Source organism: Mercurialis annua, linkage group LG4 (assembly GCF_937616625.2).
Source record: "Mercurialis annua linkage group LG4, ddMerAnnu1.2, whole genome shotgun sequence".
NCBI lineage: Eukaryota > Viridiplantae > Streptophyta > Magnoliopsida > Malpighiales > Euphorbiaceae > Mercurialis > Mercurialis annua.
In genome coordinates, this window is record NC_065573.1 from 41,446,546 (window position 1) to 41,557,926 (window position 111,381).

The window sequence follows — 111,381 nt, forward strand, 5'->3', positions numbered from 1 at the left end:
CACATTGCAGCTAATAAAGAATACAAGAGCAGTGTAACAAATGGTAAAACAATAGTTCTTGTGTGTGTGAACAATGACACTTGCAATTGGAGGTTGCGTGCGTCGCTTTTGAAAGGCGAGTCAGACTGATTTTGTGGAGCGTGTACGTAGGGATGCTCCTGTTGACACTGAGCTTCGGCGGTTCGCAGCCAGCACACAGAGAGGCACTAGAGAGGACCGCCGTGATGTTACATCGCCCCCTATCGAGCCTTCTATACCGCCGCATCGACTACCAGTCATACCTGACGCGCCGATAGATCCGACTACACTGCGACATCGACGGCGACAGCGGCGTCACCCCCCTGCACCACCTCAGCGTCCGACTGATCCTATGCCTCCCCCAGTGGTTTTCCATCCTTTCAGAGGGCATTACTATTACGCGGGGTCCAGCTCTGCACCGCCACCCTTTTCATCGGGTCCTCCTTCTTCTTCTGGCCAGTTTTACGGGGATTCGGCACATCACTATTTTGAGGGGTCGTGTTCATATCCAGTGCCACCAGGACCTTCTTCGCCTTTTGTTCCACCGCCGCCTGCTTATTACCACCTACGGTGCCTCCTTTTCAGGTGCAGTGGGATCAGCCTACACAGGGTACACAGGACTTTCCAGCTTCACAGGGACTTCCACAGACACCTGGGACTACAGACTTTCTGTCATATGGTAGCAGTTGGTTAGGTCTAGACAGCATGGAGGCGATGATGTTCCGCCAACAAGGATAATTTGTTACCCCGCCACCAGCAACGACGAGTACGGCCATTCTCCAGGACCAGCAGGGTGACGACGGAGCCGACGACGAGGACGCCGATGCAGGAGAGGGAGATGGTGATGGTCGCCCAGGTCGACGTTACCTCACCATCAGTACAGGCCGTCGGGCGAACCGTAACAGAAACAACTTGCGCTCGAACCTCCCGGTAACTAGCAGATATGACGATAGGACTCCTAGGTGATTTCTTTTTTGTACTTTGTACATTATTATCTGATGTAGTAATCTTTTTTAATTTGTAATTTTTAGTTTATTAAATATGTTATTGTTATGAAGTATAAATTATATTTGAATATTTGTTAATATAATTATTTTGTAGTATTTTATAAATTTATTTTTGTAGAATGTTAAAAAAATTAACTAATTCAAATGTTTTAAATTTAAAAAGTTCAACAATTAAAACGTAATTTTTTTTTAATAAAAGGTTTTCTCATTTTTAAATTTTTATTTAATTTTTTTTTAAATGATTGGGAGAAAACCTCCCAATCATTTAAAATAAAATCAAAATGATTGGGAGAATTTTCTCCCAATCAGTGCAGCCAGGGAATTAATTCCCTGGCTGCACAAGCAAACCGCGTAACACTTACGCGGTTTGCCACGTTGGCAATGCAAACCGCGTAAGTGTTACGCGGTTTGCTTTTGCCTATGTGGCTCCTCCAGCGAGGAGCCACGTAGGACAGACCGCGGAACTGTTCCGCGGTTTACACAAACCGCGGAACTGTTCCGCGGTCTGGAAGGTATAAAATGGGATTTATGAGTTTTTGGGTGATAATTTCGGAAATAATTAACAAAAACCAAATTTAATGGTCATTAACCCCCTTTTGTTTGTAAATAAAATCAGTTTTTATTTTGGGGCATTATAATTTACAAAATCAAAATTGTAATAACAAATCGTTTGATTTTTAAATAAAACGAATCAAACTGTAAATAATAATAAACATGAGGGGCTTAAAGTAATTTGCTCTAATAATAAATATATTTACAAAAATACCTACTATATATAAATCTTATCTTATTTTAAGTTAAAATTTCACATAGTCACACTCTTTATTTTCTCTCTTTCTCTCAAAATTCTCTCTTTCTTTTTTCTTTTTTTCCGTTTGCTTTTCCGTTCGTCTCTTACGTTTATTTTTTCGTTCATCTCTTACATTCACTTTTTCGTTCGTCTCTTACGTTCGCTTTTTCGTTCGTGCTTCCATTCGTATACTTTTGGTAGATTTTTCATCTCTTCCGATCGATTTTCTGTTCTTATCTTATGTTCTTTTCTGTTTGCGCTTTTCCGTTCGTCTCTTTCATTCTTTTCTGTTCACGCTTTTCCGTTCGTCTCTTCCGCTCGCGATATGGATTTCTCGACGTCGTTTTTAGATGTTTTTGTAACTTTTTATATTTTTGGTCATGATTTAAATATTTTTATAAATAAATTATTGTAGACATATTATTTTTTTATTTTTAAAATTATTATATTGTTCATAAAAGTAATTTTTGTCTTGTTTTTGTTCAAAGATTTTTTCTTTTATATTGATGCTACTGATTTTATAAACAACGAATGGTAATGGTGTATTTACGTTATAGTGTATTTTTAGTATACTAAAACTGTATTTCTGGTGTTTTCTGTTTTATCCATGTTTTTCTGGTGATTTTCTGGTGTATTTATATTTTCTTGTGTATTTGTAATGTTTTTATGGTACAAACTATAAAAACACAAAAGATATACTAATGATACACTATAAAAATATCATGGTTACACTAAAAAAACACAATAGATACACTAACAAAAAACGATAAACAAATAAAAAAAACACAGCATAAATCAGTAAAAAAGTGGAAAAGAGATTTTTTTTAATTAAGGTATTTTTGGTGAATAAAAAAGGTGCAACTTGTAAATATTTAAAAACAATATAAAATCGTAAATAAAATACAAAATAGTGTATTGTGGGAATTTTTTTCCTCATTCATTGTAAGTAAAAATTATACATATTTATTAACCATTTAGTTGTCTTGTAAATGTATTTTACCATTAAATTGAAATAGAAGATAAAAATAATAATTTTTAAAAAAATAATTTTTTTTAAAACAGAATATATAAATTTTGGTGTAATGCTATAATCTATATCTATCTATCTATCTATCTACCTATCTGTAGCATATATAAAAGTGTATTCCCTAGAAAACACTTTTACTCATGAATAAAAATACATTTTCCATAACTATAGAGTCTAACTACGTATCCATTACATATGTTATATTTTGTGCTATTGTTAACACAAAATATGGCAAAATGTTAAATATACATGAATTTTAATTTTTAACTCCAATGCACAGTGTTATATTAAATGATAAATTTTTAATTTCATATTAATTTTTATTTTATATGTAATAAATATAAAATATTAACTAACTAGTCGTATACCCGCGCATTTGCACCAAAATAAAAAAATTACTTAAAATATTTAATGTAAAAAAATAAAAAAAATATAATCTGCAAACTAATAATATAAAATTTATCTTAATTATTGTAATATCAAATTGGATTATGAAGTCCTTATATTTTTTTCTTGCAAAATATATTGATACATTTTAGAGAAAATAATAAGAAAAGTCATAAATCACAATTTCCATCTTAGTTAGAGTTATTTCTTTGTTGCCATTATTATTTCAATTAATAGCACAAAACTCATTTAGTTTTTATTTACTGTCATCTTCCTCGAGCTTATGCATGTTCAAGAAAAAACACATGTATTTTTATGTTATCCCATTACCATCCCTATCAATAGCCTATACGTGTCCCCTTTTCTTTCTTATGTATCCCTACTTTCTTTCTCATATGGTCCCTCTCCTCCCTTTCTTTCTTTTGTCATTTGTTCTCCCCTTTTTTTTTCTCTCCCACGTGGTGTCCTTTATAAAGAGAGTGAGAAGGAGAAAATGACAAATGATCGCTCACTACTTAACAAATTATAATTCGTAGTCTTTTTTCTTTTGTCCTTAACTTTTTTCCTTAATATATATTGTTTCATTCTCTCATGGATTGCGCTTTTAAAATTTATTGTCCTTTATTCGTTCTTTCTAGGTACATGTGCTGGTAAATAACCAATATGCATGCTTGATGGAAGATCTATATTACTGGTTCATTCAACATCTGATACATTACGGGTTCATTCAACACCTGGTACATTACTTGCAATACTTTATGTTTCAAGCGATCATACATCTGTCGTTAATTTAGTCCTTGCATAATTCTATGATTGACTATTTTCTCTCCCTCTCTCTCTTGGCGGAAAGGTTTTTTCGTTTCTCTCGCCGCCCTCACCTTTTTTCGGAATATTTTATTCCCTCTCTTTTTTTTTGGCTGGAAGGTTCTTTCGGTTCTCTCGTCTTCCCCCCTCCCTCATTTGGAAAGTCTATCTCTCTCTTTCCTTCTTTTTTTTTCTTTTCGGCAGAAAGGTTCTTTCGATTCTCTCGCCGTCCTCACCTTTTCCGGAATATTCTATTCCCTCTTTTTTTTTCTATTAAGCTCAAGGGTTATGAAAAAAACTGTTAAAAGTTAGTTTTGGTGCCTGAAAGTATTAAAAAACTTCTAGGACCCTAAGGGTTTGGGTATGGTCAATTTAGTCCGTCAAACTTGCAAATTGGGTCATACAATTCTAAGACATTGCAATTAGTCCAATTTCTTAGACTTAAATAGTAATCTCTTTTGAATTTTTACAGGGTATTTGAAGCTAATTACATTTCAATCCTTCAAGTTTGCAGCTGTGCACAGACCTGACCAGCTTGAATTCAAATTGTCGGACCACAAGCTCGTCACCCGGACAAATTTCTCTGAAATTCATCATTATAACGCCTCAATATCACTTTTTACTTATCCAGAAAAAGTCTACAATACTCCTTCTCACGCTAGCAACGCTGTAATTGGTGATTACCTTTTTGATTTTATATTCACCACTTGGGACGTTGCCACTTCTTTTCTCATTTGAGCAGTTGCCGTTGATGGACAGTTAGACGTCGAAGAAGTATTAATGCTACAGTCGATGAAAGAAACCGCTGCAGTTAGTGCCGTCAATGGAGTTTGATGGTTAATAACGGTTGGAGTAGTAGTAATTATGATTAATTAGTTGATATAAATTATTAATTTTTATGAGTAAATTTATGAAATTTAAAAACAAATGGATGATTTTCCTTTTGATCCTTTGGAATGGTTGTCGGAGAGAATAACGTGTTTGTTAGAGAAAAAAGTGGGAAAAAAGTATAAAAAGATATGAAGGACTTAAAGATACATTTTTTTTTGTTTAGAGACTAGAAAAGGATAAATTTAATTTAAAAATTATAATTAAAAGTGGTATAGTTCAGGACTTGAAAATAAATTTTTTCTTTTCTAAATATAGCTTAGGTGGCTTTTTTTAACAAGTTATCTTGAATTTTGGAGTGTGATCTCACTCTCTTAGAAGACATCTACTGAAGGACTTAAAGATGTGTATTTTCTGAGTTTAAAGATCTTGAAAATAACAAAAAATAGTTTAAGGACCATATAATCAAAAGTGGCATAAGTTAAGGACCTGAAAATAGATTTTTTCTATATATTATAGATAGATATAAGAGCGTGCGCTTATTTGCACCGATCTAAAAAAAATAAAGGCCTAAACAAAAAATAAAACAATAAAAGAATTTAAGTGCATATTTATTTAAACTTCAAGGGTTTGTTTGTATTTTATGCCTATTTAAATTAAGCAATTTAAGTTTTAAAGTGATGATAAGTACCAACTAGGTCAGATTAGCTAGTATATAAGAGACTAGATTAAAAAGAAAGTAGCAACATTATTACTGCTATAGCAGCGTTAGTCTTGATTATAAAATAAAATAAAATTGCAGCGCTTGCCTCTGGCGGCGGCAGCACCAGTCCATCACCTCCACCGGCTGTTTCCATAGGTAACTTTTTCTTTAATTTGTTCATTAATTCAACTAATAAGGAATTTCTTAATCCAACCAAAATTCAAAAAATAAAATAAAGAATTGGTTATTCAACTAATATTTTTTAACAATCTGCTGCAGATTGCTTACCATGATTATATCTTCATTATGCAAATTGTTTGAGCGGAATGAGATTAAGGAAAATAACAGTAGGCCATATATACCAGATGACTTACTTCTCAACATTCTGTCGAGAGTACCTGCTACGCCGTTGCTTCGTTTTAAATCGGTGAATCGCGATTGGTATTCGTTGATTTCGAGCAATGAATTTCGTCAACGACATCTTCAACATCACGCTGACCACCCCGATCAAAGGTACGGAATCATCCAAATCGGGAACGCACACACCTTACAACCGTCCCTTTTGCTTCGCATTATGGGCATTGCTGATGATCATCATGAACTTGTAGAGATTGGAAAAGTTCACGGTCATCAACTGGTCTTCGGGTCTTTTTTTTCCCCTCGGGTATTTGGTTCCTGTAATGGTTTATTACTAATAAGTCTTTCACTAGATTTACAAGATTTTATTGTGTGGAATCCCACAATCAGAGCGCATAGAAAAATTGACAGAAATATTTCCGACGGGCCGAGAGATGACGTACTGTATATGGCTGGACTCGGTTATAACTGCTTGAATGACAATTACAAAATTGTGGTGGCAGAATCCGGTAATTTGCATGATAACTCAATCGAAGTTCAAATTTATGATTTGAAACTGAGTAGTTGGAAGATAATTAAACGTTATTTCCCCTACGAGTTCAAATCAAGCACCACACCAGCTACTACTATGGCAAATGGAATCCCACATTGGCATGTTAAAAGGATGATCGATGACGACCAAAGTGTAATTTTATCTTTCGATTTGGTTGCGGAGAAATTCGAAGAAATTAATCTACCTGAAAATATACTTAATTTTAATTATATGTCTGCTATAGACGGATGTCTTTGTATAGGCATAAGAGAATCTCTCTCACGTCCCGTATATGTTTGGCAAATGAGAGAATATGGAAGGAAGAACTCTTGGATTAAATTAGAAATTGTTTTGCCTCATGTAGTTCGGGGTGGCCTTTACTCGATGCCGATCGGATTTTTAGGAACGGATCAAGTTGTAATGAGTTTAGGTAGAGCATGGTTAGCTATATTTGATGTTTCTAAACGGCAATATAAGTTTGTTATGCAGTCATGGCTTAATCTTTTTCATACAGTAGCTTCATTTGACGAAACCTTTGTATCCCCTTATTAATGAATAAAGGGTCAACGCGTCCTTTAAACTTGTGTCACAGGGTTATCTAACTCACTTTATATTTTCTTGAGCATCTAACCCCAAAACTCTTCATTTTCGGGTCAAGTAACCCCATAATTGTATTTTCAAAACGTGTAAAATAAAAATCGGAAGTGAGAGATGCAAAAAAGTAATTAGATACTTCCCTAATTGTTGCGATATAATTATCCTAAATCTGTTTTTTTAAATAAAATAAATAAATTATAGGGTTAATTGATCCAAATATGAAGAGTTTTGGGGTTAGTTGCTCAAAAAAGTATAAATTTGGCTAGATGACCTCGTGTCACAAGTTTAGGGGGCGCGTTGACCCTTTATTCCCTTATTAATTATAAGCTTAATTACTTAAAAAAACTCACTTTGAATTTTTTTTCCGTTTATATCATAATCTTGTAAAAAAGTCATTTGTACCCGATTTTAGATTTTTAGGTTTCCTCTCTATCCAAAAGTATTAAAATTGTCTCTTTTCACTTGAAAACAAATTTAAAATAATCTTTTAATTTATGTTTATATACTAATTAGACGTATGATATAATGTTTTATTTAATTGTTTTTAATTTTTTTAGATTGTCAATTATATTTTTGTATTGGGTAGAGATGAAATCTAAAAACTCTTACTTTTTTATAAGGTTAGGGTATAAACGAAAAAAAAGTTTAAGGTATGTTTTTTTTAAATAATTAGTGGATTTTTGTTATATATATATATACTTACTTTAGAAAATAGTTATTAGAAATATTTTGATTTGATCAGAGTTGTCGGAGTTATAATAATAAATATTTTTATATTTTTTTAGAAGAATATATCTTAAAATTATGATTGCTTTTTCATCATTAAGATAATCAACATGAAAAGTACGGGTGATTTTTTTCCTCATACTTTGTGGTTGATATTTCTCCCAAATGATTGTTGTCATTAAAATATTTTCAATAATTTAATTTGAATTTGGAGTCATTAGCTATATCATTACAAACAGTGCGTGCAAGAAACTAATTGAGATTTTTGAATAAAAATAAAAATTCCTACTCATTAAGGAATAATAAAATAATAATTGAATTATCTGTATATAATCTTATTAACACTCAACTTTCATCCATCTCATATGAGCTGATTTCTTGGATAATATTTTACCATATTGTTGTTTTAATTAAGGTCTTAAGTGAGAGACGGTATAAATATTTTATATGTTTTTAATTTAAAAAATTAATTGTGCTTTTATTTGTTAATCAACTGAAAAGTATTTAATACTCCCTCCGTTCCATTCTAATTGAGAAAATTTCAATTGCACATTATTTAAGAAATTTTAGTAACATTACTTTTATATCCTTACATTACATTAAATGCATCACAACTTTCAAAAATATACTTTCTAAATGCATTAATTGAAGAGGGTATAAAGAGAAAAGTAGTGTGAAAACTACTCTATAAATGGAAAATGTCAATTAGAATGAGACACCCAAAAAGAAAATAGTGTTCAATTAGAATGGGACGGAGGGAGTACAAGAAAGAAAAAATAGTATACCACGTAATAGAGATTGTATTGTATCTAGGGTTAGAGGCAGAACTACGGCCGAGCGACCCTGAGAGGCCACTTGGCCTCGCCAGAGGAACTCCAAGACCGATGATAATTGTTGCTCCCTGTGGTAGTATATGCACTAGGTCAATCATATTTTTACCATATATTTTTATTATTAATTAATTGATATTTTATTATCATTTTATATTATGATTAATATTTAACTGGTTAATTTTTTCTGAAGTCATCAAATATGTGACTTGATAGTAGAATCCTTAGGTTTAATAAGAAATTAGATTCCATGTATCCCTAATATTAGGACTAGTATGATGTTAACTGATAATTATGTTTTACTAATCATGTATATAAAATATTCAGTCAAATCATAGGTGCTATTTGCAAAATAAGACACTAAATGATCCATCTTGACCACACTATGTAAATCATAGACATAAGTAATTCTCATTATAGTTTTATTAGTATAATCCTTTAATCTTGATATCACAATAGATTTCTACATAGTTATTTCACATTTTAATACAGTCTTATATTATCTTTAATAGAATAATGGAATAGATTGACATAGGATATAAAAATAACCAGGGACGGAGATAGGGTATGGCCAGCACGGGCCTGGGCCCTACCTCACTTTCATTAATTCTTTTTAGAAAAATTTACTAAAAATACCACTTTTTTGAAAAAACTTTTTTTTACCATATTTTTCTAAAGACTTACTTTTATACCAGATTTTTTTATTTTTATTTACTTTTATACCAGATTTTTTTATTTTTATTTACTTTTATACCAGATTTATTTTTTTGAAAAAAATAAACAAAAAATAAATAAAAAATAAACAAAAAATAAACTAAAAATAAACATAAAATAAATATGACGGATAAATATGGCATATTTGAAAAAAAAAAACATGATAAAAAAGTAAATTTTTTCACTTCTTCTGATATTTTTGTGAAAATCCCTTGTTTTTAGAGTAGGTCTTTTGCAATTTATTTATCCAGATTTGGAGGTTTATTGTTATAGGTTAGGATTTAATCAATTGGAATAAAACTAAAGTTAAAGTGAGATATAATTAGAGAGGGAAATAGTAAAAAAACAACACATGGACAAAAGATTTAAGAAGTGCTACTGTGTCAAGTTTATTTTGATCATAGTTTTATATTTAAATTTCTTATTTAATCATCTTTTGCCTTTTATGAAAGATGTTTGTTTATTTGTTTAGTAAAATCTGATTATATTTAATTATTGCAGTTTTATTTTTTAGTACAATTTGTTTTGTGATTTCTATTTGCTCATAATAATATATAATTTCAGTTTTCTACGAAAAAAAAATTGTTCATTTTCTTTAATTTATCTACTTATTCGATTGGCATCAACATTACCGGATGCAACTGCAACAGTTGAAAGAGTGTTCTCATATATGAATATCATCAAGACAGATTTGCGGAATAAAATGGAAAATCAATTTATGGATGATTATCTCGTATGTTTTAGAGGTTTTTTTTTTTAAAGTATTGATGATGAAAATATTTTAAAACAGTTTCAGAAAATGAAGACTCGCAGGATAAAATTGTCTCCAATTAAAAAGCAATAATTTTTTAATTTTACTGTTTATTTTTTCTCTTTTGGTTATACTTTTTAATTAATAAATTTATAATTTTTATTTTTCGGTATAAATTTTATGGTTTAATAATTTAAGTTTTTAATTAAATTATGCCCTATTTAAATTTATTGTCTGACTAGTCACTGAAAGTAACTATGTGAAAAATGTGAGGGACTGGGAAGAAATTTGTCCCTCATTTATTTGAATAAGACATCTACAGGCCTCTTGAAAAAGATAGACTGAAGAAAATGCATGGCCGTACTTAATGAATTGATAAAGAGTTATCATTTTCGGTTTACTTGAAATCCGAAAACTAACGATTGAATATTATAAAAATGATAGTAGCAGTGTTTTAAAAACCGGACCGGATCGGCCGGTCGGACCAGTTAAACAGTAAACCGGTCAGTAGTCCGGTCTAAAACTGCAAAAATATTTAATGGATATTTATTGATTGGATACAACATTAATAACACTAGGTGTCATATATTTAATGGATAGTTCATAATCCTACGTGACGAATTAGGTTCACACAAGTATTTCTCGCCATCATTTCCTACTTTATTGTTGTAAAATTAATACCGCACTTTGAGATTGAAATTTAGGCAAATTTCCCCACGATTTTCCAACTTACTGCTCTTTATAGATCTTTGGTTTTTTGGTAACTTGCTTCGTACGAATATCATAACTTCATCAACAAAATGATTATTTCAGTGACTTCCATAAACTTATGTGATAGATCAACCAGATCCAATTTCATTCATAAGGTCCAATAGATCCAAAAAAATATTACCTCGGTTCAAATTGATCTTTGATTCTGCAATACATGTTTTGTGAGCCGGAATAACTATCTCGAATTTCAATATATCATACGTACCACTTCTTTGACATCAAAATACCAGTTGATGCAACATGCAACTTATGACCTTTCTTTCCTTTTTAACAATCTGTTTAACCAATTAGACAAGGCTAAGCTGCACAACTTGTAATAATCGCTAGTTCTGGTTAGAAGAACATATATGCCGAACTTGATTGGAATACAAACACCCCGTAAAAACGCAATTTTACACTTGTTATCAGGACAATAGTATACAAAAAGATGAACTCTTATTTTACTTACCCACGTTAATACTCTCTTCTTGGTTCCTTAAGTCCAAGATTACACACAAGTTAGTTGTGAAATCTCTTCATAAGAAGATATAACAGAAAAAGCAAAAACATGGTGTCATCTATATGCATTAATCTATTGTACTATGGTCAATATTAGACTCTACTATTCGGTGCTGCTTCAAGGAGTGGCAACATTTTCCTTAGCAAGAGGAGCAATCTCATCCCCTTCAATGCCTGGTTCGCTGCCTGCAACTTCTAGGCCTAGAAGCATCTTCTCCCACAATTTTGATGGCCCCTGCATCAAAATTCCAATTCAAGTCAAATTTGCTTCTCTTATAAAATGCAGTTAGTGTCAGAGATGTTCAAACCTTCCATGACAGATCTTCGGACATGCAATTCAGGATCATTTCTTTCAAAGCAGAAGTGGCATAAGTGCCGAGAGCTCTTATGACAGTCTTAACTATGGCAGCTACATCAGCTGGATCAACTTTGTCACACTGGATAACATATCCCATCAACGAGTCTCGTCATTTTAGAGTAAACTGTAAAGAGATTAAACTAACAAAGGAGAGTCGTTTGTTTACTTACTTCAACATGGAAAGCTCCCATTTGGAATCCTGTGTAACCTTCTTTAACGGTGTCAACAAGACCGCCAGTGGAGGCAACAATGGGTACCTGCACTCAAGTTTTTAGATTTTGGAGTAACTAAAAGCCAATTGTTACTCTAGATAGTGAGAAGTTTAGTGGCCTTACTGTTCCATAACGCATAGCATGCAGCTGGATGAGACCACAGGGCTCAAATCTACTCGGGATCAACATAAAATCAGCTCCAGCTATAATCATGTGCGCCAATGGGACATTGAATTTGGCCACTCCTCTACACTTATCAGGGTACATTACCTCTAGCTGTCCAATCTGTTTTTCAAATGCTTTTTTCCCGGTTCCCTGGAAAGATGAAAAGGTCGTATGCACAAAAGTCAGCATTCTGGTATTCACATCAGCAGTGTCACTATTAAAAATATTCCTACTGCTCTTACTTACAAGGATTACTATTTGCACATTGTATTCGGCCAATTGTGAAATAGCTGCAACCATGATGTCCGAACCCTTCTGCTCTTCCAATCTACCAATGAAACCTATTAAAGGAATGTTCCTATCAACAGGCAACCCAACTTCTGCTTGAAGAGCTTCCTTCAGCAAAGGTTTTGCTTCCATAACCTGAACAAAGAAAAATTCTACATAATCGCTCTCTTTTACCATTGGGGATGTATTTTTTAAAAGCTTAAAAGACTTCCTGTGTGTACTTACGGTTGCGGCTTCGTATTTGATGCCAATGTATTTATCTGTAGCAGGATTCCACTCCTGGACATCCATACCATTTATGATACCCGTAATGCCAATTTTACGAATGATGTTATCCAGTTCCACACCTCTTTTTACTCCAGAAACAAGTTCCCGGGCATAGTATGGGCTCACAGTCAAAACCCCGTCTGATTCCAAAATTCCAGCCTTCATCCAATTGATTTTCCTTCCCTTAACTGGCTTCGCATAGCTACAAAGAGAAATTCCTTTAATTCTAGCCAGAACGTATTCCTTTAATTCTAGCAAGAACAGATGAATATAAATTATGGATATATATAGAAGATTTTAGCAACAGAAACTGAAACGGAGAGAATCTCTGATATGATATATCTGAATAAAAAATAAAATCAAGAACAGAAACCAGCTACTCACAAGCTTAATGGAAGGAGTGAATCTGTTACTTGTGTCCAACTTAAACACAACCCTTCAACTAGTACTAGCAGTTTAGTAGTAGTATGATCGTTCACTTGGGGGTTTATAGTGCGGGACTGGGTGCACGTGGCATCAGCTTAACGGTTGGAGATGCTGCCACTCCTTAAGATTTGAATGGATCTGTCTGTTAACATGTGAAATGGGCCCCTTTGTTTACCAATTTGCATTTTGAACGTGAGATTTCCTCAGCCCCAGCGGAGGAAACGACACCGTAGTCGAATGATTAATTAAGGCGGAGAGGGGTGGGAGTGAATGATTTCCTCAGCATCAGGTACGATACTTTTGTTTTCATTCTATTTTTATTTATATCAACGGTGGAACATGAAGCAGAGGTCTGTATCGCCAAGAGCAGAGGATGGGACTAGCTGTTATTACTATTATTAAATAAAAAGATAAAAAGTTTCACTCCTAGTCCTATCATTAAAATTCAAAAATCCAGCTTTGAAATTGCTATGAATTCCAATGGCAATATATTATGCAATTGGCAGTTTTAAGAAAATCTCTACTTTGATTCAAAAAAAGAAAAGAAAATCTCAACTTCATTTCACTATCTTCGCTTCAAGTTTGAGCCTGTGAAACCAATACTCAATTTTGGTACAACCCCAAAAGCTAAAACAAATCCAAATACCTAAATTATTGACAATTTTGTACTCTCTTTAGCTAAGATGTGTGATTCAACTTGTTACGATCTCCTATTACCAGACCCCAAGCAAACTTAGCGGAAATACTTAGCATTACAACTCAACTCAACTAAACCTCAATTCCAAAATAATTGAGAATATGGGATCATCTATATGAATTCTTTTTTTAAAACGAAATAATGAAAGCATCATCACAATCAAGATTCAGCTTATGAAGATTATGCATATTTTACATGCTAAAGTTGAAGTAGTATATATGTTATGATAGCTGTAAGCTGCCATAATATATTCCTATATCTTAGCTTAAATTAAATATTTAATTAGTAAATAAATATAAGTCTTAGACTTATTTAGGAAGTAGTTTAATTTATTTCTTATCTAGTAATAGTATATGTTTTATTATTAGAATAGGATTCTTTTAGATACGTATTCTAATTAGGACTCTTTTAGATTACCTATTGTAATCACGAAAGGATTCTTCTCTATTTAAAGAGAAGGACTTTAGAATAATAAATCAATCAATAAATTCAATTAAAGTTTGAAAAGAGAAAGTCTCTTTTTCATTAGTAATAGGTCGCTCGAAGAAAGGAGGAAACAAAGGAAATCTACCATAACAATATACCAACACTTTAGAAGTTTATGCATCTATATAAATGTGGTTACCTTTGTTTGTAGCCAGATCAGTAATTTTCACTCTTTGACATTCCGCTTAGAATAAAAAGAATCTCAGTTCTCCGACTAAATCAAATTAAAAAAAAAAGTGCAAGTAGAAACAAAATATTCACCAATAACATTGAAAATTAAAATATTTTCATGAAAAAGATCACCACCAAAAAGTACAAAACAACCTATTAATATACAAGACATAGAATTTCATCAAAAATAGTCAACATGAAAATATACAATAACAACAGAATAACTGCAAGTAACTCATACTATGGCTATACAAAAAAACATATCATAGAAAGAAATTAAGAATAAGATGCACATAAATATTATACCTAATTGTTCGTAGATCCCAAAACTGCATTGGCGATTCACAAGTTACTGCAAAACAGCAAGAGCATTCACACATACAAGCATTAGAGCACATGTACGAGCTAGATAAATCCAATCTAACAGGGCATAATAGCTCAAGTCTCAAGACATTAATGGTATGAAATAATTTCATCTATTCTTTGACAAAAGTGGTCCTGTAATGTGCCACTCTTCAACGGAATCTGATGACTTACACCACACAATTAGAATACATATACGAGCTAGATAAATTTATTGCTCTTATCCAATCAGAAACAGGATCTCCCAGCCATACCAATTAACTAGTCAGAGTGTACATCAAGAGAAGCATTTCATTAAGTTGATTTGAATTTAAGTGACCATATAACTCAGGAATCTGCCAATCTGCTGCTCCATATGACTCACCTTCAATACATTTAGAAAACTCAAGGTTACAGCTATACCATTGCTAAATAAATGGTTGTATGAAAATTGTACAAAAGTAATCATAACTTCACACATGATACTTTGCTCTTATTTTCCCTACTGTGTAATGAAAGACCAAACATTTTTTAACTGAATAAATGTTAACATCAAAATCATAAAGTGGATCTAAACTTAATTGTAAAATTTATAGTTTTACTAGATAAGTTGAAATATGTTCATATTAAATAATTAATGAATACATATTCAGATCAGAGAAATACCCGTAGTGAAAGTGGAGAAGATGCGTGAGGAATTCAAGTCCTCACATTAAACCTTCGCATAACATACCAATTGCCTTCATCATAATCACGGGAAAAAGACACATCATCCTCACTTCATACTCTCAATGGACTGCTCATTCTTCTTTCAATTGCCTTCTTCTTCTTTATGCTTAATCTACCAGTAGCACACCCAATACGACCGCAATTGCAGCTAAATTTGTATAAACTAAGGGATTAGAACAGAACAACAACACTATTACCTACTTTCAGCATCATTCTTCTCGATTCATCATCACGAGATTGACCTAGATTTATGTTATTAGCAAAAGTTAAATATTAATAATATAGAAAAACACAAATGTAGGCCACCTTCTCAAGGAACATGGGGTGATCAGCAAAAATAAAGTCAACTCCTCTCTTGTAGTAGTGGAAGAAGCGAGCAATTTCACTTATCCCCAGCTTTAAATCTGCAAACCAGTTATTGTTTTGTTACTTTGTTTCCTAAAAACTAAAATAATTTGAAAGGGCTACCAAAAAACAGAACAAGAAAAGAGGGCTCAATGATACCATAATTATAACTATGAACCAAAAAGAATCTAACTTGAGGCTAACCTCAGGGTTCATGTGATCTGATCATTTTCATCGATCAATTTGCCTCCAAAGCTAAACATTAGGAATTTAAGAAAATAACCAATATAGATGAAAGCTAAGAACATCTCGACAGTAAGCTAACAAACTAAAAAGAAATGGAAAAAAGTCATTATCAGTAATCTTTATTTCCTAAAAAATGCATGATACAGTCAATGCAATGACATTTTGGGACTACTGACCATAAGAATAAGATATCTTACAGCATTACTATTATCCACCGGTGGTAGCTCTCTCAAGTCTCAATAAGATTGAGTCAACAGTTGATAGGTCCTGATTACAAATAATTGTATTAATGATAAGACCATTATTCTCACAGCAAAAAAAAATCAATGTAATAAAACCCTTCATGCACACAAACGAAGAACAGACCTTGAACGAATTCCAACAAGGAGCTTTGCTGCAAGTGATTTGTATAGTAGTTCAGATACCTGAACAAAGCGACAGGATTGCTGAGGCCTAACGCACACTTTGTTCATAATTAATTCAAGACTGGGAAATAGAAACATAAATTAAAAAACAATTAGTAACGACTACCTTTAACTGATCTAGTGAAACTGACATGAGAATGGAGCCATCAATCACAGTGCATGACACCTCCATAGTGCACATCATCACCCTGCGATTCAATAAGGAACCAACTAATATAAAGCGTGGATATAGAGAAATAAACAGAATGTTCCTACAAATATCCTAGTTAAAGTTAGACCTCCTTTTGAACTGGAAGTTGACCAAATCGGCATTGGAAATTGACCGGATGGCTTTCACTGAAAGGAAGTTTAAAGATTTTAAGTTCTCCATCATTCCCATCGTCATTTTCACTGCTGATTTAGTGTAGTGCCACCTGCATAAACCAATATTTATTCATCATTTAGTAATGTGTAGAAACTCTTTTCCATTTCAAAATCATTAACAAGGCCTAGTCAAGCAAATACCAAATTGTGATGCATAAGTGTAGAAACTAAAATGTCCTTTACGTCATACCACTATCCAGTATATGGTCTTGATTAAACTCAAGCTCTTAATTACAGCTAAAAGAAATTGAACATGACCAGTACAGTAAGTAATTGAACATGACCAGTACAGTACAGCAATAAAAATAATACCTGAACCAGGCAAGCTACAATAAGCCTTCCAATTTCTCCTCCAATGACAAATTGTTGCAATGACGAGGAGGAAGCAGGCTTAGCGGATAGCACCAGATCATTCAAAAACCAAAATCAAACCTAAAATCAAAACTCAAAATCAAAATAAAACCTAAAACCTAAAATCTAAAATCTAAAATCAAAATTAAAATCAAAATTAAAATCAAAATCAGTCTATTGAAACCTATAATGAAAATTAATTGAAATTTAAAAGTATCAAATTGAAATTTGAAAGCAAGCGAAAATATAAAAAACGAAATCAATTTTATAGTTAGACATCAATACCTGGTTTAGCTGAAGATGAACTGCTTGTATGAGTATCGTAATAGCGAAGACACAATTGATGATCTAGACGAAGATGGTGAGCTAGACGAAGATGGTGATCCATCAGATGAAAAGAAGAGAAAAAAAAAAATCAAGGTGGAAATCAGTTTACAAAAACGTGTTTAGTTTAATGTTTTTAATGTGTCTATAGATAAATCAGAGACGGTTTTAGAAACCAACCCTATAAAACGCTGTTAATTTTAAAAATAGATAAATCAGAGACGGTTTTAGAAACCATCTCTTATAATTCGTTGCTAAAACTATAATTTGGTGTAGTGACTCTTCTTAAGAAAACACAAGATGACCTTCTCAACCGGTTATTGATTGATTGAGCTCATGGGTGTTGCGTGCATGAGTTTGGAACAAACACCTGATGATCCGTATTCTGGCATAATTTCTGCCAGGAATATTAAATAAACCCGGAAATGTTAACTAAGTGATTTTGACTGGGCATTGCAATGTAGTAATTTAAGAAAAACACATTACAGTATGCAACTAACCTTTCAAAATTCAAACAATGAACAGAAGAAATGCTTTATTATCAATAATTCCAGGCAATAAAAGGGTATGCAAATTTGCAGACACATTGAATGCTAGAAAGAAACACCTTCAGGTTAGACCTTACAGCCACACAAAATCCACCCAGAATACGTGGTTAAGAATTGACACGCCAGGGCCAACATTCTCTTCTCAAAAACCATGAGTGATCATTATCGTGTCTTCCAGCAGTAAGTTGATTTACAAAGACTGAAAATACTCAACACTCATCGTCTCACTGATGTTTGTCTTTTCTCTGTCTGTAACGGGATCTCGCAGCTCTGTTACTTCACAAATTTCAACAGACATATCTATCCATTCAAGTTCAAGACATCACTTTTACTGTTCACAAGGTAATTCATAGACGATGGAAAATCAGAAACTTATCTTGATTTCTCAATCAAGTTTAATCATAGAAATAAATATATGAGTACTTCATTGTGGTTTGGTTCTTTCCTTGAATATCGAACACAACCATATCAAGTGAGATTTATAGAGAAGAAAGTCATAATTTGCTAATGCTTGCATTTTTTCTGTCCTGAGACGGTACCCTTTGGTTTCAAAGTGTGGGTACATAGGTCGTCTAGAGCTTCCACCTTCAATTTCAAATTTCGGGTATGAACTCAAACTTGAAAACTTCCCAGGTGGATCAGAAGCATTTGAAATCATTCTAAAGTACCTTAAACAACAGAGCAAATTTTGCATTTGAATCAAATGCTAAAATCGCCTATAGATATTAAAAATCAGTAAACTGTCAACTTAACTACCAGGCAAACATCTTATTAGTTAAACCAATGATCAGATATAAAAAAAATCAAATAATGCAACTACTAATAAACAAGAATTTTCCTACTTAAACTACACTTAGAAAGGATATAATCTTGAGTGCTAACAAGCAAAACAATTTGTTCACAAAAGATTATCCAATTCTTCTATTTCCAAAACTAAAAGTAGAATTTGTTCACAAAAGATTATCCAATTCTACTATTTCCAAAACTAAAAGAAAGAAAGGAGGGAAACTTGATTGGATTGTGAGAAAATGCAGGAAAACTCTTCTGTACTATTTGGAATCTAAAATGATTTACACATTGTAAAAACAAAAAGCTGCCAGTTGTAGAAGATTTCATTTCCAGGTTTTTCTTTCTTTCTTCCCTACATTATATCAACCGCCGAGGCGCCGAACATTGTTTTCTTATTAACACTCAAAAGAATTATTTAATAACTAATCTGAGTTAACTCTTTTCATTTAATGACAGAAATATCATTCTACCTTTAACAATTGATCTGAGTTAACTATGGAGGGTCTTAAATCCCTTGTGGGTAGTGAACTCTGCAGGGCCTTAAATCTAAAGGTGATATGTACCCATTTCATATGGTCCGGTCGCCAGCCAACATGAAGTGAACTAAATAAATATAATTTTTATAAATGGAAAACATATTATAATTAATTGAAAGTGATACTTTATAAAAACATTTGAGATGATTTAATTTTCACTTATTCCTCATAGAATGATTTGGTTTTACATTATAATCAGATTCATTTCAACCATATACACCTCTAATTATATGGTCCAAGAGAAGATATGTTTATAACATGGTTTTAATACATGACTTCCAAAGATGATCCGTTAAAGTACGTCACTTAGAAGATTGAGTTAAATCCACTGTTTGAAACCTCTTCTACAAGTTCATTTCAAGCTTCTAAAAAGCATATTTATTGCACAAACATTTCCTACTTGCTATACTCCAGCTAGCATCATAGACTCTCAGCGAATTATGTTTCAAGTGCTTCCAAAAGAAAATTTCATTGCACAAGGAGAAGCAATAAGAGAAGAATTCTCATTTTCATTTTAGTAACTACATGAGTAGAAATCTTTGATAATGTTATTGCATGTGGAGAAATCTGTTAAGTCCATAATTTCCATAACCATAAAAGCAATAGAACAAATTTATCTAGAATTATGGTGTACCTTAATGATCCGCCGGGAAATGATTTCAATTCCGTTCTCCCAAATTTCTACAGTGGCCTCAAAAAGAAAGAAATGGCGAGCATCCCTCTGTTTATGTAGCAGGCTGTACGTTCCCGCGAATTAGTTTGAACAAGAGCACCTTATGCAAAATGAACTCCATTTCTATATTCTTTAGTTCCAGTATGAAGAAAAGGTAGAATAAATGGTATTCAGCTGCACACACAACTTAAACTTGCAGAATAAATTAGTAAAAATGCCAGAATTCAGTTCTAATTAACACGAAAATCTCATATTCAAGTCTCTCTTTGAATGGGATTAAAAAAAGACAAATTAATTAATCTGATTTGTTACCAATCAAATCTGGAATGATTAGTTGGAGAATCTTAGAATCAATTATCCCAACTTAATTCATCATATCAGATCTCTTCAAATTCTAAACTGCGCATAAATTCAAAAAACATCTACATTATGTACACAAGCCCTAGGCACTCAAAAACTAAACAAGTCGAGGTTGAGTTATAAAGCGAGACTTGAATCAAAATTAAATACCTCGAACAGTCACAAAGTAATTTCAGTTCAAAGCTTTCAAAAATTTGTAAACCTAACTGTCGTTGTAATTTACAGAAGTCCATAAATATTAAGCAGGCAATAAACCAGTAATAGAAGAGATTGTGGCTTGTTTGTATGCATTGTTCCATCTGAATGGAACATTCACCCCAAAACATGTAGGCAACCGTTATCTGTACATTGTATAAGTTTCAGCTATAACTAAAAATGGATATTGTGGCCAATCTTCTAATACAGTATAGACCTCATACCTTGAAAATATGCACTTAGTCTTAAATTTAAAGCAACAAAACAAACCAAAACCATCACTCCCTACCTCAAAGTTTGCTGCCTTTTAGCTCTCTCTCCCACTCATCCTTCACTCTCCCGGCAAAAGCTATGCAAAATTATGAGCTGCGAGCTTGATGCGTGCAGCACAAAATAACAGGTTGCCTCTAAGAAGTGTAATTCAGGTAAAGGTTTAAAATACAACACCATAGATCTATGAGCCTTACTTTCCTTCTAAACCACTTCCAAATCTGCATTTTAGATCTCCAAAAGCTTGCTACTCTAACATTCTAATAAGAAACAGTTTGCATTTTTAGCTCAATAGTTAGTGCCTTAAATCTTGCAACAGTAATTTGCAGATGTTCTAGATAACACAGAAGCAAAAGCCTTAAGCTGCTACCAGATAATATTTCTAATGAAGTTGTTAACATTTGAAACTTCTAAGAATATGTACTTATTTTTCGTCCATATTAAACAAACACATATAAGACATAGTCATATATAGTAGAAGAAGTGTGCTGCAGAAATGACATACGCAAAGAAACAATATGTGTACCCCGTTTTATTTCATTTCAGCTAGAAAGTGTCATTACATCCACGCTAATCTCAATCGAGAAATTGAAACTATTTACACAACAGTAGATTATTTGCCGCAAAACTGATGGAGTGGTTTTTACAGTAAGAATGGGAGTTTTAGGGTTTTCAGGCGGTTGCTTTGCAAAAATGGCTAAAAATCAGGGGCTAGGGGCTATTTTCAGGAAGTGAAACATACTAATAGTTGGTGAACTTTCCGATGAGTTCGATTCACGCTTATCTCAATCGAGAAATTGAAACTATCTACACAACAGTAGATTATTTACAGCAAAACTGAATGGAGTAAATGGAGTGGTTTTTACAGTAAGAATGGGAGTTTTAGGGTTTTCAGGCGGTTGTTTTGCAAAAATGGCTAAAAATCAGGGGCTAGGGGCTATTTTCAGGAAGTGAAACATAGTAATAGTCGGTGAACCTTCCGATGAGTTCGATTCACGCTAATCTCAATCGAGAAATTGAAACTATCTACACAACAGTAGATTATTTACCGCAAAACTGAATGGAGTGGTTTTTACAGTAAAAATGGAAGTTTTAGGGTTTTCAGACGGTTGTTTTGCAAAAATGGCTAAAAATCAGGGGCTAGGGGCTATTTCTAGGAAGAGAAACATACTAATCGTCGGTGAACCTTCCGATGAGTGCGAACACCTTTGCTACCTGTCCGATTATCTTCCCTACTTTTGCCAAATCGCGAGCAAAATCCCCTATTCCATATGCCGGCGGTTCTGGCGGCAGCACTTCTTCGTTCAAATCCGCCGGCGGTGCTGGTGCTGGCGCTGGTGGTGCCGCCGGGACTTGAATCACGTAGACTGTCGGCGGTGCAGCTCCGGCCGCTCCACGGAATGCACGCATGAAATCCTCGAGTTCTTTCAGTCTCAGCTCATAATCGTCAGCTACGTTACCCGGTTGATTAGTCATGATAAAAGAGAGAGAGTTGACTAAGAGAGTTTGAAAAGTGAAAACTGGTAACTGCCGGTTGACCCAATTAGAGGTGGGTCCGCGCCTTTTATACCAATTATGATTTAATTTAATTTCAACCATAATTAACTTTTAATTTCAAGCCAAGCTATGGAACTCGGTAATTAATTATTTATGATTATATCTTATTATTTTATATGAGAACATAAAGAATCAAGAATCGATTCGGTTTTATTATCAAACTAGTCGTATATCCGCGCATTTGCGTGGAATTAAAAAAAATACTAAAAATACTAAATGAAAAAAATAAAAAAAAAATCATAATTTGAAAATTAATCATATAAAATTTTATCTTAATAATTTTAATATCGAATTGGATTATGAAGTTCTTATCTTTTTCTTGCAAAAATATTGATACATTAAAAAATAAATAGAAAATTTTTACTTTTTACTCTTTTATAGTGTATTGTGAAAGATTGAAAAAAAAATGGCTAAAATTGAAATAAAATGTTGAATTTAGGCTATTATTATAATAGGAAAAAAAAGGTGAAATAAAAAAGAGCAAAAATAATTATATAGAATGAAAATCTTTATATATATATATATATATATATACTAGTTTTTCGCCACGCGCTACGCACGTGAGCGATATTCATGTGACCCGTTATGTCAAATATATCAATAAAACTTATTTATAAATATTTTGCACATAACTCTCATAATTTGACACGTAAATATGTATTAATTAATATTTTATTTGATATAAATTAAAAAATATAACAATAAAACAAATTGAAATAGATAATTTACATAATAAATTATAAATAAAAACTATTAAAATATATTGATTAGAGCTCATTAAAATTCTTTGATTAACTATATGTCTTTACTAAGACATATAAATTAATTAAAATATTAAATATAATATTTTAAAATTATGAAAGCATAAATATCTATAGGAAGCATAAAAACAATGGATGGTACGAATACGTTGATTGGCTCATCATCAATATATAACAACACTTTAATTTTAGTAGAAACATTAATTTATTTATGTAAAAGCATACTTAAATTTATTACTCATATATATACACATGACAGTTGCGCAACTAAAAATAATTTGGAATTTCACTTAATTTGTGCTTTTTTTACTAGAGAGATTATTATCAAAACATAAACGTATAGTATTAAAAAAGTGTTCTTACATATAGCAAAAGTCTAACTAAAATAGCTAAAAAAAAATTGTTCCTATTAGAATTGGACTCCTACTTAATTTTGTAGTTCTACACTTCACTTTATCGTTTTTATTACAATTAACTTCGTTTTTTTTTATTATGATTAATCTCCTACTTAACTAAAACTAATTAACATGAATTTTAACTTTGAATCTTCATTGTATTTAAAATATTAATAAACACTAATACTGTAATTTTAACGTTTGGCCACGTGCTATGCATGTGAGCGACATATAAATGACCCGTTATATATATAATACTTTTATTTAATAAGTATTTATAAGTTATTTTTTATTTAAATTATGAGTGATATTTATATGAGTCGTATGTATATATAAAAATAATATTTTATTCAAATAAGCTATTTATTTGGATGACAATTAGATTCTGTTACCATCCATTAATTTTTTTATTACATTAATAAATATAATATTTTAATTTTTAATAAACAATTACAATATCATACCTTTTTATTTTCAACTCCTTGTTATCTTTTTCCTTTGTGTTTAAGAGCATATAGACTCAGAAGCAACCAAGTAAGTAAAAGATGAAGTGAATTCATCTCCTCTTAGGTTTAAATAAACCTATAAAATTATTCTGGTTGATGCTTAAAATACAAATCTTAATGCTCAAAATATAATATGCATTGAAAGTGCAACAAATTCTGAATGAAAACTTAGACTGAAGGTATAGAATGGAAAAAATAAACTGAATAATTCTAAAATAATAAGGACAAAAAATACTGATAAAAATTGAAAAAAAAAACATATTACGCAAAATCGGATCGAACTCATGAAGCAAAATAACAAAAAACCATGTACTCACATCAATGCCGATACTCTGGTAACACCATATCTATACTATATATAAAAGCACGGATGGGGGGGGACAGATAAATTTACCGAATAATCCTTTTCAGTTTAGTATTAAATAAAAGTTTTATAGTCATTACCTAATTAATTATTTAATTAATCTCTATTGTAATTAAAGTCCTAATTAGAATAGATAGCTAATTTATCTCCAATTTAGTTTTAATATGTAAAAAATAACTAAATTGTCTCCAAATTAGTAGGAATACCTATCTTTTAGTTTGATTGAACTACAAAATTAAAATACTGTATTTGGTCAATATATTATTATTTAAATTTCTATCTTATTATTATTTTTAAAGATATTATTAATAAAATTAAATTAATTATTTAATTATGGTTATAAAATCTAAAGAAGAATAAATTCAGTATGGAACAAATTTAATAACCGAATATATTATATTTACTTTTACAAAAATTCTTAACTAATTTAATATTAATTATAAATAAAAAATTGATATAACTATAATAAATTTACTAATACGTTTATTGACGTGTTACGTTACGAGCCACGTGCATAGCACGTAATGCGAAACTAGTATATGATAAAGGCCACAAGCAATCTGCCTGATCATTTAACTTATTTTCCCTTTTACAATTATATAGACTTCTATTAATTGGATTATATAAACTTCTATTAATATCACAATTAGATTTCTACGGAATATCAAATTCTTGTTTAGTTTATCTTTTTCTATTACGAATACTTATCTTTATTTATACTGTTTTCATTTGAATTAAATATGTATTTAAACAATTATAAATTATCTAGATATATAATGCTAAAAAGTTGTTAAAGTGATTGATTTAGAGTTGAAGACATCAAATAACAACAAACATTATCCATTAAAAGTTTATTTTTTATTATAATTAGATTTGTATTTTATCTTCCTAAATTTCTAAAATTAGGTTTATTAAATTAGAAATTTTAAATAGTAGTTGACGTTTTCTTCATTTGTCAATCAATTAATATACTTGAATATGTTAATTAATTAAGTTATTATATTCAATTAGTAGTCCAGTGTACTTAGTTGGAACTTAATTAGTTGGGGGTTATTAATTTAAAATTCATTTACGTGACTATATCTTTAATCTATGCAACACAGTCAGTAAAGGTATTAAATTTTTTTGGTTTTCAACTTGGGAGCTTATTTGTTGATAGTATTATTAATAGCAAAGTTGAGTCAGGTCTGTTAGGGCACACGTTGTTGGATGGATTTACGCCGTCTTCTCCGTTTGTGTGTTTGCATTTGATTACTCTTATTGTAATTAAAATTCTTATTACATTTATTATTTAATATAAATTGTACCTAACTTTATAAATATTTTAATAATTGAAGGCTAACGTAGTAATTTTGATTGTCCCCCCCTTCCCACATATAAGATAGTTACTAATTTTTCGCCACGTGCTACGCACGTGAGCGGTATTTATGTGACCCGTTATATATATATTAATTAATTTTTTTTTAATATCGTATCACAATTATAGAATGTTAAACGTATATCTATTATATTGATTGACCCGTTATATAAATAATTAAGAGAGTTAGAAGTCAAATTTAATTAAAAAATTAATACAAATGAAAAGTATTTAACTTATTTTTTGGTTTATCAATAGTAATCAAATAGATAAAATCATAAATAACATGACACTCTCCTGTTGCTTATGAATATTTAGACTTTTTATTCAATTCAAACTCATGTACTTCTAAATAGATAAAATAATAAGAGTTTATTTTTCTTATTATAAGTGGATTTGTATTTTATTCAAATTGAACTTCTAACACTTATAACTGTTTTCAAATTTAAATCATTTAGTTATAAACTTAACTTGAATGGTGGTCCTTTCTTTGCCTAGCAACTCCAGTTTATAATTTCTGCATGTTAACTTTTTTTTTTACTTTGGAAAAGTTACGTAAAATTATTTAAACAATTATATAGATAATATATTTTATGTTTAAAATTCTTAGCCACTTTTATTGCTGTTGGCTATTTCAATTAGAATTGGACTTTTTATGTTAATTAAACTTTTTTATTATTATTTTAATAGTGATAATGGACCTTACTGAAGCTGATAGAAGAATTATACTGAGCACAACACAATTTTTAATAGAAGATCATCATTATTGATCAATTAGCCACACCAATTCATCAACGAAAACAATTAGCCACACTACAACTATAAGAGTGGTGAATTTCATGCTTCTGTGTTATACATAAAATTGGATTAAACTGTGTTCTGACATCGATTAATATTTAGGTGATGTAATAGAAAATTAAAAAATAAATTCAACTTAGGAGCATAAAAACTGCATAAAAATTTAGGAGCTAAGCAGTTATAGTGTTAGCCATGTTGTAATCGACAACAATTTCCTATTAGCTTCTAACAGGTAAAAAAGAGTATTTCATAAGTATTGTCTTCATATTCTTCAGCTATTGCAAGTCATCGAATTCTTTTTTCCGAGAGAGAATAATGATCGAATTCTTAAAACAATCTTTCTCTATATATAATTTATATTTTAGTATTTGTATTCAACCTAAACTCTTTATAAATATATTTTAGTATTTGTGTTCAACCTAAACTCTTTATAAACAATCTAATAGTGTTTGAAGCTAAATTAAATGCTATTTTTTTATATTATCTTAAATTAATGCTGAGATTGTGGGCATCACGAAGCAATTAAACTTCTTTCCCTTGTTAATTGGTTCTATTGTAATTATTAATTTATATGGACTCTAATATCGTAATTTTACCTGTCCCCCCTCCCTTCACACTTATAGAATAGTTATAGATTATAGATAGATAGATAGATAGATAGATAGATATATCGAAACGTTCATTAAGAAATTTAAAAGTTATAAATTTATTTTAATTTGGTAAATTCATTGAAAAACTATCAAATTTAATTTTCAAATAGCCGCCATTATACTATTTCTAAAATTGATATATGGTATCTTAATTTGAAACTTTTTAAACAAAAAAAAACAAATTCAATTGTCATATATGTACAATTAAATCAATTTTAAAAAGTTAGATATATTTTCAATAAACCTATCAAAAAATGCGATAGATGTACAATATTTAATTTTTTTTTGCACTATTAAACCTTTAACAAATGGTAACTCATATATGCAGATAACATTATCCATTAAACAAATAAAAAAGTTTGAAAACTCAACATGAACTATAAAATTGTATTATTTACTTATAAAAATTAAAGGATCAAGTTGCACCTTATCACCGAAATATATATGCTAGTAAATGGCGAGAATTTATTTTATGGATTGGTTGAGCTAATTATTCATACACGCGACTTTATTTGTTCCGATAATTCTATCGTAAATGATAGATTATAAAAATATATATAAAAAAATCACAAGAAACTAAATGAAAATAGGTTGTTTGGATAAATTTTAAAATGAACTAATTCATAACGATCATTAACAGTTTGGACATTCTAATGCGGTAATTTACAAAGCGAGACAGTTATACTAATACTCAAGTTCGATAAATGTAATCGATTTGTACCTGTTATTGTTTTAGTAAACAGTGACACTTTTCTCATTGGATGTATGACAGTTTGTGTGTTACTGAGTTCATAACCTTTCATTCCAACCTCAGTAGCACGTAGTGAATCACCCCACAGACAAGGAGAGACAGATTTTGATTTCATATCCAAAAAGTATTTATGGTATCCGGTTTTTTCATGCCCAATAACACCCATTAAAAGCAAAAAAATACAAAGACTCATATTGGTAACTAATATTGGATATTATGTCAATACCTTTATGAAGAGTAATTTCACGAGGCAAAGGTCGAGAAATATCTATATTGACTCTGGCTTTTACAATTTTGCCATCCCGTACATTGCATATTTCACAGGCGAGGACCTCCCCTATCTTAATACCTAAATGCTTCCTTAAAAATGGATTTGGAATTCCACGGAATTGAATCCAAAAGGGAACAAATTGGAAATCTGAAGATTTGTATAGCTATCCACTCTCCTAAGGACGTAATAATACGAGAAATTTCTTATACTGCCAAGGGGATCCACTCAGTATTTTGAACATTTCGAACTCATCATTGAAAAATATTTATAGAAGACCGGGATGATCTTCCCAACTGAAAATCCGACTCCCCGAGCGTTTGTCATAACAGAGTGAAAAATATTCAATTTAAATTGCTTGTCTGTAACTACTCTACAAAATAGAGACATTTGATAAACGTCAGATGTGATGACAAGATCATCATCTTCTAATTCTAGGCTTTGAGCAATGTTTTGGGTTGGTGTGGTGAAAGGAATTTGGGTTGAATTACTTTGGTACCAGCAGGCATGTCACTTAAAGGTGCGGCTGGATTGCTAAGAACCTATAATAGCAAATTTTTGATAAATTACTTTGACTAAATTAAATGAATAAACAACAACATGAATTAGAGTTGAAGATAAAACGATTGTCAAAGATTTGAATTAATTAGGAGACACAAGAGTTTCGCTATATGCAACTACTGAATAACAACGATTATTATCTGTCTGTAAAACAAACTGATAGTGTTGTCTAGTAATGTTGAATATAGCTATCCCTACTGTATCTAAACTCATTACAATTTGATCCTTATGGAGAAATCCAAGCGGCATCAAGTAACTGCGGCATTTGAATTCATTCGGAAAAGACATTTTTAACACATACCAAGATTTCTTCATTCCGTATTCTCTCATCTTCCACACATGTAATGGATCCATAGGTGAATTTCTTATCCCTATACAAAGGTAACCATCTACAGCAGACATAAAATTAAAATCAAGTATATTATAAGGAAGAGGAACCTCTTTGAATATCTCGTCTACCAAATCGAAAGATAAAATCACACTTTGGTCATTGTTTTTCCTTTTAACATGCCAATGTGGGACTCCATTCGCTAGAGTAATAGCTGGTGTGATAAGTGATTTGGACTCGTAGGGGAAATGGCAATTTTTTGTTTTCCAATAAGACTTGTTCAGATCATAAATATCAACTTCAATTGAAGTATTTTGCTGCCAACGATAGGACACTGCTGCCACAATTTTGTAATTGTGGTTCAAGCTATCGTAGCCCAGTCCAGCCATAGCTACTGTGTTGGATTTAGATCCAGCGAAAATCTTTCTATGAATTTTTTGATACTCTCTGATTGTTGGATTCCACAATATAAAATTCTCCAACCAGAATGAAACACTTGTTAATAATAAACCATGACATGAACCAAGTAGGCTAGGAAACAGAGAATTTCCATAAACCTCCATACCAAAAGCTTTCTGAATCTCGACAAGTTGATGATCATCATCAACAGTGCTCATAATGCGAAGTGAAAGGGATGGATGCAAGGTGTGTGTGTTCCTGACTTGGATCGTTCCGTACTTCTGACAGGGCCTTTGATGTTGAAGATGCCGATGGCAAAACTGTGGATCCGAAATCAACGAAAACCAATCGCTGTGCACTGCTTTAAATCGAACTAATGACTTGGCGGGTAGTCTACACAGAATTTCGACTAGCAAATCGTGCCGTATACTGCTATTTTCTTTCTTCTCCTTCCACTTGAACAATTTGCATAATATTATCATGTTAATCAATCTGCAATAAGAAAAATCATATCTATACTTAATCCCAACTAGGTATAAGCCTGCAAATTCTCCAATCTATGACTACTTATAAATTTAGACTAATATCACAAAGATAAGAAAATTAACATGGAATTAATCAAGGACTAAAAGAAGCAGAGGCGAGCAAATTAAAGGAAACGTTACCGATGCAACGGCTGGGGTGGGGGAGGTGATGATGTTGCGCCGCTACTCTTTTTTTTTAATTGTTATAATTAATAAGCTCCCTCCGTTTCATTATATAGGAAGTCCATGTTTAACTATAAGGTCCTTTTGTTGGGTTAATGACGTTTTTATTTGTAAAATTAAACAAAATTCTTAAACTAACCCCAGATTAAAAAAATTTCCCCATTTATATCATACAGACCGCGGAACACTTAAGCGGTTTTGGGTAAACCGCGGAAGTGTTCCGCGGTCTGCACATGTGGCTCCACCTGGATGCAGGTGGAGCCACGTCACTGTAAACCGCGGAAGAGTTACGCGGTTTACAGTGACACGTCACCGTAAACCGCGGAACTCTTCCGCGGTTTACAGAGGGAATTTATTCCCTGTCAGAGGGAATAAATTCCCTCTGACCGAGTGGTTGTAGACCGCGGAAATTTTCCGCGGTCTACACCACTATAAAAGGGGGAACCAACCCGTTCCCCCTTATATCACAATTTGAGAAAAAAATTTTATAGAGAGAGAGAGAGAGATATGTAGAGAGAGAGAGAGAGATAGTAGAGAGATAAAAATTTTAAATCGGGGTATTATTGTGGAGAAAATTTCGCGGAGTCGGTTTTCGTGGCGAAATATTATTTTTTGGCGCATTATTGTGGAGAAGATTTTGCGGAGTTGGTTTTCGTGGCGGAATATTATTTTTTGGCGCAGAATATTATTTTTTAGCGGAATTATCGGGTGAGTCTTTAAAATTTATAGATATGTTATTTTTAATTATTGAATGTAGTTAGATTTAAATAATGTTTGATGTGTAGTTAGATTAAAATAATGTTTGAAATGTAGTTAGTTAAATAAATATAGAGTTAACCCATAGATATAGTTAGATTTAGTTAAATTTTTTAAAAATATATATTATAAAATAAATTAGATTAATGTGTAAATAAAATTAGAATAATGTGTATAAAATTTCTATAAATGTAAAATAGAGTAAATTAAAATTAGAAAATCGAATATATGAAATTTTTAGAATATTTTTATATTAGGTTGGAATTAGTGCAAAATATTAAAATTTATGTTTTATATTATATAAATAGATTCGATACTAAAAAATTAAATATAATAGGTATTTGTTTTTAACAGTATTTAGAGAAAATATAATTTTTTTATAACTGTAGGTTTGTGAAAAAAGTTAACATAAAATATTCGTATTTACATTTAAATCGGCTAATTATTAAAAATTTGAACTTGACATGTAGAATATTTGAATTATATTTTAAATGAGAGTAACCCTCTTTTTAATGAGCTGCCAGCCCTAAAAATGTAGTTAAAATTATATTTTTTTAATGTAGTAATGACGACAAATGAGCTGCCAGCCCTAAAAATTTATTGGGATGGTACAATATTATCGACTCCGGGTGGAGTTGATTATGTTTCTGGTAAATCAGAACTGGTTGAGCTGACGAGTGTAGTGAATTTTGCACAACTACAAGTCGTAATTAGAAGGGTAATTGGGCTGAAGGATGGTGACGAGATAGTGAAGATTTATCTACGAGTACCTCGGTTCGATGAACATGGAAGATTTCAAAAATATGATGGTTTTCCTATGGAGACAGATGTTCATATGCAAGCAATGTGGCGTAATGTTTCGCGGACGCCACAAATGAGGGTACTTGAGTTTTATATTGTGTACAATCCGTTATCTCAAGTACGTGCGGATGTAGACGACTCTGTGGATGTAGACGATTGTGCGGATGTAGACGACTGTGCGGATGTAGACGATGGTGATGATTTTAGTGATGAGGATGAGGAAGAAGAACACTTCTACGGGGCCGTTGCTGATGACAACGAGGATGATGATGATGATGACATCGGTGGTGATAATGGAGATGGCACCCATGGTGAGAATTTCGGTGGTGGGTCGGAACAAAATACAGATCATTTTGAGTCGCGCCTTCCTCATGAGTACACGCATCAGAATGTTGACGACATGTGTGTCAATATGAATCTGTGGCCTAAAGAAAATGCAATATGGGAAGCAGGCAAAGAGTTTGAATTGGGGATGGTTTTTAGTTCGAGGTATGCTGTCCAGACATGCGCGGCGAGTTATCACATTGCAGCTAATAAAGAATACAAGAGCAGTGTAACAAATGGTAAAACAATAGTTCTTGTGTGTGTGAACAATGACACTTGCAATTGGAGGTTGCGTGCGTCGCTTTTGAAAGGCGAGTCAGACTGATTTTGTGGAGCGTGTACGTAGGGATGCTCCTGTTGACACTGAGCTTCGGCGGTTCGCAGCCAGCACACAGAGAGGCACTAGAGAGGACCGCCGTGATGTTACATCGCCCCCTATCGAGCCTTCTATACCGCCGCATCGACTACCAGTCATACCTGACGCGCCGATAGATCCGACTACACTGCGACATCGACGGCGACAGCGGCGTCACCCCCCTGCACCACCTCAGCGTCCGACTGATCCTATGCCTCCCCCAGTGGTTTTCCATCCTTTCAGAGGGCATTACTATTACGCGGGGTCCAGCTCTGCACCGCCACCCTTTTCATCGGGTCCTCCTTCTTCTTCTGGCCAGTTTTACGGGGATTCGGCACATCACTATTTTGAGGGGTCGTGTTCATATCCAGTGCCACCAGGACCTTCTTCGCCTTTTGTTCCACCGCCGCCTGCTTATTACCACCTACGGTGCCTCCTTTTCAGGTGCAGTGGGATCAGCCTACACAGGGTACACAGGACTTTCCAGCTTCACAGGGACTTCCACAGACACCTGGGACTACAGACTTTCTGTCATATGGTAGCAGTTGGTTAGGTCTAGACAGCATGGAGGCGATGATGTTCCGCCAACAAGGATAATTTGTTACCCCGCCACCAGCAACGACGAGTACGGCCATTCTCCAGGACCAGCAGGGTGACGACGGAGCCGACGACGAGGACGCCGATGCAGGAGAGGGAGATGGTGATGGTCGCCCAGGTCGACGTTACCTCACCATCAGTACAGGCCGTCGGGCGAACCGTAACAGAAACAACTTGCGCTCGAACCTCCCGGTAACTAGCAGATATGACGATAGGACTCCTAGGTGATTTCTTTTTTGTACTTTGTACATTATTATCTGATGTAGTAATCTTTTTTAATTTGTAATTTTTAGTTTATTAAATATGTTATTGTTATGAAGTATAAATTATATTTGAATATTTGTTAATATAATTATTTTGTAGTATTTTATAAATTTATTTTTGTAGAATGTTAAAAAAATTAACTAATTCAAATGTTTTAAATTTAAAAAGTTCAACAATTAAAACGTAATTTTTTTTTAATAAAAGGTTTTCTCATTTTTAAATTTTTATTTAATTTTTTTTTAAATGATTGGGAGAAAACCTCCCAATCATTTAAAATAAAATCAAAATGATTGGGAGAATTTTCTCCCAATCAGTGCAGCCAGGGAATTAATTCCCTGGCTGCACAAGCAAACCGCGTAACACTTACGCGGTTTGCCACGTTGGCAATGCAAACCGCGTAAGTGTTACGCGGTTTGCTTTTGCCTATGTGGCTCCTCCAGCGAGGAGCCACGTAGGACAGACCGCGGAACTGTTCCGCGGTTTACACAAACCGCGGAACTGTTCCGCGGTCTGGAAGGTATAAAATGGGATTTATGAGTTTTTGGGTGATAATTTCGGAAATAATTAACAAAAACCAAATTTAATGGTCATTAACCCCCTTTTGTTTGTAAATAAAATCAGTTTTTATTTTGGGGCATTATAATTTACAAAATCAAAATTGTAATAACAAATCGTTTGATTTTTAAATAAAACGAATCAAACTGTAAATAATAATAAACATGAGGGGCTTAAAGTAATTTGCTCTAATAATAAATATATTTACAAAAATACCTACTATATATAAATCTTATCTTATTTTAAGTTAAAATTTCACATAGTCACACTCTTTATTTTCTCTCTTTCTCTCAAAATTCTCTCTTTCTTTTTTCTTTTTTTCCGTTTGCTTTTCCGTTCGTCTCTTACGTTTATTTTTTCGTTCATCTCTTACATTCACTTTTTCGTTCGTCTCTTACGTTCGCTTTTTCGTTCGTGCTTCCATTCGTATACTTTTGGTAGATTTTTCATCTCTTCCGATCGATTTTCTGTTCTTATCTTATGTTCTTTTCTGTTTGCGCTTTTCCGTTCGTCTCTTTCATTCTTTTCTGTTCACGCTTTTCCGTTCGTCTCTTCCGCTCGCGATATGGATTTCTCGACGTCGTTTTTAGATGTTTTTGTAACTTTTTATATTTTTGGTCATGATTTAAATATTTTTATAAATAAATTATTGTAGACATATTATTTTTTTATTTTTAAAATTATTATATTGTTCATAAAAGTAATTTTTGTCTTGTTTTTGTTCAAAGATTTTTTCTTTTATATTGATGCTACTGATTTTATAAACAACGAATGGTAATGGTGTATTTACGTTATAGTGTATTTTTAGTATACTAAAACTGTATTTCTGGTGTTTTCTGTTTTATCCATGTTTTTCTGGTGATTTTCTGGTGTATTTATATTTTCTTGTGTATTTGTAATGTTTTTATGGTACAAACTATAAAAACACAAAAGATATACTAATGATACACTATAAAAATATCATGGTTACACTAAAAAAACACAATAGATACACTAACAAAAAACGATAAACAAATAAAAAAAACACAGCATAAATCAGTAAAAAAGTGGAAAAGAGATTTTTTTTAATTAAGGTATTTTTGGTGAATAAAAAAGGTGCAACTTGTAAATATTTAAAAACAATATAAAATCGTAAATAAAATACAAAATAGTGTATTGTGGGAATTTTTTTCCTCATTCATTGTAAGTAAAAATTATACATATTTATTAACCATTTAGTTGTCTTGTAAATGTATTTTACCATTAAATTGAAATAGAAGATAAAAATAATAATTTTTAAAAAAATAATTTTTTTTAAAACAGAATATATAAATTTTGGTGTAATGCTATAATCTATATCTATCTATCTATCTATCTACCTATCTGTAGCATATATAAAAGTGTATTCCCTAGAAAACACTTTTACTCATGAATAAAAATACATTTTCCATAACTATAGAGTCTAACTACGTATCCATTACATATGTTATATTTTGTGCTATTGTTAACACAAAATATGGCAAAATGTTAAATATACATGAATTTTAATTTTTAACTCCAATGCACAGTGTTATATTAAATGATAAATTTTTAATTTCATATTAATTTTTATTTTATATGTAATAAATATAAAATATTAACTAACTAGTCGTATACCCGCGCATTTGCACCAAAATAAAAAAATTACTTAAAATATTTAATGTAAAAAAATAAAAAAAATATAATCTGCAAACTAATAATATAAAATTTATCTTAATTATTGTAATATCAAATTGGATTATGAAGTCCTTATATTTTTTTCTTGCAAAATATATTGATACATTTTAGAGAAAATAATAAGAAAAGTCATAAATCACAATTTCCATCTTAGTTAGAGTTATTTCTTTGTTGCCATTATTATTTCAATTAATAGCACAAAACTCATTTAGTTTTTATTTACTGTCATCTTCCTCGAGCTTATGCATGTTCAAGAAAAAACACATGTATTTTTATGTTATCCCATTACCATCCCTATCAATAGCCTATACGTGTCCCCTTTTCTTTCTTATGTATCCCTACTTTCTTTCTCATATGGTCCCTCTCCTCCCTTTCTTTCTTTTGTCATTTGTTCTCCCCTTTTTTTTTCTCTCCCACGTGGTGTCCTTTATAAAGAGAGTGAGAAGGAGAAAATGACAAATGATCGCTCACTACTTAACAAATTATAATTCGTAGTCTTTTTTCTTTTGTCCTTAACTTTTTTCCTTAATATATATTGTTTCATTCTCTCATGGATTGCGCTTTTAAAATTTATTGTCCTTTATTCGTTCTTTCTAGGTACATGTGCTGGTAAATAACCAATATGCATGCTTGATGGAAGATCTATATTACTGGTTCATTCAACATCTGATACATTACGGGTTCATTCAACACCTGGTACATTACTTGCAATACTTTATGTTTCAAGCGATCATACATCTGTCGTTAATTTAGTCCTTGCATAATTCTATGATTGACTATTTTCTCTCCCTCTCTCTCTTGGCGGAAAGGTTTTTTCGTTTCTCTCGCCGCCCTCACCTTTTTTCGGAATATTTTATTCCCTCTCTTTTTTTTTGGCTGGAAGGTTCTTTCGGTTCTCTCGTCTTCCCCCCTCCCTCATTTGGAAAGTCTATCTCTCTCTTTCCTTCTTTTTTTTTCTTTTCGGCAGAAAGGTTCTTTCGATTCTCTCGCCGTCCTCACCTTTTCCGGAATATTCTATTCCCTCTTTTTTTTTCTATTAAGCTCAAGGGTTATGAAAAAAACTGTTAAAAGTTAGTTTTGGTGCCTGAAAGTATTAAAAAACTTCTAGGACCCTAAGGGTTTGGGTATGGTCAATTTAGTCCGTCAAACTTGCAAATTGGGTCATACAATTCTAAGACATTGCAATTAGTCCAATTTCTTAGACTTAAATAGTAATCTCTTTTGAATTTTTACAGGGTATTTGAAGCTAATTACATTTCAATCCTTCAAGTTTGCAGCTGTGCACAGACCTGACCAGCTTGAATTCAAATTGTCGGACCACAAGCTCGTCACCCGGACAAATTTCTCTGAAATTCATCATTATAACGCCTCAATATCACTTTTTACTTATCCAGAAAAAGTCTACAATACTCCTTCTCACGCTAGCAACGCTGTAATTGGTGATTACCTTTTTGATTTTATATTCACCACTTGGGACGTTGCCACTTCTTTTCTCATTTGAGCAGTTGCCGTTGATGGACAGTTAGACGTCGAAGAAGTATTAATGCTACAGTCGATGAAAGAAACCGCTGCAGTTAGTGCCGTCAATGGAGTTTGATGGTTAATAACGGTTGGAGTAGTAGTAATTATGATTAATTAGTTGATATAAATTATTAATTTTTATGAGTAAATTTATGAAATTTAAAAACAAATGGATGATTTTCCTTTTGATCCTTTGGAATGGTTGTCGGAGAGAATAACGTGTTTGTTAGAGAAAAAAGTGGGAAAAAAGTATAAAAAGATATGAAGGACTTAAAGATACATTTTTTTTTGTTTAGAGACTAGAAAAGGATAAATTTAATTTAAAAATTATAATTAAAAGTGGTATAGTTCAGGACTTGAAAATAAATTTTTTCTTTTCTAAATATAGCTTAGGTGGCTTTTTTTAACAAGTTATCTTGAATTTTGGAGTGTGATCTCACTCTCTTAGAAGACATCTACTGAAGGACTTAAAGATGTGTATTTTCTGAGTTTAAAGATCTTGAAAATAACAAAAAATAGTTTAAGGACCATATAATCAAAAGTGGCATAAGTTAAGGACCTGAAAATAGATTTTTTCTATATATTATAGATAGATATAAGAGCGTGCGCTTATTTGCACCGATCTAAAAAAAATAAAGGCCTAAACAAAAAATAAAACAATAAAAGAATTTAAGTGCATATTTATTTAAACTTCAAGGGTTTGTTTGTATTTTATGCCTATTTAAATTAAGCAATTTAAGTTTTAAAGTGATGATAAGTACCAACTAGGTCAGATTAGCTAGTATATAAGAGACTAGATTAAAAAGAAAGTAGCAACATTATTACTGCTATAGCAGCGTTAGTCTTGATTATAAAATAAAATAAAATTGCAGCGCTTGCCTCTGGCGGCGGCAGCACCAGTCCATCACCTCCACCGGCTGTTTCCATAGGTAACTTTTTCTTTAATTTGTTCATTAATTCAACTAATAAGGAATTTCTTAATCCAACCAAAATTCAAAAAATAAAATAAAGAATTGGTTATTCAACTAATATTTTTTAACAATCTGCTGCAGATTGCTTACCATGATTATATCTTCATTATGCAAATTGTTTGAGCGGAATGAGATTAAGGAAAATAACAGTAGGCCATATATACCAGATGACTTACTTCTCAACATTCTGTCGAGAGTACCTGCTACGCCGTTGCTTCGTTTTAAATCGGTGAATCGCGATTGGTATTCGTTGATTTCGAGCAATGAATTTCGTCAACGACATCTTCAACATCACGCTGACCACCCCGATCAAAGGTACGGAATCATCCAAATCGGGAACGCACACACCTTACAACCGTCCCTTTTGCTTCGCATTATGGGCATTGCTGATGATCATCATGAACTTGTAGAGATTGGAAAAGTTCACGGTCATCAACTGGTCTTCGGGTCTTTTTTTTCCCCTCGGGTATTTGGTTCCTGTAATGGTTTATTACTAATAAGTCTTTCACTAGATTTACAAGATTTTATTGTGTGGAATCCCACAATCAGAGCGCATAGAAAAATTGACAGAAATATTTCCGACGGGCCGAGAGATGACGTACTGTATATGGCTGGACTCGGTTATAACTGCTTGAATGACAATTACAAAATTGTGGTGGCAGAATCCGGTAATTTGCATGATAACTCAATCGAAGTTCAAATTTATGATTTGAAACTGAGTAGTTGGAAGATAATTAAACGTTATTTCCCCTACGAGTTCAAATCAAGCACCACACCAGCTACTACTATGGCAAATGGAATCCCACATTGGCATGTTAAAAGGATGATCGATGACGACCAAAGTGTAATTTTATCTTTCGATTTGGTTGCGGAGAAATTCGAAGAAATTAATCTACCTGAAAATATACTTAATTTTAATTATATGTCTGCTATAGACGGATGTCTTTGTATAGGCATAAGAGAATCTCTCTCACGTCCCGTATATGTTTGGCAAATGAGAGAATATGGAAGGAAGAACTCTTGGATTAAATTAGAAATTGTTTTGCCTCATGTAGTTCGGGGTGGCCTTTACTCGATGCCGATCGGATTTTTAGGAACGGATCAAGTTGTAATGAGTTTAGGTAGAGCATGGTTAGCTATATTTGATGTTTCTAAACGGCAATATAAGTTTGTTATGCAGTCATGGCTTAATCTTTTTCATACAGTAGCTTCATTTGACGAAACCTTTGTATCCCCTTATTAATGAATAAAGGGTCAACGCGTCCTTTAAACTTGTGTCACAGGGTTATCTAACTCACTTTATATTTTCTTGAGCATCTAACCCCAAAACTCTTCATTTTCGGGTCAAGTAACCCCATAATTGTATTTTCAAAACGTGTAAAATAAAAATCGGAAGTGAGAGATGCAAAAAAGTAATTAGATACTTCCCTAATTGTTGCGATATAATTATCCTAAATCTGTTTTTTTAAATAAAATAAATAAATTATAGGGTTAATTGATCCAAATATGAAGAGTTTTGGGGTTAGTTGCTCAAAAAAGTATAAATTTGGCTAGATGACCTCGTGTCACAAGTTTAGGGGGCGCGTTGACCCTTTATTCCCTTATTAATTATAAGCTTAATTACTTAAAAAAACTCACTTTGAATTTTTTTTCCGTTTATATCATAATCTTGTAAAAAAGTCATTTGTACCCGATTTTAGATTTTTAGGTTTCCTCTCTATCCAAAAGTATTAAAATTGTCTCTTTTCACTTGAAAACAAATTTAAAATAATCTTTTAATTTATGTTTATATACTAATTAGACGTATGATATAATGTTTTATTTAATTGTTTTTAATTTTTTTAGATTGTCAATTATATTTTTGTATTGGGTAGAGATGAAATCTAAAAACTCTTACTTTTTTATAAGGTTAGGGTATAAACGAAAAAAAAGTTTAAGGTATGTTTTTTTTAAATAATTAGTGGATTTTTGTTATATATATATATACTTACTTTAGAAAATAGTTATTAGAAATATTTTGATTTGATCAGAGTTGTCGGAGTTATAATAATAAATATTTTTATATTTTTTTAGAAGAATATATCTTAAAATTATGATTGCTTTTTCATCATTAAGATAATCAACATGAAAAGTACGGGTGATTTTTTTCCTCATACTTTGTGGTTGATATTTCTCCCAAATGATTGTTGTCATTAAAATATTTTCAATAATTTAATTTGAATTTGGAGTCATTAGCTATATCATTACAAACAGTGCGTGCAAGAAACTAATTGAGATTTTTGAATAAAAATAAAAATTCCTACTCATTAAGGAATAATAAAATAATAATTGAATTATCTGTATATAATCTTATTAACACTCAACTTTCATCCATCTCATATGAGCTGATTTCTTGGATAATATTTTACCATATTGTTGTTTTAATTAAGGTCTTAAGTGAGAGACGGTATAAATATTTTATATGTTTTTAATTTAAAAAATTAATTGTGCTTTTATTTGTTAATCAACTGAAAAGTATTTAATACTCCCTCCGTTCCATTCTAATTGAGAAAATTTCAATTGCACATTATTTAAGAAATTTTAGTAACATTACTTTTATATCCTTACATTACATTAAATGCATCACAACTTTCAAAAATATACTTTCTAAATGCATTAATTGAAGAGGGTATAAAGAGAAAAGTAGTGTGAAAACTACTCTATAAATGGAAAATGTCAATTAGAATGAGACACCCAAAAAGAAAATAGTGTTCAATTAGAATGGGACGGAGGGAGTACAAGAAAGAAAAAATAGTATACCACGTAATAGAGATTGTATTGTATCTAGGGTTAGAGGCAGAACTACGGCCGAGCGACCCTGAGAGGCCACTTGGCCTCGCCAGAGGAACTCCAAGACCGATGATAATTGTTGCTCCCTGTGGTAGTATATGCACTAGGTCAATCATATTTTTACCATATATTTTTATTATTAATTAATTGATATTTTATTATCATTTTATATTATGATTAATATTTAACTGGTTAATTTTTTCTGAAGTCATCAAATATGTGACTTGATAGTAGAATCCTTAGGTTTAATAAGAAATTAGATTCCATGTATCCCTAATATTAGGACTAGTATGATGTTAACTGATAATTATGTTTTACTAATCATGTATATAAAATATTCAGTCAAATCATAGGTGCTATTTGCAAAATAAGACACTAAATGATCCATCTTGACCACACTATGTAAATCATAGACATAAGTAATTCTCATTATAGTTTTATTAGTATAATCCTTTAATCTTGATATCACAATAGATTTCTACATAGTTATTTCACATTTTAATACAGTCTTATATTATCTTTAATAGAATAATGGAATAGATTGACATAGGATATAAAAATAACCAGGGACGGAGATAGGGTATGGCCAGCACGGGCCTGGGCCCTACCTCACTTTCATTAATTCTTTTTAGAAAAATTTACTAAAAATACCACTTTTTTGAAAAAACTTTTTTTTACCATATTTTTCTAAAGACTTACTTTTATACCAGATTTTTTTATTTTTATTTACTTTTATACCAGATTTTTTTATTTTTATTTACTTTTATACCAGATTTATTTTTTTGAAAAAAATAAACAAAAAATAAATAAAAAATAAACAAAAAATAAACTAAAAATAAACATAAAATAAATATGACGGATAAATATGGCATATTTGAAAAAAAAAAACATGATAAAAAAGTAAATTTTTTCACTTCTTCTGATATTTTTGTGAAAATCCCTTGTTTTTAGAGTAGGTCTTTTGCAATTTATTTATCCAGATTTGGAGGTTTATTGTTATAGGTTAGGATTTAATCAATTGGAATAAAACTAAAGTTAAAGTGAGATATAATTAGAGAGGGAAATAGTAAAAAAACAACACATGGACAAAAGATTTAAGAAGTGCTACTGTGTCAAGTTTATTTTGATCATAGTTTTATATTTAAATTTCTTATTTAATCATCTTTTGCCTTTTATGAAAGATGTTTGTTTATTTGTTTAGTAAAATCTGATTATATTTAATTATTGCAGTTTTATTTTTTAGTACAATTTGTTTTGTGATTTCTATTTGCTCATAATAATATATAATTTCAGTTTTCTACGAAAAAAAAATTGTTCATTTCCTTTAATTTATCTACTTATTCGATTGGCATCAACATTACCGGATGCAACTGCAACAGTTGAAAGAGTGTTCTCATATATGAATATCATCAAGACAGATTTGCGGAATAAAATGGAAAATCAATTTATGGATGATTATCTCGTATGTTTTAGAGGTTTTTTTTTTTAAAGTATTGATGATGAAAATATTTTAAAACAGTTTCAGAAAATGAAGACTCGCAGGATAAAATTGTCTCCAATTAAAAAGCAATAATTTTTTAATTTTACTGTTTATTTTTTCTCTTTTGATTATACTTTTTAATTAATAAATTTATAATTTTTATTTTTCGGTATAAATTTTATGGTTTAATAATTTAAGTTTTTAATTAAATTATGCCCTATCTAAATTTATTGTCTGACTAGTCACTGAAAGTAACTATGTGAAAAATGTGAGGGACTGGGAAGAAATTTGTCCCTCATTTATTTGAATAAGACATCTACAGGCCTCTTGAAAAAGATAGACTGAAGAAAATGCATGGCCGTACTTAATGAATTGATAAAGAGTTATCATTTTCGGTTTACTTGAAATCCGAAAACTAACGATTGAATATTATAAAAATGATAGTAGCAGTGTTTTAAAAACCGGACCGGATCGGCCGGTCGGACCAGTTAAACAGTAAACCGGTCAGTAGTCTGGTCTAAAACTGCAAAAATATTTAATGGATATTTATTGATTGGATACAATATTAATAACACTAGGTGTCATATATTTAATGGATAGTTCATAATCCTACGTGATGAATTAGGTTCACACAAGTATTTCTCGCCATCATTTCCTACTTTATTGTTGTAAAATTAATACCGCACTTTGAGATTGAAATTTAGGCAAATTTCCCCACGATTTTCCAACTTACTGCTCTTTATAGATCTTTGGTTTTTTGGTAACTTGCTTCGTACGAATATCATAACTTCATCAACAAAATGATTATTTCAGTGACTTCCATAAACTTATGTGATAGATCAACCAGATCCAATTTCATTCATAAGGTCCAATAGATCCAAAAAAATATTACCTCGGTTCAAATTGATCTTTGATTCTGCAATACATGTTTTGTGAGCCGGAATAACTATCTCGAATTTCAATATATCATACGTACCACTTCTTTGACATCAAAATACCAGTTGATGCAACATGCAACTTATGACCTTTCTTTCCTTTTTAACAATCTGTTTAACCAATTAGACAAGGCTAAGCTGCACAACTTGTAATAATCGCTAGTTCTGGTTAGAAGAACATATATGCCGAACTTGATTGGAATACAAACACCCCGTAAAAACGCAATTTTACACTTGTTATCAGGACAATAGTATACAAAAAGATGAACTCTTATTTTACTTACCCACGTTAATACTCTCTTCTTGGTTCCTTAAGTCCAAGATTACACACAAGTTAGTTGTGAAATCTCTTCATAAGAAGATATAACAGAAAAAGCAAAAACATGGTGTCATCTATATGCATTAATCTATTGTACTATGGTCAATATTAGACTCTACTATTCGGTGCTGCTTCAAGGAGTGGCAACATTTTCCTTAGCAAGAGGAGCAATCTCATCCCCTTCAATGCCTGGTTCGCTGCCTGCAACTTCTAGGCCTAGAAGCATCTTCTCCCACAATTTTGATGGCCCCTGCATCAAAATTCCAATTCAAGTCAAATTTGCTTCTCTTATAAAATGCAGTTAGTGTCAGAGATGTTCAAACCTTCCATGACAGATCTTCGGACATGCAATTCAGGATCATTTCTTTCAAAGCAGAAGTGGCATAAGTGCCGAGAGCTCTTATGACAGTCTTAACTATGGCAGCTACATCAGCTGGATCAACTTTGTCACACTGGATAACATATCCCATCAACGAGTCTCGTCATTTTAGAGTAAACTGTAAAGAGATTAAACTAACAAAGGAGAGTCGTTTGTTTACTTACTTCAACATGGAAAGCTCCCATTTGGAATCCTGTGTAACCTTCTTTAACGGTGTCAACAAGACCGCCAGTGGAGGCAACAATGGGTACCTGCACTCAAGTTTTTAGATTTTGGAGTAACTAAAAGCCAATTGTTACTCTAGATAGTGAGAAGTTTAGTGGCCTTACTGTTCCATAACGCATAGCATGCAGCTGGATGAGACCACAGGGCTCAAATCTACTCGGGATCAACATAAAATCAGCTCCAGCTATAATCATGTGCGCCAATGGGACATTGAATTTGGCCACTCCTCTACACTTATCAGGGTACATTACCTCTAGCTGTCCAATCTGTTTTTCAAATGCTTTTTTCCCGGTTCCCTGGAAAGATGAAAAGGTCGTATGCACAAAAGTCAGCATTCTGGTATTCACATCAGCAGTGTCACTATTAAAAATATTCCTACTGCTCTTACTTACAAGGATTACTATTTGCACATTGTATTCGGCCAATTGTGAAATAGCTGCAACCATGATGTCCGAACCCTTCTGCTCTTCCAATCTACCAATGAAACCTATTAAAGGAATGTTCCTATCAACAGGCAACCCAACTTCTGCTTGAAGAGCTTCCTTCAGCAAAGGTTTTGCTTCCATAACCTGAACAAAGAAAAATTCTACATAATCGCTCTCTTTTACCATTGGGGATGTATTTTTTAAAAGCTTAAAAGACTTCTTGTGAGTACTTACGGTTGCGGCTTCGTATTTGATGCCAATGTATTTATCTGTAGCAGGATTCCACTCCTGGACATCCATACCATTTATGATACCCGTAATGCCAATTTTACGAATGATGTTATCCAGTTCCACACCTCTTTTTACTCCAGAAACAAGTTCCCGGGCATAGTATGGGCTCACAGTCAAAACCCTGTCTGATTCCAAAATTCCAGCCTTCATCCAATTGATTTTCCTTCCCTTAACTGGCTTCACATAGCTACAAAGAGAAATTCCTTTAATTCTAGCAAGAACGTATGCCATGAAGCAATTGAAATACTAATCATAATGTAATTCATACCCATCAATAAAGTCAAAAGAGCTCTTGAACTGATCTGGCAAATTAAGGACGGAAAATTCTGAAAAGGGGAATCTGCCTTGGTATGCAATGTTGTGGATGCAAAAGGCGACCTACCATCAATTCCAAAAACAAAAAAGCAATGTTAATTTATCTGTCATGACATTTCAAGTTATCTAGAAATACGAATTATTTAATTCAAAAAGAGGGCAACACACCTTGGCACTTCTGTAAATACCATTGGGTTTGTATATGGATTTCAAGTAACACGGAAGAAGAGCAGTGTGCCAATCATTACCAATGAAGACAACATTGTCTCCTGCAATAAAATTTAAGGCAGAAAAAGCGGCCTTTTTAGAGAGACGATATTTTCACAGTAAATAGCAAATATGAAACTTTAGAGCAGAGAAGCGCACCATATGGCCCTGAGAAGTTTTTGTTGCTGTTCAAGTTCAGAACTCTTGGGGCTTCCAGAGCAGCCTGAGAGCAACCAGAAAGGATTGAATTATTATTCATCAACACATGTAAAGATTTTCAACAAGCTCTGCAGCACACTTTGGACCAGTTATGTTTAACTATGCAATACACATTTAACAGTTAGTACAAGGCAACTGGTAGCAGCTCAATAGGAAAGTGGAAAGAAAAAGTTGACACTAGCTCATTGAATCATATAGACAGTATTCAAGAATGAACTTGAAAGAATTGATAAGAAACGTATGCATGACTTACGAGGCACAGCAAGCTAAATCGGAGTTGGTTGTCCTGGTAATCCAGTCCCGCTGCTGGACCATAGATTTTAGATCCAGTTTTGCCCCAAACCTGTAATATGCAGGTTTGTAGAAATGCAAGAATTATGTTACTGAAAAAAAAAAGTTAAAAATCAATGACACAGAAAAACAAAAAAAAGTAGGCAACCTTCTCAAGGAACATTGGGTGATCAACAAAGACACGATCAACTCCTCTCTTGTAGCAGTGGAAGAAGCGAACAATTTCACTTCTGTCCCCAACTTTAATCTGCATACCAGTTATTATTCAGTTACTTTGTTTCCTAAATATTAGAATAATTTGACAGGGATACAGAACAAGGAAAGAAGATGATGAGGAATACAGTAATTATTACCTCAACGGAGACGCAGGTGTCCCAAGCATCCTTGTACTGATCATAGCGAGGAGAGACAGTCATGACACGGTGCCCTCTTGCCTGAACAAGAATCAATCACACAGTGAAACATAATCACAAATAGAGCAGAAAAGAAGATAATAAAAAGTGAAACTCACAGCCAGCGCAGGAGGAAGTCCACCAACAACATCACCAAGTCCACCAGTTTTGCTCCACGGAGCAACTTCAGTAGAAACAAAGACCAAGCTCATTCCATGGCTGCAGGTAATGGAGGTAGGCTTGAGATTTGGAGTAGCAGGAGAAATCTTTTTCCCGGCTCGAGCAGCAAGTGACCTCAAATGGAGCTTATCGACCATGTTAAGAGTCCTCAAACCAGTGTGGGGAAGGATATGAGAGTTGAAGGCAAAGTGAGAGGAGTCATGGCTGTTGAGCTGTGAGGTCCTTGACGCGAACTGAGCAGTAGTTGCCATTCCCAGAGTCAGTGTTGCTGCTGAAAATGAATGAAGAGATTTGAAAAAGTTTAAACAGATGAATATAATATATATAGCAACTGAAACTGAAACGGAGAGAATCTCTGATATGATATATCCGAATACAAAATAAAATCAAGAACAGAAACCAGCTACTCACAAGCTTAATGGGAGGAGTGAATCTGTTACTTGTGTCCAACTTAAACACAACTCTTCAACTACTAGTAGTATAGTATGATCGTACTTCACTTGGGGGTTTATAGTGCGGGAGCGGGTCCACGTGGCATCAGCTTAACGGTTGGAGATGCTGCCAGTCCTCAAGATCTGAATGGGTCTGTCTGTTATCATGTGAAATGGACCCCTTTCTTTACCAATTTGCATTTTGGACGTGAGATTTCCTCAGCCTCAGCGAGGGAAACGACACCGTAGTCGAATGATTAATTAAGGTGGGGAGGGGTGGGAGTGAATGATTTCCTCAGCATCAGGTACGATACTTTTGTCTTCATTCTATTTTTATTTATATTAACGGTGGAATATGAAGCAGAGGTCTGAATCGCCAAGAGCAGAGGATGGGACTAGCTGTCATTACTATTATAAAATACTCCTACTCCTATCATTGAAATTCAAAAATCCAGCTTTGAAATTGCTATGAATTCCAATGGCAATATATTATGCAATTGGCAGTTTTAAGAAAATCTCTACTTTGATTCAAAAAAAGAAAAGAAAATCTCAACTTCAAGTTTGAGCCTGTGAAACCAATATTCAATTTCGGTACAACTCCGAAAGCTAAAACAAGTTCAAATACCTAAATCATTGACAATTTTGTACTCTCTTTAGCTAAGATGTGTGATTCAACTTGTTACGATCTCCTATTACCAGACCCCAAGCAAACTTAGCGGACATCCTAGCGCGCAGTTTGGTAGAAAAGCCATGGCAAGAGGTTATCCCGCAATCTCCCATTCCTATAACTCATGACGTAGGTTTATGGACCAGTATAGTGCATTTCTGAACACGAAACACTAGCATTCACATTAACAATTCACTTGAACTCTATAAAGAACATCAAAGTAGTTTACAGGCAACACAAGTCTGAATTCTTCTGACTGTTTATATTTTACATGAGACCGCCTATTGAAGAACTTCTTGGAGCTTGACTTGTAACACAACTTATTACAATTACAGGCTGTAGTGTGTACAATTGAATTCTGAATCATTTAAATAAAAAAAGAATGGGACAACTAAAATTATAAACCCAAGCAAAAAAATCCCAAAACAGCAAAAGGACGTTCAGGAACAAAAAAATAATGTGTCGCCCTCAGGCTTTTGAATTTATGGTTACAATCCATAAAAATGACATGATAAATATGAATAGGCAAAAAAACCCCAATGTACTAAAATGAAATAGGAAAATTAACAACAAAAATTTCCTCACAAGAAAAAGAAAGCCTCTCTCCAATAATCACAGCTTAAAGCCTATGGGGTTTGCTATGCCTCATTAAATGGACAGCTAAGATTACTTGGTTCACCGATGAGCTGTGACTAGGGTTTCAATGAACCTTAATCCATCAAATCTGGGCGCAAATTTCTCCTTATTTTCTGAAGAAGACGATGAACCCTGTTTCCCCATTGCACAATTTGATCCCTACAATCAATCACCCAATTTAATTCCAATCAAAATCTCTACATAGCATTATCTAGAATTTCACCGATGCATTTCCAAAAGTTAATATCATACAACAATAAACTAATTGAAGATGAAATTAAGAGCAGAAACATATATGGAAGATAGAAGGACCTGATTGGCGGAAGGATAAAAGGCCATTTTGCTATCTCCAGCAGAGAAAGCCATGGTGGAGGCCGCGAGCACAGAGGCCACCAGAGTGCAAGTTCCCTTCATATTTCGTTTTTCTTAATATCAAGTATATATCCAGAAGATAGCTGATAAATCGATAATGGGCGAAATCCGACGAGGCTCGCCGGATCTCGACCACAGCACTGATTTTTGTTATTACTAATTTTGGTGTTGTAAAACTAAACCCTTCAATTTCACAAATCGTGGGGCATTTATATTTCCATGGTGGGCTTGGTTGCTCCTAATTTAACCGGATTCAAGATTAATTTTAGTTCCGGTTCCACGTAGTTTAGGGGACAGCTTATTGCACCCAATCATTAATACCCGCGTGACACTGGTAGTTAGTTTGTTGAGGTTTAATTGGGTGGTGTTTAGGAAAAATTATTAGACGCAACCGTTGCGCCATGTCATTCGTGCAACAAGCCAATGATGCGTTAGCCATGTGGAAAAAGTGATAATAAAAAAATTGAATGCTAATTAAAAGATTCCCTATCGCAAATGCTCATTGGCTTGTTGTAAATATGACATGGCACAACCAATGCACGGGATAAACACTCGGTGTTTAGGGTTGAACATGGTTTTGTTGGACTCAGTTTGATTAGATAAATTAAAATCAACTAAAATTTAAAAAATAAGTAAAAATCAAATTACACCAAATATTTATATAAAATTTCAATTAATTAACCAATTTTTACCAACAGCTCGATTTTATCGCCTTCATCCATAATAATTAAAAAAACAATTTATTTTTAAAACCTTACATATCAAAATTATATTAACTAATAATATAAAAGATTTTTTTGTATTTTTTACAAAATAATTTCTATTTTTTTTACTTATAATCAGCAGCTGCCGGAAATCTTTTCCAGCAGCTGCCGAGTTCGTCTCTGTAAGACGAACCCAGATCTGGGTTCGTCGATGGACTTTGGGTGGTGGTTGGTGGGTTTTGGTGGTGGTTGATGGATTTTGGGTAGTGGTTGATGGAGGTGGAGGAAGAGGGATAGTGGCGTGGTGTAAAAAAACCCCGATGAATTTATCGTTTTTAAAATTTAAATTAAATATTTAATTAAATTAGATTAATTAGACTTAAATATTTAATTAGGTCAAGTTAATTAGGTTTAATTAGAGTTAAGTATTTTAAATTTTCAATCTCACTCTCCAATTAAGGTGCTACATCAGCATAGGGGTGTTTTTAAAACGGTTTTGCCAAATTAAGAGTAAAAGCGATCCGGTTTTGTTAATTTGGACGCTTTTGATATATTATCCCAAGTTCGGGGGGTAAAGTGAATCTTTGTTCAAACGAAAACAATGTATTGAATGAATTGTGGAGCTTGCTTGAGTCCACATGCAAGCGAGGAAAAAGGGTGGCATCTTCTTTTTAACTTCCAAAGTTCAACCAACTTGGACCCAAACGAACTAATGCGATGCGTAGGCGGCGTGGCGTTCTCCTAATTCCTTGCGGAAGCTGTCTTACACGCTTTTCAACTTCTATTTCCTGTTTGACTCCAAATTCCACAAGCATCACGCATATATATAGCAATAGCACTGCCTCCATCCAACGTCAAAATACACAACAGAAACAATTCAGCAGCATTCCAAGCACAGCCTTCTTCAAATTCTCTCCTTTTTCTTTCAATTTCTACCAAACCATGAATTCTATGTTTAGCTCCTTCGATATACTGTGGGCTGACTTATTGGGACAATCTATTAGGTCCGCTTTTGCTTCTAATTCTGCAACAACTCATGATTTGATCAGCGATACTAAGCCTAATTCACAGCAACAACAGCAGCAGCCACCCATGAAGGCTCAGAGATTCGCCCCAGAGCTCGATGGGCTTCACTGTTTCGAGACCCTCGTTAACTACTGACTTTCTGTGTCTTTGATTATTCAATTTATTCTTTTCTTGTATAAATTAATTACCAATTTCATTCAATTGTTCTGCTGGCTTTAGTAAAATCAAATGTGTTATGTAGTGGCGGTTTAAACATTTATAGATGCATCTGATTACACATATTTAAATTGTCGTGTGAGTATTGGGGCTATGATGAATAGATGAGTTTATTATTTTTGGATCAAATTTCGCAACAATATATATCAATTATGATTAACAATAATTACTATCAATTGATTAGTATGTTTATGATAAAAACCTGAATGCTTTGCTCTTTAGACAAATTGTTATCCACCATGAAATTAACTTTTTACTGCCTAAAACGAATATTTAGTTCATTAAATGTGCAACTGCTGATAAAGAAATTTTTTGACTCAAGTTTCTTCTTATTAAGCGAATCAGTCTCGTATAATTATGTAGTTAAATTCCTTTTTAGAACGTTTTTTCGATTTAGCATAGGCTGCCATCAGTATAAATTCATGTATTATTAGGTTTGTAAAATATACCAGAATTCATCTCCTCTTGTATAGTACTATGGTCATGTTTAGTTCATAAAATAGGTGCGGAACGGAATAGCTATTCCGTATAAAATGATTATTCTTTATTTTGGTTCATGAGATAGTTATTCCACGGAATTGTCATTCCATAATTTTGTAGAATAAACACTCCTTTCAAAAAGTAAAAATATTTTTAATAGCTATACCGATTTCATACTATTTCATTACATGGGGTCATTCTACAGTACCACTAACCCTTCTATACCATTTTAAATTGACATCTTTAGATGATAACTATTTAATCATGACCGTTAATTTTTTGACTTGTTACCTGAAGTACAGGTTACATTATGAATAGTATCATTCACATTCCTTGATTTTTATTTTCTTCCCACTAAAGTTATGTTTTACTTTTTTCTCCGAATTATCATTAATTGCCACAAAAATGCTTACTGTCAATTTCTAGTCGACTCCATTAATGCTTATTAACGTTGCAATGTCGACAAAAAAATTAACATTTGGATAATACAAGCAGTTAACACTATTTCAAAAACAATGCATTATAATTGATGCAACAACATTTATGGAGTTACTCATTAAGATTTAAGAGTTTTGTCAAATAGAATTCTTTTACAATTTTTTAATTAAACTTTCTCAAATTAAAACTCATTAAATATAAGTCTAAGGTGGCGTTTGATAAAACTGAAAATTAAGTGCTGAAAATAATAATTGCTGATTATTTTAAGTGCTGAATTAAATAAGTCTGTTTGATAACTGCAAATCTGCAATTACTAAATATTATTGAAATTATTATATTTGCATATTAAACCTTTAAAGATGAACTATTTTAAAAATAAATTACTAAATATAAATTATATGTTATTTAAATTTTTAAATATAAATAAAAAATATGTAAAAAATATTACGAATAATACATATATCATAAATAAAAATATTAAATTTTAGTTGCATATGTTGATAATTAGTTGTTAAAGATTATAACAATGCTCCCCTTTAACTTAAAAATTAGCCCTTAAAATAAAATACTAGTTTTTAAAATTCTGAAAAATCATTTAAATATGATAATCTTCAAGTTTGGCGAATCTCATGGAATCGGGTGTCGATATTCCGCTTTTTAGGCGAGTGCTAGGATTCTCCGATAAGGGTAGATCGTGTACGACTTGGTTACATTATAGTTATATTGAAGTTCGGTTTCCATCAATTACAAACATAAATTCAAATACATTAAAAAACGGAAATATTAAATAAATGACATATCAACTATAACAAGAAAAGTAAAGATATAAAATAAAATATTTCTAATGAAAAATATAGTACTTTACAATTTTAAGTGCTGATCTAAATATAATACACTTATTGAGATATTAAAAAAATAAAAAAATAATATATATGAGATAAAATATTTTTATTTGTGAGTAATAATTGAAAATAATAAGAATATAAAGTTTATTTAATGATAAAACTAATATTTAATAACTTAATGTTTTCAGTATAAAAGATAAGTCAAAATTTTTGACTTATTATTTTAAGTAGTTTTTGGCTTAACTGAATAAGTTAAGTTGAACTTTTTTGAGTTATCAAACCAACTTAAAACAATTAAGTGCTCAATATATTAATTTAAGTAATAAGTTGGGTTATCAAACACCCCCTAAGTCAATTGGGTAAAGCAAAATATCCGACCGACCGAATTAACTGATCAAATTGATACTTTTTGGGTTCGCTGATAAATTTAGATTTAGTCGATGTCATTTAATTTATTTTTTTCAGTTCGATTCGAAAATTAGATTATTCAAATTAATCAAATTAACCGAACTGACTGAATAAACCAGATATTGTTAATTTTTGGTTTATAATTATTTTTTATATTGATGATGTAATGTTAAATTTAATATATATGTTTTATTTCTTAAATTTAATATATGTATTTTTATGATTATATTGACAAATATTTTATATCCAACTATATTTTCGAATGGAACTTTTCTTAAATTTGTCACTTTTGATACTCAGTCCTTGTAATAAAATAGTTTACATATTTGTTTAGTAATTATTCTTATATCCAGGGTTTAATTTTAAGGTTAATTTTATATTAAATCATGAATTTAACGTGATTTGTAATTACAACATAAATTTTAGAACTTGAACCAACTTTCATTTTTTGACAAATAAGACCACCGAGCTAATAAACACTAGCATGGACATGATAATATACTGCTCGTTGTTCTAATTAATTAACATGAATAGTAAAATTCAGTCTTCAATCAATATTTAAGAAGTCCATTTTTTAAACTTGTTTATCAATTTGTCCAAAACTTTTAAAATTTAAAAATCATTTTCTAATTTAATAATTCTGTTACAATTGGACCTTTCGGTATTTAATCATATGATATCCACAAGCAAATTTGTATTCCGGATAATTTAGTATTAAGTAATGTATTTTTGTTTATTCATAATACTCGAACTCAAAAAAATTATTTAAAATGATTAATTTTTTTATCATTTTGACCGATAAACATATTTTTCAATGCTTAAATAAATTATCTTTTATTTTATTTTTCTATCCACCACATATGATATGCTTAAAGAAGTATTTAAATCACAAGCAGTGTGGTTTCAGGAGGAAACAAAATATCGGACCGACCGACGTAATGATTCTCGGTCGATTCGTTGACAAATTTGAATTCTATCGGTTCGATTTTTTAATTTTTGGTTTTCAGTTAGTTTGAGTTTTGAATTATCTAAATTAATCGAACTGACCTAATAAATCAAATATTTTTAATTAGTAGAAGTGTTCCTTGTATTTATGAAGTAATGTTAATTTAATTATACATAGTTCATTTGTTATATATAATTTATTTATTTATTTTCTCATAATACTATTGACAAATATTTATATCTAAAGAGAAATAGAAAGCCTCCTTGAATTTTTCAGTTGTGATACTTAATTTTGGAGATAAAATAATTTACATATCTATTTTCAATAATTATTCTTGTGTCTATGCTTTAATTTTTTTAACTCTTTTAATATATGCAACTTTCACCACTTCATCATCATGTATATACACTAAAGAATATTTATATTCGTACCTATATTTACATGTATTAACTTATTAATGGTTTTAGTATATTTAAATATGAAATATTTATAGGTATGAAATTAACATTTCAGCACATTATGTTTAATACATATATTTTATAAACTTCGAATCTATTTTGTTTAATAATATAATTAAATCCTCATATAACAATCAAAATGAAGTGCTCTTCATTATATTTTGATTGAAAATCTTATATATTAAAAAAAATTAATTTAAATAACTATGATAAAAGAATAAATTAAATAAAGATAATGAAAGCCAATAATTATGTGCCTAATTTGTAGAAGAAAAATTCTTCAATTGTCATATTATAATTCAGCAGTTATCTATCCAAAAAAAATCAAATTACGTTGGACCACTTATGAATAATAAAATTTCGAAAAAAATTACTTAAAAAACAAGATGATTTAGCTGTTATTTATTAGTTATTAACCTAGAATAAAAGGTTAAATTATTCCATGGTATATATTAACTATATCAGATTCATGGAATATGTCAATATGTTAATATTGAGTTCATAAAAGTTTAGATATTTTAAATATATAACATTTAATATTTACTCAGCTAAAAGTTTTATGTATGGGTTATTATTAAGCTTATATCAAATATGAAGGATAAAATGTTTCCTTTTTCCTTAAAATCTCCAGGTTATTTTTACCGGTTATAAAAAGTAAAATTGCAGTTGGTATCTAAGCTTGAGTGGTACTATATATAGAGCCCATTACATGATCTAAAATATAGCCTATATGGTATTAGAGCCTATCCTATAATTTTCTTTCATATATTCTCAAATAGCCTATATGGTATTAGAGCCTATCCTATAATTTTCTTTCATATACTCAAACACTGCCACGACAAACAAACCAAATCAATATACCTAATTCGGTAGAACCACCAAGCCACTTACTATAATCGATCTCAATATAATTTTACCAAATTCACTACCTAGAATGAGTATCCAAAAATAAGATAAATGGATCTTGCTCTTTCCTAGGAATTTAGAGGGTTTTTTACAGCTTCTATAATCCTTGAGGGCTCAAACGGTAAAAATATAACCACACTTTCTAAATAACTAGAAAGATTCCTTACATTTGACCATTTGTTTAAATAGATATAATATATTAATATAAATATTATTGTAATCACTAGTCGTAATCCCGCGCATTTGCGCGGACTCAAATTTATATACTTAAAATTTGATTAAATTGAAAACTTAAGTAATATAAAATAATTCTTAAAATAATAAAATTCTTAGCTCATGAACTAATAAAATTAAATTAAAACCACACCTGTTCTAATAATCAAAGTGATGAATTGTTTTAAAATAGTAAAAACCTATATATGATACAGGTTTTCCATTTTATTTTTAAAAAATATTTTTTATACCGGTATTTTATCTCTTGTAGTAGTAGTAATAAGATAAAATGTAAGTACTTTTTTTAATGAATAAGTGTAAGTACTTTCTATTATCATTGTTTCGTTTTCATCGACTTCTTGAATTTGATTTTTTATCGGTTTCTGTTAAATATGTTATCGTTTCTTTTTTTTGTTCTTAATATAATTTTGTTTTGTTTTTGAAGAAAGTTATTAAACGAACAAAATATTATAAGTTATATAGTATAAACAATTGTAAGTATGGTATATTGTGCAAAATAATAAGTTGTTTATGTGAATAATTTGTTGTTGAAATCTTTGTTCTTGTTCTTGCTCTTTATTTTATTCTTCATTAAAAAATATTATCATCATTCAACAATTTTGGTATCTTTTTAAAATTCTATCATTTTAATGAGGTGTTGTATTATGAATGGCTTAATTTACGGATAACATGATAGATTCGGTCTACCTAAAATTTCTCTATAAATATAAAAAAATTTGCCGCATAATATTTGTAAGCCCACTGAAATTTGAAATTTTTTTATTGTTTACTGGACATTTTTTGGGCAGTCATCTTCAGCAGTTATATAAATAGTTTTTATAAATTAAGACTAATGGAAATGCTTATTTGCTAGTTTTAGAATAAAAATTAAAAAAATTAAATTAAGAATTCGTCAAAATTAAATAAATAGTTTATAAAAATTTATAACTCATGAAAATTAAATAAAGAGTTTATAAAAATTTAAAACTCACGCCCTCAATTAATAATAACTTTTATAGTAGATTTGTTTTTTTTAAACATTAAATTATAAGTTTATACAAATTAAATACTCACAAAAATTAAATAAATAATATAATTTAAACTATACAAACATTTAAACTATATTTGTATAGTAGAAGTAATTAAATAAATAGTTATACAAAGTGACAACTCATGACAAATATAGTATTTGTAGTGAAAAATATTAATTTAAATTATTTATACATACTTAAACTTTAAATTTTATTTTCTATATGTAGGAAAAGCATTATTCAATAGTTATTTATAACTTGACTAACTCTAATTGTTTGGTAATAAATTTTGCCATATATATATACTTGACTAATATATACCAATAAAAATTCGAATAATCAAAAGCTGACTCAACAAATTCAAAACAATCTAATATAACTTGCTGCTTCTATAATATTGATTATATAATCTAGTTAAATATGATTGAAATAAAAGAGGTTTATTGAGTATTAAAATTGCTTATTTTTAGAAAAAAGTATTAGAATTGGTTAATGATTGAAATAATGAGTTAACTTGTAATTGAGTTTGAATAAGATTAGTATACCTATTAATTAGTAGATAATATCCATTATGTAGATTGCGATGATATCTCATATAGCCTAACTAATAAATCATAATTGCATTCATTTAAAAATAGATTCATTAAAAAATAATTTAGTAATTGAAAGTAAAAGAAGATGCTAATTTATTACTGTAGTTGTCCCTCTGTACCATATATTTCACATAAATTCACTTAGTTGAGATTTCAAAATTAAACAGAAACATTAAACAATCAAAATATCTATCAAATTGCCAGGTTTAAAGGCTTAATAAATATATAGGAGAAATAAATTATTTTTGATATAGACAATTAGAATAAGAATATGCTTTATGACCTTGGGTGCGTATTAGGTCGGTTCAATAAAAATAAAATTAGATTATTCTATCAAATTATTTAAGTTTTTTTACTAAACCGATTGAATTAACTAAATTAGCTGAAATTTAGCCTAATTATAGAAAAATTAGAAATTGAAAAATAAATTGACCGAGAATTGAGAAAGGTATTCTTTGAGGCACTAAGGGCCGAAAGTTGGATGTTATGGAATTTTTGAAATTCTGCAAAGCAAATGTAATAACTCAATTTGACCGATTCAAACATGAAAAATAAATCAAACATGATTAGAATTAATATTAACCGGCATATAGAAAAGCAATAAATCTGAAAACCTTTTTTATATGACAACAAACTGATAAACAAAAGAATAATCCCAAAATTCAAAAGATACATTCATAGAAGAGCCGAACAGTAATAAAAATAGAAAATTAAGTGATTAAATAATTTTTTAGAAAAAGATACATTATTGAAGAATGATGCAACATCACCTGTATCACCTTAACTTTTGATTTCTCTATTTTAATTAGGCATAAAACCATTTTGGCAAATATTGCTCAAGTTTCTTTGTTGGGTTTGGAGGATTTTCAATTTTTGTTCATTAATTGAGATGGTATAAGGATACTGAAAAACGATGAAATAGAAATAATTGATTTTATCTCATTTATATTATTTTATAGTTTTTAGAAGGTTTTAAAAAATCAAACACTATTAAATAGCTTAAAAAGATAAACACTAAATAACTAATTTATATAAATAGATTATTTATAAAAAAATTAAATAAATAGGTAGTTCAATAAAAGTGGGAACTCATGAGAATGCTCTATTTGGTGAGAATCAATAAGAGCGCTCCGTTGGTCCTCTCAATTATATAATATATAGATTAGTTTTTTTTTACAATCAAAATAATATTTCATTAATATCAAGTAGTTATAAATTTAAAAATTTCAAAAAATTATAACTGTTTTTAATAACCAGACATAAAATAAAAAATAGATCTTTGTTCATAAATCGCTTTACAAAATCAAAATTAAAATTACATAACTACTCTACCATCATAAGAATCTCATTCTTTACTGTCTAACAAAACACTCACCAAAACTTCATAAAAAAACCCAACAAACAAACCTTTCGATATAAAAAGGACAACAAATCTTTCGATATATAAAGTACAATAAATCTTTCGATATAGAAAGGACAGCAAAACTTCCAAAAAAGAAACACAATCACCATAACAAAAAAATATCAAAACAAAAATAACAAAAAACTAATATAACCTCTAAACAATTTCATCTTCAATTTTGAGAAGATCTTGATTTATCTCTGATTTTTGATTCGAGATATATTGATATGATGTGACTCGTCGATAAATTTATCAACAAAACTTAAAAATAAATAAAGAGTCGGTTATTTTTTTTTATGTAAATAAACAATAAAAAAATAAATGTCTACCGTCAACGACAAGAATACACTATTGACGACAGCCGAAGCAAATTAGTTGATACTATTAAATACATATTTTCTAATGATAAAAAATAATAGTTATAATTATTAAAATATGTTTAATAAAAACATCAATGTTATCAAATAAATATTAACTTCAATACTTAAAATTTTACATAATTATTAGATTTGTCACTTAGAATTCAATATTTAATTTTAAATTTTATTAAACACCATCTGTGAGTTTAAAGTCATAGGATCTAAAAGGATCTACATAAAACCGTATGATAAATAATAGTTCAGCTTATAAATTTAAATAAAAATAAGGCTTAATGCCTTAAAAAAATCCGATCTTTCATCCCCTTTTCAATCCTACCCTGACGTTGAAAATTTGTCAATTTTACGCCGTTTTGCATTTTTTTCATTTCAATTGTACTCTGAAGTATAAAATTGACCTTTATTTAGAATTCTTCAAAAATGGTCAATTTAATATAAAAAGTTAATTTAATGCAAAAAGGATCAATTTAGAGAAATTTTGCCAAATAAGAAAAAGTCAATTTTATGTTTTAGGATATAATTGAAATGAAAAAATATAAAATAGGTTAAAATTGACTGATTTGCAACGTCAGAGTAGGATTGAAAAGGGGATGAAAGGTCAGAGTTTTTTTAAGCCATTAGGCCTAAAAACAATACCATCAATACATATCCTAAGATGTAATTTTATCCATTTAATTTTCTTGGTTTTGCATGCCATTATAAATTAATATATAGTACTATATTAAAATTTTATGATGGCGTGCAAAATAAAAGAACTATATTTTTATCCACCTCAGCCACATTTTGAAATCTTAATTAGAGAAACTTTTTTTGATTAAATTAATTAAGTGAATTAGTATTCGCAACAAATAGGCAAAAGCATAATCTAATTGTGCAGTTGCCACCTGCATACTTCACCCATTAGGAAAAGAGTGCCTCCAACTCCAACATTCACAGCATAGTTGTTGCAAAGGAGAAATTCGTATGTCAAAATACCATCATAAACCATTATTTACGACTATCATTTAATTAAAATCATACTTAGTTAATGATTAAAAGAAATAGTATATATTATTTAAAGATAATGTGACTTTTATTAATTGATGGTAATAAATAATAACACTTCACATGTCACACTTTAAATGGATAGTTTATAATTTTGAGCTTCACCTAAGAATTTATCAGTTACAAAGCCAATTAAAAGTAGCCTATCTAGTTCTCATTCTCAGATTATGGTGGCAGTTACAAGGACCTAGAAAATGAATACCGCACAGCCATAAAATGTGCTGCTTCTTAGCTTTGTCTATCATACCAATTGCGCATACATTCTACCATTACACACCTTATTCTACTTTTAACTTGTCATTCCAACTATAATTTGGGCTCATGCAACAGTTTCACCGTTTCTCCCTCCAATTCCCGGCACCAATGCATACACAATATGATTTATTATATCAAACGCATAAATCAAAATAAATGAACCTGAATATTTTTGTTATTCTAGCAGCCTGAGATTCTTTGATGACATTGCTAAATTTCATGAATATACAGCTATATGATCTCTTCTCCTTTTCAGATCTAAAGCTGCAACACAGCTCAAGCACGGTGGGGAAAAAAACATGAATTAAAAGATCCTATCCATTTGAAAATTGGGGCAGCAGGTTAGGAGATTCCTCTTCTCAATTTGTGGCAACCAGCAATTGAACTTGGTGTCATCAGTGATGTTGTAAAATAACGAAAAATATTCTTGATCACAACCTCCTCCCAATTTTTGCAAATCTTCTGGCTACTCCAAATATAACTGCCTTAGTTAATAACCCCCGGTCGAGAGTACAAGCCAGGGCAATAGCCCCACCAACCATTAGCAGCTTAGGCATGTTTCCCCCGATTTTCTTGGACACATCCTCACTTTCTTCCTCTGTCGAAATACTAGTATTGCTCTCCAGAGATTTCAGATAATCTGAGCCAACTTTGGTGTTTATCTGAGCCATTAAAGCACAATGTGTAAGTGGGCCTCCGGCAGCCCTGTGCTTCTGATATGCACGTAAACCAGGCTCGATCTTCTTCACAGCTCCCCACATACCCTGCCGAACTCCAAGTTTTGCAATTTCCCAAGGAATACCCATGTCTTCATGATGAAAGAGTAGCACCTCACAAGCAGTTAGCTGTCCATCTCCTCTTTTTGACTCAACTGATTCACAACCAAAAGATTCATGGCTTAGTCACTTGTAGACTTGTAGTACTCAACATTAGAGCAAATGCTCTTAAGTAAATAAGGACAAAAGAACATAACTAAAGTTACCTGCACGAATGCACCAGCTTGAATAATACAAATCAACACGTCTAGGTTTATTGCGTCTAGGCACAGAGGAGCAAGGAACTCCCTGAAACATGCAAAGCGGCAAATTACTCGCGGATAGAATTTAGACTAACAAAACAATACAATATCGTGTAAAAGGAATTATGCAATGTTATCCCAACCTAACAGAAGGATTGCTCATGAAAATGGCCCCAAGATAGTGGGTTTGCTCTACCTTAACTATAAGATGCAATTGACTGACTTTAAGATTGGATAACGAATCACAAGACAATTCAGGTCATTGAGCAATTAGTTAACAGGGTTAAAATGATATTCATGCTACTTTAGATAACACATCCCAAAATGGGATGTCAACAAAATGGGAAAAGTTCATTAATGATAGCTATGGCTAAAAATCCTAGCATTCTGATTACATAATTAAATGAATACGGAAATAATATCACCCCATCCATGATCCATCAAATAATCAAAACACAAAGTCTAAAAAACGCGACATATGATGCACATCAGAGAATACAGAGACAAGTCACTCTTCACCTACCTTCGTAACACAGTAATACGTTCGACCTGATTCCCAAATTCGACGGCCTATGATGTACTCTCTGTCACTACAGAAGAAGGGAAACTGTGCCAAAAAAAGTCATAAAGTTTAGCAACAAGGCAGCATAACCAAGCATAAGATGCAGTACGAAAGAGATGCAAAAAACAATCCCTCTACCTTGCGTACCCACTGGACCATCATGGTCCCTGTGGTTGGGCACTCCTCCAAAGTTGCAGCATGTAAAAGCATGTCGTCCCACTTGGACCGAAATTCATCATCCCAAAAGAAGTCCCTCATGAGTTCAGGAACAACATCCTCATAAACAGTTCTGCTACGATATTGTGGAGGGCCGGTCTAGCAATTTAGATAAATGATAGAATTAATCATATGATAACAAAATTCTAGAAACAGGCAACATAGAAGCAAGAAATTTGACAGAAAGGAACCAACCTCAGGGTCTCTGCGCCAAGCTTGATAGGACATAGTCGGGGTAGAACGGTCCATCATCTGAATCCAAGCAGGGCCACCATCTTTCTCTTCCACAATTTTCCACAAATGCTCTAAATCATCATCATTCACAATTTTTGATTGTTGTTTGTCAAACTGGGGTGAACTGCTGAAAACAAATTAGGGTTATTGGGATAAAAGAGCAGGCAGATAGTGAATCCAATCAATCTTGAAGTTGAAGAGTTGTTAGCCGAATGAAGATAAAAGAGTGGTGAATAGAGACAGGGAATGAAAGTGACAAACCTGGAATCAGCAGCAAGGAGAGGCGGCGCAGTGGAGGAAGAAGAAGAAGGGTTTTGAATAGGATGGTGAGCAACCCATGGGAACTGAGGTTTGAAAGAATTAAAGAAAGTTGAGGAAGATTCAGCCGGCGCCAGCGCGGGAGACGATGAGAGTTTGTGTGTAGAGGCAATTTGTCTAGTTGCCAAAGTGGCCCATTTGGGTTTCCATGTCCATCCAACTAAAATTCCAATCATGACCGCAATCCATAAAGGAAGCGTAAAGATGGAGAGGTCAATTAGGAGATCCCCAATGGTATTAGTTGGCCGTTTCAAAATCTCCAGCAGAATTGAGAACAAAGCCATGTTTGAGTGAATAAAACCCTCGATTAAATCGAAAAGATAAGAGGCGTTGAGGAGCGGCGATTAGTCGAGGGTTTTGAAGGAGAAAAGAAACTGAAATGGAGAAGGAGGAAGAAGAAGAAGAAAATTGGAGAGTGAAGAATAAAGAATAAAGATAAGGATTGCAGAGATAAGCGGTAGAGAGAGGCGTTGAATAGATTAGCGTAGGCCCACTCTTTTGTTTTCTGTTTTTGTATACACAAAATGTGAACGAACGCTGCCGTTTCACTCTTCAAAACTCAAACAGCCCATACGAAAGGAAATGCGTGGAATTTTGACGGACTATCTTTCTTTTGATATACAGTCATTTCATTTGGATGGTACTACAGCGTCACTAAATATATATATATGGAGCAGGACTATGGGTCTCCTCCGCGTTCTCATTTTTCACGTTTATCCCACACTTCTTTACCAACCAAATCGCTGTAAATCAAATCTCAATTTCTGTTTTTACTTTTCATTTCTTCCAATCCGTTACCCCATTAAATTGTTTCATTTTTTACTTCTTAATTAAACTCTAATGCTTTTAATACTACCTTTTTTAATTTACTAATTTAGAAAATACTTATTTCTTATTATTAAAACAAACACTGCTAATATATACTACTAAATTCAACAGACTCATAAATTAAAATTTTAAATTTGTAAGATGAACAATTATCAAATATATGCTCCGTCCATAGGTAGGGGTGAATGCATAGAATAGAATTGAATGTTAATCCATTTGTCAAATCTGAAATGGTAGGCAGCGCTAAAGATTGAATTTCATGCTACCTACCGCTAAATTTGACACCTATTCTTTATTAATTTATTTTGTACTTTGAATTCACCTTTCTTCCTGCTTGTTTACAATATTTTATTTGGAATCAAATAGCATCGGTTGGACCAAGGCTATGAATTTAAAAAACTTTCATTTCAATATCTATCAGCTTCGTTAATGTCTCAGAATCGGCTGAAATAATGCGATTTCAATGGCAAAATTCCAAATCTTCTCTAAAACCATCCCAACCAACTCTAAAAACTCTACAATTCTAGCTCTAATATACACTCCCTCCAAAAGTTTCAATTTTACATAAATGGAGAATATTAGATAATTTTAGTTGATCTAATTTTTTTTAAAAATATTGTATATATTTTTGAAAAAGTGAGATACCGGATATGATCAAAAATATTCATGACCTCTTATTTTTAAACTTGAACTTTATTATTATTATGTTAAAAAATAGTAGTAATTAATTATTTGATGGAGAGCAAATCAAAGCAAAACAAAATAGTATTATGGGGTCTTAATATATAAAGGTACAGTTGATGATTTGCGATTTAATTAACATGAACTAGCATCCAAATAAGGCATTTTTTATATCTTAGGAGGAAAACAAAAAAATGCACTACTGTTTTGTAAAAAGAGACCGAAGGAATGATATTTTAAATATATATTTTTAAGTTGACAGTATCATACTAAAATAGATTATAGCTTTTATATGATATAGTTGAGATAAATACATCTATAAATTTTCAGAATTTGTTCCCTTTCAATCTTCCTGATAACAGGATTTTCAAATCTAGCCATATTAAAAGTCTAAAAGTTGTTCGTTTGGAATAGTATAATTCTTAAAAAAATGTCATGTTCGGAAAGTCCATATATCATTTTCCGGTTTTCCGTCCCGAATTTACCTCTATGATGTATCAAGAACAGATCACAAAATTAGTGTGATCGTTTTTTACGAATAATTTTGTGTGTCCAAGCTTTATGTTCAACAGTTTGACCTGCAATGAGTTCTAAAAGACTCCCTCTAAGTTAAACACTTAAGAATGTTGGTGTTTAGTGTTATGGAAAAATAAACAAATAAGTTGGTGAACAAGGTGTATGTGGTTTAAAGAAAGAATGTAAGTTTGGTTAGATAAGTTGATTATTTTGGTAAATTGGGAGTGGAAGGCATTGAAAATGCAAGTAAGTCATCCATTTTAGCAATATAAACAGTGACATATGCCCAACTTGTGGCCGGAGCTGCAAAATTAGCGGGGATTTCTGCTTTCCAAAATCAGCGAGCAGCATAGTGGATATTTAGAGCATGCATAAAATGGTTGAAAGTGGTGAAATGGCATGTTGAAATTGTGGTGGGATATATTAGTACATGGATCACGTATGCTCATTAAAAAGTCTTACTACTAAGGAGTATTTATTTGGTTGCATCAGTCATGGAAATGGGGTTGGGACCCATATAATATTAAGGTAATGGGGATTGCCTTTTCTTGTTCAGATTCCATCGGTCACGCATCCCAAGGCATCGCATTTATGGTCACATTTCGCTTCATATTTACCCAACAAAGGGAATATCCAGCTATTCTATTCTGTTTGCCTTCCTACTAATCTGTATATGCACTCATTTAATTCCATCTATCCCAGGGCATTCAATGGCAAAACTCGGGCAGATGGTGATGCTAGAAACACAATTCTTCATTACACTGATACAACTATATTACAAACAGTGATGAGTGCTGAGATTAAGTTTCAGAAACTTGTGTGCCACATTGCTCCATCACCTTCCCCACACCGCTCATGTACTTCCTCCATTCTCTCCACCGACTTGCAAATCCCGCTGCATGTCCAGTCAAACGATGCTGCGCAAGGATTCCCCGCTTGAGCCTTCCACTCACAGTCTATCACAAAACTCCACCACCATTAGCAACCCAATCTCAAATCTAACACACAACTATGTATTAACATGTCTTACCAGGCGGTGTTCCACAGCAGAGGCTTCGATCATCAATGTGCTCCACATCAAGACCAATAAACCAAGATCCTAGCGAGACATCTTCATTTGCATATCTATGAAGTATGTTCCTGGAGATACCAAGTCAACTGCATTAACTTTGGACTCTATAATCCGAATCCACCAATCATGTCTCTTACCTATTTACTGAAATATAGGTGGCCAAATCTTTGGAAATCACATATATTTGCCCGCTTGCATGCCTAAAATATTTATTTCCCTCCTCCCCAAATTTCCAGTATTCTGGTTCCTGGTACTTGACGCCTCTGCGTATAAAAGGCACAAATTCATAACAGAGAACAAACATGAATAATCTTAACATGCTATCATCATAAACTTAACTGGAACCACTCCTTACTTTTGAGACAGGACCGGTCCAGATTTCATACAGCCCATATAAACTCGGGGTTTTGACCTATGGCGAGCCAGAGTAGAGCCAACCATACCTGCAAGATGGTCAATTCAATTTAGTGAAATGAATTCACAAACATTTGTGCCTCTTTTCTGAGTGAAGTATTCACATACAGATAAACTAACCAATATTTATGTGTACATCATCGTCAACTTTCATATAGAAATCAGCATCCCACCTAGAGACTGCCGTTGAAAAGTATATTTGTGTTTTTGATGACAGTTCATGGTATCCTTCAACATGATTCTGCAATAAAAACAATGCCGGCTCGCCTGAGTGACTTGTTTGACCACTATGATGCTCGCAAAATAGTTAATAAGTACAATACAAGCTATGCTAATTACTTGAGTTGAGACGTATATAGAAATAAATCCACTAAATTATTTGATATCTTTGGCCTTTTGATAGCATCAGCTTCTTGAATAAGCACCTTCTTGAATAAAATAACGAGTTTAAGAAGCAGGCCAAAGTTTTTTACTTGGGGCCTGAAAGGGACAGTTAACCCACAGATTTTTCAAAAGTTTAACAGCCTTTAATAAGTGATAACACATATCCTGCATTGAGCTTGAACATTCTCCAGCAGAATGGTGATTATTAGTCAACCAGAGAAAAGGAAATTTAACAGAAACGTACCAACCGCAGGAAATCCTTATGCTGCTCCTCTTCTGCATCAATAGCACGATCAAGAACACCACCTGGTGATGCACTGTCAACCACAACATTCAAGCACCTTTTTTAAACTACTATAAGGAGATAAACTGATATTCATTCGCAAATTTGACCAGCTCACCTGTGTCCAATTACAAATCGTATTATGATACCCTTCTCTGTTTCCAACTTCCTTAATTCCTCTCCTAGAGTAACAACCAAAAATTGTCAGCAATGTTTGTCGACGACTGTCAATGGAACGCACTCAGAGCAAATGGTTAACCTTTAGGCATCCATGTTTTTCTAATCGAATCCCTTCGTTTTCTGCTACTGAATGCTGTTATTATACCCATAACAAAGAAAACTTTCTGCCTCTCTTTCAAGGGCTCAGTTGCAGATTTGGTGCCTACTGGAGATCCTTCCTCACTGTTGCCTTTGACAGCTCTTGCAGCAGCAAGCTGCATTTCCAATGAGGAGATTGTTTTGTCTAGCGTCCTACCAATATTGCCGTATAAGTATCACACAAAACAGATGCTTCAATGTCCAACTCAAAGTTCACATATCAATGAACTAGAAAAGTAATACAGCACTTTTAAGCAAAATCAGCAGGACAAAGACCTTACAGGATTACATCATGCGTTTGTGAAACTTGAGAAAGGATGTCGCCTGCCTGGACAAAATTCTCCTGTATACACAAATATTATTAGCATTATTAGAATTATGCCTAGAATTCTATTTAGATTAATGCATTGTTAATGCTATGAAATCTGTTGTTAGAACTAGCCAAATATAATTAGCATGTTTTACCACAGAAAACGGAGCATAGATCATACATGAACATTTTTCTATTGACTTGACTTGCCTTCTTTTCACAGTTAAGTACAGGATGAGACATTTTTGATTGACGTTCCCGAATAGATGAAATCTCCTCGTCCATTTTGGCTGGATCCGCAATGGCCCAAAACCTAAAGGATAAAAGACATGGTAAGCACTCACCTCCCTGTCCCGGAAACTAAATAAAGAAAGGATTGTGGAACAAAAATGATGATATTTAGCTCAATGAAATCCAAATATGGCTTAACAAAAGCACATGGCTTGTTGAGTATCTTAGTAATGAGTAGCAACAGTTCCCATGCCACGAGTTGTACTGGTGAAACAATGCACCAGTAAAAGATACAGAAAGTTGTATCCTACTAATTTTATCAGCTGCTTGTTATAAAGGAATGATGCATGCTGTCAACATATATATGACGCACAATCATTTTCCGCATCTCATCTCAAGAAAATTAAGTTTTTATGCCAATTTTCCAACAAAAAGAGAAAATACAAAATTTGATGCACTTAGGTTTATCTATTTCTCTTCAACCATGCCGTGATGTAACCAATATTAATGTTAAGATATGGAAGCAATCTTGACTTGAGATGCATAATACTGATAATGCAGATATATCATTCAGCTAACATTTCATTCACTCGTCAATCACAGGCCATGATACCCATTTTTATAGAACTAACAAAAAGTAATTTCAATGGTTACAACATCATTTTTTGAAGATACTAAGAGTCAATAAGCAGACCAAGTTTGTAGGAAAAACAGAGTGTATTCAATGCCACTTAAGAAGAACAACAAAGTTACAGTCATTTGACATCAACTTGCTTTCAAGAAGGTGATTACTGATTAAGATCATCAACCCTCAACCCACAGAAGGAGCTCGTATCCAGAGAAAATTTAGGAAATTTACAGCCGAAAAAATCATTGGCAATCTTGTGGCATTGTTATGCAGACAAGATACAAACCACACAAAATTAGTGACAGGTGAATTCCTCCAAATGAACTAACTTGATGGATTCATACAGGATAACGGCCCCAACGGCGTCCTAGAACCTCTAAATGAAGCAGTACATGCAGATAATAGCTAAAATTTGCAAATGTGTGAACTAGCATGTGTCTTAGCATTTGAAATCCAAATCTCCAATTGTTGTTAAATACTTAAACTCTACACAAAATGCAGGAATTTTTTTCACATGTTCCACCATCATAATTTAAGTTACTAGATAATGACATTACTCAGTTCATCAATTCCTTTCAGAAACCATCAGCTTAAAGTGTATGAGCCCCGCCTAGAACACCCACGGCAAGAGTATAAATCGAGTTGCAGAAGTATGTACTCCTGGGCCATACAGCTATACATTATAAAAAATTGTCTACTTGAAATTAGCAACTGTTTTGACACGAGCATAACTTGTTCAACAAATTTGTAACTGAAGGAAGACAAGTAGCTTCTCCGAATAACTGAAGTAGATCACATAATGAATTGTATACACTATACACATAAAGAAAAGTTAAAATTTTGCACATGTGTTCCACGAAAAAGACCTGAAAGTAAAAAGAAAGCAAACATTTTTCATACGATTTAGTAAGAAAGCATGCATCCCCGTAGAAAGGGAAGAAGAGCAGCAAAATGAGTAGTAGTAACAATAAGTGCAAATCTAAGAAGGTGATGATCGAAAAGGCAAGATCTTGAGGCAAAACCTGTTGACAACAAGAACGCCGAAGAAGAAGCTAGCAATGCAGAAGAGAGCGACCCATCGAGTAGAGACTCCATTAGTGGGTTTCTGAGTTCTGCTGAAACCCATTTGATTCACTTCCTTCTTTACTCAAAAGTTTAGTTAGAGTTAGAATGAGAAAACCATTTGCTTTACAAAATGTAAACAATGGATCGTTATCTATGTGAGACTTAGAAGAACAATGTTCGGTTTCATAAATCAAATCAAAATCAGAACAGGCGAGCTGTAATTATGTTTGCTTTCACTGCTTTGTCACACAAATAATGCAAATGACAAAGGTTACGACAGCTTTTTAAATACCAATAATACCCCTTCACTCTCTTTACTTTCTGCTTCCTTTTTCAAATTTTGAATCTAAATATTGAGTGCTTTCTCTTTATTTTGTAAAAACTAATAAAGTGAAGAACAATTAACATATGTAAAGGGAGATTTAAAGTTCCATGGAATTTTAGATAGATAATTTGACAGTATTAAGTATTTCCGGATTAAGAGAATGTCACCTTTTCATAATTGATTTTTAGTCTCTTTTTATATTATTTTAACTAAATAAACTCATGTACTTTTATGAGAATTTGAATTATTAATTAATAAAAATACATTAAAAAGATGAATATAAGGACTTTATGTTATTTTTTAATTATTCATTAAAAAAATTCAATTGATAACCACTAGACTTCTAAAATTAGAACGAGTCTTAACTTTTCATATTTCATAATTTATAAAGTATTAATATTAACTAATAAGAAAAACATTAAATAAACCAATAAATCAATTTTATATTGAAAATTGTCATTTGGCAACTTATAGTTAAATCAAGTGTCAAAATATATATGTTTAATCATAATTTGGAGGTTAAAATTATAGTATATATAGATGTAGATATTCTTTTTTGTCAAATAAAATTTATTTTGTTTTAAAAAAGTATCATCAGTATAAATTAAGTTTTGAGTATGCAACAAACAGAAGGAAAATGGATCAAATGAGTATAATTGTGGTTTTGAAATGAAAAATTAAATGTGCCAAGGTAAGTTGTTTAGTTGAATTTTCAAAATATTAGGTTGGGCGTTGTAATTTTGAGGATGCCAAAGATGATTATACCTGGAATCGAATGTTTACAGATTTTGTATATGATGAGGTGGCTATAAGATTTAAATAACCTAGTGTTGGGTTTTAGGGTTCAGACAAATTCTGTGTTGACTTTTAAGGCTTATGACAGCAGTTCATATGAATGATCAACGTACAATAGTCAACTACTAACTCAGGCAAATGCTTTGACAGCAACCCACCAATTCTCTGTTTTCTGTTTATATCTTCACACTTTCAGAATAAAGAAGAGTTATTCTTGCCGCACCAGATAGACATAAATGTAGTTGAAGTTTCATATATGTGAAGAACCTGCATTCTTCAGTTAGAAAAAGCTCGGCGTCTGCACTCTCTGAAACCCCAACACATGCGAAGCTTATTCATCTTCAATAGCCACAGCGTGTACTGTAAGTGATTTAAATGTTGGACAGACGCCTTTAAACTTTGACTTTCCTTTTTTTATTAGCATATTTTTCATGGACTGCCATTACTTTTTTACTAATTTGATTACTCTGCATATTTCTGTATTCGAAACATAGATATACGCAGAAAAAGAAAATGATCAAATCAATGCCAATTTGTGCTTTTCTTGTTATTCTTCTACTCATTCTTTATGGACAAGGCATTTTGGTGACAAAGGTGGCTGCCAGTGCCACTAGCAATGTACGTCCATTTTTAAGAGCCATATACTTGTTACAATGTGTAAGACTAGAGTTGACAGCTTTATTCTTATGTGATTCTACAGGTTCATATTGTTTATCTAGGGGAGAAGCAACATGATGATCTTGAGCTTATCAGACTCCCATCATGATATGCTTGCCAATGTTGTTGGAAGGTATGAGGGATGCTATAGTCAAAAGTTGAGCATATATATAATCTCACCTAATCTGATTCTTTACATGTCATTGCAGCAAGGAATTGGCCTCAGAATCGATGGTGTACAGCTACAAACATGAATTCTCTGGGTTTGCAGCCAAGTTGACAGAGTCTCAAGCTCAAGAGTTTGCTAGTAATTCTTCATATTACTGATGAACTGCTTCCTTATTCCGAAAATATGATCTAATGCTAGCAAAAAGACAATCAAAATTTAATTGACAGATTGTTTTGCTACACAATAGATTTGCCAGGAGTTGTTGGAGTTTTACCAAATAGTCTTCACAGGCTGCAAACGACTAGGAGTTGGGACTTCTCAGGCCTTTCTTCTCATTCTCCTACTAATATACTTCATAACAGTAGCATGGGTGATGGAGTTGTAATTGGTGTATTTGACACAGGTTTGGCTCTTTCTCTCTCCTTACAAGTGTGTTAATAAGACTTACAAATGCACCAGCTGCAGTGCTAGCCGTGTGCCTACAAAGAAGTATGTGTAAGCAATAACTTGATGAAACAGGTATATGGCCCGAGTCTAAAGCATTCAGCGATGAAGGACTTGGACCCATCCCATCCCGCTGGAAAGGTGTTTGTGTTTCCGGGGGGCGCTTCAATCCCGCCCTTCATTGTAACAAGAAAATAATTGGGGCTCGTTGGTATATTGATGGATTTCTTGTCGAGTATGGAAAGCCCCTAAACTTATCTGGTGATGTTGAATTTTTATCTGCAAGAGATGCAAATGGACATGGAACGCACACGGCTAGCACTGCAGCTGGAGCATTTGTGAGCAATGTCAGCTACAAAGGTCTAGCTCCAGGGATTATAAGAGGTGGAGCGCCCCGTGCTCGATTAGCTATTTACAAGGTTTGCTGGGATGTACTTGGAGGACAGTGCTCATCTGCTGATATTTTGAAGGCCTTTGATGAAGCAATACATGATGGGGTTGATGTGTTATCCTTGTCAATTGGCTCTTTAATTCCTCTATTTTTAGACACTGATGATGGACGCGATGGTATAGCTACCAGTTCCTTTCATGCAGTTGATAAGGGCATCACTGTCGTTTGTGGAGCTTCAAATGATGGACCATCTGCTCAGACTGTGCAGAATACAGCACCTTGGATTTTGAATGTTGCAGCAAGCACCATGGATCGAACATTTCCAACCCCCATAACACTGGGGAACAATAAAACATTTCTGGTATAATCTTATTTACTTATCCGCTTTTTGGGAATTTAAACCAAGGTATCTTATGTATTCTCCACCATTTTTTGGAGCCATGCAATAACAATTTGTTGAATCTCGGTGTGAGAAATTGCAGGGCCAAGCCATATTTACTGGAAAGGATGTTGGTTTAAGAGGCTTACTTTATCCAGTCCTCCGGACTTGACCCCAATGCAGCAGGGTTTGTTATTATATTACAAGAACTCGCATTTGTTTTGCACATGAACTGAAACAGAGTCCATCCTCTGAAACTCAGAATTGTCTAATTGCAGTTCCTATCAATCTTTATCACTTAATGCTACATCAGTGGTCGGAAAGGTGGTGCTCTGCTTCACCTCAACGGCTCAGAGAGCTTCAGTAACAAACGCCGTAGAAGCTGTCAAGGAAGCAGGTGGAGTAGGGCTGATTGTTGGCAAAAATCCGAGCGATGCATTGTATCCATGCAGTGGCGATTTCCCATGCATTGAAGTGGACTATGAGATTGGGACCTGGATTCCGTTTTACATCCGTTCTACCAGGTACAATCATTTTACTGCCATGCTATGGTCAACTTCAATATTCTTTTTTTTTTTGAAATTTTATGTTGATGGAAATACACAGATTTTCTACAGTAGAGTTGAGTAGATCTAGAACAATCGTGGGGAAGCATGTGTTGCCAAAGATCGCGCATTTCTCATCTAGAGGGCCTAACTCAATTGCTCCAGCAATTCTCAAGGTATATTCTCTAGTTAAACATGATAAAACCAAATGCACAGATTTATTAACATTTTCAGTTTCTGTTCATGCGGATAACAGCCTGATATAGCTGCACCGGGAGTGAACATATTAGCTACTACTTCACCTCTTGATCCATTCGAGGAAAATGGTTATACCATGCATTCAGGAACGTCTATGTCAACTCCTCATATCTCAGGCATGGTGGCTCTTCTCAAAGCATTGCATCCTCAATGGTCTCCTGCAGCTATTAAGTCTGCACTTGTCACAACGGGTATTGCTTTCTGCTATCTTCATTTTCTAAGCAAATGCATGTACCACAGTTCCCATTGACTATATTTTTGATAATTGTGAATGCAGCATGGAGGAATCATCCTATAGGTTATCCAATCTTTGCGGAGGGATCTCCTCAAAAGCTGGCAAACCCATTTGACATGGGAGGAGGCATCGTAAACCCAAATGGAGCAGCAGACCCTGGTCTTGTATATGACATGGGTACACCTCACTACGTTCATTACCTCTGTGCTATGGGTTACAACAATACTTCTATTTCTAGTCTTACAAGACAACCCATAGTGTGCCTTGGGAAAGAAACATCCATCTTGGACATCAACTTGCCTTCCATAACCATACCAAATCTTAGAAACTCGGTTACAATCACCAGAACCCTAACAAATGTAGGACCAACCAATTCCATATACAGAGCTGTGATTGAACCTCCGATTGGCACATATATTACAGTAAAACCAGATAAGTTGGTCTTTAACAGAAAATCAAAGAAAATCATCTTCACGGTCACAGTTACAGCAATCCACCAGGTGAATACATGCTACTATTTTGGAAGCCTGTCGTGGAGTGACGGGGCCCATACTGTGACAAGTCCTTTGTCAGTGAGAACAGAAATGTCACAACCTTATGTTGATGAAAACTAGGAAATGGAATAAACATCCGTCGTTTCATATATACAATTCATCATGTTATATAAATACAATGTTCTTAAACGTATTCCTCTATTCAGCTATAATTAAAGGGGAAAATCAATTACATTCATCTACATTCTGGAAGACATTATTGTGTCATTATCCTATCCACTTGTGGCTTCCTACGTCACATCTCATAATTCTTTTGATTTCAAGTTCTGAGGCTATTTATTTTCAAAAGGCAAAATAACTTGATTATCGGTTGCTCTCAAAGTATCAAAATTCAAAACTATAGTTCAACAAGCATAATTGGTTATAATTTTTTTTTACCTTAGCAGCAGCAGCAGATGTAATTATCTTTGGTGTTGTGCACTTGTTCCTGGAAAAAAACAAAAAACAAGATAAAAATATTGCCTCAAGAAAAGAAATTTATGTAGTATTTGTTTAGAGCATGAAGTTGCTTGTTGTGTCTACTTACTAATCACCATAGAAAAAATAATTGCGAACTTTAATCTTGGAAAACCAGATTTCTTATTAAACTAATGCTGCTGCGAAGGCAGTGACTTACAGTTGTAAACATGGCTTCTCTGGAATCGCACCAAACTTGCTCAGGCTCAAACAAAACAAATTGCAGGTACCGTCACAGCAAGCACTTTGATTTTTGGGCAGTTGACATATGCCAATAGAATAGCTGCTTAGATATCTTCAAAAAAAAAACTGCTGAGATTTGCAGATCTCCAGTGCTACAAATAAGCCTCTCTAGAACACTTGTGAGAAATCCTGCGGCAATCAAGATTGCATACTTCTCATGTAGAGAACCTAGTTCTCTTTATCCAGCCATTTTGAAGTTATAAAATAAAAAGTGAGTTTTCTTCGGACCTTTTAAGCCATGGAATTACTGTTGATGCCTGCGATTATAAGAGCTGAGTTAAGCTACAATTTTAACATATTCGAAACTTTCAACTTTTTCCTCCTTTCTTCTTATCATTTTCCATGCATTGATTTCATGTTTATGTAACCACCTCAACAGTGCCTACTTTTTTATGCAGGATTCCCTTAAAATCTAAGACATTTTGTTTTACTACAATGAATTTCTTAAGGCTGCCTTAAAGAGTTGTTGCACGTTATAACTGCATTATATATAAAATAAGGGAATGGAAGATCTTACATTAAATACTGAAATTGCCAAAGCAATCCCCAATTTACCATATCTGTGGGAGGAAAGTGTAAATTTTCAAGAGTCGTTATGATAGAAGAGGCCACTTCTGGCAAAGAGCAAATATTAATGGACCTTCTAAAGAGGTGGCTGGGCCAACACTTTTTTTCTTTTTATCTCCACTATACTTTTAAGTAAAGAAAAAGATTCACATTGTTTTTCAAAAGTAGCTTTTATGGAAATTCTCCACTTTCCTCGAATTGTCAAGCTCCTTAACTTTGTGCATGCTGTCATCCATACTCTGTAATGCTAACATTACTGTGTTAATGATGTTCATTCATTCTCTGGCAAGCTAATCTCTGTAAAAGCACAAAAATCCAAAGTCAAAAATAAACGCATTGTAGCACCAAAGTCTGAACACAACCTGATGGAGAAGTAAAGAACATAACTTATTTCTACAGTAACAGTGTAATGTAAATAGCCCTATAAGACATTATTCCTTTACAAATGCTTGCAAAAATGATCAATGTCAAATAATTAAGAAACTCCAATGTTATGTATTAACATTCTCAAGTATTAGCAGATATGGATCTCACCAAGCAATTACAGCTTCCTGCACAAATAGACCACATTAAGAGAAGTCATCCAATTCCAAAATTTATGTATTCCTTTACAAAAGTTATGCCTTGCATGCTAACAGGATTCCCTATATCATAAATAAAGTTTCTTCTTAGCATCTTTCTTCTCCAACAATAAAACTACACATTTTCTTTTATGATGATTGAGAATAAAAGTGAAATATAAAAGTAAAAGAGCAATTTCCTCTTATTTAACCATTAACCAGTAGTCTATCTTTGCCGCAACAACTACCTATAAAATCTCATGTTTACCATATAAACGCTAGAACCACATTTTCACAAAGATCAGGCATACCAAATGAAACTTTTTATAAATACCACCAAATTAAATTTGATTGTGATTTTAGCTCTCTTTTTACTTCCACATTATCTTCAAATTTCTGAAATTTGTGTTGAAGCATCAAAGAAAGTGAGTACAAGCTTTAACTAGGTTGTGCGTAAACATTTCTTGATAGAAATTTATAAAAAGAATTATTTTCCAGGTGCATATTGTGTACATGGGAGATAACAAGTATGAAGATCCAGTAACTACTAAAAAGTTTCACCATCAAATGTTGTCAACCATCTTAGGAAGGTAATTTTTACAGTGCTTATTTTGAAATTCTAATGTTCACATTACCTTATATATAGAACACCATAAAACTTTCCAAATTTTTCGATGAAGCAAAGAAGCAGCAAAGAGTTCAATTCTGTACAGCTATAGGCATGGCTTTTCTGGATTTGCGGCAAGGCTGACCAAGCCTCAGGCAGTAAAAATTGCAGGCACGCTGATTTGCTCAAAAATGTACATGTAAACTGCAGTAATTCCATGTCTTAAATGATTTTCCCCTGACGTCGCAGAGTTTCCTGGTGTAATCCAAGTAATTCCAAATAGCATCCACAAGCTCCACACTACAAGAAGCTGGGAATTTGTTGGGCTAAATCACTATTCCTCGAAGAATTTGTTATCACAAAGCAACATGGGTGAAGGAACCATCATTGGTGTGATAGATTCAGGTTTTACCTCTCCTAATACGTACTTCTTATTTTTTTGGATAAGATATTAAATTTGGAAGAAACTCTTAACTAGGAATTTGGCCGGAGTCTGAAAGCTTTAACGACAGAGGAATGGGTCCTATCCCGTCTCATTGGAAAGGAATATGCCAGAAGGGAGAATACTTTAATACATCCAACTGCAATAGAAAAGTCATCGGGGCTCGTTGGTTCATAAAAGGATTCAGAGATGAGATAAGAAAAGCTGTTAACACAAGTAATACAGAGTTTTTATCACCAAGGGATGGAGGGGGACATGGCACTCATACAGCTTCAACAGCAGCAGGCAACTTTGTGGAAGAGGCGAGCTATCACGGACTAGCTTCAGGTTTGGCCAGAGGAGGAGCACCTCGTGCTCACTTAGCAGTCTATAAAGTTTGTTGGAGCATTGATGTTGGAGGATGCACGGATGCTGATCTGCTAAAAGCATTTGACAAAGCTGTAGCAGATGGAGTCGATATACTATCAGTCTCAATTGGCAATGACATTCCACTGTTTTCTTATGTTGATAAGCGTGATTCAATAGCAATCGGCTCCTTCCATGCAACTGCAAGGGGGATCCCTGTGATCTGTTCGGCAGGAAATGATGGCCCAGCCTCGCAAACAATTGTCAACACTGCACCCTGGCTCATCACTGTTGCCGCCAGTACCATCGACAGGGACTTTCCAACAGCTATCACCCTTGGAAATAACAGCACATTATGGGTAAAATGACGATCCTCAGAGCAAAATGGATAACATGCAAACTCTTAACTTTATTTACTATAATTTTGTCACTGCAGGGAAAATCTATAGATATGGGTAAACATTATCATGATTTTCTTGGCCTTACATACTCTGAACGCATAGCTATTGACCCTCGAGATGATTCAGCGTAATTTCTCTTGCCTTCATTATTCTATTATACTTATATGTGATTTTGAGCATCTTCTCCTTTTACACTTGTATATCATAATCCATATCCGCAGTAAGGACTGTCAACCTGGAAGTCTAAACACAACATTAGCAGCAGGGAAAATAATCCTTTGTTTTTCAAAATCAGATAGACAGGATATAGTATCTGCATCGAACTCAGTGTTCCAAGCAGGAGGGGTTGCAGTCATATTTGCACAGTTTCACAATGATGGGCTTGACAACTGCAAATTGATTCCATGTGTCAAAGTAGATTATGAAATAGGGACACTGATACTTTCTTACATCAGAAAAGCAAGGTGAGAAAATGTAGTTCCCATCCTCAAGAAAACACTTGTAAACACACACAGAGATATAAAGAAAATGTGATTTTAGAGAATAAGACTAACTTCAACTACGCATGAAGGTATCCTATTGCAAAGCTAAGTTTTCCCAAGACTGTTATTGGTGAACAGGCATCTCCACAAGTAGCATCATTCTCATCCAGAGGACCAAGTTCAATATCCCCATCAGTGCTAAAGGTATCGGAGAACTCACAATTTTCCTCTCAATAATTATTCATTTCTTTCATTAAATCCGGACTAACCCTTGTTATGTATCATAAAGATGAATAGTAATTGTTGATGGGATCTGGCAACTATTCACGAGTAAAACATATTAATCTACCCATTGATCATTATTTACAACAAAAAAGCATGAGATTTGGGGTAGCAATACACGTGAAATGCAAAAACATTTAGAAAGCTTGATGCACTTTATTTTCATATTCAATATTATAAAAAGATTCATTAACAGTTACAGAGCAATAGGACAGGAAAAGTGAACATGCATGAAATGGTCAGATAATTCATAACATCTAGGAAAATAAGGGATTTGGTGATTTTTGATTTTACCATACACGAACAAGAGCTAGAATATGAGCATTAGCGCATACATTGAAAAGGGAAAATGATAACATGATTATTTGATTGACAAAAAAAAGAGGAAGTAGGAGAATAAAAAGAATCTTACCTCTTGTAGGCCACAACAGCGCATACCATCAGGCAAGCTCCAAGAATTTTTCTCTAACATCATCTTTACGTTAATGTTTCAGTATCTTTATATTGTATTACGAATATGAACTCCACATTTTGAATTGGTGGTAGCCTGACATAGCTGCACCAGGAGTTGACATCTTAGCAGCATATAGACCAGCTGCCAAGAATGAACATAGCAAGACATATTCATTGTTATCAGGAACATCAATGGCTTGTCCACATGTAGCAGGAATAGCGGCTCTCATAAAGTCGGTGCATCCAAATTGGTCTCCTGCAGTCATAAGATCAGCACTTGTTACTACAGGTCAGTCAAATTTATTCGGTAAGCATCATATAGCTTTGCATTTATTTGAAATACTTAATTTCCATGATAAGGATTTAACAATTAACATTACATGATTATATAAGTTATATCAAATCTTCAAATATTATCATACACTTATTTGGAATCCTCATTAATATAAATAGAAGTAGTTTGTAAACAATAAATTTGTATTTCAAATCCATGTGTTAACTAATGAATGCTTACTTAAAATCGTCAACATCCAAACAAACTCTAAGAGCATACTAATTTCCAAGATTATGCAAACAAATGCAGCTTCCCAAATTGGAACAGATGGAAGGAAGATATATTCGGAAGGTCCCTCAGGGAAGCCAGCAGACGCATTTGATATAGGTGGAGGACATGTAGATCCTGAGAAAGCAGCGAACCCAGGGCTTGTGTATGAGATTAGCAAAGAAGAGTACATCCAATTCCTGTGTTCCATGGGATACAGCAAATCATCAATTGGAAGCATAACCAAGGGCACCATAAGCTGCATCAAAAACAGCAACTCGAAACTGAACCTAAACCTCCCTTCTATCATAATTCCGAACATGAAAAGACAAATAACAGTGACACGAAGAGTGACAAACGTTGGGGGTGTAAATTCAGTGTATAAAGCAAAAATGCAGGCTCCCTTCGGAATAAGAACGATAATAGAGCCAAATGTTTTAAATTTTAACTCAACAAGCACAACTCTCTCCTTCAAAGTTAAATTCGTTTCAGGGGAGAAAATGGGGGGTCGTTACAACTTTGGGAGCTTGACATGGACTGACGGTCATCATTTCGTTCGGATTCCAATTGCAGTAAGGGAAATTAAATCTTATGCAGTGATGTAAATCTGCTTAAGCATATATTTAAATGCAATAAACATAATTGAATTATAGAGCGAGACTGGAAATTACCTTTCTTCTGTATGAAACATTGAAACTAACTAATCCCTAAACGAAACGCTGCTTGATAGCGTATAACAGTCGTTGCAAAAAAATTCGAACAAAGGGTCAACACGCCGCCCTAAATTTGTGATACGGTCGTCTAACCTAATTTATACTTTTTTTAACAATTAACCCAAAACTTTTCATTTTGGGTCAAATAATCCATAATTATATTTCTAAAATGCGTAAAATACAAATCGAAAGTGAGGGATTATTTGACCCAAAATGAAGAGTTTTGGAATTAGTTGTTCAAAAAAATATAAATTAAATTAAATAATCCCGTTTCATAAATTTAGTGGATGAGTTCAGTGGATGCGTTGACACTTTGTTCAAAAAGAATTCAAAAACGTCAAGACTCTGTTACACGGTGGCAATCCGTTAGTAGGAAAGATACACGGATCGATCTTTTTAGTCGTTGATAATATTTCATCCAACGGCTTGAAAAAGAATAAAGAATTAGGCCAGGGCCAGGCCGAGGCGGTCCTTTTTTTTTGTATTTGGCGGTCGAAGAAATTTTAAGCTGAAATTTTTGATCTCCACTTCTATTTAAATCCGTCTCTACAGATCTCACTAATCACAGTTCAGTCGGAGTTGGAAAAAAGAAAAAGAGAAGAAGCAATGTCAGGGAGAGGAAAGGGAGGGAAGGGACTGGGAAAGGGAGGAGCAAAGAGGCACAGGAAGGTGCTGAGAGATAACATTCAAGGCATCACTAAACCTGCCATACGCAGGCTGGCTCGTAGAGGAGGGGTCAAGCGTATCAGCGGCCTCATTTATGAAGAGACCAGAGGCGTCCTCAAGATCTTCCTAGAGAATGTCATTAGGGATGCCGTTACTTACACGGAGCACGCTCGTAGGAAGACTGTTACTGCTATGGATGTTGTTTATGCTCTCAAAAGACAGGGCCGCACTCTCTATGGCTTCGGTGGTTGATCATTCTTTTTAACTTTGTAGCCTATCGGATCTTATTTGTTTTTGGTAAGCCCTTGATTTGGCTTTGATTGTCAAATCTTCTACATGTAATGGATGCATATAGTATCAATTAATCTGTCCCTCTCTTTCATCTGCTAATTACCATAATTTATCTCTGGATCTTCAAATTGTGTTGTCAATACATCTGTGTTCTTTTAAAGCAGTGCTCTTATTCTGAAAATTAGAGTTAAATTTGATTGTCTATGTCATTTATTGTTCGATTAAACTTTCATTCTCTGGATATATAGTTAGTCCAATTGTCCACCACTCAAATCTAAATTATTAGCACAACTGTATCTAATTAAGTTGAACTGGCACCTGGATTTGCCCTGGCATAATTAGGAAATGGGGACTATAACATAAGCAACATTGGTATGGTAGACTTGTTTAGTGATCTGGAGAGGACTATGTGTTTTCTTATGCTGAGCTGAGAGAATACACTATACAGACACAAGTGAAAGGTACAATGATTGCTAAATATTGAGGAACCACTATGCTTATATATGTAGAGAAGCAAACCGACAATACCTAGTTCATCTAATAAACAGGAGGAGGGATTGAAGTCAATTGGCAGCAGCAGCAGCAGCAGACAATATGTTGTCAGGAAAGAGCATGGATCTGCATAATGGGCAGGTAACCCTTCCTTCATCTATCCATTTTTCAAGACACTCTCTGTGAAACATATGCCTACAGTTGCAAAGCTCTCTGATTTCATGTGCTGTGTTAATACAATCTAAGCAGACAAGGCACACGCATTCTTCATCTTCACTGCTCCGCTTTGTCACCTTAAGTCTCTTCTTGATGAGGGCTGTTATAGTCTCTATAGGGACCGGAACTGGGGTTGGGCAGAGTCTATTCATCACCAGAATATAACTGGCTGTCTCCTCCTCCGCAGCATAAGTTTGACGCGGAGGCTTTAGCAGGCGGACACCAGTGAGGACTATGCTAAACACAATCTTCAAGTAGCTCACTGAAGCTTCCAGGAATTGATTCCCAAAGCTTGATGGCATCTTCATCATTAAGAGACTATAAAAAGAAGTGTGCTGTGCTGTGCAAACAAGTGGAGATTTATAATGGAATAATGGAGTTATATTTGAAGGTTTTCTTTGTATTTGTTGCCACCCGCTTAAAAACTTTTGGATTCTTTTGCTGCCGTGCTCCTCCAAAATAACGTAACAAGGATGATGTCCTTTTTTATAGACTTAATATATCAATGCTCTCCCGGTTCAATTAGTTCTAAATAAATCTTTCGCTAAACATTAAATTTAGTCAAGTTTTCATAAATATTTTTCAATTTTAGCATATTATTTATTATTTTTTCAATTTGTATATTTTAATTTTAATAAATGACAAAAGTTAAAGTTGGATAGAATTAAAAATATCCAAAAAAAATGATATATTTTGGATGAATAAATAATTATAATTCAGAGCTAAAAATATAAAATAAACTAAATTTAATATTTTAAAGAGATTGGGTTAGAATTTAACTCATTCAATATTTTTATTATTTTTAAGACATGGACCGTTTTTATGGTATTTCTTTTTTGGGAAGTTTAGGTATTTACTCTAAAAATGAAAATATTTACACATTTTATCTCAACATTGAAAAGTTGCAGAAAATACCTCACGTTTTTTTCAGATTTATGTTTTTACTCTGGGTTTAAAAATATTTATGAATTTACTCCGTTATCATCTGGTTATCATAAATCCTTCTGTAATTACATTTTTGCGCACGTTATCATCCAATTATCATAATCTTATCATATTTTATTATCATCTAGTTATCTTACTGCAGTGTTATGATAACAACATGATAATATATTGATACTGAGATGATAATCAGATACTTTTTTTTATCATAACATAATCATAGATATTATCATAACATTATCATATTTCATTATCATCTAGTTATCTTACTGCAGTGTTATGATAACAACATGATAATATACTGATACTGACATGATAATCAAATATTGTTTTATCATAACATAATCATAGATATTTTCATAACATTATCATCTTGATACCATAAATATCATCATCTCGGTATCATATGATAATGTTATGATAACGAAATATGATAATATTATGATAACGATTTTATAATCAAACATTATTTTATGCAGAATTTTTTTCCCCGCAATGTTATTTGATAACTACATGATAATACAGTGATACTCAGAGGCTGTTTTTTTATAAAAAAAATAATTTTTTCTGCAGTGTTATAATGTGATGATAATGCAGTGATATTCATATGATAATCAGATGCTGTTTTGTTTGCAGAAAATCGTTTTTTTCATCATAAAATCGCTTTTCATGCAGCTTTTTAGATCTAAAATTGAAAAAAATCAAGATTAATTTATTTAGATCTGAAAGTTAAAATGAATTGTATTTATCACCACGAATTAAGAAAAAAATCGCTAAAATCAAATATGAAAGAACGGCGGAGCGACGATGAAACGATGGCGGAGCGACAACGGATCGATGAAGGAACGATGACGAAAAAAAGAATAAAAATGGAGAAGAAAAGAAGAATAAAGAAGAAGAAGAAGAAAAAAAATGGCGAAAAAAAAAAAGAAAGCAGAGAAGAGAAGAGAAAGAAGAAGAAAGAGAAAGGAAAGAGAAAAAGAAAAAAAAGTGATAGATAGTATATGATTAGAGTAAAAGAAACATGATTAGAGTAAAATAATAATAAAAAGTAGTTATATTATAATATAAATATGTCTTAGAGTAAAAAAATAATTATAGTAAAAGGGTGAGGTATTTTCTCTATCTTTTCCTTCTTGAGGTAGGAAATCCTATTATTTTTAAAAAGAGAGTATTTTTCCTAATTTTCTCTTCTTTTTTTAAATTCAATAGTTGAAATTTCAACTGAATATATTTCAAATTTTAAAACTTCATTATTAATTTATTCAACCAAATGTCACATATTTCCATCTTCAATAAGTTCGTCTCACCCTTCAAAAAAAAAAGTTCGTCTCTAAACATTTAGTCCCTCTTGCCACATTGATAAGCAGCTTTTGACCAATGATAAGAAATTTAATTTAGTTAAACAACATAAATTGATTTTTAAAATAAATTAACTTTTTTAAAATAAAATTGTGTTTAATTTTTATTTAATAAAATAAGAATTTTATACTTTTAAGTACATGTTCATAGGTTTGGGTACTTGTCCAATCTTGGTCTTTAGGGTCGGGCTTGTGCAATAATTTTTTATTCCAAACTCGGCCCGATCTCGTGTCCAAATAGCCTCCTATTTTATAGACGGAGCCAGACTTTCATTTTTATAGTATTTTCATAAAGAGAAAATAACAAAACTATACAAAAAGAGAAAGAAAACAACAACAATGCTAAATTTGCTAAAATATTACATGAGCACCTCAAAAAAATAAAACTTTACATCTAATACCTTCCCAATGAGGATGCAACACATGACACACACGAAATAAATGAAAAAAAGTCAAAAACGCGTCAGAATAGGTCAAAAACGCGTCAGAAACGCGTCTGACATGTGTCTGACACGCGCGTCATAACCGTGCGTCAGTCACGCGTCAGTTCGTCAAACTATTCAAATATGTATCATTTATGTATCTGTTATGTATCAGATATGTATCAAAGGACATAACTGATTATTATTTTTCATATTTATAAAATAAAAATAAATAAATAAATATATTATTAATATGTATTATTTATGTGTTTCTAAGGTGTATGAATAATATATTTTAAATTAAAAGGTATATGTATCACGTGCTCTAATTAAAATTCACGCATCAAATAATATTAATAACATTTTGATACGTTACTATTCACTATAAATTGAAGCATAAAAATAATAAGTTATGAGGAGTATATATAATATCATATGTTATTAATATTATTTGATATATTATTGTCTTTGAGGTGTTTATATACTATATTTTAATTTAAAGATACATGTATCACATACTTTAATTGAAATTCACACAGCAATAACATCTTTACATGTTACTCGATATAAATATCTTTAATATATATGATATATACACAAAAAAAAAGAACTGAAAACAATATTATCCACTTCATTTGCATGAAAATATATTTTTTTCTTTATTTGCAACAATTTCTTATTATGCGTCTAAACTATTTCTGATATGTATAAGAGATGTATTGTATATGTATAGTATTTATATGTGAGTTGTATATTTAACGCATTGAATATATAATTTACGGATAGTTAAAATGTATTTATAACATATATTAAATAAAAATATGTCACATGCTCTATAAATTGTATAAAATATTTATCTGTATTAATAATATATTTATCATGTTTTAATTGTATATGAAAGATGTATCTAACAAATACATATAAAAGACATATATATATATATATATATATATTCTTGAAGCTGTTTCTGATATGTATTGATGATGTGTCCGAGATGTATCAAATATGTATCTCGAAGGCATTAAGGTACCACCATTGACGACATGACGCATATACTATTAAGAATATATCTATTATGTATAAATTATATATTAAAAATTTATATAACAAATACAACCAAACACGTTTAATGAATTAATATATATATATATATACACTACTAAAATGCAGCGTTTTAGCGACGGATTTTTCCGTCGCTAAAACGCCGTTTTCCGTCGCTAAACCGTTTAGCGACGGATTTGCCGACGGATACAATCCGTCGGCAATTGTGGCGTCGCTAATCGGTTTAGCGACGTCTCAATTTAATCCGTCGCCATTTGGCGACGGATAAATCCGTCGCCAAATGGGAAATATCCGTCGCCAAACACGTCTTGGGCGACGCGGTTGGCGACGACAGGGGACGCGTTTGGCGACGGATAAGTCCGTCGCCAAACGGCGACGGATATTTCCGTCGCCAAACTCACATTTTTAAAAAACGGGTTGCATTTTAGCGACGGATAAAATCCGTCGCTAAAATGCAAAATCCGTCGGGAAATGTAATCTATTTGGGCAGAATATTTTCGCTTTCCGGCTTTTAATTAAATATAAACCCTGTGTTTAATAACGCACAAATTATAAAAAAGATTAAAAAACACTGAAAATACTAAATAATATATATATAAATATATAACGTACGATACATCAGAACTGTATACAAAAACATCGCTACACTAAAGTACTACAAGTCTGTGGTACTTTAGTGTAGCCCTTTTTGAAATCCGTAGTGTTATTACGGTACGAATGTTCAGGTGGTAAGAACTTTCTGTGGCAATCAAACCACGATTGTTTACCACTCTTCGGAAGGGTAATTGCATCAGTTTCTTCCATACAGTGAGGACATGCCCGTTTACCCGATGTGCTCCATCCAGATAGCATTGAATAAGCCGGAAAATCATTGATCGTCCACATAAGAGCGGCTTTCAATTGAAAATTTTGCCGCCTATGAATGTCGTATGTCCGCGTCCCAAATTCCCACTAATGGTTCAGTTCTGCTATTAGCGGCTGTAGGAAAATATCCAAACTGCCTTTTGGACTATTGGGTCCGGGAACAAGAACCGTTAGAAACATGAACTCGTCTTTCATGGCCATGCCAGGAGGCAAGTTATACGGAGTCACAATTACCGGCCATGACGAGTATTGTTGCCCAAATGCACCAAATGGTTGAAACCCATCCGTACACAACCCCAATCTGATATTTCTAACTTCTGCTGCAAAATCTTGATGTAACTCCGAAAAGTGTTTCCAAGCTGGCGAGTCAGACGGATGATTCATCACACCATTCTCCATCTCGTGCTCGGCGTGCCACCTCATATGTTTAGCTGTTGCCCTAGAAGCGTACAACCTCTGCAGCCTCGGAGTTAAAGGAAAGTAATGCATTTTTTTATAAGGCACATTCGTGTTTCTTCTTTTTGAATTACCCGCAGTAGCTGGTTTCCACCTGTCATGCCCGCATACTTTACACAAAGTCAAACCCGCATCGTCACCCCAGTATATCATACACATATTTTTACAGCAGTCAATCACCTCAACTGGAAGCCCAAGCCCTCTGACTAGCTTTTTAATGCTGTACGAATTTTTCGCTAACTTGTTGTCATTAGGCAACAGTTGATGTACAACGGAGGGAGACGACAATAATTATATTATAGTTACGCTAAAAAAATAATAGATACACTAACCGGTTTTTGATAGGTGGAGACAGTGGATAGCGGAGGGAGACGACGGCCGGCGGACGGCAGATGCCGGAGAAGCAGTAACACTGCCATTTTTTTACAAAAAAATTAGTAAATAAAAAAAACCTAATTTACTTAAATAAAACCTAATTTTGTAACTAAAACCTAAATTAATGTAACTCCCTTACCTGAGATGAAGGCGGCGGCGCGGTGGGCAGAAGGCGGTCGGCAGCAGGCGTTGGTTGACGGCAGCAAAAGGAGAGAGGAGATGAGGAAACACAACAGAGGAGAGGAGAATGGAAGCGGACGGAAAATGACAGCGGAAGGAAAAGGCCGGTGGAGGGAAAAAGGCAGCGGAGGGGAAACGGCAGCGGAGGCGGACAGTGGGAGCGGCGGAGGCGTTGAGGGAAAAAAATAAAAGGCAAATGAAGAAGAAAGCAGAAAGGTCTGCAATTAATAGTTTCATTTTAGCGACGGATCCCGTATCCGTCGCTAAAATGAAACTTCCGTCGGCAACTGATTAATGAAACGCAGCGTTTCATTAATCAGGCAATTTAGCGACGGACGTTCAAATCCGTCGCTAATTAGCGACGGATTTGAACGTCCGTCGCCAAATTTAGCGACGGAATTAACATTCCGTCGCTAAATAGGAAAACTTCAGTCGGGAATTCTATACTGTTTTGGCGACGGATCCAGTATCCGTCGCCATAATCCGTCGGGAAATGGTATTTACCGACGGATTTTGGATCCGTCGCCAAAATCCGTCGGTAAAACACAGCTTCCTAGTAGTGATATATATATATATATATATAAATAAATGTATTTGAGCTGTTTCTGACATGTATTTAATATGTATAACATATGTATTTGATATGGATCCAAGATGTATAACGGTATACTAAACTTCTCGCTAAAGACATTGTTGAAATCTTAAATTACAATTAAAAAAAACAAATGAGAGACGTTAGCAAACAATATTATAATAGTTATCACATAATGCACGAAAAATTAAAAACAATACATCTTTTAAATATTATAAATACACAACTCATCTCAAATACATAAATAATACATGACATATTATTAATCAAAATACACAAAATTAACATAAAAAGATAGTAAAATTTCAAATATTAAGTCTTACATAAATAAATAGAATTATTTGCATTGTACATAATAAATTTGAAAAACAATTTGGATAAATTTTATACACCTCGTAGAGATATTAGATATATATCCAAACTCATTTGCTCTCATCGGTCAAAAATCATTAACTTCAACTTGAATTGGAGGTGACACAAATGACTCCATTCCCTGCACATTATTCCTTCTCTTCAATTCATTCTCCGCATTCAAAATCTGCCCAAAAATACGCCACCCACAAAATTAATCATAAGTGTCCCGTTTGACATAATTAACCACAGTAGCTGGAATTTCTCTAATGGAAGCTCCCAGCTTTACCAGTTCATCACACTGCAATTTCAAGCACAACCCAACATTTTAAAACTTTCAAAATATCCAGAAATAAAAAACAAATTAGTAACACAGTATGAATAAAAATTGGGAAGTTACCTTAGAAAGAGTTCTATTCCAAACAGTGGCCTTAAATACACTTTTAATTAAGTTAGTGGCCATGGCCTTCTCCATTATCCCTATTCCCAAGAATCCTACCTCCACTGTTTTAATATTTTTAATTTAAAACAATAAAAAGTATTAAGATTTCACCTTCTTCACTGACCAGATCCACACTCTCCTAACTCACTCCCCATCCCACGTCCGCCAATGACTCAACGAAACCCACCAACTCAACTCCAAAACCAACCCACCATAATCGGCCTAGACATCGAGTGGCAACCCAGTTTCAGCCGCAACGTAGAAAACCCAGTCGCCCATTCCTATAATTTTTAGAGAAAAATGGTGCAGAGAAAAATGGTGAGAAGTGAAAGAGAGAAGAAAATTAATGGTGAGAGCAGTGAAAGAGAGAAGAAAAATGGTGAGAATTCTAAAGAAAAAGGAATACAGTGAGGCTAGGATCAAATCACGTATGAGATGTAATATTTTACCGTTTAGTAACATTAAATGTAAAGAAAAAGTTAGCAGAGTAGAAAGAATTGGGCAGCCTTAGCAAAAATGTAAAAAAGGCCCGGTATTAGCCATTCCTGTAATTTTCTCTTTCATAAAAGTCTTCTCAAATCCAGCCCGAACGCGCAGATATATAGTGTTAGAGCTGGATTTAAATAGAAAATATAAAGTCCGAGCCGAGTTTAGGCAAAACTTGAATTTGTATAAAAAAATAAAAAGGACGATAGGTCCGGCCCGAGCCCGGTCTATGAACGGGTCTTTGAAATGATAGATTATACATGAATAAAATTTATAAATATTACTAAATATATTCTTTTTTGAAAATTCATCACTATTTTTAAAAAAATACTATAGTAATATTTTATTAATAGTTGTAAGATCATACATTTCCACAAAATTTAATTAATAATTATATTTTTAAAATAAAATCATACAAATAATGGCCAAAAATTAATATTTTATAATTTATAAAATGATCAATAAATATTTAGTTTAATTTAAAACTATTGAGAATTGTCTATTAATGATAAAAAGTAATTTATGCATATTTAAAAATTATGAAAATTAATGTAAATATTTTATTCAAATAAAAAAATTATTTATTAATGCATGTTTTTAAAAGTTAAATAAGTATTTTATTTAAAAATGAAAATTCATATGAATATTTTTTGTACTCTCAATTATATAAGTATAAAGATTTTAAAATTATTTATATAAATTCACTTTTTTGTGTCAATTATAGTCAAACCTAATTTAAATATGTCAGCTGTCATGCCAGTCAATTGCTTAGTTGGCAGTGACGTGAACGACATGGTGTGAAAGAAAACCAGTTCGATTTAAATATGACTAAAACAAATAGAACATATAAGGTTTTGCTAAATCTGGTGATTTTTAAAGGTTTGGCTATAACCAACATAAAACGTATAGATTTGGCATTGTTTTGGCAATTAAGTCAATCTCAAAACATATGTAAGTTGATAAAGCGTTCTCTTTCTTTCATTGAGATCGTAGGTTTGTATCTTACTCATATTTGCAAATATTTAAAGTTGGAGTTAGAAGCTACTTCCCGCAAGGGATCAACACTACTCGAATAGAAATTAGTCTGAATGTGGAAATTTAAAGAATCTGTCTCATATTTGAAATTCGTTTAAAACTCTCATAAACTATATGTCAAAATAAAATTATGTTGATAATAGCTAAACTTTTATAAAAAAATTATCCTTGCATTTGAATTTTAAATAAGTGTTTCAACTGATGTGCTAAAAAAATAAAATTAACTCTTGTTCTCACTTAAATTTAAACATTGTATTTATTAAAAGTAAGAATTGCGTGTATAATGATGTGCTTATATATAAAAGTAAAATAATAAATTATATCATTAAATTAAAAGAATTATTTTTAGCTTTTAGTACTAGTCCGGTGATTGGAAAATAAAAAAATCATTTAATTTATTTTAAAGAAAAAATCATTTTTAAAATCCTAATTTTATATCTTTTATCAATTGCAACTATTTTTTTTTATTTTTTTTATTTAAAATATATATTTTTCAGAATTGTATTCAAGACTTTAAGTTCTATTTTTTAAATGGAATTTTTTGCGTGCTTTATTATTTAGGATTAAATTTTAAACTATTGTCTAACTTTAATTTTTTTTATAAAATTTATGGTTACAATTGATAAAAAAATGATAAAATTAGAATTTAAAAAATAAAATTTAAAATTTTAGATAAATTTTTTAAAAAATCAAATTAAATATAATTATAGAAATTAAAAATTTGTGATAATTAATAAAACTAAAAGACACAAAGATTTAAAGTGAAAAAATAGTTTTGACTTTTAAAAAAGTTGAGAAGTGAAATAATTTGTTTTCTCAAGTTTAACGATTTAAGTGTCAATTTGCCTCTTCAATTTGTAAGAAATAGACAATTAACACATGAATTAATTTTGTCGGTAAATTAGTCACGAACTTATTGATTATGGGCAATTAACTTCATTTTGACAATTTGCCCCTTCAGCTTGTAAGCTAATTGTTTTCTTAATTGACAATTTTCCCCCTCAACTTGTAATCTAATTTATTCAAATGAGGTTAATTGTCTATAACTACTAAATTCGTGACTAATTTAATCACAAAATTAATTTATATGTTAATTGGTCATTGCTTACGAATTGAGAGGGGCAATTCCCACTTAAGTCCAAGTTTAAACAGCTCTAACTGTTTAGTTTGGTGGATTGACGATGCTTGTGATTTAAAAGCCCAATGAAATGAAGAAAAAGCCCGAGGCTGAGACTATGTACACATCAGATAGAGTGAAGTGAGTACTGAGTAGATAGAGTTGAATTCTTTTCCTCATTCACTCTGTAACAATGGCGTCGTCTTCTCTATCCTCCGCCTACTCTCATCTCAATTCTCCTTCTTCTTCTTCTTTATGGAGGAATAACAATGTCAGTATCAAGCTCTCCTCTTCTCTTGTAATTTCCCCCGCCAGCTTGTCTTCAATTTCGAAACATTCTCCGCTATTCTTTCACAACAATTCCTCTCAATCTCCGAGGCGCGGTCTCTCAGTTATCGCAATGGCGCCTCCTAAGCCCGCCGGGAAGTCCAAGAAAGGTAAATCTCTATCTCGCTAATTTGCTTGCAGTTGAGCAAAATTGAATTGAAATTGAGTGTATTGGCGTTATGGTGCAGTGGTTGGATTGATAAAGCTGGCGCTGGAGGCAGGGAAGGCCACACCTGCTCCTCCAGTGGGACCAGCTCTTGGTGCCAAAGGTGTAAACATTATGGCTTTCTGCAAGGATTACAATGCCAAAACTGCTGATAAAGCTGGTTATATCATTCCCGTCGAAATCACCGTCTTTGATGTCAGTTTTTCCTTTCCTTTCTTTCTTACAGTTACACTGTGTGTCTGTTTTTTTTTTTAAAAAAAAACTGCTGTCATTTCAGGATAGAAGCTTCACTTTCATATTGAAGACGCCGCCTGCTTCTGTTTTACTTCTTAAGGCTGCAGGTTTTCATTTCCTCTTAACACATCTTTTTACTTCTTCCTTTGTTTAGGAATGTGTTCATTATTCTGATATATCATTTTTCAATTTCACCTGTCGGGTTCGCAAAGCAGCACAGCACTGTCTAATTTCCTCCTATAGCTAGTTTTTTCTTCTAACTATAAATTCTCTATGTGCCTGTCTTTCTACATAATTCATTGCCATGATTTATCAGTGGTATAAGTCTCACTTAGGTGGCACACCAGCAGTTAAATTGAACTTGTTCACTTCTGTAAGAGATGCATGAATGCTCACACAAGTTTATATGTACACAAGCACTCCAAAGAATTAAGAAGGGCTCCACAACAATTGAACTTCTAAATTTTATAAACGCAAAATCTTGAGTATCATCTAAATTACACAGTTACACCTATGCAGCAGTGCTACTTATTCACTCCTCATGCTTGTAATTGAAAGGGGTGTTATTATGTGGGTAGTTTGATACTAAAGATAGATTTAACAGAAGCCCGATCTTGCTGAAGAAAAGCTGGAATTAAGGGTGTTATAATAGGGGATTTTACAGGGTGTTACTGTCTGCATTTATAGAATTTTGAGGAGCAAATGCACTCATCCTGGAAGGGTTTGCAAAATACAAAGTAGCAGTGCATGTTAGAAAAAAATCTTAAAGCTTGGATCAATCTAATGCCTATTCATTCTTGCATCACCCTTTGCTTTTTAAATCATCATTTTTTGTTGTTGAAAACTGTTAAAGCATGTATCAATCTGATAAAGGACTAGGAGTGACCGCCAGATCTAGCTTGTTGTCCGTCAGTCCTTATCATGTGGTGTGTGCACTCGTTGCGTAGTCTATCGAAATATATCAAATGTTGTGAAATTATTAGTTCATTCTGAAAATGAATTCCTCCTAGGTAATCAATTTTCAACTGATTCTGTTTTGACCTGTGCTTCATAATGTGTTGAATCGAACTGCTGTTTGGGTAACATTTGTTAGATTCATGTTCATGAGCTTAACTGCTTAGCTCTAGTGAACAATGATACTTGACTAGGTGGTGAAGAATGCTCGACCATGTAGTTGAAAGAAATAAGTTTAGATTATGTTTTTTGTGCGAATAAAAGAACAATGTAGATAGTTGTGTGATAGGGATGGTCGGTGTACTTGTAACAGGAGTGGAGAAAGGGTCTAAGGATCCACAAATAGAGAAAGTGGGTAAGATAACAATTGAGCAATTGCGGACAATAGCAGCAGAAAAGCTACCAGATTTAAACTGCAGCACCATTGAATCAGCAATGAGAATTATAGCTGGGACTGCAGCTAATATGGGAATTGATGTTGATCCCCCTATCCTCCAACGAAAAGTGAAGCAAGTTGTGTAATCCTCTTCATTAGTTGTTGCTTATTTATCTACTTGTATTTTGTATCATAGTTTCTATGAAATTCCTTCAAAACTTCATTAATTCTAAACAAGGCAAATGAAACGTGTGCGCCTAATTTTCTGACCCATTCGCTAAATAATCAACTCCTTTTTATATAAAGTTTTTTTTTTTAAACAAGGCTTAATCATCAAAAAAAACCCTCACCTTTTAGCCATTTTTCAGTTGCACCCTGACGTTGCAATTTTATCAGTTGCACCCTAATTCGCACCTTTGGATTTCAATTCTACCCTCAAAATCAAATTGGACTTTTTTTACTCGGAAAAAATTCATAAAAATCCTATAAAGTACTCGTTTGAACTCTTTTTCACATAAAAAGTTAAAAATTGATGACTTATTTTAACTTTTTTCAAATGAAAAAGAGATCAATTTAATACTTGAGGGTGGAATTGAAAACCAAAGGTGCAAATTAGGGTGCAACTGACAAAATTGCAACGTCAGGGTGCATTTGAAAAGGGGCTAAAATGTGGAGTTTTTTTTTTGTGATTAAGCCTCTAAACAACTAGGAGAATAATAATAACAACAACTAGAATGTTCTTTTCATTTTAAAATTTCTGTTTTTTTTTAAATTTATTCATCTAGCTAATATTGTTATTTTTAATCGCTTGTTCTTTTAAGATTTCAAAATAATTTTAGCTATCATTTTTCAAATTTATCACTTTCTAGTTAATGACTCTATGCTTCAATTTACAATTTATTTATTTATTTTTATAATTTAGAAAATAACATTTAAAGTTTTAGTTTGTACAATTTTATCTAAATGGATAAATAAAAAAAACGGAAAGAGTAATCAATATAGAAATAGTAATAGTTGGTTTAAATTAGTTATACTTTTTTAAAGTCCAAATTTGATTTCTGCAAAATTTAAGGATGAAATTAAAGAGTTAAAAAATTTGAACTTGATGTACACATTGAGAATTGGTGGCAGAGGAAAAAGCGGTAGAAAGTAATTAAATTAGGTAATTATCTAGGTACCATACAAATATAAGCAATTTGGTTAAATAATAAAACGAAACAAAATCCGAATGTCATCTGAACGTCAGCTGTCTCTGCATCTTTGGAAAGTGTATTAGTATATAAACCTATTTATCTAATCAAATACTATACATCTATGAGAGACGGACGAACAAAAAATATTACTCAAAGAAAGAAACAAAAGCAGGTTAAAACCGAACCGCTAGTCTAGAGCAATCATTATCCTCATCAGCAGCACCGCCGTCGTTCAACAAAACCTACTTTTGCCGAGGTTGCTCTCTCCCTCTCCAACTTTCAATTGATTATTGTTTTGATGATAATATCCTATATTCGGTCGATTCGTGGATTCTTTTTAACTTTTCTTGAGATCCCTAAAAAGCAATTTAAATTTAAGTTTAAAGTATCTTATACTGAATCTTTCAAAAGTTAAATTGTTTTTTTTTAAGATAAAATGTACCTTTTTAGTTATTTTTGTCTATAGTTTTGGCTTCTGGCTCTTTTGTTATTTTGTACTTGGTTTTTATTAATTCTTATGTATATATGTTTCGTACATAATCTGGGCTTTGTTGGAATCTTGTTATGACTAGATGCTTATGGTTTGATTGTTAAGCTTGTAATTATTTGATGAATGCCTTATATTTTTGTTGCTTTCATCTTTCCTTTTAATTTTTCTGCTTGTGAAGTTTTGTTGCGCCAGAAGTAATTATATGCACCTCGGACAATCTTAAACATCAATTTCTGTGTGTTTCCATTAGATTAAAATTTGTGTGGTTATTAATGACCAAAAGTTTAAACATCCAAGCCAGATTAAAAACACAATACCAAGGGATGTAATTGTTGAAGCTGTTTTTGGTTAACTAAGTTTTACTTTAGATATTCTCTTATTAAGACGGATATAGCTCTAGATTCATGCTTATGCTAGGATGACTAAGTTACATTTAGAATGCTATGGTTGACAATCGTAGTTACTTGATGTATTTGGTATTGACGCGGAGGTTCTGAATTAATACATGCATGCAACTTATTGTAGCTTTCCATTGCTATGTGATTTTACAACTGAATTTATTCATTGTTATTGGTTAATCAAATTTCAGATGGATGAGCAAAATTCCGATTCTTCTCATACTATTGAAGTTCATGGAGATGTTCCATCTGTGGATAGGAGTTTGGGCGGAACGAAGATTTGTGGAGAGGCACCTTGCGGTTTTTCAGACGCTAAATCCAGTTCAAAAGATGCAAAAGAACGGTCGGACTCCATGCGGAAGCTTTTGATTGCAGTTGTACTTTGCATCATCTTCATGACTGTAGAAGTTGTTGGAGGCATCAAAGCCAACAGCCTTGCGATTTTGACTGATGCAGCTCATCTATTATCAGATGTTGCAGCATTTGCAATCTCCTTGTTTTCTCTCTGGGCAGCAGGATGGGAAGCGAATCCGCGCCAGTCTTATGGTTTTTTCAGGATTGAGATACTCGGTGCACTGATTTCCATTCAAATGATATGGCTTCTTGCTGGAATCCTTGTGTATGAAGCCATTGCTAGACTTATCCATGATACAGGTGAAGTCCAGGGTTTCCTTATGTTTCTTGTTTCTGCATTTGGTTTAGTGGTGAATATTGCCATGGCACTCTTATTGGGTCATGAGCATGGTCACAGCCATGGCCATGATGGTCACAGCCATAGTCATGATGATCACAGCCATAGTCATGATGATCACAGCCATAGTCATGATGGTCATGCACATAACCATGGGCTCACTGTATATACACATCAGCATCATCATGAGGGAAGCTCTGAGCACAATGATGAGCATCATCATTCACATGAAACGGGTCATTCTGATCCTCTACTTAGAACTTACTCTGGCAACAATGCAGCCCAAGGTGAAGCTAAGCAAAAGAAACAGCGGAACGTCAATATACAGGGTGCTTATCTTCATGTATTGGGCGACTCCATACAGAGTGTTGGGGTGATGATCGGTGGAGCAGTTATTTGGTATAAACCGGAATGGAAGATTATAGATTTGATTTGCACGCTTGTATTCTCAGTAATTGTGTTAGGCACAACAATCAGGATGTTGCGGAATATTCTAGAGGTTCTGATGGAAAGTACGCCAAGAGAGATTGATGCTACGAGGCTGGAGAAGGGTCTTTGCGAGATGGATGAGGTGGTTGCGATCCATGAATTGCACATTTGGGCCATAACAGTTGGGAAGGTTTTATTGGCTTGCCATGTTAAGATCACGCCTGATGCTGATGCAGATGTGGTACTAAACAAGGTGATAGGCTACATTAACAGAGAATATAATATCAGTCACGTGACCATTCAGATTGAGCGGCAATGAAGTTGCGAATTGGATTTTGATGGTTGAAGGTGGATCTATTGGAGTTTTGGTGATATTAGAAATTGAGTTTGTAATTCTTTTAAATCTAGCAATAGTGATAATTAGCAATTCATGTTGATTACTGTTTTTAAGAATGATGTTAAATTTGCGCTGCTACTCTTTCTTACTGTTCATTTTTATGTAATGATAATTGGTCTGGAGTAACCAGGAGTCGGGTATCCTCTTTAGAAATGTTAACTAGGTTTGTTAATTGATTGCAATATGTATGAAGTAGGGTAAAATTTGTGAATTGGCTGCAAGCTTTCTGGTCATGATCCGGAGAAAAGAGAGGGAAAGTTGCTTAGTTTTGGCATCCGCAACTGACTTGAACAAAGTTGTTTAGTTTGGTCTTTCACTCTTTCTGTAAGCCATCATTTTATATTGTGTGCAAAGATATCAGTATAATTTTGATCAAATCCAATTGCCATTTCTGATAGTTCATAGCCATTGCATGCTTAATGCCTTGCCTGTGTAATCTTCTTAGCTCACTTGTGCAAATATATTAGTTCTATACACTCCAGTATTTTTTGAATTGAACGATTTTAAAATGCATGAATCTTACTAAATTTGTAGATTAAAAATCTAACTATTACATATTTTATAAACAATCCATTATTTTAATAAACTTATTAGGATATTTTTGAAATAATGTATTTTAAAAATAGTTCATTATTCACAAGATATAAGATAAATTTAAAATGAGAAATTTTTGAAGTTGATGAATATCCATGGGTTTCAATTACATTTAAAAAATTTGCAATCAAAACGCAGCTCAATGCTAATGCATGTAATCTTCTTCAGTCAACAAAAAACGAAAAGATCACTTCAAGAAGATAATGCGAGACCAGGGGTAGAGTTGGAGACATAAAGGCTGGTCAAGCGGTTAACAACCAGATGCCGAAGCAATTTTCAGTAGATCAGGAGAATTAACAACTAAATTTAAGGCAAGGCCGTCATCTGAATTAGGAAAACAGTGCGAGCATTGAGAATATACGAGGTGGGCTGTCAAAGCTAAAAAGAGTTGATTGCTTCTAAATAAGGCACTATTTAAACAATTAAAAAAAACAAGTGATGAGGATTAGTAAAGTATAGCAGTTGAAATTGGAATTCAGACATTTTAGGAAATCTCTAAGCAGAGTTTGCAATGTAAAGTGTTTGCAGCAGAGCGGTAAGATCTCAATTGCAAACAAAGAGTGGAGAATAATAGTTAAAATAGGGCACAGAATACAATCAGTGAGGAGCATTGAAAAGAGCTCTACTAACGATGCCGGTGGCCTCTATATAACGATCCACACATCTGGAGACGCAGCTACTTTCACTCCCACTCAGGCTTGATCCTGGTTTTGTGATACACTTATCAAAGCATTTTCCCCTCACAGTCTGCAATACCATTTTTCATACATATAAGCACTCCATATAAACAACTAATATAACAGAAACGAACAGAAAACAACCTCCAGGAATTCCTGCGCGTAAGCCTGTGCGAGCTGACTCTTGACCTGGTCCATCAGATCTGAAGACGACACTTGAGAGCCCATCGACGACGCTGATGAAAACGAATCCATATTCTTCTTCTTCTTCAGGGGATGCGGATACGACGATAAACCCTAGAAAATGATTGTCCTTCATCTTATATTTAGCATTCAAACCCCTCTCGGCCCAACTTCTCATCTTATCACAGGCCCCATTTTCAATTTCTCAAAATGGCTTTCGGCTAATTATGGGCTCTCGCCTACTCGATAATTATAGGCAAAATGACTTAAGTGGCAATATGCTCCCTCAACTTGTAAGCAATGGGCAATTAACATATAAATTAATTTTGTGAGCAAATCAGTACACGAACTTGATGATTATGGGCAATTTGCTCCATTTTGGCAATTTGCCCCTTAATTTGTGAGTTAATTGTAATCTAAATTGGCAATTTGCCCCCTTAATTTGTAAGTTAATTTGCCAAAATGAGCTAATTGCCCATAATCACCAAGTTCGTGTATTGATTTGCCAACAAAATTAATTTATGCGTTAATTTTCCATTTCTTACAAGTTGAAAGGGATACATCGAATGGAGTACGATGTATCCAAGGGCGAAGGTTACCCATCTGGATGAATTAGGTTCTGACCATCGACCTATATTGTTGGATTCGGCGCCAAGGATTAAACGGAGTAAGAAGAGGTTTTTCTACGATCAGCGATGGAAAAATAACGCAGCTGCTACTCAGATTGTGATGGAGTCCTGGAACTACAATTCTGGTGGGACTGATAGTAGACTTTGGCGGGTTCAGCAAGGTATCAAAGAATGTAAAAATAGTTTGGGTCTATGGGCTAGAACCAAAAAGCACAACGCTAGAAGGAATATTACTCTCCTAAATCAGCAGTTATGCGACCTTCACCTAGCTGGATACGAGCAGAACGCTGAGCAGATTAAGGCCCTTGAAGCCAATCTCGTTGTTGAGCATCAGCGGGAAGAGCAGTTTTGGCATCAAAAAGCCAAGGTTAACTGGCTTAACTGGGGCGATCGAAATACGGCCTTTTTTCATGCTTCGGTTGTGCAACGGAGGAAACGGAATAACATCTACCAGCTCCGTAACAATGCGGGTGTTTCGTGTACTCAGGAACCTCAAGTAGTAAATATAGCCCTGGACCATTTCAGGAATATTTACACTTCGTCCAGACCCTTTAATATCACAGCTGCCATCTCTGGATTGGATGCGAAAGTCACGCCAGCCATGAATCAAAACTTGATTAGGGAATTTTCCGACGATGAGATTCGTAAAGCAACCTTTGCTATTCACCCAAATAAAGCCCCGGGTCAAGATGGTATGACTGCTCTCTTCTTTCAAAATAATTGGGAGGTTGTTAAAGCTGATATATGTGGAGCAGTGCGTGAGTTCTTTGCAGGAGAAAGGTTACCCCGAGGTCTGAATCACACGACTATAACGCTCATCCCTAAGGTTAACTCTCCTGTCTCTATGAATGATTTACGGCCGATAAGTTTGTGCCCGGTCTTCTACAAAATTATTTCTCGGATCCTCACAAACCGTTTACAGCCGCTAATGCCCAAGCTTATCAGTGAACATCAAAGCGCATTTGTGAAGGGTCGAAACATCTCAGATAATATTTTGTTGGCTCATGAAATTACGCACCATTTGAAGACGAGAAGAGGGATATCGAAATTTGAATTGGCTTTAAAGCTCGATATGAGTAAAGCTTACGAGAGGGTCAAATGGATTTTTATCAAGAAAGTGCTCCGAAAAATGGGGTTCCACCATACGTGGATCAGATGGATTATGAGTTGTATTTCCTCAGTCACATATTCTCTTAATTTTAATGGTTCATCCTATAGGTTTATTGAGCCAACTCGTGGTCTCCGCCAAGGCGACCCCTTGTCACCGTTTTTGTTTTTGTTCTGCGCAGAATGCTTTTCATCCCTTCTTGGACAAGCTGAAGCTGCAGGTCACATCTCTGGGGTTAGTATTGCCAGACGGAGCCCCAGTATTTCCCATCTTCTTTTTGCAGACGACTCACTTCTTTTCTTCCAAGCGTCAATCTCGCAAGCTACTGCTGTCAGAGATATCTTGAGACTCTATTCGCAAGCATCCGGTCAAGAAGTAAACTTGTCTAAGTCTTCGTTGTTTTTTAGTCGAAACACCCCTGAAGAGCTGCGACTTCATCTTGGTCAGATCCTTAATGTGGTTAAGGTTGGCGGACAGGACAAATACCTTGGTATCCCGGCCTTAGTTTCAAAATCTAAGTCAGAAACGTTTAATGAAATCAACTTGAAAGTGAAGCAGAAAGTCTCAAATTGGAAGGGTAGCTTATTATCCTACGGAGGCAGAGAGGTACTCATTAAAAGCGTGGCGACTGCCGTTCCTGTGTTTTCAATGTCAGTCTTTAAACTCCCAAAGTGCATCCACAAAGACATTAATAAGACCATTTCTAATTTTTGGTGGGGCCAAAGAAACTCGGAACATAAAATGCATTGGGTGTCATGGCGAAAGATGTGCTTACCAAAAGAGGCCGGAGGCTTGGGATTTCGAGACTTGGAACACTTTAATCTAGCGCTACTAGCTAAACAAGGTTGGAAGATTCTGACAAATCCGGAGTCTCTTATTTCTTTGGTCCTCAAGGGCAAATACTTTCCTAACAGCTCATTCATGGAGGCAGCCGTTCATTCCAATAGCTCTAGGGCGTGGCGTAGTCTTCTTTTGGGAAGGAATATTCTTCGTCAGGGAGCTCGACTGCAAGTGAGAAGCGGGTCGATGGTTCCTATCTGTAATTCTCCTTGGCTACCTACGCGGTATCCTTTTTCAGTTAAGGATCCGATAGCTATGCACCCCAATATATCGAAAGTCTCGGACCTCTTAACTAGGGATAAAAATCATTGGGATAGGCAACTGATTGAATCCATTTTTTCCCATTCCGACGCTGCGGCTATTTTAAGTATTCCCATCAGTATTACAGGGCTGAAGGACCGGTGGATTTGGCATTATTCAAAAGCGGGTATTTTCACGGTAAAATCAGCCTATCATTTGGCGTTTGATGGTGTTCCACCTGCATCCACGGCCACGGCAGCAGCAGTTAAATGGAATGCTCTTTGGAAGTTGAAGCTTCCGCCAAATGTAAAATGCTTCTTTTGGAGAGGACTAAACAATGGCTTGGCATGCAGCGAGGTTATTCATAAACGACTTCTAGAGAGGCCTCCTATGTGTCCCCGTTGCAATCATTCAGAATCCCTTGAGCATTTATTTTTCCGTTGTCCTTTCGCTGAAGCGGTTTGGTTAGGAGCAGAGTTAAACTCTTCTACGGCAGACCTGCTTGACCTTTCTGTCAATGAATTCTGGTCTCTCTTACTCGACAGATTGAAACATGACGAAAACAGGTCAATGATTCTCTCCAAAGCAGTGGCTATTTTCTGGGCTCTGTGGAAACCGCGAAATGCCTTAATTTTCTCAGAAGTGGACAGTGATCCTATAGAGGTTCTTCGTTGTGCAGCAGAATATCATTTGGAGTTCTCCTCGATTAACACCTCCGGAAATGACAGAAGTGTTCCTCCTTTTTCAATCCCTCCCTTGCTGACAAGCGTTAATTGGTCTCCCCCCCGGGTCAATGAGCTTAAGATCAATTTTGATGGAGCTTTTCGAAAAGAATCTAACCAAGGTGTGGGAGCCTGTGTAGTGCGTAATCATAGGGGTAAGGCCATGTTCACTTCAGCCAAGAGGTTCTCTAATGTAGTATCTGCTACGGTGGTTGAAGCCTTGGCATTGAGAGAGGCCATTCAACTTGCCAAGCGTGTTCAGATTTCTAACCCGGTTTTTGAAGGCGACGCAAAGGCAATTATTGATGCAATGAATTCTTCTGCATTGGTAGACACAGATTCTAATGTCATTCTGCAGGATTGCAAAACTTTGAGTGGTAGTTTTTCTTTTTGTCGTTTTAATTTCATTAGACGCAATTGTAATTGGGTGGCTAACGATTTAGCCAAGAAAGCCCTTAGAGAGCCTTTTTTCTGTAACAATCCTCTAGTCCATTTGACGTGGCTAGAATCGAGACTGTAAAGTCGATTTCTAATGAAGATTATCATCTTTCTGGTAAAAAAAAAGGGAAAATTTCTACTTAAGTCGGTAAAAGGTAGTAGATTGACCCTTGCGGTTGGAGCTCATTAATTTTTGATTTCTTGCTCACTTAAACCCGATCATTAAAAATGGTTTAAAAAGGACCCTTACAAAAAATTATATGTTTGAAGTCTCCAAAAATGAGTTTTACTAATTAAAGAGTAAATATGAAATACAAATGAAAATTAATTGGAGAAAATTTTAATGAAATTTTTAAACTGAAGTAGATTTCTAAATTTAAAAAAGAAAAGAAAATTACACCATTAAACCTATTAATTAAAATAGTGTTTATAAAATAAATTGAAAATAATGAATACTAGTATTAATATTCAATGGGGAAGTGAAATATTTTTAATTAAAATGAGGAATTGAAAGAAAAAAATAAAAATAAATATAAATGAATAATGAAAATGAGCCCAACCAGATAATAGATGAAGTCCCCACCCCACGTATGCCAAACAAAATACACTATTCTTTAATTCCACCGCTGAATTTGCATGGAATAATGAATATCATATCATATCATACATGCAGTGGCGTAGCCAGAATTTTAAATTAAAGGGGGCAAAATGTAATATTTTTTTTATAAAATACATAAAACTACAATTTATTAAAATTATGGAGGGCAAAGTGTGATATTTTTCTACATATAATCGAAAATCTAAAACAACTATAGCTGGTAATATGATTTTTTTCTTAAATTAAGAGGGGCACCCTCTTGTGCACTTTGTGGCTCCACCACTGTATACATGTATTCACTAGACAAATAGAAAGATGAGAAGTTTCCAGGTACTTAGTCTCCTAATATGACAAACTTCTCCATATTTTCTCCTCTCTTTTTTTCCTCTAATATTTAGCTCATTTATAAACTCATGCTCGGGGTGAACAAAGTTTTAAAAAAACCGATCAAACCGACCGAATCAGTAAATTTCGGTCGGTTTGGTTTGGTGATAAATTTTTATTCGGTCCGTTCGGTTAAAAGAATATAAATTTTTAGTTATCGGTTAACGGTTCGGTTAACAATTTAAAATTTTCATTTTAACCGAACCGACCGAATACTTAAAATTTTGAATGCTTATTATAAAAAATAGTCTAATATTTTATTTGAATTTAATTCTTGCTATGGTATATTGTTTGGATCTGTAAAAAAATGCTTGATTTCTTTCTAATTTTCATAGGATTCAATTATTTGAATTTGTGAAAAATAATAGAGAAAAATTGACAAATACCTTAGATGTGTGAAAATATTATAAATTTTACTTGAGCAAAAATCAAAGTTGAATAATACAGTTACCAAATTTTATATTGCATAAAAATCAACTTTAATATAGGAAATACGGTTTCCATACATAAGGAAATCAACTGATATGATTTCTAATATCTCCTACAAATGTGCAACCTAACATATATATTTTCAAGAATCTTCAAGATTCATTAATTAAAAAAAACGATTTCTAATATCTCCTACAAATGTGCAACTTAACATATTGGGAATATATTTTCAAGAATTTTCAAGATTCATTAATTAAAAAAAACGTATTTCGGTCGAAACAGATTAAAAAGCCCAAATAACAAAACCGACCGAACCGACCGAAAAAAATTCGGTCGAAACAGATTCGGTTAATGTTCTTTGTTCGGTCAATTCGGTTAAAAATATTGCAACATTCGGTTTGGTCGGTTTGGCCATTTTTAGATCGGTTTTGACCGAACCGACTGAATGCTCACGCCTACTCATGCTCACTAGCGGCTGATTTCATTTTCTGCTAAAACATTTAATTCTAATGAGACCAACCCTGCTTCTTCTTCCGTTCAGTTAAAAAAATAACATTTTTATTTTTATATTTTTTATTTATAATGGTCATATTGTAATTTTTTATATTAATTTATATAATTTTTTCTTTTTCATTTCTTTTTTTATATATAATTAATGATTACTAAATCTATATACAAATTATAAAACCATCATTAATAGAGATAAAATAAAAAAATTATAGTAATTAATGCTTTTTTAATTTATATGTAAAAGTTGTTTGTCCCTACTCAAACGAAACGGAGAGAGTACTTCATATTTTTTTGACTATTTTTATTTGTAATTTAAACTTTTGAACTTTTTGAATTCATTTTTAATTTTCAATTTCAGTTATAACTAGTTGTTTAAATTAGAACTGAAAAGGGTTCAATGTGCTGCTCATATTATTTTATATTTAGAATATTTAATGATAAAAAAAAAATTAAAACAGTACAAAAAATATATATAAAAAAACATCTTTAAAATTTTTTCACCTCCAACTTAATCAAATAGTACGATTGAAACAAAAAATAAAAAATTGCCTAAAATCGACAATTTTGAAAATTTGGATTATAAATGAAAATAATGAATGAAATATTTTTAAATGATCAAATCGTAAATTTAAAATGTAGGATTATACACAATTTAAAATTTAAGGTCTTATGATGTTAAAAAGCCAGAATTTTTATTTTATTTTCAAAAAATGTATCCACGCCTTTTAAATGTTACAAATATATCTCAATTTAATAAATTTGTGGGAAATAATCTATCGAAAAACATTACATCGATTTTTAAAAATTGAATAGATTTTCAATGAATTGATCAAATTGAGATATATTTACAATTTTAAAAGGTGATGAAAATTTGATATGGTTCGTCTCTCATGAAATTCCGCCATCCACGATGTTCTTGTGTCATATGGTCGTTGTGGGTTCTGTTTAGACTTTGCCTCTTTTTTTTTTGAGAGATTTAGGAATTTACCTAAAATAAAGAAATAATAGTACCTTAACATGGAAAAGTCAGCACAAATACATCAGAGTTTTAACTTTATTTAAATATTACTCCCCGTGTTCTAAATATTTGTAATTATACTCTCTATCCAATAATCTCTCTCACACTCTCTTTCTCTCTTTGTGCGTCAGCTTTTACACATGCAGGCTATATTTCTTTTGTTCTTATTAATTACCAATTTCTTTATTCATCTTTAAGTAACACCTGCTGGTGTTTTTTTTTAAATTACTTGTTGATCTTTTTTTCTTTTTCAATTTTTTCATTTTTTTATTTTCCTTCATTCTTTAAACTAATTATAAATATTTTTTTAATTACATGATGTCTTTTTTCCTATATCTTTTTAATTTTTTAAAATAATATTATCATAATATTTTCACAGAATTAATATAGCTTATTTTTTATTTTTTAATTTACTTAAGAGAATGTTAATAATAAAAAATAAATTTATAAAATATTTGAATACATTTAATTTTTTATTTAATAATTATATATGTAATTTGTTTTTCATGCATGTATCATATTATCATACTATTATCATAAAACCTTATCATATTATTATTTTCATATTATCACCTCGTTATCATAATTTTTTTGTAATTTGTTTTCATGCAAATATCATATTATCATACTGTTATCATTTTATTATCATAAAACCTTATCATATTATTATCTTCATAATTATCATCTCGTTATCATACTTTTTTGTAATTTTTTTCATGAGATATCATATTATCATACTATTATCATTTTATTATTACCATTATCATACTATTATCTTCACATTATCATCTCATTATCATAATTGTTTTGTAATTTTTTTTCATGCAGGTGTCATATTATCATACTATTATCATAAAACCTTATCATATTATTATTTCACATTCTCATCTCGTTATCATAATTCTTCTGTATTTTTTTCCATGCAGATATCATATTATCATGCTATTATCATTTTATTATTAACATTGTCATACTATTATCTTCACATTATCATCTCGTTATCATAATTTTTATGAAATGGATATCATATTATCATACTATTATCATAACTTTATTATATTATTATCATTTGGTTATCACTGATATGATGAATCTTTTTATAATTATATTTTGACGTACGTTATCATCCAATTATCATAACTTTATCATACTTCATTATCATTTAGTTATCATACTGTAGTGTTATGATAACGACATGATAATGTAGTGATATTAACATGATCATCAGACACTATTTTATCATACATTATCATATATATTATCATAACATTATCATATAGGTACCATAAATATTATCATTTCGGTATCATATGATAATATTATGATAACTACATGTTAATGTTATGATAACTATATGATAATCAGACATTATTTTCTGCATAAAATCTTTTTTTTCTGCAGTGTTGTGATAACTACATGATAATGCAGTGATACTCATATGATAATCAGACGTTTTTTATATATAAAAAAAATTCTCTTTAGTTTTATGATAATGATATGATAATAGTGATAATTATATGATAATCAGATGCAGTTTTTTTTTGCAGAAAATCATTTTTTGTGCAAAAAATGATTTTTTTCATCATAACATCCTTTTTTATGCAGATTTTTAGATTAAAGTTGAAAAAATCTAGAGTAATTTATTTAGATTTAAAAGTTAAAATAAATTGTAATTATCACCACGAATTATGAAAAAAATTGCTAAAAAATAAATATGAAAGAACGGCAGAGCGACGACGAAACGATGGCAGAGCGACAGCGGATCGATGAAAAAACGATAACGAAAAAAGAATAAAGATGGAGAAGAGAAGAAGATAAAGAAGAAGAAAAAATGGCGAAGAGAAATGAAAGCAGAGAAGAATAAAGAAGAAGAAAGAGAAAATAAAGAGAAAAAGAGAGAGAAAAGTGACAGGTGGTATAGTAAAAAATGATTAGAGTAAAAGATATATGATTAGAGTAAAATAATAATAAGAAGTAGGTATAATTATAATATAAACATTTCTTAGAGTAAAAACAAAATTATATTGAAAGGGTGAGGTATTTTTTCTATCTTTTTTTTATTGAGGTAGAAAATTATATTATTTTAAAAAAGAGAGTATTTTTCCTAATTTTCTCCTTTTTTTTTAATAAAAACAAGTAATTTTTTTTTATTTAAGACAAAATATATATATATATATATATATATATATATATATATATATATATATATATATATATTCATAATTATAGTTTATTTGTCAAAATATCACTTTTAAAATTTAAATAAATAATTTATAATTTTATACGGTCAACTTAATTCAACTAAAAGTTTCCTCCCACGTTACCCTTTCATCATAGTCCACAAATAAACACACTTAGCTAAAAATCTCTATTCATTTTTCTTGTTCGAATTCTCCACAAAATATAATTTGCATCAAACTAATGGAATCGGGATCCTCCAAAAACTGCAGTGAAGAAGAGGAGAGGAGCAAAAAAGAAAAGCAGCTTTCATCCTCCTCATCTCCATCATCATCTTCCTCTCATTACCTGCTGGGTTCGCCCTGGAAGTACAACCCCGAACGACGAGAAGCAGCCGCTGTCAAGCTTGACCTTATGGATGTGGATGATGACGAAGCCAGCAGGAGTCGAATAGATGTCAAGGAGCATATGTTTGATAAAGTGGTGACTCCAAGCGATGTGGGAAAGCTAAATAGGCTAGTCATTCCCAAGCAGCACGCAGAAAAGTATTTCCCATTAGATTCATCCACCAACGACAAGGGTCTTCTTCTCAACTTTGAGGATGTTGCCGGCAAGGCGTGGAGGTTTCGCTATTCCTACTGGAATAGCAGCCAAAGCTACGTCATGACTAAAGGTTGGAGCCGTTTTGTGAAGGAAAAGAAGCTGGACGCGGGTGATATCGTGTCGTTTCAGAGAGGGGTGGGTGATGCTGCTAAAGATCGTCTCTACATTGACTGGAGGCACCGTTCTGATGCACCTGGACCTCCCTCTCACAACCACCGTCAGCACCACTTCTCAGCCATGCCTTGGAGCCCTCTACTGATGCGGCCTCCAGCAGTGTCGTCGAAGGACCACTTTCATAGGATGAACAATGTGTATTGCAGCAGTGGGAGAGTTGGAAATGGATCTTCTTCTTACGGCTACGGTACTTATATAAACAACTACTATAATGGTGTTGCTCCATCTAATTCTGGGACAGTAGTATACATGAGATCAACAGAAGGGGAGGTTGTGGAGCCAATGGTGTTTGAGTCGGTGCCGGTAGTCCAAGGGAAAGTATCTGCCAAGAGACTGAGGCTGTTTGGTGTGAACATGGATTGCCCCATTTCCGACTCAGATCTATCTCCTCATGCACCAGCATTGCAGCCGCCTCATCATCCATTGAGGCTCTATAACGGCACCCCTTTGCCTACTTCTGCCCAGTTCCTTCAAAAAGGGAAGTCATCCATGTCCTTAGATTTGGATATTTGATTCTCATTATTCCTGTATAGATCACCAGGCTCATGTGCTAGACTGTCTGATATTTTTGGTCTTGATTTTTATTTTTGCACACACCGGTGAAAATTAAATTGGGAAGCTAGCTAGCTGCTTCGTCACTAGACGTGAATGAAAGGGAATTATATTATAATGTGATTGCTGGGTGCAAACAAAGTTGGGAGTTGTTGTTATGCTCCATCTTCTTTTTCTTTACAATCTCTTATTTTCTTTTGAGCTGTTGCTCTAAGTCCATATATGTTTGAGCAACCTGGAGTAAAATTAGTCTCTCTCTATTGCTGCTAGGGCGTTATTCTTGTCGCTGCTGCGTTCACCAGGTTTTGCAGCAAAAAGCTGCTATTTGTTTGCCCTTAATTTTTCATTTCAAATCCTGACCATTTCTATAATTATATAAGCTCAGATTACTCATAATGTACAGTCATCACACATATAAAGATATTAAAGGCTTAAACTTTATTTGTGATTTTCTGCTTTAATATTCATCTATCTTATTCATTTCTTGCTTTTATTTCGTAAACACGCACTGGTCCCGATATCATATAGGTGATATCAAATTAATTCAAAAGCTTTTAACATAAAATTGTAGGTAGCTTTTTCATTTTCATCACTCTTTGTTAATAGTTTAATTGTTAATTAATAACCGAAGTAGCCATTTGGGTAAAGCTTGGACTGCAATCCAAAAACTAGCTAGATTTCTTTACTATTCTTGTGTAAACCGGGAAGTATATATAGTTAGATCCAGATCATTTTTCAAATTAACCAGAATGTTCCATGCATGCTAGAATTCTATCTCTCTAATTCACCTACCCATACTTTTCTTACATATCTATACTTTTCTTACATATCGGGGTTTAGGATCTTTTTTATATTTTATCCATTTGATTAAAATTCGTTCAACATCTTTTAACACTTATTTATAAAAATCGGAGAAAGTTTAATAATGACACTTCATACTGGACCATTTAGACTTTTTTTTTACTTTTTTACAAATATACTACATCTAAAAAAACACTAGAAATAATTTAAAAACATCAAAAAATAATTAAAAAACATCAAAAATACACCACTGAAATCCGGTGACCGGTCGCTGAAATTTGGCCAGAAAAATTTACGATTAACACATGGTCAACATGTTTCTAACATAGTGGATTGTTGATTGTGTTGCACGAATGTTGTATTAGGTATTATTAGGTGTATTTTACATGTTTTTTGGTATTTTTTCAAGTGTTTTTTTTGGTGTACATTTGATTTTGTTGATTGTTATGTATGTGTTCAAGTGTTTATTATGTATATTTTAAGTGTTTTTTGTTTTTTTTTTAATTTTTTTGATAAATTCGGCATACTAATATTGAAAAATAAACTAAAGATAAACCGGTTTAATTGTAGTTTATTTTTGATTTATTTCTTATACTTTTCAATCTATTATTTTTGTAATTTTTTTCCCGTGCTTCAGAAAATTAACTTTTGTTACTGGTACTTCTATAAATATTTCTTCTTTTTGGAAAAAGTCCTCATGTAAATTAAGTATCTTATGAGTAATAAGTAAAATTGGTTGGCCATATGACATTTATCTTTTATTTTGGAATATTAATTTGTATAGAACAATAAGTTCGTTAGTGATTGAAAAGCACTCGACATATTGTTAAGTTCACAAGAATTGGTGCAAACAACAACTATGAGGAGTTGAAGGAGCAATTTAGGGTGTGTACATGGACACTTATTTTTGAATGGATTGAAATGGTACCAGAATGTTATCTATATATATACAAAGTCACATAGCTATCTCATTATTTGATATTGAATTTACTCCATCGCCATGAAATGGACCTCTCCTACTTGTCCTTACCTATAAGCATTCCTCTCTCTCTCTATGCAAAACATCTCTGTTCTCCCCTTAATTTTCCGTGTTCCTGCTTAATTTATTTTATTATTTCCTCCCATTGCTATTTTTAGCCTACAATGAATTTAGTAAGACATTATTATTGCAATAATTTTTTTGATTTGAAATAAATTATAAAAATTAAATTTTTTGATCATAAATGATAAAGAATATAAAGTGGAATTAATTGAATATGCAATCTTAATTTTCTTTGATTGATTAAGGAGCACAAACAAGCATAGTATAGTATAGCTAATAAATGTTTCCAAAAACATGTTGTAATCTAAAGATATTTATCTCAAGTACATTTTTCTAGCTAGAGAAAATATCGCACTTAAATACTCCCTTCTAAGCCCATAGGGATATGATTTGTTTGTTGAATTCAAGATATAAGATCCAGCATTAATCGCATTGTTTCAGTTTTTGCATATTTAAGCAAGGAAAATACTTTATAATCATTTTAACCCACATTTTTTAACCTTTCTTACGTGGCAGTGTTTTATTCATCCAATTCCCCTCCAAAAGTGTATATTTCAATTTTCCTCTTTAAATCTATCCATATCAGGTGGTACTGCAATAAGAGGGATAAAAATAGTGGGTTAAATAGCACCACTCTTTAAGCAAATATTGA

General features: G+C 32.8%; 14 protein-coding genes across 26 annotated transcripts; 8 read left to right on the plus strand and 6 right to left on the minus strand.

Moving 5' to 3' along the window:
* The first annotated feature begins 5,566 nt into the window (after positions 1 to 5,566).
* On the plus strand, positions 5,567 to 7,042 carry LOC126679333 (F-box protein CPR1-like). Its single transcript, XM_050374336.2, has 2 exons — positions 5,567 to 5,720; positions 5,844 to 7,042. The coding sequence occupies exon 2, from the start codon at positions 5,854 to 5,856 to the stop codon at positions 7,003 to 7,005; it is 1,152 nt and encodes a 383-aa protein (XP_050230293.1). The 5' UTR covers positions 5,567 to 5,720; positions 5,844 to 5,853; the 3' UTR covers positions 7,006 to 7,042.
* A 4,218-nt stretch (positions 7,043 to 11,260) lies between these two features.
* Positions 11,261 to 47,183, minus strand: LOC126679330 (granule-bound starch synthase 1, chloroplastic/amyloplastic-like). 6 transcript variants are annotated; one of them, XM_056105360.1, is made up of 14 exons: positions 47,046 to 47,155; positions 46,574 to 46,905; positions 46,416 to 46,496; positions 46,211 to 46,309; positions 46,025 to 46,114; positions 45,712 to 45,775; positions 45,514 to 45,614; positions 45,299 to 45,408; positions 12,589 to 12,832; positions 12,322 to 12,498; positions 12,034 to 12,225; positions 11,869 to 11,955; positions 11,649 to 11,777; positions 11,261 to 11,575 (listed from the first exon to the last, which is right to left on the minus strand). In XM_056105360.1, exons 2-14 carry the CDS (start codon positions 46,883 to 46,885, stop codon positions 11,459 to 11,461), a joined length of 1,803 nt encoding a protein of 600 aa, XP_055961335.1. In that variant the 5' UTR covers positions 46,886 to 46,905; positions 47,046 to 47,155; the 3' UTR covers positions 11,261 to 11,458. The 6 variants fall into 6 exon arrangements, with proteins under 6 accessions (XP_055961335.1, XP_050230289.1, XP_050230287.1 ...); XM_050374332.2 differs by lacking the exons at positions 11,261 to 11,575; positions 11,649 to 11,777; positions 11,869 to 11,955; ... (1 more) ...; positions 12,322 to 12,498; positions 12,589 to 12,832 and adding exons at positions 43,646 to 43,960; positions 44,034 to 44,162; positions 44,254 to 44,340; ... (1 more) ...; positions 44,707 to 44,883; positions 44,974 to 45,217 and having other exon boundaries at positions 46,574 to 46,902; positions 47,046 to 47,183; XM_050374330.2 differs by lacking the exons at positions 11,261 to 11,575; positions 11,649 to 11,777; positions 11,869 to 11,955; ... (1 more) ...; positions 12,322 to 12,498; positions 12,589 to 12,832 and adding exons at positions 43,646 to 43,960; positions 44,034 to 44,162; positions 44,254 to 44,340; ... (1 more) ...; positions 44,707 to 44,883; positions 44,974 to 45,217.
* LOC126679334 (F-box/kelch-repeat protein At3g23880-like) lies at positions 28,771 to 30,355 on the minus strand. 2 transcript variants are annotated; one of them, XM_050374340.2, is made up of 3 exons: positions 30,267 to 30,355; positions 29,176 to 30,093; positions 28,771 to 28,855 (listed from the first exon to the last, which is right to left on the minus strand). In XM_050374340.2, the coding sequence occupies exons 2-3, from the start codon at positions 30,081 to 30,083 to the stop codon at positions 28,828 to 28,830; spliced, it is 936 nt and encodes a 311-aa protein (XP_050230297.1). In that variant the 5' UTR covers positions 30,084 to 30,093; positions 30,267 to 30,355; the 3' UTR covers positions 28,771 to 28,827. The 2 variants fall into 2 exon arrangements, with proteins under 2 accessions (XP_050230297.1, XP_050230294.1); XM_050374337.2 differs by lacking the exon at positions 28,771 to 28,855 and having other exon boundaries at positions 28,919 to 30,093.
* On the plus strand, positions 37,952 to 39,427 carry LOC126678716 (F-box protein CPR1-like). Its single transcript, XM_050373611.2, has 2 exons — positions 37,952 to 38,105; positions 38,229 to 39,427. The coding sequence occupies exon 2, from the start codon at positions 38,239 to 38,241 to the stop codon at positions 39,388 to 39,390; it is 1,152 nt and encodes a 383-aa protein (XP_050229568.1). The 5' UTR covers positions 37,952 to 38,105; positions 38,229 to 38,238; the 3' UTR covers positions 39,391 to 39,427.
* A 2,963-nt stretch (positions 47,184 to 50,146) lies between the features above and the next one.
* On the plus strand, positions 50,147 to 50,749 carry LOC126678074 (uncharacterized). Its single transcript, XM_050372944.1, has one exon. The coding sequence runs from the start codon at positions 50,162 to 50,164 to the stop codon at positions 50,603 to 50,605; it is 444 nt and encodes a 147-aa protein (XP_050228901.1). The 5' UTR covers positions 50,147 to 50,161; the 3' UTR covers positions 50,606 to 50,749.
* A 9,446-nt stretch (positions 50,750 to 60,195) lies between these two features.
* LOC126677346 (uncharacterized) lies at positions 60,196 to 63,020 on the minus strand. 2 transcript variants are annotated; one of them, XM_050371911.2, is made up of 6 exons: positions 62,374 to 63,020; positions 62,074 to 62,236; positions 61,801 to 61,977; positions 61,624 to 61,707; positions 61,065 to 61,146; positions 60,196 to 60,953 (listed from the first exon to the last, which is right to left on the minus strand). In XM_050371911.2, exons 1-6 carry the CDS (start codon positions 62,712 to 62,714, stop codon positions 60,514 to 60,516), a joined length of 1,287 nt encoding a protein of 428 aa, XP_050227868.1. In that variant the 5' UTR covers positions 62,715 to 63,020; the 3' UTR covers positions 60,196 to 60,513. The 2 variants fall into 2 exon arrangements, with proteins under 2 accessions (XP_050227868.1, XP_050227867.1); XM_050371910.2 differs by having other exon boundaries at positions 62,074 to 62,239.
* A 1,927-nt stretch (positions 63,021 to 64,947) lies between these two features.
* Positions 64,948 to 78,850, minus strand: LOC126677261 (beta-1,6-galactosyltransferase GALT31A). 5 transcript variants are annotated; one of them, XM_050371805.2, is made up of 14 exons: positions 76,374 to 76,505; positions 75,129 to 75,475; positions 74,529 to 74,868; positions 74,291 to 74,339; positions 67,447 to 67,549; positions 67,208 to 67,269; positions 66,868 to 67,079; positions 66,727 to 66,790; positions 66,570 to 66,642; positions 66,062 to 66,182; positions 65,883 to 65,970; positions 65,665 to 65,790; positions 65,486 to 65,595; positions 64,948 to 65,411 (listed from the first exon to the last, which is right to left on the minus strand). In XM_050371805.2, the coding sequence occupies exons 5-14, from the start codon at positions 67,519 to 67,521 to the stop codon at positions 65,263 to 65,265; spliced, it is 1,080 nt and encodes a 359-aa protein (XP_050227762.1). In that variant the 5' UTR covers positions 67,522 to 67,549; positions 74,291 to 74,339; positions 74,529 to 74,868; positions 75,129 to 75,475; positions 76,374 to 76,505; the 3' UTR covers positions 64,948 to 65,262. The 5 variants fall into 5 exon arrangements, with proteins under 5 accessions (XP_050227762.1, XP_050227763.1, XP_055961559.1 ...); XM_050371806.2 differs by adding an exon at positions 75,713 to 75,822 and having other exon boundaries at positions 74,529 to 75,475; positions 76,374 to 76,452; XM_056105584.1 differs by lacking the exon at positions 76,374 to 76,505 and adding an exon at positions 78,710 to 78,850 and having other exon boundaries at positions 74,529 to 75,475.
* Positions 70,969 to 74,131, plus strand: LOC126677264 (subtilisin-like protease SBT3.3). Its single transcript, XM_050371810.2, is given in 10 exon segments — positions 70,969 to 71,070; positions 71,147 to 71,244; positions 71,354 to 71,509; positions 71,626 to 72,302; positions 72,424 to 72,476; positions 72,478 to 72,507; positions 72,599 to 72,844; positions 72,927 to 73,041; positions 73,122 to 73,314; positions 73,401 to 74,131. Coding segments are annotated over 10 exon segments (2,199 nt in total). The 5' UTR covers positions 70,969 to 71,011; the 3' UTR covers positions 73,973 to 74,131.
* Positions 75,903 to 81,089, plus strand: LOC126677260 (subtilisin-like protease SBT3.9). 2 transcript variants are annotated; one of them, XM_050371802.2, is made up of 11 exons: positions 75,903 to 76,163; positions 76,237 to 76,328; positions 76,419 to 76,516; positions 76,595 to 76,750; positions 76,824 to 77,491; positions 77,569 to 77,660; positions 77,755 to 77,997; positions 78,105 to 78,219; positions 78,844 to 79,039; positions 79,334 to 79,863; positions 80,557 to 81,089. In XM_050371802.2, the coding sequence occupies exons 1-11, from the start codon at positions 76,053 to 76,055 to the stop codon at positions 80,920 to 80,922; spliced, it is 2,667 nt and encodes an 888-aa protein (XP_050227759.1). In that variant the 5' UTR covers positions 75,903 to 76,052; the 3' UTR covers positions 80,923 to 81,089. The 2 variants fall into 2 exon arrangements, with proteins under 2 accessions (XP_050227759.1, XP_050227760.1); XM_050371803.1 differs by lacking the exons at positions 75,903 to 76,163; positions 76,237 to 76,328; positions 76,419 to 76,516; positions 76,595 to 76,750; positions 76,824 to 77,491 and having other exon boundaries at positions 77,829 to 77,997.
* Positions 81,090 to 81,262: 173 nt separating this feature from the next.
* Positions 81,263 to 82,120, minus strand: LOC126677263 (brassinosteroid-responsive RING protein 1-like). Its single transcript, XM_050371808.1, has one exon. The coding sequence runs from the start codon at positions 81,978 to 81,980 to the stop codon at positions 81,525 to 81,527; it is 456 nt and encodes a 151-aa protein (XP_050227765.1). The 5' UTR covers positions 81,981 to 82,120; the 3' UTR covers positions 81,263 to 81,524.
* Positions 82,121 to 91,478: 9,358 nt separating this feature from the next.
* LOC126679109 (50S ribosomal protein L11, chloroplastic) lies at positions 91,479 to 93,680 on the plus strand. The gene is made up of 4 exons (XM_050374048.2): positions 91,479 to 91,791; positions 91,870 to 92,042; positions 92,125 to 92,188; positions 93,349 to 93,680. Exons 1-4 carry the CDS (start codon positions 91,548 to 91,550, stop codon positions 93,555 to 93,557), a joined length of 690 nt encoding a protein of 229 aa, XP_050230005.1. The 5' UTR covers positions 91,479 to 91,547; the 3' UTR covers positions 93,558 to 93,680.
* A 971-nt stretch (positions 93,681 to 94,651) lies between these two features.
* On the plus strand, positions 94,652 to 97,135 carry LOC126678155 (metal tolerance protein 1-like). The gene is made up of 2 exons (XM_050373044.2): positions 94,652 to 94,860; positions 95,684 to 97,135. Exon 2 carries the CDS (start codon positions 95,684 to 95,686, stop codon positions 96,929 to 96,931), a length of 1,248 nt encoding a protein of 415 aa, XP_050229001.1. The 5' UTR covers positions 94,652 to 94,860; the 3' UTR covers positions 96,932 to 97,135.
* A 913-nt stretch (positions 97,136 to 98,048) lies between these two features.
* LOC126676552 (mitochondrial import inner membrane translocase subunit Tim13) lies at positions 98,049 to 98,585 on the minus strand. The gene is made up of 2 exons (XM_050370774.1): positions 98,425 to 98,585; positions 98,049 to 98,350 (listed from the first exon to the last, which is right to left on the minus strand). The coding sequence occupies exons 1-2, from the start codon at positions 98,533 to 98,535 to the stop codon at positions 98,201 to 98,203; spliced, it is 261 nt and encodes an 86-aa protein (XP_050226731.1). The 5' UTR covers positions 98,536 to 98,585; the 3' UTR covers positions 98,049 to 98,200.
* A 9,109-nt stretch (positions 98,586 to 107,694) lies between these two features.
* LOC126679325 (B3 domain-containing transcription factor NGA1-like) lies at positions 107,695 to 109,060 on the plus strand. The gene has a single exon (XM_050374322.2). It carries the CDS (start codon positions 107,801 to 107,803, stop codon positions 108,845 to 108,847), a length of 1,047 nt encoding a protein of 348 aa, XP_050230279.1. The 5' UTR covers positions 107,695 to 107,800; the 3' UTR covers positions 108,848 to 109,060.
* The last annotated feature ends 2,321 nt before the right edge of the window (positions 109,061 to 111,381 follow it).

What these genes read in the sequence shown, in the direction of transcription:
- LOC126679333 (XM_050374336.2), top strand. Translation starts at nt 5,854, where the DNA reads ATGATTATATCTTCATTATGCAAATTGTTTGAGCGGAATGAGATTAAG.
- LOC126679334 (XM_050374337.2), bottom strand. Translation starts at nt 30,083, where the DNA reads ATGATAATATTATGCAAATTGTTCAAGTGGAAGGAGAAGAAAGAAAAT.
- LOC126678716 (XM_050373611.2), top strand. Translation starts at nt 38,239, where the DNA reads ATGATTATATCTTCATTATGCAAATTGTTTGAGCGGAATGAGATTAAG.
- LOC126679330 (XM_056105360.1), bottom strand. Translation starts at nt 46,885, where the DNA reads ATGGCAACTACTGCTCAGTTCGCGTCAAGGACCTCACAGCTCAACAGC. An exon ending in ACACCTGCGTCTCCGTTGAG is followed by an intron (nt 46,310 to 46,415) that starts GTAATAATTACT and finishes ACTGGTATGCAG; the next exon opens with ATTAAAGTTGGGGACAGAAG. An exon ending in CCGAAGATCTGTCATGGAAG is followed by an intron (nt 11,576 to 11,648) that starts GTTTGAACATCT and finishes ATTTTGATGCAG; the next exon opens with GGGCCATCAAAATTGTGGGA.
- LOC126678074 (XM_050372944.1), top strand. Translation starts at nt 50,162, where the DNA reads ATGCGTAGGCGGCGTGGCGTTCTCCTAATTCCTTGCGGAAGCTGTCTT.
- LOC126677346 (XM_050371910.2), bottom strand. Translation starts at nt 62,714, where the DNA reads ATGGCTTTGTTCTCAATTCTGCTGGAGATTTTGAAACGGCCAACTAAT. An exon ending in CTTGGCGCAGAGACCCTGAG is followed by an intron (nt 61,978 to 62,073) that starts GTTGGTTCCTTT and finishes CTAAATTGCTAG; the next exon opens with ACCGGCCCTCCACAATATCG. An exon ending in CGTATTACTGTGTTACGAAG is followed by an intron (nt 61,147 to 61,623) that starts GTAGGTGAAGAG and finishes TGCATGTTTCAG; the next exon opens with GGAGTTCCTTGCTCCTCTGT.
- LOC126677261 (XM_050371804.2), bottom strand. Translation starts at nt 69,221, where the DNA reads ATGGGTTTCAGCAGAACTCAGAAACCCACTAATGGAGTCTCTACTCGA. An exon ending in TGATGTACACATAAATATTG is followed by an intron (nt 65,971 to 66,061) that starts GTTAGTTTATCT and finishes ACCATCTTGCAG; the next exon opens with GTATGGTTGGCTCTACTCTG. An exon ending in CTGCTGTGGAACACCGCCTG is followed by an intron (nt 65,412 to 65,485) that starts GTAAGACATGTT and finishes GTTTTGTGATAG; the next exon opens with ACTGTGAGTGGAAGGCTCAA.
- LOC126677260 (XM_050371802.2), top strand. Translation starts at nt 76,053, where the DNA reads ATGAAACTTTTTATAAATACCACCAAATTAAATTTGATTGTGATTTTA. An exon ending in TCTTACATCAGAAAAGCAAG is followed by an intron (nt 77,998 to 78,104) that starts GTGAGAAAATGT and finishes CTACGCATGAAG; the next exon opens with GTATCCTATTGCAAAGCTAA. An exon ending in TATCCCCATCAGTGCTAAAG is followed by an intron (nt 78,220 to 78,843) that starts GTATCGGAGAAC and finishes AATTGGTGGTAG; the next exon opens with CCTGACATAGCTGCACCAGG.
- LOC126677263 (XM_050371808.1), bottom strand. Translation starts at nt 81,980, where the DNA reads ATGATGAAGATGCCATCAAGCTTTGGGAATCAATTCCTGGAAGCTTCA.
- LOC126679109 (XM_050374048.2), top strand. Translation starts at nt 91,548, where the DNA reads ATGGCGTCGTCTTCTCTATCCTCCGCCTACTCTCATCTCAATTCTCCT. An exon ending in TCGAAATCACCGTCTTTGAT is followed by an intron (nt 92,043 to 92,124) that starts GTCAGTTTTTCC and finishes CTGTCATTTCAG; the next exon opens with GATAGAAGCTTCACTTTCAT. An exon ending in TTTACTTCTTAAGGCTGCAG is followed by an intron (nt 92,189 to 93,348) that starts GTTTTCATTTCC and finishes TACTTGTAACAG; the next exon opens with GAGTGGAGAAAGGGTCTAAG.
- LOC126678155 (XM_050373044.2), top strand. Translation starts at nt 95,684, where the DNA reads ATGGATGAGCAAAATTCCGATTCTTCTCATACTATTGAAGTTCATGGA.
- LOC126676552 (XM_050370774.1), bottom strand. Translation starts at nt 98,535, where the DNA reads ATGGATTCGTTTTCATCAGCGTCGTCGATGGGCTCTCAAGTGTCGTCT. An exon ending in ACGCGCAGGAATTCCTGGAG is followed by an intron (nt 98,351 to 98,424) that starts GTTGTTTTCTGT and finishes ATGGTATTGCAG; the next exon opens with ACTGTGAGGGGAAAATGCTT.
- LOC126679325 (XM_050374322.2), top strand. Translation starts at nt 107,801, where the DNA reads ATGGAATCGGGATCCTCCAAAAACTGCAGTGAAGAAGAGGAGAGGAGC.